Source organism: Mirounga angustirostris, unplaced genomic scaffold (genome assembly GCF_029215605.1).
Source record: "Mirounga angustirostris isolate CCGP_5_RB_7025 unplaced genomic scaffold, mMirAng1.0.hap1 SCAF_5, whole genome shotgun sequence".
In the NCBI taxonomy this organism is placed as follows: domain Eukaryota; kingdom Metazoa; phylum Chordata; class Mammalia; order Carnivora; family Phocidae; genus Mirounga; species Mirounga angustirostris.
In genome coordinates, this window is record NW_026991713.1 from 106,480,460 (window position 1) to 106,623,758 (window position 143,299).

General features: G+C 38.3%; 1 protein-coding gene and 1 pseudogene across 35 annotated transcripts; one reads left to right on the forward strand and one right to left on the reverse strand.

Annotated features, from left to right (window-relative positions):
• Positions 1-8,699: 8,699 nt before the first annotated feature.
• LOC123841737 (elongation factor 1-alpha 1-like) lies at positions 8,700-10,907 on the forward strand (annotated as a pseudogene).
• A 23,159-nt stretch (positions 10,908-34,066) lies between these two features.
• CREM (cAMP responsive element modulator) lies at positions 34,067-107,664 on the reverse strand. Of its 35 annotated transcripts, none has more exons than XM_064591832.1 (14): positions 107,360-107,648; positions 105,701-105,774; positions 103,889-103,928; positions 97,698-97,798; positions 86,829-86,952; positions 68,317-68,463; positions 65,112-65,209; positions 64,822-64,964; positions 56,580-56,768; positions 45,263-45,298; positions 41,214-41,370; positions 40,992-41,043; positions 35,464-35,595; positions 34,067-35,311 (listed from the first exon to the last, which is right to left on the reverse strand). In XM_064591832.1, exons 4-14 carry the CDS (start codon positions 97,739-97,741, stop codon positions 35,258-35,260), a joined length of 1,176 nt encoding a protein of 391 aa, XP_064447902.1. In that variant the 5' UTR covers positions 97,742-97,798; positions 103,889-103,928; positions 105,701-105,774; positions 107,360-107,648; the 3' UTR covers positions 34,067-35,257. The 35 variants fall into 35 exon arrangements, 34 of the variants coding, with proteins under 34 accessions (XP_064447902.1, XP_064447903.1, XP_064447904.1 ...); XM_064591833.1 differs by lacking the exon at positions 107,360-107,648 and adding an exon at positions 106,942-107,309; XM_064591834.1 differs by lacking the exon at positions 105,701-105,774.
• Between the last annotated feature and the right edge of the window lie 35,635 nt (positions 107,665-143,299).

A 143,299-nucleotide genomic window follows, 5' to 3' on the forward strand; every position in this document is an offset into this window, starting at 1 on the left:
AGATATTTGTACACTCACATTTATAACAGAACTATTCAGGATAGCCAAAAGGTGGAAGCAACCTAAGGGTCCATTGACAAATGAATGGATAGGACGCCTGGGTGGCTCAGTCGGTTAAACATCTGCCTTGGGCTCCGTTCATGATCCCAGGGTCCTGGGACCAAGTCTCACATCGAGCTCCTTGCTCAGCGGGGAACCTGCTTCTCCCTCTCCCTCTGCCCCTCCCCCTTGCCCATGTGCACACACTCTCTCTCAAATAAATAAATAAATAAAATCTTTAAAACAAACAAAAAACCCCACAAATGAATGGATAAACAAAATGTAGTATATCCATATGATAGAATGGCTATAAGGATTTACCCCCCGCCCCCGCCAGAGTCTTACATTGTCCTGGGCACAGTGATCATTCCCACCTAAGCCTTGACCTGTGCATTTCAAGACCCACCCCTCATGCATCTCTCTACTCTGCCCCCTAGTAAAGTCCTTTGAAATCCCACGTAGTGGCTCTTTTCTGTTCCCTCCCTCTTTTAGATCCCAGAAGGGTCAAAAAAGGAGAGAAAGGAATTGAGTAGGGGGAGATGGAGTGCGGAAAAAAACAGCTCAAGAGGAAGATCAGGGGAGAGGATTGGTAGCCCCTCACTTCCTGCTTTGCATCAAGCATGAGGGCTAGATCAGTGTGTATGTGCATGTGTATATATTATTATTCCATTTTACAGATGAGAAAAATGAGGCTTATGGTGAGGACGCCTTTCCAAATGCTGAAAATGAGTGAAGTAAGAGAAACAAGGACACTTTTATGAGTTCATTATTTTCAGATTATATCTTTCCTACTGGGAGGGTGCAGTGAGAAAGAGGTTAAAAAAAGGGAAGGAAATCCTGTCACATGCACAGCATGGATGAACCTTGAGGACACCATGCTAAGCGAAATAAGCCAGTCACAAAAGACAAACACTGTAAAGACAGGTTGGGGAGTTGGGGAGAAGGGAAAACAGGGAGTTGTTTAATGGATCAGAGTTTTAGTTTTGCTTAAAAAGAGTTCTAGAGATTGGTTGCACAGCAATGGGAACATACTCAACACTATTCAACTGTATACTAGAAAATGGTTAAAATGGTAAATTTTATGTTATGTGTATTTTACCACAATTAAAAATAAAATTTATAAAAAGAGTTAGAAACATGCATTAATTCATTCAGTAAATATTTCTTTTGTGCCTACTATGTATCAGACCCTGCTCTTTGTGCCAGGGAAAAAGTGCAGAACAAAACAAAGTTTTGTCCATCATGGAGCTTACATTCTATTGTATAGTATATAATAGTACATAATAGTATATATACCTTTGCAGTCTACCTAATAAAGTGCATAATTTTAGGACATTGGTTTCAGAACATTAATGATTTCTCTATAGGATCTGCACCTTACCTATTTGAATGAAGAATATATCTGAAGTTTAAATATCTTAATTCTAAAAGAGCATGATGATTAAAATGTTAAAATTGACCTATCACCAACACCTTTTGGGTGTGTTTGATTAGTTTTTCTTTCCGTTATAGGGATTAAAGAATGGGATATGAGAGACTGAATATACAAATGGGCAACGGCCAGACCATGTATGAAAATAAAACTTTGACCCACAACCTGCAGCAACCTGCCTAGGAAACCAACCTCTTATCCACAATAAACAACCCAGGAAGCCAGCCTGCTATAAATCAGACTTACAGGGAACAAGATTGCTATCTCCGACAATGCAGGAAGCTAAACAATAACTTCTATAACAATCAGCCTAAAATGGCCAGGACTTGATTAATGACTGACAGCTTCCCTAAGTTTTGTCCCTGTTTCCAATTTATGACCAACCAGAGAAAGCCAAATAGGCACCCCTAACCAGTCACCTAGGATGCCCTGCTTCTAGTTAGCCTTCCTACAGCCTCCCCCTGCCAACAGGCTCCAATAGGGCATTCCTGAAGCCTCCCCTTTGTGCACTTTATAAAGCTTGCCCACTCCTCTGCCTGCCTTTGAGTCCCCGCCAAATCATAAGGGACTGAGGCTGTCTCCCTTACTACAGCAAGCTCACAATAAATAGCTTTTGCTTTTCTCATTTTGTTGGTCTTTATTTCCACAAATGTTTACTATATACTTACAAATTGCTAGTCAATCTTTTAAAACAGTTAATAACTCCCAAGATATCATTTTTCCAGCTCCTGGGTTACTAGCAAGATGGCTGTCCTGCCCATCACCTGGTTCCCAGCGCGCACACGGCATTGTCCGACATTAACCAGTCATCCAGCAGATGGCATGATCACCATGCACCTGCCCCCAATCAAGAGTTCTTTCATTATTTTAGTGACATCATTTTTAACAATGAATGATCATTTGAAAAATTCTTTTAGAAAAATTATTTTTCCGGGGCGCCTGGGTGTCTCAGTCGGTTAAGCATCTGCCTTCAGCTCAGGTCATGATCCCAGGGTCCTGGGATCGAGCCCCGCATCCGGCTCCCTGCTCCACGGGGAGCCTGCTTCTCCCTCTCCCTCTGCGCCCCCCCATCCACTTATGATCTCTCTCTCTCTCTCTGTGTCAAATAAATAAATAGAATCTTAAAAAAAAAAAAGAAAAATTATTTTTCCATTTAGATTCCTAGTTAATCTTCTACTATACTTTTACTTCAGGCATGGAGAAATATTTTCCATTTGTTTGTTCCAATGTTTGTGGAGCGTTGAATGACCTCCAAATAATAGGGACATTTGTACATCTTACTTGAGATTATATGTGCGAGAACTTAAGAACTATTTGCTTGTATATGAATACCTACTGGGTAAACATCAGGTGTAAGAAATACTTGATAAAGCTGGGTTGACTTTGGTGCTGAATAATCACTGTAATGGTTTTACCTTTAAAATACATGATGTGTTTTTCTCCTTGTACCTCCAGGTATATGACCTCCCTCTCTTCTGTTGGCAGCATCCATTTGCCTCAGGTCAGATGGTCGTTCTTATAGCAGAAAGGCTAAGAGAATATATTACATATTTCTTGCAGTCTAGTCTTTGCTTTTGGGAATTTTGAAGATCATAGGCTTACAAAACAGGTTTTCAAAGAGAAAGGACTTTCTAAATTCCAAATACTCTCTATTTTCGTTTCAAGAAGCAAATGTGGCTGACTTATAGATTATTACAAGCACATAATTTTGAACTATGGATGATCATTTGAAAAATTTAAAAGTAGAACAACTTTACTTTAAACCAGAGTGTAAGGGAATCCCTTGAAAAGGAAAGGGAAAATAGAAAAATCCTTTCTCTTTCAGATCTGGGGAGCAACAGCAAGGCTAATGTGTGCTAAGATTTCCCCTTTAACGAGAGAACCACTGGGGAGGATGACATCTCCGCGGCTGAGAGGAGTGATTTGGGAGATTCCTGTGCTGTTTTAGGCTCACTAAACCATCTCTCAGATTAGATTCTTGTTTATAATGTTAGGTAAAATGCATTACGTAATCAGTCTTAGACTTTGGAATTCATGTATTTCATGTGAGTCTGTGCTCTACTCCCCGCTGCACCCCCATCTCCTCCCGGGGGGGAAATGGAAAAGGTTTCCTTTTGTTGAAACCCATTTGTTGTTTGTTACCTTTTTTAGACATCAAATGTGTTAATTATGTTAGTTCAAGAAGATAAAAAACATATACTTTTCAGAAAAGTGATTAATTCTCACATAGGGCTCCTTTTGAAATTGTGCAGGAAGACTAATCAGCCCAGGATATAGGCGTCATTTCTGTTTCTTTATCAGTTTGGCTCCCTCTAGCTGTCAGTTTGCAAATTTTAGTAGGTTCTAAAATTACACATTCTTGGCCCCCTTTTATAACACAAAGCAGGGTAATTTTTTCATAGGAAGGCTTGGGGGGAAACAATAGACTGATAGAATATATTTCTTAGTAAAGATTATATTTAGCAATTTTTAAAAAATTACTAAGGTTTGTTTATAGGGTTGACAGATTTAACAAATAAAAATACAGTGGACCCAGTAAAATTTAGATTTCTGATAAAATAAACAAATAATTTTTTAGTATAAGTATGCTCCAAATACATTACTCTGGCAATGCTATATATTTGTATAATGTTTTACATCTCATTTGACAAATGAGGATTCTGAGGATCAAAACTTCCTACTCCAAACTCTTTATTTTTCCCATTTTACCATGGCTTATTCTTGTTTTTTCATTCTTAGGCTTCCCAAGTTCCCAAAAGAAATCAGCTCAGAGGTCTGATCAGAGGACACTTGATTTTAAGCTCCAAGGATCCTGAGATATCTTTATTTTAACATGACTAGGGGAAATGATCCAATAAGGATTCATCTACGTGCAAGTCCCCAAGAGATCTTTACCTCTTATTGAATGCTCCCCACTTGGACCCTAGCGTTGACCTGCATGTTTACAGATAAAGAATTAAGGCTTAGAGGGACTTGTCCAAGGTGACATGACTACTAAGTAGGGAGCTGAGTTTTAACTCACACAGTCAGCCAGAAGCAGATAGTAGATGCTCCAGGCTCTCTGGACCATGCAGTCTCTGTCACGACTACTCAATTCTGCCATTGTCCAGCAAAAGCAGCCATGGGCAACACACAGATGAACAGGTGTGACCAAGCTCCAATAAACTTTGTTTATGGACACGGAAATTTGAATTTCATATAATTTTCACATATCCTGACTTATTATTCCTTTGACTTCTCTGAATTGTTTTAAAATTAAACCACGTTCTTAGCTCTAGGATGGGGATTGGCAAAGTGAGCCCGTAGGTCAAACCCTGCCCACTGCCTGTTTTTGTAAATCAGGTTATTCATCTCTTCTCTCCTTGGTGTTCTTCTTGAAGGGCATTCCCATTAATTCTTCATGGTAGATTAATTCATACAACAGATGTTGTGATTAATCAAGTCCAATGTTCTTTGTTCTGTGGTGCAATATAGGGCATTTACTTAAGTAGTTGGCTTATATTCTTCTGGAGCTCTTTTTAAAAACAAATTGGTAACATTACATTGTATCTATGAATTGGCATAAAACTAGTGATTATTTAAATGAAATTTTTCTTTAATCAGTCCATTAAGCATTCTCTTCTTAGTTGGGCACTAATCTAGGCACAACTATAGAAAGAAATGCACTTACCTTTTGTGACAATTCATCAGGAAAACCCTTGAATTTTTCTTTGGAATCACATCTGTGCTCATCCCTTGCAGAAGGACAAATAACTGTGATAGACATTGAAATCCTGGTGGCACCTCCCTGAGTATTCTCACCTATGCTGTGCCCAGAGGAAGGTGTGTGAAGGAAAAATGGAGACATCTGCTTGGGATTTTTGTTTTTTTTCTAATACCTATTATTCACATATTATAGCTTTTCCTTTCAAGCAGTAACATTTTTTTTTCTCCTAAAAATAAATTAAATCTTAAGCTCCCCCCAAAATTCATAGCATCTGAGACAAAGGTGAATTTGAAATTGTTAAAATTTAGATTTTAATTATTTTTATTGTGTCTTCTTATTGTTCAAAAAAATGGATGAATTGGGACGCCTGGGTGACTCAGTCAGTTAAGTGTCTGCCTTCGGCTCAGGTCATGATCCCAGGGTCCTGAGATTGAGTCCTGTATCAGGCTCCTTGCTCAGTGGGGAGCCTTCTTCTCCCTCTGCCTGCTGCCCCCCCACCTTTTGCTCTCTCTTACTCTTTCATTGACAAATAAATAAAATCTTTTTTTTTAAATGGATGAATCATACTGGATTATGGGAAATAGTTAAGGTATTAGGTATTATAGGGTGTCAGAACATGCCACCCCAAAATATGCCACTTTTGCATAATGATTATTTTGAGCTGAAGGCACCTGAGAAGAAGAAGATACAAGAAAAGCTATCTGCCCCCCGTTTGCCTAAAAGCAGGACATATATTTACAAAGGTATCCTCCTCCCCTCTCTACTAGTAAGGACCAAAATCAATCACTAAAGAACTTTAGACCTTAATCAGCCTGGAGACAGCACCAGAGAAGTCTACATAACAACCTTTACTAACAAGCTTTTATTTACTATTAGTTTTCCATAATGTGCCTTCCCACAGTTGGGATCCCCAGAGACTCAAGGTTCTTTTCCTTTGTCTTGTTGCTTCTCTAACACTTTAGTGTTCCCTTGCTGAGATGCTGCATGAGCCCAAGTTCTAACCACCCCTTTGAGTTACTCATCTCTGAGTGTTCCAGGTGTAAGGGTGGTGCACATGCTAATGAACTTCTGCTTGGTTTTCTTGTGTTGACTTGTGTTTTGTCAGCCCAGTTTATAGGGCCCCAACCAGAGAACCAAAGAGAGTATAGGAAAAAGAATTTTTGTTCCCCTACTGTATCTTGAAATTATGTTCTCTGTTTCACAAAAGGGTTGTGTTCCTGGTTCAGCATAAATCCCTCCCCAAGCACATTCCCTGAGGCCTGAGTCCCCAGTAATGGCAGGTGAGGAAGAAAAGAACCTCTACAGATGCAGTTCTCATCCCTGGCTAGGTATCAAAATTGTCTGGAGAGCTTTTAAAACCACAGTTTCCCTAGAGTTTTGGATTCAGTAGGCCTGGGCTGAGGCTCCATAGTTAAGAACAATTCCTCTTGCAGGGCTGAGTAGAAGTCTATATGAGTTCCCTATGGCCACTGGAATAAATCACCACAGACTGGGTGGCTAAAAACAACATTGAGATTTATTATCTCAATGGTGGAGGTCAGAAGTCTGAAATGAAATGGCAGGGCTGCATTCCTTCTGGAGGCTCTAGGGGAGAATGACTTTCCTCGCCATTTCCAGCCTCTGGAGGTCATTTCATTCCTTGGCTTGTGGCCCCTTCCTCCATCTTCAAAGCCAGTGTTGTAGCATCTCTCTCTCTGACTCTGACCCTCGGGCCTCCCTCTTATAAGGACCTTGCAATTACTTTGGACCCACCCAGATGATCCAGGATAAACTCCCCATCTCAAAGTCCTTAATCACAGCTGCAAAATCCCATGTAAAGTGACATACTCACAGATTCCAGGGGTTAGGGTGAACAGCTTTGGGAGCCTTTATTCTGACTACTCCAGAGCCTGATGCAAGGCAAACATACAACTCCATCCCCAGCACTCTGCCACCTGCAGACAACACTAATTGCTCCACTATTCAACTAGTGTGTCCAAGGTTTTTCCTTTGCAAGAGAGGAGGAGAGGACTAGGGTGCCAAAGAGATCTTTTTTGGCTCAATCACCTTTGCCCTCCTTGATATCTGCATGACTAAAGTAGGGACTCTACCACAAGGCAGTATCTTATAGATAGATAGATAGATAGATAGATACATAGATAAATAGATATTATATAGATAGATGAACAGATATTATATATATAGATGAACAGATATTATATATATCATGAACAGATATTATATATATAAACAGATATTATAAACAGATATTATATATATAGATAAACAGATATTATATATATATAAAATCTACAAGCCCACCCTCTTTGCAGCCAATGCAGAGATGTACATTTCATACTCAGTGAGTCCCCCAAAGCCATGAACTTGAATCTTTTCCTAACCGCTGTGACCTACCAAGGCCTGTTGGTCATCACAACCCTAACCATGACTTAAGGCCCCACACTAGAGAAAAAGTGGGGCATAGTCTTGATCATGGCCTTGGACTTGCTCTAAGGGCTCTCCTGCTCAGCAGTGAGACATGCCTATTCTCACTCTCTAGAAGTTTGTGGTCAAGAATTTAGCATCCTGGGTTATGCCTGCTTCCACTCCACTGCCTACATCTGACCACTCTACTACCAGATCTTGGTCCCAGAAGCCTCTTGATCCTGTTTCTGCCCTCTCCTCCTCTTGAATTTAGCTTCCTTGACAGAATCAGGAGGAAACAGGAGGCCTCTCTCTGTTTCCTCAGTAGTGCTCTGCTTTCCTGGTAACTTGCTCCAACAGAGCCCGATTTCACAGACTGCTTCCAGTAGCTCCCCGTCTGCCCTGTGCCTGTGGCACAAGTCCTTCTGGTTTCACACATATGCAGAGGTCTTTCCTCCTTCTGTCAGTGTGTGTTTAGAAATCTGACATATGATTCCTGACAACATTCTTTACTGCCGAGTCACCATCTGAATGTTTCCAGGCATTCTGCCACAGGAACCAGTGGGCTGACAGCTCTAAATCCACTCAATCCACCACTGAAGGTGTGACTCCATAAATTCCTTCTTAAATCTCTGTTGTTTCTCTGCCTTTGAGGCCCCCATTGCGGCCACATTTTGTGGCAAGTTCTAAAGATGGACAAAAAGGCCCCTCTCTAGTTCCTGTCCTGCATTCCCCAGTAACATACCTGGTTTCTGGTATCTTCTCACCTAGATAAGAGTTTCTGCATTTACTGATAGTCAGGCTCATAGCCAACCTGATACTACAGGCTCCAGGGGTTCCCATTTTATAGATAAAATAGAATAGGGTCTTAATCCACGGATCCTTCACCCTCCTATGAAAGTTGCCATTTCTCTTTTTAAATTATGTATCTATTCTAGACCTTGAGGGTAAAAGAGACAGAGAGTTCAGAAAGATCATCTCTCCTCAAAATTAATGACCACAAAAATGGGGGTATTAAAAGCAGCAAAAATGATGCAGTAGCAATAGAAAAGGTGTATGTGCAGGGGGCAGGGGGAGTTGTCTCACTCACATCACAATCTTTAAAAATTCACATCAACTTTTCCACAGTGGGTTTGCGACCAGAACATAGGTGTTGTGAAAACCACCACTAAACCTAAAACAAAATGCGAAAGAAAAGACTCACATCAACATTGTTGTCATTGGATGATTCAGGAAGTCTACCACTACTGGTCATCTGATCTACAAATGTGGTGGGATTGACAAAAGAACTACTGAAAAATTTGCGAAGGAGGCTGCTGGGATGGGAAAGGGCTACTTCAAGTACACCTGGGTCTTGGATAAACTGGAAGTTGAACGTGAACGTGGTAACACCATTGATATCTCCCTGCAGAAATTTGAGACCAGCAAAGTATTACGTGATGATCATTGATGCCCCAGGACACAGAGACTTTATCAAAAACGTGATTACAGGCACATCTCAGGCTTTCTGTGCTGTCCTGATTGTTGCCACTGGTGTTGGTGGATTTGAAGCAGGTATCTCCAAGAATGGGCAGACCCGTGAGCATGCCCTTCTGGCTTACACACTGGGTGTAAAACAACTAATTATTGGTGTTAACAAAACGGATTCCACTGAGCCACCCTACAGCCAGAAGAGATACGAAGAAATCATTAAGGAAGTCAGCACCTACATTAAGAAAATTGGCTACAAGCCCAACAGCAGCATCTGTGCCAATTTCTGTTTGGAATGGTGACAACATGTCTTCGTTCAAGGGATGGAAAATCACCCATAAAGATGGCAATGCCAGTGGAACCACACTGCTTGAAGTTCTGGATTGCATTCTGCCACCAGCTCGTCCAACTGACAAGCTCTTGTGTCTGCGTCTCCAGGATGTCTACAAAATTGGTGGTATTGGTGCTGTCCCTGTGGGCCGAGTCGAGACTGGTGTTCTTAAACCTGGCATGGTGGTCATCTTTGCTCTAGTCAATATTACAATTGAAGTAAATTCTGTCGAAATGCATCATGAAACTTCGAGTGAGGTTCTTCCGGGGGACAATGTGGGCTTCAATGTCAAGAACGTATCTGTCAAAGATGTTCATTGTGGCAATGTGGGTCACATCACAACAAATGTGACCCACCCATGGTAGTAGCTGGCTTCATGGCTCAGGTGGTTATCCTGAACCATCTAGGCCAAATCAGTGCTGGATATGCATCTGTGCTGGATTGTCACACGGCTCACATTACTTGCAGGTTTGCTGTGCTGAAGGAGAAGATTGGTTGTTGTTCTGGAAAAAGGTTGGAAGATGATCCCAAGTTGTTGAAATTTGATGATGCTGCCATCATTGATATGGTTCTTAGCAAGCCTATGTGTGCTGAGAACTTCTCTGACTATCCTTCTCTGGGGTGTTTTGCTGTTTGTGACATGAGACAGATGGCTGTTGTGGGTGTCATCAAAGCAGTGGACAAGAAGGCAGCTGGAGTTGGCCACACCGTCACCAAGTGTGCCCAGAAAGCTCAGAAGGCTAAGTGAATATTATACCCCAGTCTTCATCAGGGCTGGAAGAACAGTCTCAGAACTGTTTTGTCAATTGGCCATTTAAGTTTAATAGTAAAAGACTGGTTAATGATAAATGCATTGTAAAACCTTCAGAAGGAAAGAAGAATGTTTTATGGACCATTTGTTTTGTGTGTGTTTGTGTGTGGCAATTTTAAGTAATTAGTTTTTAAAATCAGTACTTTTTAATGGAAACAACTTGACCAAAAATCTGTCACAGAATTTTGAGACCCATTAAAACAAAAGTTTAATGAGGAAAAAAACAAATCCCATCAAAAAAAGAGAAAGGCAGAAGATTCCCACTATCCTCTTGACTGAGCAGGGTTCTAGATGCTTCTAATTCATCCCACTGCCCACACCCAGAAACAGTATAAGAGGAAGGAAGGTGAGTGGGGGAAAAATCCTGTAAAAATCACCTTAATACTCCCAATAGAAAAAAGGCAGGTGAAAAAAGATATACAGAAGGAGCCCAGGTGTAAGTTTTCCATGCTGCCTTCCACTCACCTTCTTGTTTGCTGAGCAATGGAAATCCCAGCAATAAACAGGGATTGAGGAAAATAGAAGACAAAGTGAAAATAATACAAGATTTTATGAGGGAAAGGGGTTAAAGGAAGAATCAGAGTGAGTACCTGGTCAGTTTCATCTGTTGTTTGTTTTCCTTTATTGATCTGTTGTCTTTAGCATCAAATATGTTGTTAACTGGTACTTTGTTTGACATACACATATTTAAAATCATATGTAAAAGAGCAAATTTTAACCCTTCTACTATAGTTTTTAAAATCATAAATGGGTACTGAAAGTAGTAAAAATTTTTGGCATCCATGGAGATAATATGATTTTTTCTTCTTTAATACATATGTGAATTATATCCATAGATTTCTTAATATTGAATCATTTTTGCTTTCCTGAGATGAACTCCACTTAGCTGATCTGTATTATTATTTAAAAGTACTGTTAAATTAGGGGCGCCTGGGTGGCTCAGTCAGTTAAGTGTCTGACTCTTGATTTCGGCTCAGATCATGATCTCAGGGTTGTGGGATGGGGTACTACATCGGCTCTGCACTTAGCAGGGAGCCTGCTTGGGATTCTCTCTCCCTTTGCCCCTCCCCCCTGCTTTCTCACTCTCTCTCTCTCAAATAAATAAATAAAACCTTTTTTTAAGTACTGTTAAATTATATTTGCAAATGGTTTTTTTTTAAGATTTTGGCTTCCATACTAAAAACCTAGATTAGTCTGTAATTCTTTCTAAGTCTCTGGCACCAAGGCAGGTTGGCTTGACAGCCACCATGATGAGGAACTTCTGACTACATTCTAGAGTAGTTGATTTCCAGCTGTACCCACTGTCAGAGGATAACAGGAAGAACCCCAAAATGTGAGCAAGACATCAGCTGCATTCCCTTGTTTCTGCAACTGTTCGTGTTGTCTCTATTTGCCTTGAATGTATACTACCATAGAGTATATATACACACACACACACAGAGGAGAGTGAGCAAATGTTTGTGAGTTAGGAAGATATGGGATCCTGGGGAGGCCTTTATCACACATGAATGCTTCCCATCCTCCAAACCCCCATGCCCTGCAAAACTGAACCCTGGACCTACAAAATTCTCCCCTCTTTAATGCACAGTAGTTTGCACCTTCTTCAAACCTGGAGCTGGCTCTAGGGAATCAGCTTCTACCCAACACACAAATGTATTTTCCCAAGAGAAATACTTTTTTCTCTCAGAAGAATTATGGTGACAGCTGTAAAGATAAGACAAATTTTCTACCTTAAAATAGAAGCTACAAAATAGATGTATGTGTTTTTAACAATCTTTTGAGTAAGAGACATTATTTGGGGATATTTTGTCTACAGAAGTTATTATATTCCATTTTCTTAAAAGATTTTATTTATTTGACAGAGAGAGAGAGAGAGCACAAGCAGGGGGAACAGCAGAGGGAGAAGGAGAAGCAGGCTCCCTACTGTGAGCAAGGAGCCCGACGAGGGGCTCGATCCTGGGACCCCAGGATCACAACCTGAGCTGAAGGCAGACACTCAACCATCTGAGCCACCCAGGAGCCCCTCCATATTTTTTTTACTTAACAATTTTTTACCTAACAATTAAAAACTATAGATAAAATATCAAATGCATGTTTTCTTATTTCATGGTGCTGATGGAGTCTGCAATCTGTAGTCTTGTGAATAAACATCATCAACTAAATTTCATATTAATGATGGAGTGCCTGGTTAGCGTAGTCAGTTGAACATGAAACTTTTGATCTTGGGGTCATGAATTCAAGCCCCACCTTGGGTGTAGACTTTACTTAAAAAATACATACATACATACATTCTTACATACATACAATTAAAATTAATGAGATCAAAGGTAAATTGAATCACTAAAATCACAGTAATGGTCTGCTTAGGCCACAGCAAAGAACATGGTGCCTCTATCAGTTAGGAATTGCATTCCCTCCCTGGGGGTAACAGAAACCTAAAGATTGTGGCCTAAGCATGAGAGCTTATTCTCTCATGTAAAAACCCAGACACAGGTAGACCCTTCAGGGCCAGTATGGTGGCTCCACATAGAAGGAGCCAGTCTCAAGTCCTTGACTATATTTCTGTTTCTCTATCTTCAGAATATGACCCATCAACAAGGTCACCTCATGGTCCAAGTCTTCTTTGGATCCCGGGGGGGTGTCTGCAAGCCAGGGAGCAGCAGGGGGCTAAAAGGAGCTTCCTCTCTATTGAATTGGCTTCTGTTAAAGAGCTTCCATGAAGTCCCACACATACTTCCACATATATTTTCTTTTTTTTTTTTTTTTAAAGATTCCACTTATTTATTTGAGAGAGAGAGAATGAGAGACAGAGAGCACGAGAGGGAAGAGGGTCAGAGGGAGAAGCAGACCCCCCCCCGCCGAGCAGGGAGTCCAACGCGGGACTCGATCCCGGGACTCCAGGACCATGACCCAAGCCGAAGGCAGTCGCCCAACCAACTGAGCCACCCAGGCGCCCCCCACATATATTTTCTTACCCGGAACTTAGTCACCCAGCCACGTCTCTGAACATATGGGAGATGAGGAAATGTGGTCTTCTTTCTAAGATGTAATACAACTAGCTAAAAAAAGGGGGGAGGCATCTATTACTAAGAATAAAGGGGGAATGGTATTTGGTAAATAGATGGCCATTTCTGCTACAATAACTCAATCATAGTTGATGTGGTATGTAAAAACAAAGTTCTAAACTATGAAATATTTCAAATAGAAAATATAATATCTGTGTACCTAATACTCAGAAAAACATTTGTTTCAAAAATGTATAAGACATAGGTCATTATAGGCATACCCTAGGCTCACCATTCCCCAGATGCAGCCACTGTGTTCATGTTCAGGTATATCCTCCCCATGCCTGTGTTGTCCTTGTCAGCTTATATATGCACTCTTAACTGTACAATGTGATTTTGTCTGTGTAAAATTTATACAAATGTCATAATGCTTAAAATCATTTCCAGTTTTCCTTTTGGGAGACATGTTGTCAGCATCGATCCTTTTGGCACCATGTAGATATAATTCATGCATAATCTAGCACCATTTACTGAAGAGTCTGTTCTTTTCCTCACTGGTTTATAATACCACCTCTAGGTGTACTAAGTACCCAAGGATGGTTTATAGCTCTTCTCTGTTTCATTGCTATACTAGTCCATCTCTGTATCAGTTCCACATGGTTTTAATCCTAATAGCTGTATATAAAGTCTTGATACCTAAAAGACAGATCTCCCTCCTTATTCTTCTTCAAAATTATTTAGACTATTTTTTACTGTATTAGTTTCCTGTTGCTCTTATAATGAATTACCACAAATTTAGTGGGCAAAAACAACCCAAATTTATTCTCTTACAGTTCTGGAAATCAGAAGTATAAAATCAACGTGTCAGCAGGCTATGTTCCTTCTGGAGTCTCTAGGGAAAAATCCATTTCCTTGACGTTTTCAGCTTCTAGAAGTCATCTGCATTCCTTGGCCCCTTCTGTATTCAGAGTCAGCACAGAAACATTTTTCCATATCTCTCTCTCTCTCACCTCTCTCTCTCTCTACTTCTGTGGTCACATGGCCTTTTTTCACTCTGACTTTCCCACTTCCTTCTTATAAGGATCCTTGTGTTTGGGCCTACCCAGATGATCCAGGATAATTTCTCCATCTCAAGATCCTTAACTTAATCATATCTGCAAAGTTTTTTTGCTGTGTAAGGTACATATTCACAGACTTCAGGCATTAAGACCTGGACATTTTGGGGAAAGTGATTATTCATCAACCACATTGAAAATTTATAACATACTCTTAGTTTTAGATCAATTTACCAGTTTCTATGAAAGAAGACACTATGTTAGGATGTTCATTGGAATAGCAATGAATTTATAAATTGATATGAGAATTGGTATTGTTTAGAATACTGAGATTTTCCATTCATAAACATGGTTTATCTCTTTATTTAGCCCTTCTTTTGTACTCTTTAGTAAAGACCTATAATTTTTTTCTGCAAAACTGTACAGCTTTTTGTTAAATTTATTTCTAGTTATTATATATACATTTTTACTAATGTAAAAAGGATTTTTTATTATCACAGTTTCTACTTGCTTTTTGTAGGTATGTAGGAATACTATTGAATTTTAATTTATTTACCTTGTACTTAGCAACCTTACTGAATTTTCTTTCATTTCTAAAATTTTATCTGAAGATTCTCTTGAATTTTGTACATAGACATTCTTCTCTGTACATAATGTTTTTTCCTATTCTTTTCTTATACAATTTTTTCTTGTCTTATTGCATTAGCTAGGTACTTCATTACAATGCTGAATAATGCTTCTTTTTACTTATATGCTGGTTGCTCTTGGTACTTTGTCAAGTTTTAGGGGTTCCTTTCTATTCCTGGTTTGCCCAGAGATTTTTTTTTTAAGCTTTTTATTTATTTATTTATTTTTAAGGCCCAAGGTGGGCCTCAAACTCAGAACTTCAAGATCAAGAGTCACATGCTCTACTGACTAAGCCAGCCAGGTGGCCCTATTTTCTTTTTAAATTAAGAAAGGGCATTGAATCTTATCTGATGATTTTCTGCATCTAGTGAAATGATGTTTTCTTTCTCGTTTAATATGTGAGTGGAATCTGTTAGTATGTAGTCCTAAAATAGGATAAACCTTAATTGGTCAAACTATCATCTTTTTAATATATAGCTGATTTAGTTTACTAATATTTTATTTAGGTCTTTTGTATAATAGTTTATCAGTTAGATTAGCCTATACATTTTCTTCACTGTACTGCTTTCCTCATTTTAATGCCAATGTTAGACTAATCTTGTAAAGTAAGTTACTTTGATATAGAGGAGTTATTTATATATTTTTGATATTACTCTTAATTACATATATTATAAAAATTAACAGCCCATTTGTGTCTTTGATTTCACTTAAAATAGAAATTCTTGGGGTGCCTGCATATCTCAGTGAGTCAAACATTTGACTCCTGATCTCAGCTCAGATCTTGATCTCAGAGTCATGAGTTCAAGCCCCACGTGGAGCCTACTTAAAAAAAAAAAAAATTCTTAATTTTAATGTCAAATGTATCAATCTTCTCTTTTCTGATTAGTCTAGTTGTGTCTTGTTTAAGGAAGCTCCAAGGTCAAGGAGCTATCCTCTTTTATATTCTTCTGATAGCTACACTGCTCACATTCAAGTCTTGGTACACCAGGAATTGACCTGCAGATATGCTGTGAGGTAGATATTGTGTTTTTCCCCATGTGAATAACCAACTACCCAGCACCATTTGTGAAGTGTGTCTCCTTTCCTTGCTGATCTAAAACCCATCCCTGCAGCCCCCAGACATGTGAATATTGCTGCTGTCCTTCCAGTGGCTTGTCTTTTCCTGTGTTTTGGTCAGCTTTGTGGGATCACTGATCCTTGAGCCCTCCAGGTCTAAATTAGGAAAACTTTCCTCTAGAGATGGTTTGCTTCCCTACTCTTGCTCTGTTTAATACCTGTCTGGCTCCAGAACTCAAGCCCATCTTCCCCACCCCACCCCAGCCAAGGGGAAATGTCCCAGTAGCAATATTGCTGTAGGCCTCCAACACCCAAGGCAAGCCGGCCCCTTCAGGTTGCCACGGGCTCCAACCCAGCTTGCCTTTTTTTCAGGGGGTGGCCCTTGGAAAGTGTGAGGGTAGATATCTCCAGGACCTAGTTGAATTGCCGTAGAGGGCTTTCAGAGCACCAGAAGAAGTGAAGTCCAGACCACTCTCTATAAATTTACATATATTGTGTGTGTGTGTAATTTTTGTAAAACTACTGGGACCATACTTTTGTATTGTGCGGTAATCTTACGTTTTTGAAGTCTTGGAAAGCATTCTTTGTTGGTATGTATCATTCTTACATATTTTTAATATTGTAATAGTGTTTAATATCCTTGATTGCACCATACATTATTTAACCATTTAGGTACTGTGTTCAAAGACCAGAGGGCCTGCAGCACTTTACAAGTCTCTAGGAGAAACAGGCAGGGTATTATTTTAAATTCAGAAACAGAAAATAAGAAAAATAATTGCCCCATGCTTTAACAATCAGATCTAAATATGCTGTCACTGGAAGTAATCTCTGTGTCATCTCAGGCATATAAGCAAATATCTAGGGGGTCTAGGGAAGGGCCACACAACTGTTTCTTTCTGCTCTTCCAGATATTTCACATCAAAGACAACTCCTCAGGCTGCATAGTCAGAGGTTGACTTACGGGGACCCTTTAAATTCAGGTAATTGTATGTGAAGTCAGGAGTGCAAACACACACACACACACACACACACACACGGTTTTTTTGGAGGATCCTTTTCCCAAATAGGGCAGAGCAACTGGAAATGGATGCCTCTCACTGCTAAGAAACCATTCTGGAAACCTAGAGGTATTTCCAGGTGCCCAAAGATCTAGGCTGCCCATTCTACACCCTTTTCAGAGGATATCAGAAGTCCATAAACAGAGTATCCACAAATAGTTAATCAGGCCACCTATAGAAATGACTTGAAGCTGTCAGTGTTGTAACTGGAATGTGGGGATTCTTCTTGTATCCACCGATAAAACACAAAGCCCAACAATGATACCTTGGTTGGTGAACACACAGTGTGTCTGTCTCAGTTACTGTCCTGCCAGGTGAATTTGAAGGTTTCTTCTTAGACTCCTACAGCTAGGTATAAGTAATGCAGGTACCTCTCTAGGCACTTGTCCTATGTCCAGAGGAGTCACTGCCAGTTCTCAGAGTCTCAAATTTACATAGTATTACTGCTATTAATGCACACATCATTTCTCGTGTAGAATGGTATGTATAGAATAGGATAAAGAGCCTGATGTGTACAATCAACAATTCCAGGCTTTATCATGAAACCCAGCACGACCATATGCTGCCTTATATTCTTTCCCATTATTCTAAGTTGTCGTCATCAAAAATACGAATTAAGCACCAGGATCAGTAATTTTTCAAACAGGGGACAAAACATCTCTATAAAAATATTTACATAATTTCAACAGTGAAGGTTTTGCCTTAAGTACCAATATCTATTCCATTTCTTCTCCTTTTTTTTAACCTTTTAAAATATTTTATTTTTTATTTAATTTTATTATGTTCAATTAGCCAGCATATAGTACATAATCAGTTTTTGATGTAGTGTTCAACAATTCATTAGCTGTGTATAACACCCAGTGCTCGTCACCACACATGCTCTCCTTAATACCCATCACCCGGTTACTCCATCCCCTATCCCCCTCCCCTCTGTAACCCTCAGTTTGGTTCCTGGCGTCCCGAGTCTCTCATGGTTTGTCTCCGTCTCTGATTTCTTCCCATTCTGTTTTCCCTCCTTTCCCTGTAGTCCTCCGCACTATTCCTTATGTTCCACATATGAGTGAAACCATATGATAATTGACTTTCTCTGCTTGACTTATTTCACTTAGCATAATCCCCTCCAGTTCCATCCATGTTGATGCGAATGGTGGGTATTCATCCTTTCTGATGTGTTAAGGTACTTCAGAGTCCATTGCGGGGTGAGGGGGTGAGGGAGCAAGGGTTGTTGATGGATTTTTAGTTTAATATTCTATTGATAGAAACCAAGCCTCTCAGGACCAGATCAATAGAAGTGACGAATAAGCGTTGCAGAAACAGGTGTGTTTACCCCTCTGATCCCCATCATCTTGTATAGGTGTAAGGTCCTTTGATTTAGATAAGCCTTCAATTATAAGCAAATCCTTGAGTGGCAACTATGATATCAGTAAAATCATAACACTTTTTAAAAATGTATGTTTAATCCCCTCATAAGCTTAACAACAATGGATCTTTTCATTTCTGAGTACAGTCTTCATTCCTAAGTACCTGATTGTGTGAAATGTACTCAACCAAAGATGTGATAAATCTTTTTTTATTATTTAAATTGAAGTTAGTTAACATATTAGTTTCAGGAGTAGACTTTAGTGATTCATCACTTACGTATAACCCCCAGTGCTCATCCCAACAAGTGTCCTCCTTAATGCCCATCACCCACCTAGCCCGTCCCCACACCCACCTCCCATCCTCCCCACCCACCTCCCCTCCTGCAACCCTGTTTGTTCTCTATAGAGTCTCTTATTGTTTGCCTCTGTTTTTATCTTTTTATTTTTCCTTCCCTTCCCCTATGTTCATCCGTTTTGTTTCTTAAATTCACATGAGTGAAATCATATGGTATTTTTCTTTCTCTGACTTATTTCACTTAGCATAATACACTCTAGTTCCATCCATGTTGTTGCAAATGGCAAGATTTCATTCTTTTTAATTGCAGAGTAATATTCCATTGTGTATATATATACCACATCTTCTTTATCCATTCATCAGTTGATGGACATTTGGGCTCTTTTCATAATTTGGCTATTGTTGATAATGCTGCTATAAACATTGGGGTGCATGTGCCCCTTCAAATCAGCATTTTTGTATCCTTTGGATAAATACCTAGTAGTGCATGGGGGAGCCTGGGTGGCTCAGTTGTTAAGCGTCTGCCTTCAGCTCAGATCATGATCCGAGGGTTCTGGGATCGAACCCCGCATCAGGCTTCCTGCTCAGCGGGAAGCCTGCTTCTCCCTCTCCCACTCCCCCTGCTTGTGTTCCCTCTTTGTGTCTCTGTCAAATAATAAATAATAAAATATTTAAAAAAATACCTAGTAGTGCAATTGCTGGGTCATAGGGTAGTTCTATTTTCAGCTTTCTGAGGAACCTCCACACTGTTCTCCAGAGTGGCTACACCAGTTTGCATTCCCACCAACAGTGCAAAAGTGTTCCCTTTTCTCCGCATCCTCGCCAACATCTCTTGTTTCTTGAGTTGTTAATTTTAGCTTTTCTGGCAGGTGTGAGGTGGTATCTCATTGTGGTTTTGATTTGTATTTCCTTGATGATGAATAATATTGAGCATTTTTTCATGTGTCTGTTAGCCATCTGGATGTCTTTTTTTTTTTTTTAAGATTTTATTTATTTATTTGAGAGAGAGAGAATGAGAGACAGAGAGCACGAGAGGGAGGAGGGTCAGAGGGAGAAGCAGACTCCCTGCCGAGCAGGGAGCCTGATGCGGGACTCGATCCTGGGACTCCAGGAGCCGAAGGCAGTCGCTTAACCAACTGAGCCACCCAGGCGCCCGCCATCTGGATGTCTTTGGAAAAGTGTCTATTCATGTTTTCTGCCCATTTCTTGATTGGATTATTTGTTCTTTGGGTGTTGAGTTTGATAAGTTCTTTTTTTTTTTTTTTTTTTTTTTTTTTTTTTTTTAAGATTTTATTTATTTATTTGAAAGAGAGAGACACAGCGAGAGAGGGAACACAAGCAGGGGGAGTGGGAGAGGGAGAAGCAGGCTTCCCGCGGAGCAGGGAGCCCGATGCAGGGCTCGATCCCAGGACCCCGGGATCATGACCCGAGCCGAAGGCAGACGCTTAACCGACTGAGCCACCCAGGCGCCCCGATAAGTTCTTTATAGATTTTGGATATTAGCCCTTTATAAGATGTCATTTGCAACTATCCTCTCCCATTCTGTCAGTTGACTTAGTTTTGTTGTTTCCTTCGCTGTGCCGAAGGTTTTTATCTTGATGAAGTCCCAATAGTTCATTTTTGCTTTTGTTTCCCTTGCCTCCAGAGACATGTCTAGTAAGAAGTGGCTGCGGCCAAGGTCAAAGAGGTTACTGACTGTGTTCTCCTCTAGGATTTTGATGGTTTCCTGTCTTACATTTAGGTCCTTCATCCATTTTGAGTTTATTTTTGTGTATGGTGTAAGAAAGTGGTCCAGTTTCATTCTGCATGTTGCTGTCTGGTTTTCCCAACACCATTTGTTAAAGAGACTGTCATTTTTCCATTGGATATTCTTTCCTGCTTTGTCAAAGATTAGTTGACCATGCAGTTGTGGGTCCATTTCTGGATTTTCTGTTCTGTTCCATTGACCTGTTTTTGTTCCAGTACCATACCATCTTGATAATTAGAGCTTTGTAATACAGCTTAAAGTCCAGAACTGTGATGCCTCCTGCTTTGCTTTCTTTTTCAAAATTACTGTGGTTATTCAGAGTCTTTTGTGGTTCCATACAAATTTTAGAATTGTTCTAGCTCTGTGAAAAATGCTGGTGTTATTTTGATAGGGATTGCATTGAATGTGTAGATTGCTTTGAGTAGTATAAAAACATTTTTATATGTTTATATATAGGTTTATATGCATGGAATGTTTTTCCATTTCTTTGCAGCTTCTTCAATTTCTTTCATAAGTGTCCTATAGTTTTCAGTGTATAGATCTTTTATCACTATGGTTAGGTTTATTCCTAGGTATCTTACAGTTTTTGGTGCTATTGTAAATGGGATCGATTCCTTGATTTCTCTTTCTGCTGCTTAATTACTGGGTATAGAAATGCAACAGAGTTTTGAACATTGATTTTATATCCTGCAACTTTGCTGAATTCATGTATCAGTTCTAGCAATTTTCTGGTGGAGTCTTTCAGGTTTTCTACATGGAGTATCATGTTGTCTGAGGATAGTGAAAGTTTGAGTTCTTCCTTGCCTATTTGGATGCATTTTATTTATTTTTGTTGTCTGATTGCTGTGGCTAGGACTTCCAATACTATGTTGAGCAAGAGTGGTGATAGTGGACATCCCTGTCGGGTTCCTGACCTTAGGTGAAAAGCTCTCAGTTTTTCCCCATTGAGGATTATATTAGCTATGGTCAAATATGTAATAGTTTTGATTTTTTTTAAGTGTGTCTCACAAAGCCTAGATGCTTTCTAAAGAAATACAAAAATTGAAAACTTCAAGAAAAGAATTCTTTTCTAGTTATTATGAAATTTCCAGGCACTTCGAGTTACAAAACATACTTAAACATTTTTGTATCACAGCAAACAAAATAAAACCAAATTAGTTGACTATAAACAGGCATAAACAATCTTAACAATCTTGAGTGTGGAAATGTTCTAAATCTGGATCATGGTGATGACTGCACAACTTGGTAAATTTGCTAAAAACCATTGAATTGTATACTTAAAACAGGTGAGTTTTATGGCATGTAAATTATACCTCAATAAAGTTACACACACAAATTAGTTGCAATGCTTCCTATGACCACAGAATGTCAGCAAAGTCAGCTATGAGGGATTTTTCTATAAACCTAATTTTCCAAGGAGAATGCCAGCAACCACTAGATGTAGCCATCTTTCACTACAGAAATGTCTTTGTTCTGGCTCTCAGGTGCCTGAATTTATCAAGCCCCAGAGTTAGGCATCAGGAATAGGGAAACATTTTCAAATATTGGTTTATGCAGATGTATAATGATCGAAGCTATCAAATCATTTTATCCATCATATATACAATAAATAAAACTAATCTTACGCTACAGCAGTTTTCAATAAGCAACTAGAAATTCATTCTTACTGTAAATATTAAAATCACTTAAAACTAGTTTTGGACTACTTATACATTCTAGTCAGCATATTATGTAAACTTTGATTTTTATGACTATTTTCTTTTACATTTTTAAAAATGTACATTTTAAAGTATGATTTTTAAAATTTTGATCTATGGGGCACCTGGGTGGCTCAGTCAGTTGAGCATCTGACTCTTGATTTCGGCTCAGGTCATGATCTCAGGGTCATGAGATGGAGCCCCGAGTTGGGCTCCACACTCATCAGAGGGTCTGCTTGAGATTCTCTCTCTCCCTCTCCCTTTGCCCCTCCCCCTGCTTGCATGAGCTCTCTCTCTCAAATAAAGAAATTTAAAAAACTTTAAAAAAAAATCTAAGTCCCCGGGCACCTGGGTGGCTCAGATGGTTAAGCGTCTGCCTTCGGCTCAGGTCATGATCCCAGGGTCCTGGGATCGAGTCCCACATCGGGCTCCCGGCTCAGCGGAGAGCCTGCTTCTCTCTCTGACCCTCTCCCCTCTCATGCTGTTTCTCTCTCGCTTGCTCTCTAAAAAATAAATAAAATCTTTAAAAAAAAAATCTAAGTCCCCTTAAGTTAGACAAATTAACCACTGAAATTTTCAAGTAACTAGGTAACATGAAAAACTATTTTAAAAAGAGGACAGTCTCTCGTTACCTCTTTAGTTCTTTTGAAAACATAAAATGCACTGGATTATAGGAAGGTAAACCTTCTAATACACATTGAAAACTACAACCATTTCTGGGCTGATGATACTTCCTCTTACCCAGTGTAGCCCTGTTATGATTAAGAAGAATGGAGGAAACTTGTGAGCTGGAAATTTTCTCTCAGTCACATTTTGAGCATATTTACAAGTAAGTGAAATAACATTTGTCCAAATAAAGTCTTCATGTGTCAAAATCTTAACCTAGGTTTCCCAAATCAAAATAGATGCCCTTTCTTCATTATGAGGTCAGTTTCAGTCTAAATGCTTTTTGCTTTTGAATTCTGGTTAATATTTAAAGCAATCTGAATGACAATTTCTTGGATTAATGATTTGAGTCCCAGGAATCCAGAAACTGCTCACAGGGATAAGAAAAAAACAGGACCTGATGAAATGTTACTCATATTAACTTTTCTCAGAAATTTGAGGGTCAATTGTGTTCTTCACAGTATCCAAATGTCAAGGTCAAAGTAGAGGAAACCGAGGTTAACTGACAGGTTAAGTGATGTGGCCAAGGTGATACAGGTAGTTAAATGGAAGAGTGAGGTCTAGAATCAGGTCTTGTGGCTCACAGCCCTAGGTCCTTGGTTAACACACACATCCATTACTCATTCTACGCTTTATATTATCTGTAACATCAGGGGTTTTCTGTTGTTTCTGTGGTTCTTTTTATCCAGGATGGATTTGAAAAAAACAGTTAACGACTGCTTGATTCAACAGCTATAAAATACGTCATGAGACAGTGATGTTTGGGAGGCTAAATTCTTTGGAAGGAATATTCAAGTAATTAGTTATGGTGAAAAGGCCTTAGAACTGAGAATGACACATGGAATCCTGCTGTGCTTTGGTGAATGAAATCTGCTCCAGCCGTGGAAGGGCTTCCCTAGGTGTTCTGCAAAGCCTCCACGGCAAGCCGGTCTTCTTTACTCTCTGCCATTCCACTGGGAGCTCCGGTTATTAAGCTCTGGTCTGCCACCTCCCCCTTCCCCCAAACTGCATGATACTATAAGTATTTCTGGAGCAAGAGCAACCAGGCATTTAATGACGTAAGTCCTGTCTCTTGACGAGAAAGATTAATGGGTCAGGCATGTTATGTACCCTTGATAAAAGAGATTTGTGTTCTATCCTTCAAGGTCTAAATTCCAACAAAATCCAGCTGGGTAGTATCAATTCAGACATCTGAATAAAAGGATAAATGAAACCATGCAAGTAATACAGATCTATACATGCCTGCAAAAACAAAATTACACTGCTTAAAAGCTGCAACCTTTGTGGCATCAAATGGATTTTCATTTTAACACTGACTGGTTAGGTGAGTTAAAAGATGGTAAGAATTCTGGCTGACCAAAGTAGCATGTATGCGTGTGTATTTTAAAAAACGTTTAGTATGTGTATTGATTTTTAAACAAATTCATATTGAAATGGATTGATGTTCTAAAATTTGGAATTTCTAACATTCTGTTATTATTCATAATTTCATGTGTCACACCAAAAGTCCCTGAGTTTAAATTGTTCAAAGGCATATCATTACTGTCACTAACCTAACCTCTAAGCAATTGCCAAATATCATCAGTGCCTTAATCTCCAATTACATTTTTTTGATCTTTCAAACTAAGATAACAAAACAAATGCTGATCTTGGCATCTACTAAGCAACAGGATATGCTATATATATTTTTTAAACTTGGAAATATCACTGCTCTCCCACAGTGAATGAAAGACGCATTTTTCTCAGTATTGTCAATAACTTCTAGTGATATGATCATGCCTCTCTGGTCCTTCTGAGCCCCACAGTCTGGTAACAGGTTAAGATAAGAATTGAAATGCTATCCATGGCCACGAATGAATGACACCCACAGGTAGTAGAGGGGGGCAAAACTCTTTGACCTTGGTCTCATTTTCCATTGTGTTCTAACCACCTAAAGTAACTGATTATAAGCAATTAAAGCAAAATCAGCAATTTTACTGCAAAGGGATTCATTTTAAAATCACTTGTTTACTAAAAATATGACCTGGAAGCAATTTATAAGATTCCTATATCCAATAGCTCATTCTTTTTGCAAGTAACTGTGTATACTCAGGGGCAAATCTACAGTCATATGGCTTCTTATCAACTTATCGCCCCTCCTCCCATAATAATTTACCCAAGACTTCCCAGAGTGCTATGAACATAATTCACTAAACTAGAGGGGAGAAAACTTTTACCCTCTGTCCTCAGGGGACTTTGACATACACTTGAAGAGTTCAGAGCAGAAAACATTGCCCATCAGTTTTGAAGTCTTCATAGGCTAAGAATGTTTAAAAGAAAAGGAGTTGGAGAAATGGCCCATACATCATGTTGGGCTGTGACTGTGACACCAAAGTGTCCTGTAGGCTCAGGAAATACCGGATGGGCGCAGCCCTCCATGACTTAGGGGAACGCTGGACAAGACCTGACCCCAGACAGCGCCCTCCAGCAGAAGTGTCCTTCAAAAACAGGAGTGGGATGGGTTACAAAGAGAAACCATCAGGCCTACTAAATCGAAATTCCATCGATACGGAATGCCAAACAGAGTCAACAGGGAGCACGGTCATGTTATCCTCTACCCAAAAAGCTCATTTTCATGAAGAGCTTCCTTATTTAGGCTACTTACTTCCTCAAAAGTGTACCAACAGTGACTGGGTTTGAAAGGTAAGAATTTAAGAATCTGAGTCAAGTCTGACACTGGTCTGCCATGAGTCAGTGCTTTCCAGAGCTCACCAAACACCAACAGCAAGGCTTGCGTATTTGTTCTGAGACTACTGCACCGCAAGCCAAACGTCCTCATGGTAGAGGGCACGACAGATCTGACAGGGTCCCTGTGTCCTCCCACAGTTTCAAGGAGACCAGCTGGAGTTCTCTACGGTGAGTGGTGGGGCTTCATCTATTCATACCACAAGGGCAAATGCTTTCTCAGAAAGCTGTGTTTTCACCAGAGCTGACTGAAAATCCAGTCTATAGGAAAACAGAGGCCTCATGGTAACATAGATTACTACCCTAGTTAGGAGGTCTGAGTTCTTTCTTTCTTTCTTTTTTTTTTTTAAGATTTTATTTATTTATTTGACAGAGAGAGACACAGTGAGAGCAGGATCACAAGCAGGGGGAGAGGGAGAGGGAGAAACAGGCTTCCCGCGGAGCAGGGAGCCCGATGCGGGGCTCGATCCCAGGACCCTGGGATCATGACCTGAGCCGAAGGCAGACGCTTAACGACTGAGCCACCCAGGCGCCCCTAGGTCTGAGTTATTTCTAATCTCTTCTTTGCCAATAACCATCAATACTTAAGTAAGTCAACCTGAAATTTAGTTTCCTTGTCTATAGAATTAAAGGATAAATTACAGTTGATCCTTGAACAACACAAGGGTTGGGGCGCCAAAAACTCCCTCCCCACAGTGAAAAATCCACATAGAATTCTTTTCACTCCCCCAAAACTTTAATAGCTATTGACCAAAAGTCTTAATGATTATAAAGTCAATTAATACATATTTTATATACTGTATACTGTATTCTTACAATAAACTAAGCTAGAGAAAAGAAAATGTTAAGAAAATCATGAGAGAATACATTTACAGTACCATACCATAAAAAATCTGTGTATAAGTGGACCCATGCAGTTCAAACTGTTCAATATGTTGTTCAAGGGTCAACTGTATACTTCCAGGACTTCTTTTCCCTTGAAGATTCTACTTCAATGTGTACAACTATAGTTTTGATATGCCAACAGCTAGTCCTTAAACCAGAGTAATTTTTTTTCTTTTTCTTTTTTTTATTTTATTATGTTATATTAATCACCATACATCATTAGTTTTTGATGTAGTGTTCCATGATTCATTGTTTGCGTATAACACCCAGTGCTCCATTCAATACATGCCCTCTTTAATACCCATTACCAGGCTAACCCATCCCCCCCACCCCCTCCCCTCTAGAACCCTCAGTTTGTTTCTCAGAGTCCATAGTCTCTCATGGTTCGTCTCCCCCTCCGATTTCCCCCCCTTCATTTTTCCCTTCCTGCTATCTTCTTCTTCTTTTTTTTTTTTTTAACATATAATGTATTATTTGTTTACAGGTCTGTGATTCATCGGTCTTACCCAATTCACAGCACTCACCATAGCACATACCCTTCCCAGTGTCTATCACCCAGCCACCCCATCCCTCACACCACCCCCACCACTCAAGCAACCCTCAGTTTGTTTCCTGAGATTAAGAATTCCTCATATCAGTGAGATCATATGACACATGTCTTTCTCTGATTGACTTATTTCACTCAGCATAATACCCTCCAGTTCCATCCACATTGTGGCAAATGGCAAGCTTTCATTCCTTTTGATGGCTTCATAATATTCCATTGTATACATATACTGCATCTTCTTTATCCATTCATCTGTCGATGGACATCTTGGCTCTTTCCATACTTTGGCTATTGTGGACATTGCTACTATAAACATCGGGGTGCACATACCCCTTCGGATCACTACATTTGTATCTTTGGGGTAAATACCCAGTAGTGCAATTGCTGGGTTGTACGGTAGCTCTATTTTGAGGAACCTCCATACTGTTTTCCAGAGTGGCTGCACCAACTTGCATTCCCACCAACAGTGTAGGAGGGTTCCCCTTTCTCCACATCCCCGCCAACATCTGTTGTTTCCTGACTTGTTAATTTTAGCCATTCTGACTGGTGTGAGGTGGTATCTCACTGAGATTTTGATTTGGACTTCCCTGATGCTGAGCGATGTTGAGCACTTTCTCATGTGTCTGTTGGCCATTTGGATGTCTTCTTTGGAAAAGTGTGTGTTCATGTCTTCTGCCCATTTCTTGATTGGATTATTTGTTCTTTGGATGTTGAGTTTGATAAGTTCTTTATAGATTTTGGATACTAGCCCTTTATCTGTCATTTGCAAATATCTTCTCCCATTCTGTCAGTTGTCTTTTGGTTTTGTTGACTGTTTCTTTTGCTGTGCAAAAGCTTTTTATCTTGATGAGGTCCCAATAGTTCATTTTTGCCCTTGCTTCCCTTGCCTTTGGCGATGTTTCTAGGAAGAAGTTGCTGCGGCTGAGGTCGAAGAGGTTGCTGCCTGTGTTCTCTTTTAGGATTTTGATGGACTCCTGTCTCACATTGAGGTCTTTCAACCATTTTGAGTCTATTTTTGTGTGTGGTGTAAGGAAATGGTCCAGTTTTACTCTTCTGCATGTGGCTGTCCAATTTTCCCAACACCATGTGTTGAAGAGACTGTCTTTGTTCCATTGGACATTCTTTCCTGCTTTGTCGAAGATTAGTTGACCATAGAGTTGAGGGTCCATTTCTGGGCTCTCTCTATTCTGTTCCATTGATCTATGTGTCTGTTTTTGTGCCAGTACCATACTGTCTTGATGATGACAGCTTTGTAGTAGAGCTTGAAGTCCAGAACTGTGATGCCACCAGCTTTGCTTTTTCAACATTCCTTTGGCTATTCGGGGTCTTTTCTGGTTCCATACAAATTTTAGGATTACTTGTTCCATTTCTTTGAAAAAAGTGGATGGTATTTTGATAGGGATTGCATTAAATGTGTAGATTGCTCTAGGTAGCTTTGACATCTTCACAATATTGGTTCTTCCGCTCCATGAGCATGGAATGTTTTTCCATTTTTTTGTGTGTCTTCCTCGATTTATTTCATGAGTATTTTATAGTTTTCTGAGTACGGATTCTTTGCCTCTTTGGTTAGATTTATTCCTAGGTATCTTATGGTTTTGGGTGCAATTGTAAATGGGATCGACTCTTTAATTGCTCTTTCTTCTGTCTTGTTGTTGGTGTATAGAAATGCAACTGATTTCTGTGCATTGATTTTATATCCTGCCACTTTACTGAATTCCTGTATGAGTTCTAGCAGTTTTGGGGTGGAGTCTTTTGGGTTTTCCACATAAAGTATCATATCATCTGCAAAGAGTGAGAGTTTGACTTCTTCTTTGCTGATTTGGATGCCTTTTATTTCTTTTTGTTGTCTGATTGCTGTGGCTAGGACCTCTAATGCTGTGTTGAATAACAGTGGTGATAGTGGACATCCTTGCCGCGTTCCTGACCTTAGGAGGAAAGCTTTCAGTTTTTCCCCATTGAGAATGATATTCACCGTGGGTTTTTCATAGATGGCTTTTATGATATTGAGGTATGTACCCTCTATCCCTATACTCTGAAGAGTTTTGATCAAGAAAGGATGCTGTACTTTGTCAAATGCTTTCTCTGCATCTATTGAGAGGATCATATGGTTCTTGTTCTTTCTTTTATTAATGTATTGTATCACATTGATTGATTTGCGGATGTTGAACCAAACTTTCAGCCCAGGGATAAATCCCACTTGGTCGTGGTGAATCATCCTTTCAATGTACTGTTGGATCCTATTGGCTAGTATTTTGTGAGAATTTTTGCATCCATGTTCATCAGGGATATTGGTCTGTAATTCTCCATTTTGATGGGGTCTTTGTCTGGTTTGGGGATCAAGGTAATGGTGGCCTCATAAAATTAGTTTGGAAGTTTTCCTTCCATTTTTATTTTTGGAACAGTTTCAGAAGAATAGGTATTAATTCTTCTTGAAATGTTTGGTAGAATTCCCCTGGGAAGCCATCTGGCCCTGGGCTTTTGTTTTTTGGAGATTTTTGATTACTCCTTCAATATGCTTAGTGGTTATAGGTCTGTTCAGGTTTTCTATTTCTTCCTGGTAGTTTATACATCTCTAGGAATGCATCCATTTCTTGCAGATTGCCTAATTTGCTGGCATATAGTTGCTCATAATATGTTCTTATAATTGTATTTCTTTGGTGTTGGTTGTGATCTTTCCTTTTTCATTCATGATTTTATTTATTTGGGTCATTTCTCTTTTCTCTTTGAAAACCAGAGTCATTTCTCCTGAACAGCATCAGGGATTTTAGAAACCAGAGAGAAACTAATACATGCTTCTGCTCATGAGAAAAGGATAGGTTTGGAAATTTCTAGATCTAACCACTTGGAGCCACAGAACTCTCTTTCAGCAGGCCACCACCTGCTCAACCAGCATGCACTTCTCTTGGTCCCTTTCTAGCCTTTGGTTGAGATTAGGTCAGAGCCCCAGGAGAGAGGCATCCTCCCCCTTGCCAGGCTCTGCTCTTTGTCCTGATCTCTACCAGCTATGTGACCTTGGGCAAGCTACTTGTCCTTGTCTCCAAGCCTGTTTCTTCATCTGCCAATGGGGATGATAATAAAAGCACCAACACTTGTTGGGTTATGAGAATTAAATGTGATAAGCCCTATATGGCACATTGTTGGGTGCTGGCCGACTAAGCACTCAGTACATGGCGGCAATGAGTCTTGATTACAGTTGCATGGTTATAGCATCCATAGAACTTAGCATGAAACTAGAGAACGTCCATGAAGTCATGATGCTGCCACAGCTGCTCGTCCTCTCTCCTTCCAGACTTATTCTTACTAATGCAACCTCACTTGTTGACTTGAAGGAATGAATGAACATGCTAACTCCCTATATCTCTTTCCAGAAAGTTCAGATCACACAGCTCTGAAGATGGGATAGTAACATAAGGAAGCAGGTGGCATGATCAATGAATTAAAGGTATCTCCTTCACACAAAAGAAACTGGTAGCCGTGGCTGCCCTCCCAGGAGGTGGCTTCGGACAGGAAACTGACTTCACAATATGCCTTTGTATCTTTTGAATTTTGAACCTCAAGTATGTGTTACCTATATTAAAAAATATTAACAGGCTAATTTTTGAAAAGTAAAAAAGACAATTTGTAACATAAAATCAAGTTTACACCTTCCCCTCATGAGAGCTGGGGAGCTGAAAGCCTAGCCTCATGTGCCCTTCAGAGCATCTGAACACCCGTGGCTGTTGTCTTGCCCATGCACACCCCCAGCTGGAAGGGTATGGGCAGAAGCCATGGGAGCTGGGAGAGAGGGAAGGTTCAGGATTATTTCAAGTTTTGACTGGTTTCTGCACAAAGGAACCAAAGGAATTCCTACTGCAGATTTAGAGGAGGGCTTTCACTGACTCTATTCTATTGCCCTGGGAAGGCAAAGACCGGAAATAAAAGAAGGAACAGAGTCAAGGAAGCGTGTGTGTGTGTGTGTGCGTGTGCGTGTGTGTAGTCCAAATAACCCATGCTGGCTCAGCTTTTCCATGGTGTTTTCCCAAATATTTTTCTAATAAAGAAAGAAATCTGAAAAAACAGCATCCCTTTGAAAATTAAGACCGGCTTGGAAATAAGAAGGGTTGCATTTTATTTGAGCAAGTACAAGTATAACAAAGGTATAGTAAGGTTAGTTTTCTCCTTTTACTCATCATTTCCCATCCCTGATGGAATTATATGTGAGTGTGTAAAGAGGATGGCCCTGAAAAGAAATACCTTTTTTTTTTTTTTTTAAAGATTTTATTTATGTACCTGAGACAGACAGAGAGCGAGCACGAGCAGAGGTGGTGGGGCGGGGGGGGGGGGGGGGGGGACAGAGGGAGAGGGAGAAGCAGACTCTCTGCTGAGCAAGGAGCCTGGCCGGGCGATCCTGGGACTCTGGGGTCATGACCTGAGCTGAAGGCAGATGTTTAACCGACTGAGCCATCCAGGCGCCCCCCCCACCCCACCCCCCGCCGGAAAGAAGTATCTTAAATCTCATTGTAAGTAAGCTATCACACAGTACAAAATGGCAAAATGGATCTTTGAAGAACAAACAATACTGCGTTAAAAATGCTTTGCACTAAAAATACATTTGGAATTCTAAAATGTATAAATATGAAGTGTAGCTATGATAAGATGGATGTATATAGAAATAAGCTATACACAAAGGAGAAATACTGAAATATACCATGCTCGAGTAGTTCAGAATCAGGCCCGTGTCTTTAGGATGACCCTAGAAAAGGTGAGCCACATTTAAGTTCCTGAAGACCTTGGCACATGCTAAAACAGAAGAAAGTCAGTGCATCATGGTTAGCCAGTTGGCAGCAGCTCGGCTTGTCCCACACAGGGCCAAATTGCTTCATTTATTTTTGGTTCTAGACTGGAAAAACAGTGTGTTGGTTTCACAAGTCCTCATTTAAAAAAAAAAAAAGTGTAGTTTAGGCACTCAGGAAACAGATTATACTGGACATTAAGAAGAATATCTGAAGAAAACTGAGAAGTGTGGTTGCTGACGCGAAATGTCCTGTTTCGGGCAACCCTAGTGCTCAAACACATTTAAAAACACGGCAGTTCATTTTCTTTATTTTCCCATTTCAAATGATTTAACATCATGAACTCCCTAGTTAAATCTGACAAGGCGGTATAATCCCATGATTCAGGGTTGGTAATTTCTACATCCATAAGCCCAGATTCTGAAGACTTTAGGAGAAAAGAAACAACGCAAATGCAGTGACAGCTCTGGATTCTGGGCAACACTGTTCTGCGAGACGGACAACGTTCGTGCGGCTTCCAGCTCACTGCTGGCTGGGCAGCGAGAGGTTGTAGGCAGAACTGCTTAAGGCTGAATGGAGAGCTAGCAAACCGTGCGGTTTTTAGTAGCAAAAGTTTTTGTTTCAGGGACAAACTGGAGGCGCAAGAATTAAAAGTTGCCATAGGCCTTGGAGAGCGTGGCTCAAGCCCCACCTCTTACAAGCTCCGCCCACTTCCGGGACAGCGGAGCCACTTCCGGGACAGCGGAGGCGCTCTCGCTTCACCCTCACAGCACGTGACGTGGGCTGCCTACACGCCGTTCTAGCAGAACCCGCTTGATCCCACATTGATGCCAAATGTTCACAGAAGCCTGAAACCCTCTGTCCCAGGGGGAGAATCTTCACTAGTATTCCAGAGCAAAATGCGTAGCAAGAATCTGGTCACGATGCCAGTGTGAAGTCACTAAATTAAGCAACCCTGGGATGTCCTACCTCTGGGCTTGTTTTGTGAGGGAACGAAATTTCCTGTTTAAACCACTGGGGAATGGGGAGACATCTGCTTTCTGCGACCCCAAGTAATCAGATGCAATCCCCTTCCTCCGAAATAACATAACCTGTTTTGTAGAGCAAAGCACACACGAACGCATGCACACTCCCTCTCTCTCTTACAGACTAAATTTCTCCTGTGAGTACTAACGTTCTCCTAAATTCATCTCCTGAAGTCAAGCTCCTTGGAGAAGAGCACATGCTCTGTATTCCCCATCCAGAATACCCTCCTCCCCACCACCATCGCTTACTTCAAGGCCCAGTTCAAAATCTGCCTCCTCCACGAACAGTTTCTTATTTAATCCCTGCCTACATCTGTCTCTAATTCTAACATATGGCATTTACTGTCTAACTTTTTTACATCTTGTCTGCTGATCCTTGTGTCTCCCTCTCAACTCTACCATGCTGAGCACACATTTGATTTACAGTGACTGAGTATAAAGCACCATTTTCCTTCACCTGAAACATGGGATTTTCCTGTCCTCTTTTCTTCCTTGTCTTCTTTCCTCATCTTCTCTGTAGAAGACAAAAATTGAGATAAAAGAAATTCCGAGCTCAGACTCTGAAGGAAGGTAAGTCTTTCTAAAGAAAGCCAAAAATGGCATGGCCTAACTTCTGGGAGTTATAAGGGAAAGAATTATGACATGGGGGGAACAGCAGTTAGACACCATAGCAATCAATGACGACCTGTTTTTGTACCTCCCTAACACACTGACCAGGTTTCACTACAGAAAGTAGGGGTTGGGGGGGCATCCTTAACAAATCAGAAGGTATAAGAGAAGATATAGCAGAGTCTAGCACATGGCAGGCATTCAACAAATGTCTCAGGAGTGAATGAGAGATGACAGAGCATCTTATGATTAGGGCTTCGGGCTTATATCTTAAAGCTTCTTATTATAAAAACAGAATGAAATGTAAATACCAGTAAGAACACTGCTGTCTCGATGTAATGGACTTCATCTGAATGTGCTGACATAAAAATCTTTGATCTGATGCAGACTTCAAGCTGTTTTGAAATGGAAAATAAAATCTTGGGTTGTTTTTGTTTTTACTTTAAAACTCCTAGGGCTGTTAACTAAAACTCAAAACAGGGGCCCATCTGCAGAAAGGCCTCGTCCATCATCACACGACCTGAATCTCTCGTAGCTGCTCTTCTGCGTAACAGCTCTGGGACCATCCTTCTGACGAGATGGAGGAAAGAGTATCTGCAGAGAGCATAACCCGGTGTAGAAATTGGCTCGCATACCCTTGAAGGTATGCAAATATAATTTTAACTTTTACTTTTAACACATTCCTGATATTAAAAATTTGTCATAACTTTCATTAGGTTCATTCATTCAAACCGACACTAAGAACTTCTGCAAGATCTTTTATATTACACAATAGAGTAAAAACTGTAGTAAATGTTCAGATAGTTAAATGAGCACCAAACACTACAAAGTGTAACCAACATGGTTCTATTAAAAACTCTCTTCAACTATGGCATTCAAGGACAACAATACAATATTTTCTTTACAAAGCAACTAAACATAAAAATCTGCAAATGCCATAAATTCATTTATAGGTTCTTATTTTCATATAGGCATGTCATTAGATTCTTTCGATTCTTTCTTTCAGTTCTTTCCTGAGGTATTTTTTTGTGGTTTGCTTTTATTGTACTGCTGGATGCATTATCTTTGATCATCCTTTCCTAAAATGATTTCTAAAGACCTGCAAAAAATTTTATTGCATAGGACACTATTCATGACACAGAGGTTGGGAACTGCAAATATGTGGCATTGGAGCAAGTCTTACAAATATTGCATTTTAAGAATTTGTTACATACATTTTTTTTCTTTTTACAGCTTGTCTCTTTTTAAAAAAATTGAAGTTACAGCCAAGAGTTAACTACGTACAGTGAAGCATTTTAGGAATGTCAGAGGTTAGAGAATACGATGAATGATACAAAGGAAAAAAGCCATAATTCTTGCTGGCTATATATTGTATTGCCTTCAAAAGCAACTGTACATGTTGTAATCAGTTCATAGTTAAATATTTCTACTAATCTGTTTTAGGAGAGCAAATGTCTTTCAAAGTTTCAAGTTCCTCTATGAGCTTCTTGTTCTGAATTTCCAGCACTGCAACTCGACTCTCCAGACATTTTACATATTCTTTCTTTCGACGTCGACATTCTTTAGCAGCTTCCCTGAAAAAAAGTAGAAGCAAAAGGGCAAACAAAACATTTTTTTTTTTTGCATGCTATTGACAAGCAGACTGAAGTAAGCTTGGTAAATGTGATCATGGCTGCATTCCAAATCTTGGAACAGCGTTCCCAATTCAATGTCAAACACTAAGCCAAACTGGATTCTTAAGGGTCACAAGTGTCCCTTCCACGAGTCCACATGGCAATTAGTAGAATTGCTGCATCTCCTGCCTTGATTAGAGTTCATAATAAACAAGGTCCAAGTCAAAGACAGTTACTCTGCTTTATGGCAATAAAGATCTTTGAGGGCCTTGAGTTCCTCAATGAGAGTCTTGTTTTGGTTTTCAAGCACAGCCACACGATTTTCAAGACATTTGACATATTCTTTCTTCTTCCTGCGACACTCCCGGGCAGCTTCCCTGGAACCAACACAAGGCAAATGACTACAGGAACAACCTCCCAGCACAATCCAGACTGCCTCAAATGAACTTCTACCCCCCAAACTCAACAGCCAATCAATCCTAGGTAAGGTTTGTACAAAGCCACGCAACAAATGCAACCAAGCACATGCCTTTTGTAAGATTACTTTCAAACAACAGGAACAACTTGAGAGCACGATCAATGTGTCCATCGTTCGTTGTAAATGCTGTTTTCTTAGGGCACACATTCCATGATAACAGTGACCAGAATGGTTTTCAGTAACCTAAAACAATAGGACCACATCCCCAAGTGGAATTTCTACAAAAATTTTTACAGATCCTTTCAATTCTCTTAATTATTTTTGTCCACCAAAAGCCACATATTCTGTCACAATGCATCAACTTTATTTGGTCAGAAATATTGGAAAAATTAATCCTCAGAAATTTGAAATGTCAATATTGGAGATTTTGTTTCTTCAAGACTGAATCTCATCAGTAAAACAAATAAGCTCGACCATGACTGCAAGAAGCAGTTTATTGGCTAGAAAACAACATGGATAAAGACAACAGTAAGCAAGTCACACACATTTTCATAAACCAAAATGAAATGGACTCTGCTTCTGAAAATTAAGGAAGGGAGGGTACAGAATCCAACACTCAATAATTCAGACAATTTAAACCCACAAAGTGAGAGCACCAATATTAACACTTTGGAAAGAAAGCTACTATATAACCCAAAAGTGTATTTCAAGACTGTTTTCCAATCACATGCAGTTACTACCCAATATACTGATCTTTAAAGCGCTGCAGGCATGCCCAAAGGACGAACAGACCAGCCAAAGCAACAAACACAAAAACACAGATGAGTTAGTCATTTTCATGCATAACTCCACCAAAAAAATAATAGAGCCAACATTTTTCTCTTTCTTTTTCAGGGTAGGAAGGGGTGTCAACTCTATCATTTAAGTCCTCTATAGAATGTACCCTCTGATAACAGTGTTCTTTTGGAGGTGTCAACTGAAAATAACTGCCTTTGGGGTACGCTTCATTATCAAAAAAGCCTACGGTGAAAGAGATAACTCATTTTTAGGATGGTTGACTCACTAACAACTGGTTATCTGTTTTTTTTCTCCGTGGGACCAAGTGTCAGCAGGAAAAAGACCTTGAAATCCCAGTGAACTGCAGGAAAAGATCAACCCCTACTTCCTAGCCAAAAACAGTGCACTCACCCTGTGAACTCACAAAGTTCTCAGACTTCTCAACTAGTTAACAAGAAAATAAAAAAATTTAAGAAGTAAACTGAATCTGATACAGATTGATTTAATCTAAATGATGCATAGGGAAAAGCTGAGAATAAATCCAAGCTCATAAAATTTGCAACTCTTCTACAAAGGAACTAAAATACACTTATGAATACCAAGGTGTTTATGACTGAATCATTATATTAAATTCTAGATCTGGAAGGAAGATAATCACTTTATAAAACAAGTTATCATTAAATGAAAATTTACATATCTAATAGCAGAGCTGTGGTTATTTATTTTTTAATTTTCTTTACCAAGGTGTACTATTTATTGTAAATATCATAATTCATATCTCATGCAGGAACAGTGCAGGTTACTGGTCAAAATGTTCCAAGCACAAAGCTTTAAATGATCGCACCAGTAGATGGTACATTCCTAAGTACTTCCCAGCTATGGAAAACACCTGTTTCTTCTATTAATAGTTAGCTCAGTTTTCAGGCCTTGCATTTGTCTGGATATATCCTCAGCATGGAGAGGAAATACACAGCAAAGAGGAAATGTTGACAAGGCTGTAAAGAAATATAAACTGTCACTGGACTGGGAGAAATATCTATCAGATCTATCATAAATGCCAGCCAAAGAATAAAAAGGGAATGTCTGAGAGGTCTTTCATGTTAATAAGTAAAACCTACATACTTTCCATGAAGTTAAATCCGAAGCTTACTCTGAGGTCTCTTTGAGGTGATTCTGGTGTAGTGCAGTGGGCGGGCTCTGGAAGAAAGACTGCCTGATTGCATATCCAGCTTCTGTCCAGTGTGGGTTGCATGATCTTAACCAACTCATTACTTAACCACTCTGAACCTCAGTCCCTCTTCTGGAAAGTAAGGATAATAACCAGACCTGATCTCACGTGCAAGTTATGTGAGAATTAAACAGTAGAAACAAAGCACTTAAAACCTGCATACAGTACTTGCTCAACTGAGCCACCTTTAGCCATTTATCATCTGCTCTTCCCTAGTCCTGCTCTGAAATTGAGATCTGGAAAGCTAACTTAGACCCTTCTCAGAATCCCTTACAGCTAGGGATTCTATTAGCTATTTCTAGCCAAGGAAATGTGGGTGAAAGATGCTGCGAGGATCTTCCAGGAGAAGTTTTTGGAAGAGTTAGACTCAGCGGCCCCAGTTTTTGGCTCTGGCCCTTCTCCCTTCTTCCTGCCTGATGCCACACCTAGGGACGTGGCAGCCATATTGTGGTCCTAAGAACAAATGTCACCTGCTAAAGCTGACAGAGCAAGGAGGAGAAGCCTGGATCCTTGATGACACTGCCGAGCCTTTGTTCTGGCTGCACGTACCTCTGGACCAGCCACATAAGATCAAAATAACACCTGTGGGGTGAAGGCTCCATTTCCCTTGGTTATTTACAGCCCAAACACAAATGCTATCCAATAGCTGTCATTAGCTAATTATTTTTTTAAAGCCTAAAATTTCATGACTGTTTTCCTCAGGGAAATTTCTTATGTACGTGGTAGGTAGTTGTGGGGCATGTTTAGAGGAAACCACTTCCTAATATTTCACTATTTCATTGATAGTTCTACTGACAACATTTTTTAATCTAAAAATAAAGGTACAGGGCGCCTGGGTGGCTCAGTCATTAAGCGTCTGCCTTCGGCTCAGGTCATGATCTCAGGGTCCTGGGATCAAGCCCCACATCGGGCTCCCTGCTCGGCGGGAAGCCTGCTTCTCCCTCTCCTGCTCTCCCTGCTTGTGTTCCCTCTCTTGCTGTGTCTCTCTCTGTCAAATAAATAAATAAAATCTTAAAAAAAAAAAAAAGAAAAAGAAACTGCCAAACTGTTTAAATAAATAAATAAATAAATAAATAAATAAAAATAAAGGTACAGAATAATGACAAAAGGGAAATAAGAACGCTACTTTCTAGGTCTTTCTTTTATTTTCCTTAGGAAAGTAAGACATCAATGAATAATTTTACAGTTTGCATCACCATACTTTATATTTCTAAACTGAACTTCACAATATAAATTCTGTGACCACAGAAGAAATCATTTTCATAGCTCCCTGAGATCTCTGAAAGGACAGTTTTAAAATATCCATATTCCGGGGCATCTGGGTGGCTCAGTCATTAAGTGTCTGCCTTCGGCTCAGGTCATGATCCCAGGGTCCTGGATTGAGCCCTGCATCGGGCTCCCTGCTCAGCGGGAAGCCTGCTTCTCCCTCTCCCACTCCCCCTGCTTATGTTCCCTCTCTTGCTGTGTCTCTCTCTGTCAAATAAATAAATAAAATCTTTTAAAAAAATAAAAAATAAAAAAATATCCATATTCCTCCACCAGATCTAAGTTAGAGATCTTTGATAGCAAGACTTCCATAAAACAACCATGAGCCCCACCCATTCAGCCCCTTCAGGATTTCTGAGCAAAGTGCTGACAACGAAATATAGGAACCCAGCATGACTTAGTTAACCTGGAACAACAACTGATAAAGACATGTATAGCTTCATGATTCTAGTTCTGGTAATCTGTTGCATTTTCCAGGGTACAAAACTCCATCTAGTGATCTGTGATACCTACAATGTTTGGGAACTAAAGCCAACTTGAGGAGTCCTATATTATATCAAATGTGACATTTATTTATTTATTTACTTATATTTTGTTTATTTGACAGAGAGCGCACAAGCAGGGGGAGCTGCAGGCAGAGGGAGAGGGAGAAGCAGGCCCCGCTGAGCAGGGAGACTGATGTGGGGCTTGATCCCAGGACCCCGGGATCAGGACCTGAGCTGAAGGCAGATGCTTAACGACTGAGTCACCCAGGTGCCCTCAAAATATGACATTTAAAAGGATGTTAGTAATGAATGGGTAAAGAAGATATGGTATATATATATACAATGGAATATTATGCAGCCATCAAAAAAAAACCCCCAAATCTTGCCATTTGCAACAACGTGGATGGAACTAGAGGGTATTATGCTAAGCGAAATAAAGAAAGACAAGTATCATATGATCTCACTGATATGAGGAATTCTTAATCTCAGGAAACAAACTGAGGGTTGCTGGAGTGGTGGGGGGTGGGAGGGATGGGGTCGCTGGGTGATAGACATTGGGGAGGGTATGTGCTATGGTGAGCGCTGTGAACTGTATAAGACTGTTGAATCACAGACCTGTACCTCTGAAACAAATAATACATTATATGTTAAAAAAAAAAAAAAAAGAAGAAGAAGAAAGCAGGAAGGGAAAAATGAAGGGGGGGAAATCAGAGGGGGAGACAAACCATGAGAGACTATGGACTCTGAGAAACAAATTGAGGGTTCTAGAGGGGAGGGGGGTGGGAGGATTGGTTAGCCTGGTGATGGGTATTAAGGAGGGCACGTACTGCATGGAGCACTGGGTGTTATATGCAAACAATGAATCATGGAACACTACATCAAAAACTAATTATGTAAGGTATGATGACTAACATAACATAATAAAATTAAATTAAAAAAAATAAAGAGATGTTAGTAAACTGAATATAGCTGCTACTGGTTCACATTCAGTTACAAAGGACTGTTAGGAAGTCAGTACTTATTTCTGAATTGTAGTGGCTCAGAAGCCACAATTTCTAGACTAACTAGGTGGTAATGTTACTAAACAAACCACCACCAGGTGGTCCTGGTCAGAGGTGAGCACATGATGTCATCTGAAATGTTCTGTTTTCTTACAATGAGGACATGATTTAATACTTAGGAATAAGGTGACCAGACGACTGGTAGAACTCTTGGACTACTCTATTCATTTTGAAAATCAGATTAACTTGCACCATTTCCATCATAAAAACTAAACCAAGAAATAATATAGAAGTCAAATTAAAGAATTTTGGAAAACAGCATTTTTATGACATACACCTGTTTAAAAAATAAAATTACAGAAACATGGTACAAGAGTGAGAAAATGAGAGTGTGAACTGGGAGTACCTATGTTATAATATTAGTTAGGTATCTCTAAGTGATGGGGCTCTAAGTAATTTTGTTTCTTTCTGGTGCTTCGTATTTGCACTTGACCAAAATTTATCAGAATTAATATGCATTTCAGTATAATAGAAAAAAACCAAAGTTACAAAGTAGATAAAAGAAAACTACATATAAAAGGCTTAGAAAATTCTATTTATTTATTTATTTGCATAAACTCTACCCCTAACACAAGGATTGAACCCACAGACCCTAAGATCAAGAGTTACATGCTCTACCAACTAAGCTAGCCAGGCACCCCTAAGAGGCTTAGAAATTCTTTACTCACACTTAAATTTATTTTGCTCATAAAGAAACAAAAAAATTACACTTATCACCTACTTCACAAAGTAAATGCCAAGTAAAAAATAAATCTTTATTTGTAATAAAGCCTTTGCATCATCATTAAGAAAATTAATGTATCTTTTAGACATTACCCTTACCACACATAGGGATGTGACTCCCGCTGATGAAATGGTTTCCCGGCTAGGCACTCTGATGACAAGAAAATCTAATTATTATCACATGCAGAGCACAAACCCCAAAATGCCACAGAACACGTAACTTGGGAAAAATGGCTTGGGAAAAGCAATTTTTTAAAAAGCCCCACAGCGATAAGTTATGCATCCGATAGGTGGCTACTGGTTTCTGGAGAAATAGCCTACCTGTTTTTCATTAGCCTCAGCTCTCGTTTGCGGGTTGCTTCTTCGGCCAGTTGCTGGGGACTGTGCAAGCTTCCTGGCGAGGCAGCCATCACTACTCCCTGAGGCAAAGCAGTAGTAGGAGCTCGGATCTGGTAAGTCGGCATGTCACCAGTGGCAGCTGCAATGAAACAAAATATGACAAGTTTATATAAACAATTTACAACTTGATCTCTTATATAAAATTGACCTGGAAATAACATACTTCTTTTTACATGTCATAAGAAGTGACTTTGCTAATATTTAAGATGATTATTTTGAGCATTAAAGTCTTAGGTATCAAAGGTCTTCAGCATTTGGAACAATAATATTCAGTATGCTCTATACAGTTAAGGTAGAAAAATGCCCCTGTGCATTTTAGAAAGGTTTTTATCAAAGGCTAAATTAGGGAGGCTTTTCAAGTGCTCTCTGGGGGAAAAAGGCCCTGATGTGTTTATCAGTTTACATGATGTAAATACTTTCACCATGGCCAATTTCAAGCTGTCAGTGTGACCTCACGGAAGGTGGAGATGAGAAGACATACACAGTAAGTAGCACAACATACAGATAAAAGAGATGGAAATAACCTCACGAGCATAGATAAAATTATGAGAAGTGATGAGTTTTGAGTATTTATTGTTTTTAACCTAACTCATTTGTTAAATATATATGTGTTTCTTTATACATATTTAATTTTTAACAATGGCTCTTTTTACAACCAGCTCACAAAAACCCTGAAAATTTAATAATCACTCTAGCATACCAGTGGGAGCTGGCTCTAGCATACCACTGCAAAAATTTTAATTAAGCAGAATATTCCAGATAAGAGATTTTCCTGTGCCCTACACCATGTCTGAGACAGTTACTGCATGTCTTTAAATACAAGTCCTACAACCAGAAGATGACTGAGGTATTAGAAGGACAAACCTGGCTCACTGTATTTTCAGTTTAAAAACCAAAACAAAATAAAGAACAAAACAGCAAAGCTCTACTTAAATGTAGTTTCTCTGGGGGATGATAATTTTTGTCTTAAGTAGGTTTCTTGAGATAATAATATATTTCTAAGTATTCATTTAAAAAACTTTTCTAACTATAGTACAATCACAAATGACAGACTTAATATTTACTTAGTATTCATATTGAATACTAAAAGTCCTCCAAGTTTCCTAATTTATACTCAACATTTGCCTTTCTACTCTAATGAACATAGCTTCCTAGAAGAGACAGATTTAAGTGATGAAATATGTTTCTACCACCACTTAGAGAATGTATGGTCCAGAGTTAATCTGACACTCTAAGAGATTACAAAATTCATGCTGTCTCAAAGTTAACTGCAAGAAAAAGGTTTTTTAAAAGTTACCAAATCCTACAAAAATTGGTCTGAACCAATGCCAATCAAAATAGAAAACACATCACTTCCATATTTCATTAAAATGCATTATAACCATTGAGTAAGAACTGAAATTTTACCCAAAAGGGACACAAAGACTTTTTTCATTTAAATAGAATATTACGAATGAAAATAGCTAAGCAGTTTAAAAGGTTAACCAAAAACTGATCAAGGTGCTCCTTTTTGGGTAAATGCCAGGGTGTTTTTTTTTCCCCCTAGAGCTTAAGAATTAGGTGAAAATATTTTTTTAAACTTTTAAAATATGGCTTTGGGGGAAGATCACTTAAAGGTCTTCATAAGATTAACAAAAATACCACTATAAGGATGCACTGCTCCTTCCTTCTATATATAATTTTAAAAACAATGGTGATAAATAATAACTGATAAATATAACTATCACTAGCAAAATCTCTATCAATAGTAAACTTGGGAAAAATCCTAAATTTGTTTTTGTGACTATTTAAAATACTGTATACACAGTTATCTCATTATATGTCATAGAATATCTTAGCCTTGAAATATTTAAGAAGGTAATTTTAAAAAGTTTTAAACTGTTAACTGACTAAAGATTTTTTATATTTTAATCATATTGTCAGAGGAGGTAGAATGGAGCACAGAATAACATAGTTCTCTCCTCTTTTCTCTTTACCCACATCCAAGGAAGAAGGTTATGGGATAATAAAGGTTGAGACAATGGAACAGCTGGAGGCTACACAGGCTTTCTAAAACTGGAACAATAGCCACTGACGAATGAGAAGTTTACATGTCATCGTGCTGACATTCGCAGGTGGCATGGATGCAGACCTTGGTCTAGGGCTGTTCTTTTGCAAACTTTGGTCACAGAGAAGGGCAATAAAATTAACAGAGGGGTTCGTTATACCCGCTCTCTCTCCCTCTCCTTTTGTATACATCTGCTATTTTCTGTCCTATAAAGTTAGAGCAGAATGCTGATATAATATGTAAGAGTTAGTTTAAGAGTATTCATTCTTTTTTAAAAAAGGAAAAAAGGGGGGGTAGGTATACTTCCTAGATGAAAAACTAAAGTTCATTCATTGGTCTTACAAGCAGAAATGGTTCTAAACTTTGGTCTGTTTCCAAAAGCTGAAACCACCCTCAAAGGACCAAATTTGGCACCATGAAGGATAAAAGCAATTCAAAAGAAGTATTCTTAAAACATTCTTGAGCAATAGCTCAGGAAAAAGATATCACTTTAAAATGATAACTTGGGGGGTGCCTGGATGGCTCAGTTGGTTAAGTGACTGCCTTCGGCTCAGGTCATGATCCTGGAGTCCCTGGATCGAGTCCCGCATGGGGCTCCCAGCTCAGCGAGGAGCCTGCTTCTCCCTCTAACCCTCCCCCTCTCATGTACTCTCTCTCATTCTTGCTCTCTAATAAATAAATAAATCTTTAAAATGATAACTTGGAAGGGGATGATATATTTGGATATATTAGTTCTGGGATGTTAGCTAATAAATTGGGTTTTATTGCAATGATTCAGATATACTATATATTTATCTCCTTCAACAAAAATCAGATTTCAGGTCATTAGTTCAAGACAGAAATATGAATTGGTATTAATTGGTAGGAGTTAATATACATTTCTGTAATATCCTAAAGAATGTATGATGGTACACTTTTAGTGGTCACAGAATAAATGTCAATGGATAAATTCCATATATTCAAATATGATCTTATTAGTAAGTACACTAAAAAGATATGGGCAAAGAGAATCTCTTGTTTTGAGAAAACCCAAATGTCAAAAAGTTTTGTTGTTGGAAGAAGTGATAAAGTTTTTATCTTGGTTAGCTTCAATTTCCAATATTATCAATTCAGTGGCAATTTAAAGCAGATTCAATTCCTAGAATCACAGTTCAAAGAACCACCTTACAGTCTTTGATGAGATATCCTTATCCCTGTACTCCTATAAAGGCTAATTCCTGTTCCATCTAACTACTAAATGTGTGTCCACACTATTTATTCTAGAATTCCACTGTATACATTATTTCTGACAATAAATGAGTCATCAGTGGGGCTATCATCTTGTGATTGAAGAAAGATAATATGATAAAGATACTTATATACTAATTTTATTCTAAGGCAACAAAAACTTTAAAGTCTTTTTTAGCTTGGTACCCCATATAACCTAGCACAGTACCTGGCATATGATGGGTGCTCGGTGGGTTTACACGTACACCACGAAGGAAATTTTGAACTTCCCAGGGTTTTGCCCAAGCCCACTGTCATTTGAATGTTTAAAATAAGCAGTATTATTATTATAAGACTATTATTAGCTATTATTATAGCTAAGTCTTTAACACTAAGACGTGGGAAGCCCTCACAAGATGCTATGTATTTACTCCAACTGGCATTACTTCCTAATCTTGCCTTACACACTAGTCATCTCACCTGGCATTTGAGAAGCAGATGAGCTCTAATTACAGTGTATTTCCCACTATCTACCTCCTGACATGAACATTTTTTTTTTTTTAGGTTTAGTATCAAATATTTAATGGAAAAAGCAAATTCCTAGAACTCTCAATTCTGGTCATTAAGCTTCATACCTCTCTTCGCAAGCTTTAAACACGGTACAGTAGAAAAAGCATGGGATCTGGAGTCTGGATTCTAGTCCAGCTCTGCCACTTACCAGCCATGTGACTTGGGGCAAGTTCAGTTTCCTCATCTGTAAAATGGGGATACATTATCTCATTTAATACTCACAATAACCCCTGTAATGTATGTCAAAGTGTCTAGCACAGTGCCTGGCACATGGTAGGCATTCAGCAAATGTTAGTTCCCTTCCTCTTCCCTTCCTTAAGTTCTGAAAGACAATGGTCCAAATTATGCTTATACTGTATATTAGTTAAAAGGCATATAACATCCATAAATATATTTTCCCCTGGAGTTTCCCCTCTAACAAACCTGGGTAATAGAATGATTGAGACGTATGGCTCTTATTCCTTATTTTGTTTAAAAATATGCCTACTAAAAACTTCTAAAATTTATACTCTATTTTATTATATTCCTTTAGAGAATAGATTATTAAAAGATAATAAAAGTCCTTTTCAATGTTTATAATCATTTAGAATAGAACCTCAAAGGTGGAGAATCACAAGTAACCCTATGAGACAGTTTCATCAGACTGGTAATAAGAAAACTCACTGAAAAGCCTAACAAGTCAAAGAGGTGCTTGTTTCTTCCTAACAAAGAAAGAAAGAAGAAACTCAGCCAAACGCCTATCTTGATAGTTTTCAAAGTGGAACAACTTATCCACATCCCAAATGTTGGTAGTTTTATCTACTGAGATATCTGTAGTACTGAGCACATTAACTCAATAAAAACATTTTTATAAATGGAGCTCCTACCTTCATTTTGCTAGGTGTCCCTTATCCCAAATCTACCTAAGTAACAAGCAATGAGCTAACTCTGAAGTTGTACTGATAAGGAGGGTACTTCTCTTCCATAGCTCCAAGAAGCTACTAACATCTTCACTTTTCTTTTTTCGCTCTCCCTCCCTTCCATCGCGCCAGGGCACACGATGCCCAAATCAGCCTTGTCCTTGCCTGGTGTCTCCCACCGTCAAAACCCTTCCCTTCTCCACTGCTCTATTTTTTCCAGGAAAATGAAACCCTACATAAACATGACTACTTAAGCAATCAACATTTTCAAATTTGTCACAATAATTATAACACTTAGACCACAAAGAATTAAGTCATTAACTATTTTTACTTTAAGTTACATATAAGGGAACTCCTCAGTTGTTTAAGTGAAAATCTTAAGAGTCAAAAAAGAGTCTATGTAAAAGATGAGAAAGTATAAATGTTGAAATGAAAAGTTCTATATATATCAAATATACACTCTCTTGCCCTGTGAGGGTAATAATAAATATTCTAGAAAAAAATCCATTTTGACTACTTAAAATGATGTTAGCTTTATTTTGTATGTTTTCTAAGTAGTGTGTATTATGCTGTGGTAATTCATCTAACCTTAGCATGAATTTACCAGGTGAATTTTGAGGAGCAATGTAATATGGTTGTGAACAGAATCAGATAAGGTCTGTTCTTGAAGTCTGAAGGTCCAAACTGGTTCACCACTTGTTAGCTTTGTGAGCTTGGAAGAGTTATTTACCACTCTGATCCATGTTGTTATATGGAAAATGAATATAATATGATCTGCTCTGAGTGCATCAGTAAAATTACATGGAAAGTGCTTCTCCTCTTGGGTATTTAAATACAGTTTCCTCAGCGAGGCCTACCCGGATCCTTTAACCTATATTACCTGCTTCCTGTAGGTCTCTCACCATCTGATCGTTTGATAGCATTGACCACATTTGTATTTGTATTTATATTGTAACACTGTAACTTTTTTAAAGCTTACATAAATGCAAAGTATCACAATTATTTTATTAAGCAATATATTCATATAGGCAAATAAAACCAGGCAGAGTGAAACAATCATCCCAAAAAATACTTCACTGAAATTCTTTCAAAATTAGTGGGAACATAGCACGATGGAAATTTCAGTAAACCTTCCATACAGATTTGGAGTTTTATTAAAACTTAAGGTAGATAAGTGACTTTTTTCACTTCCAACATGATTATAACTTGCTTTGCTGGCAAGTTTAAGAAGCTATTACACCTGATCCAAACCTTTCTTTTATGTGAAAATTCCCCAACAATAACCTTTTCAAGTACCCTCCTTTCACAAGGTGAAATGTATCCTTATTCTCATGCATCAAATATTAACTAAGACACTATTTTCCAAATTTGAATATTTATTTTTAACAATTCAGAAGTCCAGGCTGAATACAACGTATTAGAGTTTTTAAGACTCAGAGACTAAAAGATATGGAGTGAGGCTCTTAATATAATCAGCTTATGAATAAAGCCAAAAACTATTTCTAACAAAAATTTAAACTGTACCCAAAAGTCTCAATAATACACTTCTATAAACTACAGATATTCGCTTTCCACATTTTATTCCATGATTCTATAAATAAATACTCCTGAAAACTTTTCCCATACCAGTCATTGTTAGGAGCCTGATTTTGGTCTAGACAAGTTTTTCAAACTGTAAGTTTTAGACCATTAGTGGGTCATAAAATCAATTTCCAGAGCAACAGAAAAATAGAAAAGTCCATTACATCTCTACTATATGTAAAGATAAGCACTTTAAAAAAACAAACAAACAAACAAACACACCAAAAACACTGCAGGGTTTGAACTCATGACCCTGAGATCAAGACCTGAACTGAGCTCAAGAGTCAGAAGCTTAACTGACTGAGCTACCCAGGTGCCCCAAGATAAGCATTAGAGACAAACCAGAAGAGACTCTTAATCGTAGGAAACAAACTGAGGGTTGCTGGATGGGAGAGGAGTGGGGGGATGGGGTAACTGGGTGATGGACATTAAGGAGGGCATGTGATGTAATGAGCACTAGGTATTATATATAAGACTGATGAATCACTGACCCCTACCTCTGAAACCAATAATTATATGTTATTTATATATGTTAATTATATGTTAATTAATTGAATTTAAATAAAAATAAAGAAAAAAGAAAACTTGTTTTATGTACACACACACACACACACACACACAAGTATACAGCATCATGATGTAAAATGTGGGTCATGGTCAAAAAAATGTGTAAGCCAAAGATCTACATCAGTCCACTTGTTTCACCAATCCACACAGGTAGCTCCTCTACTATTACTTCAAAAAAGTCCCTTAAACACTGTGCTCTTTTGGCTCCTCAAAACAAAACAAAACAAAACAAAACAAAAAACTGTTGTTCATTTTTAAACAGCATTTCAAAATAGAATTGGTTCTGTGAAAACTGATCAGATTTCTAAAAATAATGATTTCCAAAGTACAGTGAGGTCTTGTGAAAAAAGTTTGACATTTTTTAGTTTTAGCATTTGGAAGATTTTAAATTGTTAGTAACTCATGTATAAGCATTATGGGTAAAACTGTGAAACAAAGCTCAAGGATGGTATATGTTCATTCTGTACATATAAATGTATAAAAATGTTCACTTACTTACAAGCAATGATTAAAAATATGTGCAAAGTTTTACCTTAAACTTTCATCTTTAAATATATTGTGTATTTTTAGATCTTTTATTTTTTATTATAATTTTTTCTCATGGTTAGACATGAGAACTGAAATTAAAGGCTTACTTAGTAAAGATATAAACCAACTAATGATTTTTAGCAAATACATACATGCACAAAATGCCTCTTGCTTCTAGAATCATACTGCAGTATTTGAGATTAAGTCCATCTGTATCTTACAATAAACTTGTCATTTGAGAGTTTCTTCAATCTATAGCTTTTCTAAAATTTTACCAAAACTTCTTTGAGAAAAATAATAGCGCATCAAGATAATTTTCAAAACGCTTTAATACAGGTCTTAGTTGCTCAAATCAATGGAATGTTCCCATCTAGGAAGAGGGTTTAGACCCACTGACTCTGAAAAGCTAAACTGTGGTGAAGCTGTTTACAATCATCCATTCTTCGTGAATTCAACTGCAAATTCAGAGGTTAGAAATGAGACACCACGGAAAAAACAACAATGCAACCCTAATACAGAACATCAGCAGCAAAGTCTGAATCATTACCCGTAATTAAGAAAGCCAAACAACAGAAGGATTACTGATCACAAATTGAGAGAACTGAGACTGGGAGGTGGAGGGGTGGGGGTGGGGCGACAACTTTCAGACAAGCACTCCCCGGACTGAGCGCTAGAGGGCACTCCGAGGCGCCAGTGCCCGAGAGTGAGCAACCGTGCGGAAACCCTCCAGCTCCAGCGCCCACCTCTCCCCGGGCACGTGCGGGGCGGCCGCCGCGGGAGGCAGGCTCAACCTTCCCACGTAGGCGTAGGTGGGACAGACGGCTGCCGAGTTCTGCTCACCCAAGCATTACAGGTTTCACAAAGCGTTCCCCCTCGTCAAGCAGACACTTACCTCAAGAGAAACGCTAAAGTAAGGCTTACGAGAAAAGCTATTCAGTTGTAAGAGCGATCTTGGAGATAGAGGCAGTGGCGAGCCAGTTAACAACTCTAATCTGTCAGCAGCACTTGACAAAGCCGAAAGGAACTGACTAAATCACAGCATGACTCGGAGCTGACGTCAATGTGTAGCTCGCTTGGAGTTTAACTTTTCCACTTCCCTGCCGAACACGATTCCAGGAAATGTAGTGACGTCAGCCCTTTGAACTCGATTAGCTGAGGTACAGGCCATTTTAAATACAGGAGGAAAGAAACAAGTAGGCACGCAAACACCCCTAACACGCTGGGTTTTCCTATTCTGTTTTGGAGCAACGTTTGTACACAACAATGAAATCGGAAGCTTAATTTTTTACAGGTTGAACAGTATGTATGTTTAACTTGTAGCTGCATTGGACTTGCAACAAGTTGCAGATGAAGTAACAGCTTATTTTAGTAAAGCAGAACGGAGAGAGAGACCGGATTACTGCCTTGGTCAAATAAGCAATACGCTAAGCAAAAAAGCACTTACACTAAGATGCCTTCACAGAGTGTGCTGAATACATACAGATATATATTAAAAGAAACTTCTTACTCCTCAGCCACTAGAAAATTAATACTTTTTGAAACACTCAGAGATCCCTAAATTTTTCTACCCTTCAAAATAAAATTTTCAGAATTAATTTAAATCTCTCTTTAAAATTCTTACCTGTTTCATCTCTAGTTACAGCCATGATGGGCTTCTGCATACAGAACTGTCTTGTCTCCCCTATCACAGGTTGACAGTGTTCCAAACTAGCAAGCATGTGCAGGATAAGTAGGAGTAACTGACATCACAATGACATCACCAGCCTATCACTGCCATCAATGTGCTTTGTCACAGAGGAGCTCAATGAAACCAAAGCCCTATAAAAACCCTTCCTGTAATAAACCATATTAATGTTCTTGTTTCTCATTGTACATAGAAATCTGTTGAGATGGGCTCTGGCAAAAAAATGTCTCATTAGCATTAAGTTACAAGATTGTTCCTTATGGAGCAACTAACTTCTTATTATTGTTCTGTCCAGGGTTTCTAGATAAACAAAGGGGGCATAAATTCTGTATTTTTTATAACTCGTAGGAGAAAAAAACACATGGAGATTAAAACGACAACAAAAAAACCTGACAATCAGCCCAGAAAAACATTGTGAAATACACAGAAATGTATTTCTTAAACACTTCTAAATTCATCAAGGAAGAAACACTCAGCCACCTTTGTTCACTTAACACAGTTTTATTTGCTCAACTATTTGCTACAGCACCATAAAACCCAGCTGTTCCCAAGGTGACACAGAATTTGCTAATTTCATTTGAAAGGAACAAATACTGACATTTAAAAAATTCACTGTGCCGATGGTAGCAAGAACTACATAGCATTCTTCCATAAACATTAGTTTGAACCATAGGAATTTGCTATTTGACCTTTTTGGCCCACAAAAAAAAAAAAAAAAAAAACAAAACAATTTCATGAGGCTCAATCCAATACAATATTTTACTAAATTAAAATCCCTTGAAAAGAATTTGGGGATTTTAAAAAAATTCATAAATAAATCACAATTACTACTAGTAAATTTTTTAAATGTCAAATGTTATTTGGATCACTTAATGAAGAGGGCATGAAAAGCTAGATAGATCACTATAGGAAATTTAACAATGGCAGGGTTAGATAAAAAATTAGCTCATGGTTCAACAGTATAAAAGACCTTAGTCTGGAAAAAAGAAATGATTTGTATATCTATCTAGTGCACAATAATATGTGACATGGCACTGAGACCTTTTATCTGTACCAGTGGGCTGAATAAAGCCCATTCCCTTATATGATTAGAATTCAACCTAACCTTATGTCGATGATGTTGATGTGCTTCTCCAGAGCACATGAATGGAAGACATCTGGCTAAGTAAGAAAGTCTGAAGATCAACCTAGACATCAATCCCAAACAGAGGCTCCATGACAGACTCTCCTCCATCCCAGCCACACCTAAGGGTTTGGGTCCAAGAGTACTAGTCAATTTTATTACCAATTTCAGAAAGTTCAAATTGGTTTTAATCTAATTTCTTTAAGTTGGCACTTAAGTGTTCAATAAATACTAGCATAGAAAAAGGGCAGAGGAAGGAAAGGAAAGAGGGAAGTTGGTTGTTTGGTTGACTACTGCTATTAGTAAAGTTTTAATATATTCCATGGACCAGATAAACTCTGTTAACCAGCATACAGAACTAATAACATTTTCACAGAAGAAGCATATTTCATTTTCACTTAATAAATGGTTTTATTAAACATTTATCATATGCCAGGGACTGTGCTAGATACTAAGGATCTCTATCCAAACAGAAGTTACTATCTAGGCATGTCACACACGCCCTAAAGGAGATACAGTAGGAAATGACAGGAGGTTATCTAAACCAGATCTGCAGGATCAGGGAAGGTTTCCTGGAGGAAGTGCTAAGATGAAAACTGAATAATGCAAATGACTGACATAAGTGTTCCTGTCAGGGCAAATGGCTAAGTGTGAGGCCCTAGAAAGGAAGAGAGGGTGTGGCATAGCACAGGAAATGAAGAAATCCAGCACAGAGCTGCATTACAAAAGAGGGAGAAGTTGAGAGGGAAAAGTCTAGTAAAGGTGGCAAGGCCTAGATCAAGCAAAGATTTGGGCTATGTTAAAGATTTTGGACTAAGGGGCGCCTGGGTGGCTCAGTCGGTTAAGTGTCTACTTTCAGCTCAGGTCATGATCCCAGGGTCCTGGGCTCCTTGCTCCGTGGGGAGCCTGCTTCTCCCTCTGCCTGCAGCTCCCCTGCTTGTGCTCTCTCTCACACTCTTTCTCTGACAAATAAATAAATCAAACTTAAAAAAAAAAAAAGATTTTGGATTTTGTGTTAACAAGTAACAGGAATTCACTGAAGAGGTCTGAATAGGAGGCTGACATGATTAGATTTGAATTTTAGAAATACCACCCTGAACTGCAGAATTGAGAGTATAATGGAAAAAAGAAAATGTTGGAGGCAGAGACATTTGTTTTTAAGAAATATTAGTAGTTCCCAGAATCACTAAGAGGGATGAAGAAAGGGAACCTGAACTTTCAGGAACAATTCTCAAAAAACCAGGCCCAGAAGGGATCTGCCACCTCTGGCATGATTAGGAAGATCAGAAAACTTCTCCACAACTACCAACATCAGGGCAGCGACCTGGCAGAGGGGATGACACGTCGGAGGGGATGGCAGCTGAAGTAGGATCGGACAGCAGGAGTGGAGAGGAGTGGAAGATGAGTGGTTTAGCTGGGAGGAAGAAGGGGTGACACACAGGTTTCTAGCCTGAAGCAACAGGTTGGACGGGAGTCCATTACTGAAACAGGGTAAACAAAAGGAGAACTAGGGTGGGGAAAATGGCTGTGACTTTGGACTTTGGACTTAGAGAGTCAAGAGATGTGCGTGGGACCTCTAAGTAGCTAGCTGGAGTCAGGGGCATGGTAACAGGAACGGGCACCACGGGCAGGGATGAGGTCATCCGGGGAGAGTGCTCCAGCCAGAAGGAAGAGGGCCCAGGACGCAATCTTGACAAACACCAACTAACACTGAAGAGATGAGCAGAGGAAGATTAGACCAACCAAGGAAAGAGATGTAGGAGAGAGAGAAGAAAAAACTGGTAAGAATACAGTATCATGATGGGAAGTGAAGGAAGCAGAAGTCAATTAGTGTTAAATACTGCTGAGGGATCAATCAAGATAAGGACTGAACTCACAGAGAAATCACTGTGACCTGTGAACGGGATGACAGGATGGAAGGTGATAAGAGTAAGTAACACAAGAATGCCAACTGACCGTCTTTAACATAGAAATAGAACTCCTACCCACCATTATTTTAAGGAGAAGAGAAAAGGAAAGGGAAAGAAAAGGCAAGGAAAGGGAAAGATTAAAAGAATACACAAGGAATCAAGATTGGAAGGGAAAAAACAAACACCTTACTTGTATTTGATATAAACATTCACTTACCAACCCAGATAGATTCACAAAGAATGAGCACATTATTAGAAGTAATTTCAGCTTGGCAAGATGAAAAAATAAACTCTTTAACAAGTCAGTAATATTTCTCTACAGCAGCAGAGACTAGGAAATGCAACGTTCATAACAGCAACAAAAACCTTCAAGCATTTAAGAACTAACTTAACAAAGAATGTAAAAGACTTCCACAGAGAAAACTTTAAACTGTTAAAAAGTTCAAATAAGATCTAAATAAATGAGACATCCTATGCTTTGGAACAGGTCAATCTAACATTATAAATACCTCAGTTCTTCCTCACCCTTGCACACTGTAGGAATGTAAATCAGTGCAACCACAATAGCAAACAGTATGGAGGTTCCTCAATAAATTAAAAATAGAACTACCCTATGATTCAGCAATCGCACTACTGGGTATTTATCCAAAAAAAACCAGAAACACTAATTGAAAAGATATATGCATCCCCGTGTTCCCTGCAGCATTATTTACAATAGCCAAGATATGGAAGCAACCGGAGTGTCCACTGATAGATGAATGGATAAAGAAAATGCAGTGTGTACACACGCACACACAAACACACATAATTATTACTATACCATAAAAAAGAAGGAAATCTTGCCATTTGTGACAACATGGATGGAACTTGTGGGTATTATGCTAAGTGAAATGAGTCAGAGAAAAGACAAATACCGTATGATCGTACTTACAAGTGGAATCAACAATGAAAACCCCGGGACTCAGGGGTACAGAGAACAGATGGGTGGCTGCCGGAGATGGGGAGGGGGGTGCTGGCAGGGAGGGGGTGTACAAATGGAAAATGGGTGGTGATTAAAGGTACAAACTTCCAGTTATAAAATAAGCCCTGGGGATGTGATGCACAGCATGGTGGCTGTAGTTAATAAAACTGTGCTGTTTGAAAGTTGCTGAGAGACTTAAGTCTTAAAAGTTCTCGTCACAAGAAAAAACCAATCTGTAACAAAGTGGTGGTGGATGTTTAACTAGACTTACTGATTTATTGTGGTGATCACTTATTGCGTCTCAACAAATGTCAAATCATTATGTTGTACACTTGAAATTAATTGTCATATGCCAATTATATCTCAATTTTAAAAAAGACTTCAGTTTCCCCTAAATTATTCAATACATTAAATTCAACCTCATTGGTTTTACTACTATATTTTTATTATTTAGAAACTCAAATTTATTCTAAATGCATACTGAAGAATAATGGCTCACATAAGCTATATCAGCACTAAAAGAATTTTTTTTTTTTTAAAGATAAAAAGGGAAGCTTTTCCTGTGACATAACAAACCAGTATGGTACTGGCATATAGAAAAGGAGACCAATATCGGGTGCCTAGGTGGCTCAGTTAGTTAAGTGTCCCACTCTTGGTTTCAGCTCAGATAATGATCTCAGGGTCGTGGGATCGAGCACAGCAGAGTCTACTTAAGACTCTCTCTCCCTCTGCCCCTCCCTCCTGCTCTCTAAAATAAATATGTAAATCTTTAAAAAAAAAAAAGAAAGAAAGAAAAGGAAACCAATAGTACAGAATAGAGAGTTCTGAGACAGATCCAAATGTATATGAGAACCTACTGTATAATTAAGATTGCCCCATAAATTAATGGGGAAGGACAAACCATGTGTAGGGGAAAACTGGCTTCATATATGGAAAAAAATGAAAATGAATTCCACCTAATACTATATACAGAGGTGAAACTCAGGTGGACTAAGGACAAAAATGTGAAAGGTAAAACTATAAAGCTAATATAATTATTATAGAGAAGTATCTTTGTGACTTATAGAAGAAAAAGAGTTCCTAAATAAAATCCCACAAGCACAAAACTCATTAGCCTATTATCTATGCAAAACAAAAAATTTTTAAAGCTCTTCTGGTGAAAGTATCAGGTTTTTATATGGAAAATCCATATAAAAAAGATAAACTAGAAGAAATGATGATTCTTTATGGTTATTTATTTAGACATAGAGGGTTCATGAGAATCAGGGGAAATAAAGCAGGTGGCTTTGGCTTTACAATTAAAAGAAACCAAAGTATTAGGTAAGTACCATGAATTTGTTTTACTCCATATATGGAGTGGAACCACCACCCAGTTCTTCATACACTTTTATTATAGTTCACATTAACCCCCAAAATACCTAAGAGTAAAGCTAATTATCAAGAGATAATCAGAATCTGCTTTTTTCCATACTTGCAAGACTTTCAAACCAAAAGAACAAATATTACTTCCTTTAAAATTAGTGCTACATCAAATACTAACTCCTAAGCAAATGCTAAAAGGAATAGAGTTAAATGAAAACATAGGATTTTTGCAAGCTGTATTAAACACATTATAGTTATTATAAGCAAAACTGAATGAAATGAAAATAACGTATAACTTGAATTTAATTAAAATCTTAGGTTACGCTAAAAGCTTAGGGTTACATCCCAAATGTTTTATTTTACCACTTCCATATGAAGTAGAATGGGTACCTGACATTTAAATATACTAGAACAGTCTAGAGAAAAAAATATCAGCAGTTGTTTTGGAATGAAATGTCTAGAAATTAGACTTGAGCATAACATCTGGGGAAATCCCCAATTCAGTGCACCACGCATTGAATATTTAACTCTGCGTACACTAGGTAATAAAAATTATGTATTAGGTACAACATTTATAGCCCCCAAATGAAGATTACTTAATTAAAAAATTCATTCACGTGTCCCATGTCTTTTTTCCCATCATGCTATTCAGAATGGAACCTTTCTTTAGAGCCAAAAAAACCTGCTAAAAAGTGAAAATCATATAATTTAACGTGTTGTTGAATGTACCAAAATAAGTGCCCCCCAAATCTGCCACCTGTATTATTTCAGAAAACTATAAAATCACCACTAACTGGTGTGATACAGGGACGCACAGGTATTCTAAATGTATGAGATTGATAAAATATACCTTGAACAATAACCTGGCTGCCTGGGACAAAGAACTGCTGTGCGCCATCAGCTGACTGTGCTGCGTACTGTACAATCGTAGCACCTGGCGGAGGAGCTCCTGAATTTGTCATTGTTAATGCCTGCAGTCCCTGAACACCATCAGATCCTGGGTTAGAAATCTGGATTGCTCCACCTTGGGCTATAGCAACTTAACAGAAAAAGAAAAGAAATATTAGAGAATTTCAAGATTCACTTGTAATAATCCCAGATTGGAAGAATACACTGTGGCTCTGTTAATTACCAACTGTCAGTTTACCCTTATTTCTCTAGGCTGAATTGATAAGGAGATCCTTCTTCATAGGACAACACTCTGAAAAAGCTCATAAACACTTGAAAATATCTTATATTCAGAATTATTTGAAATACATAAAACCCATGGAGTTTGCCTCCTCCCTAGTATCCATCTAGCTAAATTATTGAAGAGGAAGAGTGGAGATGAAGACAGGGAGGAAGACCAGCTTCTTGGTTTTCTCCATTCTCTCAGATGTTTTTAGTTATAGCTAAATAGCATTCTTCTAACATTTAAAAAGCAGTCAGTAAACTTCCATTGAGCACCACAATTACCATGAATTTATACCTTCATTCAGCTAACTACTCTAATTTATCATCAAAAGAAAGTAGCTCTTAATGGAATATATATTACTATACATTTTGGTTTTAAAGCCTAAGTCTACAAAACTGTAACCTTTACCATTTTGACTATGTCAGGAGAATCCTGAAATATACGTTAAGTTACAAAGGATCTTAAAATATAACTATTGAAAGAATTTGTGCTACAATATTTACCTCTACCAAGTGTCTTGAATCAGCTCATGGCAACAAATAGAAGGCGAACTTCCTCTAAACACTGAGACTTGCCAGTCATGTTTAAAAGTTAACATATTAACTAAAAGTTTCCAAAAAACAACTGATCAAATGTTTTGTTTTTAAATTTCACTCTAATAGACAAATAAGCAGTTTAAAATATCTGAGAGTTCTGTACATTTTAACATAAATATTATGACTCTATGGTTTAAGTGGAACCAAAGGCTATGCTTTCAAAAAAAAAAATCACATATAAACTAGCTCATTAGATTTACAATGAAGATAACAACACATCAGAATAACACAACACATATAAATCAACGTAAATGCCTTACAGGAGTGTTACATAGTGTGTCAAAATGTATGCTGAGTATTTCCAACATATTCCCTAACGTTTTCAACAGTATTGAAGTAAAGGTCCATTTAGGTGGAACACCTGATTGTATAAACCTGTCCGAACTACTCAGAGAGAGTAACAATAAATCTTTAGTTCCTTGACCTGAGGCCTAACACAGAAAGATGGGTTAAGCATTTTGAAAAAGATTTCTGCAAGATGCATTCTGTGTTTTTGTTCTTTGACAGGCCACCATTAGGATAGAATTGACAGAAACTTAAGAATCAGTTACAGAATATCAAGGATGCTGAGGTTGAAAAATTTATGTAATATCACTTGCTTTATCTGGCTCACGTAGAGCATCACATTCTGTACACATTTTAAAAAACAAGATTTCAAGGGTTCTCAGGATTCACCCTTTATAACAAAAGGGTTTGGGAAGAAACCTAACTATGTCTACTTTCTTAAAAGAGGAGTATGAAAGAGAAGAGATATTGCTTCCTCAGATCTTCATGACTGGACATGAATGTATTTCATATGTTATCATTTATCTGAATGTGTTTTCAGTTGATAATTAGTTTGGTGTTATAGAAATAGTGCTTTCGAAGCAGACACAGGCAGTGTAACCACAATATGGAAGAAGCACAAAGCCTAGCATGTAGTAGGCACTCAATAAATGATGAATGAATGGCTATCATTTCCTCAAGACAGACTACATCATAAACAACTTAAGCCACTTGTGAATCTAGAAGAGTTAAATAAAATACAGCTTCAAATTCTAATTAGAGAACTTAATTTTCAATGCCAATACAATTAACAAGCTTTGGGACTGGTAAAAAATCTAATGTGAGAGTAGTTGCTGCCTAGGGTAAGAACATGAAATAGGTAGATAACAAAGACCCTTACTTTTTTTTCTTTTCGTATTTCTTTTTTTCCACCCTTTATTTTTTTCAATAATGTTTCCTCATAGTTCCAACCAAACTTCTTTGCTTTCACACACACTGTGAAAAGCTGATATATAAAGAATCTGTTCCTCTCATCATTTTATTTTCTGGTCAAGTCATTATATAATTAGTGGAAAACAAAAGCTAAACACACACACACACACACACACACAAGCTAGCTCTAGGGGAAAACATTTCTACTGATAAGTCTTGTACTTTAACCTCGCTTTTATTTTTTATACCAAAGGCACTTTTGATTTTGGCATTATCAAATGACAGAGGACCTTCCCATTCAAAATATTACCTCTCATTTGACAATAAACAAGATTTCCCAATGCTTCAGGATACTAGAATTAGGTCTTGTGTGTGTTTGTGTGTGTGTGTATTCAAGATTTGAAGAGGAAACTTTTCAGGTTACAAAATATTAAAGGATAGCAAAATATGTGTTTTCAGTAAACACATATCAAGATAAATTAAATAGTGGGAAAAATTAAGATGAAATTAACTGAATGAATTTAGTCACTTAATTTTTGTTTTACTTAACTTTTGTTTACGTAACTTTTTACTTATTTTTTTAAACTTATGGAAATTTGCTAGCAAACATAAAAGTAGAAAGAATTTTGTGTCACCTTTTTCCTTGCCCACACATCCCCAGCCTTTATTTTTTTTTTTTTTGGTCTGGAGTATTTAAAAAACAAATCCCAGATATCATATCTGGCTAATCATTTTTAAATAAAATGATTGGCCCATATGAAGGCCATTAGTAGCCAATGAAGATAAAATACCTTTGTATTTCCTACCAATTTTACTTTGGGGACCTAGGCTTTATTAATGATTTCTTAGACTGACACATGCAACTGAGGCATAAAAGCTTATACCTATGGCCTCACTGCTGATCACCATGAAGAGTCCACACTGGTCTATGAAGACTGATCGGGACTCAAACACAAGTAAAAGTGTTTTTATTTTAGATTATATACATACTGATTTTCCTCTTTTAAGTAATCCTTAATAACATTAGTTTGATAAAATAATCTAAATTGAATTAAAATTGAACAGCTAGATTATATAATCAATTAAATTCTACTTCAACACCCATTATTAATAGATTCAAGCCTGCTAGTATGTTACTGCTCATAATAATGGTGGGTAGAGGTTAGGCTCTGTTGTCCTAGTTGTTCTGGGAGTTAGCTTTTTTTTTCCCCCTCAAGTCTCAGAAGCTATTCCCCATAACTAAGTAGGTCACTCTATACCCACAAGTTGAATGTTGGACATACTGACCTTACATTAAGAGTTTGTCTAGATAGAGTGTAAATCATTAATTTACTAAGTATTTTTCTACTAAGTTGGTTTCAGTGGTTACACAAATGTCTCTATATACATCCTTATATAGTCATGGTATTTACTTCCGAATCAATATTAACCCAAGTATGGTTTCTCCATCCCCAACTTACCATACACCACAGTAACTAGGATGACATATCAACTAGTGTAGGCAATAAATTCTTTAAAAATTCCTAGTTCACAAAACTGTATTTAAAAAATCTGTTACTTCTACTCATTGCCATTGAGCACTCCTCTCCCAGAGCTATTAATATCATAGAAATAAGAAAATATTATGTGTGGGATGAAAATTCGAGAATTTTGGCAAAAAAATTTGTTTTAATTAAAAAAGCAGTATTTTAAAGTTTTGTATGATCAATAAAGAAAGAAGAAGAGAAAGATAAGGGTGGAAAACTAAAAAAAAAAAAAAAAAAAAACAAAGAAAAGAGTTCATGACCAAATGGGGAAGGAGTAGAATTTATTTAAATTAAGATATCATCTGACTTTTCGTTTGATACTAACATCTTTGTAATCCTAACCCTGTATATATGAGCTAATTCAAGCACATAAACATATAAATGTTTAATTATAATTTAAAACCATCTTTATTCCAAATTACAAAAAAAATTCATAAATAAAACTTCACTGAATTAACTTTATAAAGAATAGCAGACCTTATGCCAGTGAATTCTCAAATTTAAATTTAAAAAAGTGAGCGCGGAACAGAACCTGTGAGTACCTGTGCCTTAAAAACCAAGAGGTTCATACAGCTGAAGAGAGACTAAAATAACCTCGTGCTATAACAAGAATAGCAACACCAAGATTAAAAAGCCAGATTTACATTAAGCAGATACCTTCTATGTTTGCTTTGAAAGTTACCTTGGGAGAATGTAAGCAAAGTCACTACTAAGAGTTATAAAGGCAACTGCATTTACTTTAGAATGTGTACACCTATCATGCAAATTCCTTTTATGGTGTTTATTCATAGGAGTCTCCTGAGAATTCTGAATTCTTTAAGTAGCCCACAAAGTTCACATAGATCTCTTTTTATAATGGTGGATTTTGGATTGACCCACTTACCTTTAGTGTATAAGAATTCCAATAAAGATGGGTTAACAGAGACTCATTCTAACAAGGTTCCTAGTAAAATAAAGTAGGGACAAGCAAAGAGACAAGGGACATTTAGAAAATAAATAATCTTGGGTGATAGTCCTTAATTGGGAGGGAAGAGGTCAGATATAGCAGAGTGATGGACAAAAAAAAAAAAAAAGACTTTGTCTTTAGAGAAAACTTAATGAATTAGGAAACTGCAAACATTTAAATTTCTTTAGTTACTTTTACTATGTTTATGAAATTCATCCCCATTTAATGCAGATCTTTTTTTTTTTTAAAGATTTTTTTATTTATTTGAGAGAGAGAGAATGAGAGAGAGCACATGAGAGGGGGGAGGGTCAGAGGGAGAAGCAGACTCCCTGCTCAGCAGGGAGCCCGATGTGGGACTCGATCCCGGGACTCCAGGATCATGATCTGAGCCGAAGGCAGTCACTTAACCAACTGAGCCACCCAGGCACCCCTTAATGCAGATCTTAAATGTCTTATGCAACAAGTAACATTTTTGCTAATTCTGAGATTATCTGAACTGCTATCTTTCAGAAATATTCTCTTGAGACAAAACAAATTTTCTTTGGCCAGAATGACTTAATTGGCTTACAGCAAACCTATCACTAAGATCTGTACTTCCAGTAAAGATTTTGCAAGTATAGCTGACTTTCTTGGTGTTGCAATAATGAATCCCTGTCTGTTTAGAGTTATTTTTACTACTCCCAGGGAGTAGACTATTCTAACTTTCACTTCTTAGTTTCTGTGATTAAAAAAATAAGTTGAAAAAATAAGGCCAAATTCTGTCAAATATCTAACTTTTGACTATTAAAAATATAACTGATTGTATATGAGAAAGCCTGAGTACGCTCATTTTATTTCTTCAACCTTGACACACACAGTCCTTTAGTTCTTTTGTTTTTAACTCCAACTACCTCACTATACTAAATTAAAAATAAGTAATCTAAAATAATAATCTTTGGAAAAAAAAAAAAAAGCAAAGCCTAGGGCAAAGTCACCCATAAATCAAAGTTGAAGAAAGAATTAAACCTACAAAAACACATTTTACAGTAAAAGGTTATGAGAGGGTCTCAAAAACAGATACATGCAAATAACCCAGAATAATCTCCAGAAATTCTAGTAAGATAAAAGTCTAAAAACCAAAGGACACCAGTAATTATTTCATTTTTTAGATATCCAGGAACAACATTAAAGCATTAATATCTGTTAAGATTCCTACTATGAAATCTGATTAATGAAAATGGATCTTGTGTATGTGTAAATATACATTTACCCTCCAATCAAAGCAAATGTCTTTTAAACACTTTTAATGTTAGTATTCACCTCTCAGAAGAAAGAATTATCAACATAAGCGTCACTAAACGTCTAAGAGATGCATTTTTAGCAAAGGTAGTTATCACTTTTCATGAAGCAATAAAAATGGCAATTTCTACCTGCAGAGAGCACATACAGAATAATCACAACTTTTAATACCTGCCAGGATCATATTGTATGGGTCTAAATTAAGAAACCTCAATAAGAGACAGTCCATGACCTCTAATGTGGCAAACAGATAAGCATCTAACTTCTAAACTTTCGATTTGCTGTTCTCAACCGTAACTCCTGACTCTACTCCCACCACCCTGCACCCACAGTGATGTCAGTCTCCTGCCAGGCCCCTGCTGCAAGTGCATGTACTCAGAGCACAAGAAATATAGGCTTTGCTGCTACCTGGAGGGAAAGTTCACATATGAGACACTGCCTTACATTTCTGTTTTGTGTCAAAAGTAGCATGTCTGTTTTCTACCACTTTTCCCTATTATTTCCTTTTGTCCTCACACTAACCCCAGAGTTTGGCAATTTTAGTATTATTCCCACTTCAAAGACCCTGAGATGGGAAAATAGAGCTTCTCTATCTGATCCAGTTAGTGAATGGCAGGACCCGGAGCCTTCCCCACATCACCTCTAGCTTCAACGTTCTCTCAACCCAGTGTTTTCACAATTTCAAAATTTCAACTAATAATCTAGGCAAATAACCTACAGCATCCCCTTCCATATCACTTGTACAGAGATCACCGCTTCTATAAATTCCTAAGCAGTGTTGGGATATGCCAAAGAAATGTTTAAGATGAAAGCATCTTAGGTCACCCCCCAAATTTTAACGTGTCTTAGCATTATTTCATCAGTAATTTCCAACCTCTTCCCTATTATGCCACAAATAGAAAATGATAGTATGTGTACAGCCCACTGCTTAAGACCAGACCTGAACAACCAGGAGTTTCCAGCAGCTCCAAGCCCTGCCCAGCCACTCCAGGGAGTACAAGGAGCCCAGACTCCTCTACCTCCGTGCTGCCGTGCAGAGGCCTGCCAGCTGGCAAACCCTGATTTACACCTCTAAAATTCCTACCATCTATTCCCACTGGGCCAGACAGAAAGGTATAGAAATCAGAGAAGTAAAAAAAAAAAAAAAAAAATTACAGCAAAACCTCAAGATCTAACTCTTTACAGAGACAGTGGGGAGTTTCCTTTTGCTAACATTGACTTTGGGACATGCCCACTCAGCACCCCATAGAGGCTGTGGACAAATTATACCCCAGTTCTGCTAGGTATCATGGTAGGAGCTACCTGAAGAGCCAGAATTGCCAAATGAGAATTCGTTTAATACTGCAAATCTACCACCACCAAAATAAAAAACTCTAAAAAACTAACAACTATATAAGATCTTCCCATACATTAAAGAGTATCCTTTGCTTTAACAGCCACATCTTAAAGACTTGAGAGTTTTTCTAGGTATTACTATTTTTTAAATAAGGGAAAACAGAAAACATATCTAAAATCTTACCATCATATTTAAACCAACTTAGTATCTAATACCACACATATTCCATTATCTAAGTAGTTTTTTTTTTTAATCTTTTTTGTCCTTTTTCTGGCTTTTCTTCCCCCTTTTTGCTTTTCTTCCTAGCTCTTGTTTTTTACTAAAGCATTTTTATGTATATCAAATGTACTTGATTTGAGAAAAAAAATCAGTGCTTTAATTAGAGTAAAAAGCACAGGATTAACAGCCCATTAAAATGCACAAGACTAAATGTGAACGTATCTGTTTATTTACAGCTTTTGATGTTTAAAATTTCAAATAAAATGATCTGTCCAATTGCTGTAGCTTTAAAAAATAAATCGTTTTTCAATTCTCTTCTAGAAAAAGCTGCAGCACAAATTAACAAAGAGTAGTGAAAACATAATTACATTTAAAACATAATTTAGGAAACATTATGTACCTCTTTCAGATTAGTAAGCATAATATGTAATTGTTGGTAACAAAAGCCAACAAGAATGAAATACAGACATTTATATCTTATGTTTGCATGCATCTTATAAAGACAACAAAAAACAGTAAGTTTTAAATTTTTACCAGACAGGAATATAAACATATAAATAGGCAAAGCCTCCCTTTATTTTTACCCAAAATTTTTCTTCTATGTTCAGTAAAATATTTTTACTTTTCAAAAGTATGTGACAGCCGTCAGTACAAATCTCTCACTTCTTTAACATGTACTTTTCATTCTATGATACACACAGTTTAGATATTGCGATGCATTTTAAAATGGAACAATTGAATGCCAAACCCAAGTTGCTTCAGTGTAACTAGAGAAGACTTAAAGCTAGCACTGTATCATAGCGAATTGCAGCATACATACTGTATTGCCCCGTGCTAGTCTGATATATGCTAGTCGGTACTGCCATGGTAGCGATGTTAGGTGGCGTTCCTTCCTCCTCTGGTTTTTCTTCTTCAATCTTGGGAACACCAGGCACATCAGAGGAAAGTTCATTCAGTATTTTTCTAAAACATAATTTGACAACAGAAATAATCAAGATAGATGAATGAGATTTAAGACAGAAAAGCTATAATGGAAGAACTGGTTTGATACATAATCATTCTCTCTTTTTGGAAAAGGTATCATTATAGTAGGAAACTTAAATAACTTACCTATAAGAGGGTCTTCGTGAAAGGATTTCTCTACGTTTATGAGAATCAATTACACCTTCTGATTCTGCAGACTCATCTGTCTCTGCAATTGTTGCTACCTACAATACAAGAGTTTCTGAAATGCATCATAAAATATATGATCTCCTTCATTCAAAAAACGGTGCTTAAGGGTCTAGGTGTGCAGCACGAAGCCGGGTGCTGGGAAAGTGCCCAGCAGCAGAACACACTGCACCTGCACTACTGCAGCTCACCCCTGGCTTAGCAGAGGGGGCCAAGACACCCACACTTCAGCTGCAGAGCAGGTATGTGTGGCAGGAATGGTTCGGATAATAAATACCACAGAAAGGCAAATGAAAGTGGTTGGCATGGCAGGTGAAGCTTCACAGGAAAGGACTACCCACATGTAAGATACCTAAGACTTAAGATCCCTACTCTAAACCTACTCTTAGAAATCCAGCGGGGCTTGAGTGAGCTAGTGACAGAGGCAGAAAAAAGCCTCTCAACCTCACTACCCTCTTCACAATACCTCAGCTGACTTGAGCTGGGTCTTCAAACTAGACATTAGATAGGTTCAAAGAGGCAAGCAAGTAACCAAGCCTGATTAAAGTTAGGATTTATAGGACAAGAAGTAGGGTGGGGATTGATGCTGGTTAAGTCTTGAAGGTCAAAATAAGGAATTTCTCCTTAAAAGAAAGATCAGAGTTTTAAGCATGATTTCATTTTTCGAGTCACATAATAATCACAGGATTTCAAGGAAAGTCTGAAAACTAAAATAATGAGTCTCTACATGATGGCTCTCAATATACTATGCCCTTATCATTCAGGGCTTAGGGTAGTTCCGAGTTTATAAAACTCACTTAATATTACAATTACAGGAGAATGTGATTTGGGCAAAATAAAAAGAAAAACTTGTTTGAATGTCAACAATGCAAGCAGGAATATGTACTTCCTGAAGCACACGGTGTACATAGTGTTCACTTACACACAGTTTAGATATTGCAGTGCATTTTAAAATGGAACATAAGACCATGCACTTCTGGTCATGGACACCCTACACATAAGCACAGCCACCAATGAACAGAACTTAGAAAAAACGTTGCAATCAACAATCATATATCAGCACCAAACATTTATCACTTTACACTGGGCTTTCACACACCTCTCATAAACTCATAACAAACCCCCTATGTGAGGTAGGATACTATTTTACCCACTTCAGAAAGGTGAAAGCTGAAGTTCACGCAGACAGATTAAGTGACGACCATTGTTCAACAAGCAGGAATTCTAAGACAAGATCGACTGGCACTTACGTCTACAAAGATAATTAAATCACCTACTTAACAAAATCCAAAAAAGCCTACTGAATATAAGATAATACTTTCGTCCAATAGCAGCCAGAAACATCTAGAGCAGAAATATCTGCACCCCAATAAAAGTCATAATTAAAAAGGAGAATGGAAGGATTTTCTTGTTCTATAATTAGGGTCAGAAAGAGAAACTCTTGGAATCAAGGGTCATGATGGGAAAAAGAGACAATGATAAGAATGATTCTTACTCTTTGGAAAAGATACCTGTGCAGCAAAGTTAACTAAGCTTTCAATGCATGTGGATTTATTACTTCAAATATCAAGTTGCAACCTTATTCTGCAATAAACGGTAGCCAAATATACAAGGGACAAGACTGATTACATGTGCACACCCGTGTTTTCCTCACCAATCTTTTTGTCATCAACTATGTTCAAATAATTTCAACATGTAAAGGATAATAACTGACCTAAAAAAGGAACAGAAATAAATTCAATAACCAAGAAAAGTATGCTTTGAAAAACGCATTCTTACCCCTATCAGAATGGCTAAAATCAACAACAGACAAAACAATAAATGTTTGTGAGGATGTGGAGAAAAAGGAACCCTGGTGCTCTGTTGGTGGGAATGCAAACTAGTGTGGTCACTCTGGAAAACAGTGTGGAGGCTCCTCAAAAACTGGAAAATAGAATTACCCTACAATCCAGCAATCACACTACTCGATATTTACCCAAAGAATATAAAAACACTAGTTAAAGGGATCCATGAACCCTTATGTTTATAGCAGCATTATTACAAGAGCCAAATTGTGGAAGCAGCCCAAGTGTCCATCAAGAGATGAATGGATAAAGATGTGGTCCATACAGACAATGGAATATTACTCAATCATAAAAAGAATGAAACCTTGCCATTTGCAACTACATGGATAGAGCTAGGGAGTATAATAATGGTAAGCTAAATACGCCAGTCAGAGAAAGACAAATACCACATGATTTCACTCATGTAGAATTTATGAAACAAAACAAGCAAAGGGGAAAAAAAATAGAGAGACAAACCAAGAAAGAGACTCTTAACTATGAGAACAACTGATGGTTACCAGAGGGGAGGTAGGTGGGGAGATGGGTGACATAGGTGATGGGGATGAAGGAGTGCACTTGCTGTGATGAGCACCAAGTACTGTATGGAGTGCTGAATCACTATATTGTACACCTGAAACTAATATTACACTGTGTGTTAACTGGAATTAAAATAAAAACTTTAAAAAATTCATACTTAATTTACATCTATTGATGCAAAAAAAATGTTTTAGCTTCAAGAAATGTTAAGGATTTGTGATCAACTCTGATAATAATAAATTTAAAAACATATCTCTGGATCACAACCATAATAATCATGTCTACAAAAACCAAGGTTTTATCTGCGAGAGGCTGGTGATGTAGAAGCATAATACCAAGGTAACAATAATACCCTATGTTTTCTACAAGTTACAGATATTGAATTAAAAATAAACTTCCACTACTTACTAATGTATTTATAAAAACAGTAATCTCTATATGCTGTGTTTATCAGACATCTTCAAAGAATCCTCAAAATATTTTTAAGCACCACTGGAGAGCTTAGGTAAATAAATCTGAGTCTGAGCACAGAGCAACGACTCAAAGAATTACTCATCTGGCAATTACTCATCCTGTAAATTAAGAGCTAACAACAAAACTGCAACTCTCCAGTCAAATCTATGTATCTAGCAGGGCACAATGCACTTCACATGGGAAAAGGAAATTCCTCCAAATTTCTAATAAAAAGACCTAAGCAAAGGAAAAGATGATAAATTAATATAAGGAAAAAAAAAAAACCAACCCTGAAGAAAGTCAAGAACAAATCACCCAGGAAGGCAGCTGACCTGAACAGTCTGTATCTGTGGTGACTGAATAACCGATGGCTGTGGTGTCTGAATTACTCCCTGGACATGTACAGTCTGGCCCGAAGGTAACTGTACTAGAGTTACAGTGGGGGAGCCTCTTCCGGTGCCTGATCCAGCTACAGAAACCTGCAAAAATGATCACCACTGAGGATTAAGACTGGCTCATTTTCTGTTTTGTTTTGTAAAAGAAATACCATTCACTATTACGACGGGCCATTTTTTCCTTTCTTTCTCCTGCTTCTAAGAAATGACACGCACACTGGGCTACTTACCATTAGGAGGTGGTTACTGTCCTGGAACAGTCATTCTCTGATGTGATAGATATTAAAGAACCCATGCTCCTCACTTTCGGTTCCCATGCTTCGATGGCTAAGAATGCTCCAAGCACAAAGTTCTAAAGCAGTTAAACTACCTCACTACGACCTCATGACTATTAACAGTGAATCCTTATTTAGGCCAGAGTATAAACTACCCTCTCCAACTTCCTGAGAGAAATTGGAGAGAGAACTTAAATATGGTGAATTATTTTTTAATAAATGAAACGTTCGAAACAGGATATTCTGGTATTACTCCAGATGCAAGCTAATGCCTTGTCTTTTATACTAATGAAAATCACGGTTACTTTTATGCCCCCATAATCACAAAAAAGGCACAGGCCAGAGGAATTCCAAGGACTTCTCATGCCCTTAATGTGTCTAATCCAGAGAAAATGCATGCTTTAGATCTGGGATGTCCCTCTTACAGCTTTCCTCCCCACTACCTCCAGCATCTCAAGAAAGGGCCAAAACCATCCCTTAGCTCGTACAAAGTACAACCATCTCCCAGTACCCCTGAGCGCTTTCAACAGAGATCCCTACCAGCAAAACACAGTACTTCGACCCCCTGGATTCAAAACCTGCCAAGTTTGCTAATTAGTCAACAACGCAATCCTATAGGCAGGCCAGTGTAATCTTAGAAACCTTGCTTCATTTTACTGTTTCACTCACTATTCATTATGACTTACTCAAGAGTCAAAGACTTTGGAAATGAAATAAGTGAAATAAGCTACCAGTTTCTACCATGAATGGTAGTAGAACCACAAGCTCTAAAACAAACTTTGAAGGAAGCCTCTGTATACAGCCTCACTTTAAGAAACACCAATGATTTCCAATCTACTTATACTTTAAAAAATTATTAAAAACTGGGCTTATAACAAATAATTATAAGATTTACTTATAAGATCATTTCCTTAGAAAGCAAGCTTCTTTGGTAATCCAAAAGTAAAAATCTTTCATCCATACAAGAGAACCTGTGTGATGAGCATTGTACTAGGTGCACTAGGGTAGAAAGTAAAATTGATAAAACTAACACCTAAGAAACAATAGCGCATCAAGCATTATAGAACGAATTGCTCCATTGTACAGGCCATGAAAGTCATGGGAGTACAGAACAGAAAGATCAGAATGAGTCTGAACAATAAGTGCAGGCTTTGTGTAGAAGCCACAGCTTGAGCTAGGCCTGCATAATAGACAGAAAAGGGCAGAGACACCCAACATATATAGCCCAAGGGGCAAGTTCAGCCCACCTGCCCCTGGAGTATTATTGTCTACCTTAGATTTTAGGGGAAAGAAAAAGATTACACCATGGTAAAATACATTTAACAACCAGAAGTTTAAAAAACCCCAAAAACAACAACAACAAAAAACAATGGAAAGATTTATTCTAGAAATGACAAAGCAGGGGCGCCTGGGTGGCTCAGTTGGTTAAGTGACTGCCTTTGGCTCAGGTCATGATCGTGGAGTCCCGGGATTGAGTCCCACATCGGGCTCCCTGCTCGGCAGGGAGTCTGCTTCTCCCTCTGACCCTCCTCCCTCTCATGCTCTCTGTATCTCATTCTCTCTGTCTCAAATAAATAAAATCTTCAAAAAAAAAAAAAAAAAGAAATGACAAAGCAGCACAAAAGATAAATCTGTGTGAATAATAAAAAGGCATCCACCTCTTTGTGGACCAATTACCAAAAGGTACTCCTTCTGCCACACAAATAATTCTCAAACTTTTTAGTCTCTCAGGACACCTTTACACTCTTAAAAATTACTGATGACTCAAAGAGCTCTTGTTTATGTGATTTATATCCAGTTGGATGCCGTAAAGATTTAACAATCAGTGTTGGGGAAAGGAGAATCTTGATTTGAAATGTTTGCTGATTTCTGTAATGTGACACTCTAACTATGGCAGATTTCAAGTTACCAACAGACACTGAACACAAAGTTGGAAAAAGATGCAGGCAATTGGCTCTCACAAGCCAGCTCCAGCATACCTGGTTATATGTATCAATATTTACCATATTAGAAATTAAAACTGAAAATTTTTTATACCTTAAAAATAATTCCACTACATGCTAACATAAATAGCATTTTATTAAAAATAATTACATTTTCCAGAACAAAAAAATTAGTGACCAGAGTATCAATGTTTTACTTTTTTATAAATTCTTTTAATGTCTGGTTTAATTGAAATCAGCTAAATTCTCATACCTACTTGTACACTGAATCTGTTGCAATATTTTAGTCGATAACATGAAGGAAATCTGGACCTCACACGGATACATCATTGGCAAATGAAGACTATTACAATAGCTCTTTCCAAAAAACATGGATATTATTCTTTGTTACTACACCCAAACTCAACATGTGGTTGTTTCATAAAGATCAGTTGCAATGTGGAATCTGAAACCGTATGTTATATTAAAATCCATTGACCAGTCCTGCACTTTGAATGGATCCCATGCATGATTCTGTAACATCACACAGTAGTTATTTGGAAAATATTGGTTCCCTGAATTAAAAGCAGATCTCCCAAATGCTGACATAGTTCATGATACTTTATCAGAAAACCTCATTCATTAAAATCAACATCAATCTCATCAGAATACTATAAATACTGAAAAGCTATCAAGCTCACAATGGCAGGTACAGGATTTCCAAAATTAAAAAACTCTCTAAAAGCTTCAATTTTATCATAGACAATAAACACTGTCAATTGTTTTCCTTGATGTGACAAGCTTACTTCATTTGCTTTTAAGAAAATGTTTTCCAAACACTCAAGTTTGAATAGCCATAGTTTGGCTATTGGCTATCCTTTATAGAAAACTGATGTCCTGTGGAAAAAAACCCAGCTAGTTCATTTCACCACTCAAACAATTACACAAGTGTTTTTCTTCAAGAACACTTTACTACACAGCAGAAATGCTTTCAGTAAACATACCAATTTTATAACACAGAATATGAAAACAACATGTACTCAAGGGCCAAGGTTTGATACAATTGGTAATATTCACCGCTTCATCGGGGTATTTTAAATGAAACTTTTTTTTTTTTTTAACTGCAAGTGAATGGCAGTGTAGAATACAATCATTACTAGTATAGTCTGATGCCACTGACTTGATTCATACTAAGGCACCAACAGCTTCACTCCCCCACCCTCTTCTGTTTTTAACCATCAGTGTAAAGATCATTACAATGAAAAAGGAAAATAAATCTTAGCATTATTATGAAAACAGTTAGTCCTCCCAAACCTCCTGAAAGTCTCCTCAGAGTCTCCCCTAGGGTCCTGCACACCACATTTTGAAAACTGCTGCTCTATCCGAATGTAGCCCTCAGGCCCCGGCTCACAGCGTAAAGAACGGAACATTGAAGCAGGTTGTGATTTCAACCACAGCACTGCAGCACAGCCAGAACCACCACATCCAAAACCCTGACAGAGCTCGTGAGTCAGAGACTGAGTGAAATATAATATGAATTATACCCAAGAGCACTCCCGGTATTCCAGACTGGACCTGTGGATTGGGATGGTGGATAGTGCCCACATTCATCTTCTGTGCGGAAGTACCCCAGCTTGAAAGACATTAGATATTCTGAAGAACTGAACAACTCAAGAAAGATCTGTGAGGTTTTGGGCGCCTGGGTGGCTGAGTTGGTTAAGCAACTGCCTTCAGCTTGGGTCATGATCCTGGAGTCCCAGGATTGAGTCCCACACTGGGCTCCCTGCTCAGCGGGTTCTGACCCTCCCCCCTCATGTGCTCTCTCTCTCTCTCAAATAAATAAAATCTTAAAAAAAAAAAAAAGATCTGTGAGGTTTTGATAAATACAAATCATGCTTTAAGTTGCCTTAATTACCTTTCAAGTATAATTTTCAGGATTTAAAATTATTAAATAATCACTCTATCAAAATGGCTTAGTGTCAAGAATACCTGCTGTGGAAAAGGAGCTGGAGCCACTAATACAAAACTGTACTTCCAGCACTCTGGAGATAAGTTGTAGGAATTCTATAACTACAGTGAAACTTCTCTATGTCCAAACTCTGGGCAGTGCAAAAGCTCATGAGACAACTCTTTTGTTAAACTGTGGAAAGACAGGCTGAGAACCTGCATAAATCACATACTCTAGGGGCGCTTGGGTGGCTCAGTCGTTAAGCGTCTGCCTTCAGCTCAGGTCATGATCCCAGGGTCCTGGGATCGAGCCCTGCATCGGGTTCCCTGCTCCGCGGGAAGCCTGCTTCTCCCTCTCCCACTCCCCCTGCTTGTGTTCCCTCTCTCGCTGTGTCTCTGTCAAATAAATAAAAAAAATATTTTTAAAAAAATCACATACTCTAGAGAATTCAGATGTATCCTTAAAAAACAAAACAAAAACCCTTATATAGAGAGACATCCTATATCCAGACATTCTATTCTCACTGGTTTTGCCAAAGCTGGTGACTAGTATTAAAGCCCATCACTGTATTGGTAGAGTTAACAAGATGAACTTCACTGTTACTCATTAAAAAAAAAAAAAATTCATGAGGCTCCCTACCTTTAGCATCTCAGTATTATTATATTATTATACTGAGCACATGGGCCACAACGGAATCTATGGCATCCTTGAAGGAGGGTACCGTACACACATGGCATAGAAGGAACACTGGCAATGATTCAAGAACATGCGTGGAGGCTCCAAAGTCAAAAGTGGGTAAAGAAAGAAGCATCTTTTTGTTTTGTGTAAGGTGGCAGATTCAGTTTTAGGTAGGCTAGATTGAAAGCAATGGTAGGGTAACTAGGTGGAAACGTTAATAAGCAAGGAGAATTATGTGACTGATGCTTTAGAGCTAGGAAACAAAGATCTGAGAAATACTAAGAAAGAGCAATCTATTAAGAGTATTATAATTACTTTATTCCTAATGTGGAAATAGAATTCTAAAGCAGCTCTGGAAAAAGAAGAGAATAGTTTTTCCTAAAAGACGCTAGTATAGGGACACAAACAAAAATATGCATACTGCAGGCAGAAATAAAGAAATATTTCTGGGGCTCCTGGGTAGCTCAGTTGGTTAGGCGTCTGCCTTCGACTCGGGTCGTGACCCCAGGGTCCTGGGATCGAGCCCCATGTCAGGCTCCCTGCTTAGCAGGGAGCCTGCTTCTCCCCCTCCTCCCCGCTCGTGCTCTCTCTTTCTCACTATCTGTGTTGCTATCTCAGTCTCTCTCTCAAATAAATAAATAAATAAAATCTTAAAAAAAATAAACATTTCTTATAAACATCAAATATTCATTCAAGACTTAATATGCAAAAAAATCACAAAAACTGGTCATACTTATGAATTAACTCATTCTTTCATTCTCTCAACAAATACTTATCAGGAGCCTGCTGTGTGGGCCAGTCTAGACAGTAGGGACATAGCAATGAACAAGAAAAGTTTCTGCTCTCCTCAAGGAGACAGAAAACAGATAAAGACAAATACATCATTTTTGTTGGTGTTAAATTCTCAAAAGAAAAATGAAGCAAGGTAAGGAATCAGAGTTACAAGGCAGGGGTAGTGTGGAAGGAGGCTCATCAAAATATACCTGTTGTGGAAAGCTTCTCAGAGAAGGGAACGTTTGCATAAAAAGCCTAAATGAAGAGAAGGAGAAGGCCAGAGGAAGATCTATGAGTATATTCATCACTCTCTAACAATCATGTAGGCAGCTGCTCAAAAAAATAAAGTGGGTATATTTTATATTTTTTAATTTTTATACCTCTTTTTATGAGGCTCTAAAAGGGTGTAGAATGAACTCATAGTAGACATAATTTACCTTTTCTTCCAGATCCCCTGAATAATCCTCTTCTACAGGACGCCTGAAACATAGATTATGCTGATGCCACCACATCCACCGACAAGCCCACTACAGCAGTAGTTAATCTGAAGTTAAGATGATGCAACTGACAGCCTTACTTGGCTTTGCAATTAAAAAAAAATCCTTATAATGACACTTGTAACTGGGAAAACGTCACAATGTTGTAACACAGCACTTGATGAGCACCTAGCAGACTCCCTCCAGTCTGTAGCTAGGTTCCCTTATGATGGGGTTTATGATGTCACAGTAGAGCTGCAAATGTCACAGAGCTACTGGGCCTGCATTCAAGCGGGTTAATAAAGGGTGAAAAAAAAAATGTGAATTCACAATATAGCAGATTTTGCTATCAATTCTGCTCCTGAGAAGTAAAATCTCTACCTTGCCTATTTTAATTTTAAGGACTACAATTAAAATCCACTAATGCTCTAAGCAAGAAGTTGGAAAACTACCTTGATTTCTGTGTATTAAGACAAGATTCTTAAAAGAGCCTGTTTCTGTTCTTCTGTGAGAAAAAAAGTGTGTACAGAATATTTCAAATATTTTATGGTTGAAAATAGGAAAATAATGAAAGCGAACACTTGAATAAAGATGCAAAATATTTCATTTTTTTAAAGTTGTGCTTAATTTCATTAAAGACAACACAAAATGAAAAATGTAGAAAGTGAACACTTGAATAAAGATGTAAAATATTTCATTTTATTTTTTTAAAGTTGTGCTTAATTACACTAAAGACAACACAAAATGAAAAATGTAGAGTTGGTTTCATTTTACTGTCTTTCTTTTCCATTCAGTTTTTTTTTTTTTTTTTAGGTTTGGCTAACAGATTGCAAAATTCAATGCAGTTAAATTTTACTTAATTTTATGGGCGCCTGGGTGGCTCAGTTGGCTAAGCGCCTGCCTTCCGGTCAGGTCCTGGGATCAAGTGTCATGTCAGGCACCCCACTCAGCGGGGAGTTTGCTTCTCCCTCTCTCCCTCTGCCCTCTACCTGCTCACGCTCTCTCGCTCTCTCTCTCAAATAAATTAAAAAAAATTTTTTTACTTAATTTTACATTGAGAATTTCAGTTGAAAATATTTATTGATAAGAGTTAACCACATAAGACTCATATTTTTATATCTATTAAGTTAAAATTCTAAAGAGAACTACATGGGAATGCTGTTGCCTCACGTTTTTTGTATGTGTAGAGCATAAACAAATACCGTCTGAAATCTATAAATAAAATAAGAAGGGGAAGTGGTATTGTGGTTTGTGACTGGCTTTTCTGGTATTGTAAGTGTAAATGGCTGAATATTAAGTCTTTTTAAAAAAAATTCTCCTCTTGCGGGGCACCTGAGTGGCTCAGTTGGTTAAGCATCTGCCTTCGGCTCAGGTCGTGATCCTGGGGTCCTGGGATCAAGCCCCACATTGGGCTCCCTGCTCAGCGGGGAGTCTGCTGCTCCCTCTCCCTCTGCCTCTGCCCCTCCCCTCGCTCATGCTCTCTCTCTCTCTCATTCTCTCTCCCAAATAAATAAAATCTTAAAAAAAATTCTCCAGAAAGCAAAGCAACTATCAAAATTATATCATTCTTAATTATACAGTCTATTTTCATTATATTTCCAATAAGCAGTGATAATCTTTTGAGGACAAATTAAAATTAGGGGTTCTTTATCCTTTGAAAAACAAATGCTTTAGCTGATTTGTTTTTCCTACCTAATCTGTATAGTATCTTTAGTTTCCTATTTGTAGCAGTTGGAACATCATTTTATATTCTAACCAATATGTGTTTCATTTATATTTTTAAAGTACTATGAAAATGAATATTATCTTTGTAGAAGTTAAAATTTTTTTAACTCCAGAACTTTTAAATATCAATCCTATATTTGGTTTCAGAAGACTGAAACCAAAACTGGTCATAATTACTAGACAAATGCAAGTAATAAGTACACATAATGAAATTTCAGTGAGATCCTGAGCCCAAAAGGGCATATACCCAACAGATATCTTATAAGAACAAACAGTAAATATTAAAACTACTCTTAACAATAATGTAGATAATTTCCAATAATCAATAAGAAATGTATATGCCAAAAGCCAGAAACCACAAAATGAATGCCTAAAACCACTTATTAGCCAAGCTTCATGTTAATCTTTATTTCCGAGCAAAAAACTCTATATAAGAATGTCTATGAAGCAAACTTCAATTCACTTGAATTATGTTATTTCTCCTACCAATAACTTTGTGTAAGTCCTTAAAAGTACTGAACTGGCAAAAACAAAAACACCAAAAAAACCTTAAGAATTATAATAATAGGGGCACCTGGCTGGCTCATGTGGAAGAATGTGCAATTCCTCGCCTTGGGGTCGTGGATTTGAGGCTCACACTGGGTGTAGAAAGTACTTAAAAAATAAATAAACTTCGGGTGCCTGGGTGGCTCAGTTGGTTAAGCGACTGCCTTCGGCTCAGGTCATAGTCCTGGAGTCCCTGGATCGAGTCCGGCATCGAGTCCCGCATCGGGCTTCCTGCTCGGCGGGGAGTCTGCTTCATCCTCTGACCCTATCCCCTCTCAGGTGTTCTCTCTCTCTCATTCTCTCTCTCTCAAATAAATAAAAATAAAATCTTTAAAAAAAATAAATTAAAAATAAATAAATAAATAAATAAACTTCTTAAAAAATAGTAATAATAAATAAAATGTGGTATATACATTCAAAGGAATATTATTCAGCCTTACAAAGGAAAAAAATCCTACTACGGATTATGATGTGGATAAAACCTTGAGGACAACATGCTAGGTGAAATAAGCCAGTCACAAAAAGACAAATACTGATGCATCCACTTATATGAAGTATCTAAAAGTAGTTAAGTTCACAGTAACAGAAGGCAGAATGGTAGTTACCAAGGCTGAACGCAGGGGTAGTAAGAAAGTTTTTGTTTAATGGATATAGAGCTTTAGATTTGCAAGATGAAAATGTCCTGGAGATCTGTTTCACAACAATGTATTATTAACACCACTGAACTGTACACTTAAACTTGTTAAGACTGCAGATTTTAATGTATTTTTTACCACACACACAAAATAGTATTAACTATGGCCCCATATTTGATGGATATAATAATTAACTAGCTTCTTGCCAGGAAAACACTCAATAAATTGATTTTACCAAAACAATGGGACTGATTCCTTCAACATCTTATAAAATATTATTCTCAAGCTCTGGGTGCTCCCATACTCTTGGCCCCAGAGTGATGGTTCAACACATAGAATGGTTACTGATGCTAGAATTTATATAGAAACAACTACTAATACTGCAAAATGGATAAAATTTAAATTTTCTATGCTTTTCACATACCCAGATCAGAAGCTGAGTTGAAATCTAAATATGGAACTATCTTAATCTGTCACTGAATAATGAAGGAGTAAGAGTATACAGTACATATATAATAGGTACTGCATAGTACTGTTTATGTATGTATGTATCTATATACATACATGTGTGTACACAATATATATACATATGTACATATACAATTCTCTACAGTAACAATATATAACATCTATTATTATATTCAATTATTATGGAATTTCCAAGTTAATGCCCCATATATGGTCCAGTTCAACACTGAGTACCCTATGTATTACAAGTAATAAAGAGTAGAGTGCTTAATTAAATGTAAAGCTAGACTGCCTGGGTTCTAATTTTGGCCTTGCCTCTTACTAGCTGTGTGACCTATGACAAGTTATTCATTCAGTCTCTCTATACGTTATTTTCCAGAACTGCTGAGGATAATGAAAGCAGGACCCTTCTAGAGTTGTGAGGACAGAGTCAAAGTGCCTGGCATATAATGAGTATTCAATACTCACTTTTGTTATTTTTATTATTGTCACATTTAAGTAATTTAGTCAAGAATTTGGAGTTTAAACAATTTACATGTATTAATCCTTTGATTTGGAAAGGTTAAAATACTTTTTAAAGTCTTCCTCAAAATTCAGGTGGGGAAAGAAGAATCAAGGATTTACATAAAAATAAGTCAAAATCTGAATCAGTGACAAAACATGGCTAGACTAAACTGCATCCTTAAGTTTTTTCAGTTTCAGTCCAAAGGTCAGAGTTCATACACAGGCAAGTCTAAGTAATTTAGCTCCTAAAAAAGCATTATAATGAAACTTGGTCTTATCATGAAATCTAAAATCTAGTAATAAATTGTATTTTAGATTTCCGGAGCCAAAATGGCATAAAGAAATTCTTGCAATGTTTTAAAATCCCTTTAAAAGAAATGCAGAGTACAAAAATTTAGGAGCATAAAATATACCATTTCAAATAAGTTCATGGTATCATATGAGAATATTGCTTATAAAACAACTACGAATTATTTTTTTTAAAGATTTTATTTTTTTATTTATACATGAAAGACAGAGAGAGAGGTAGGCAGAGAGAGGTAGGCAGAGGGAGAAGCAGGCTCTCCGCATAGCAGGGAGCGCGATGTGGGACTCTATCCCAGGACCCTGGGATCACGACCTGAGCCAAAGGCAGATGCTTAACCGACTGAGCCACCCAGGCGCCCATATCTTTCCTTTTCTAAACCCTCTGGCAGTCTATTTAAGCATACTAAGTAGATTTATATTACTTTCAAATGAATTCCTAATACAACATTTTTTTTATTATTTTATTTTATTATGTTATGTTAATCACCATACATTACATCATTAGTTTTTGATGTAGTGTTCCATAATTCATTGTTTGCGTATAACACCCAGTGCTCCGTGCAGTACATGCCCTCTTTAATACCCATCACCAGGCTAACCCATGCCCCCAACCACCCTCCCCTCTAGAACTCTCAGTTTCTCAGAGTCCATAGTCTCTCATGGTTCATCTCCCCCTCCGAATTCCCCCCACTTCATTTTTCCCTTCCTGCTTCTTTTTTTTTTTTTTAATATATGATGTATTATTTGTTTCAGAGGTACAGGTCTGTGATTCAACAGTCTTACACAACTCACAGCACTCACTATAGCACATACCCTCCCCAACGTCTACCATTTATTTTTAAACCAGCATAAGCCACTTCATCTTAAAGCCTGATTGCAACCACTGGCCTAACTGCTACCATTCTAACCATTTGAGGCAGGTTAGTAGAATGATAAAAGCAAACAATTATTGCACTTTGACCATGTGCCAAGCATTGTACTTGCACTTCACACATGTTATCTCCTTCATCTTACTCTATGAAAATCAAAGAATTCAGTCTATTAAGTATTAATTTAAAACTATATATAAACATTAGGAAAATAATTTTGAGGGGACCTGGATGGCTCAGTCGGTTGGGTGGCTGACTCTTGATTTTGGCTCTGGTTGTGCTCTCAGGGTTGTGGGATAGGGCCCCACATCAGGCTCCGTGCTCAGCGGGGAGTCTGCTTGGGGTTCTCTCTCTCCCTCTCCCCCCCATGCTCTCTCTCTCTAAAATAAATAAATCTTTAAAAAAAATAATTTTGTGTCTTTAGTGTTAAAATATAGTACGAAAAATATTTTGTACCACTACTTTTAAGTAAACAAACTATATTTAATTCAAACCTTGTATATGTATGTATACATTAAGACTCTTTCCTTATACCAAGTACAAAGCAGTAAATGAGCCCTTAAAAAAGGGAAAACTAGAAAGTTCTAAGGACCTAAGGAGACCGACTTACATTAGAATACCTATCATAGTATATTAACATATCTGATATCAAATATATAACCATTATTTTTTAAAAAGGTATTATCTGCCAAAATAGAAGTCTACTGCTGTATAGGACATACCTATTTAAAGGTAAATTTTCCTGAACTATTTCTGCTTGCATCATCTTTATCTGATAGTGTGTCTACTTAATACATTCACTACCATAAGCAGGCTTTTCTCTCCCATGCCTTTCTGGAGAACAACTAGAGATTTCTCTCTGTTCAGAAAACTCACATTTCTGAAGAACACTATTAAGATGTCATCATAATTAATCAATAAAGTGAAAATTTCCAAAAGCCTCTGTTTTGTAATTCCTTTAACAAATGTAATTCTTTTAAAAGCTTGGGGTTTACAAAGCTTGTAGTAACTTTAAAAATTAAAATCAGGCAAAGTAAATAACCGCTGAACATTAGTCAAAGAAGAAACTACAAAAATTAACATTCTTTTTCTTCAAATTTCAATGCCTACTCTACTCCTTTTGTTGTCCTGTTTTTTATTATTGTAGTTAATAAAATGTAGAATAAAATTTACCATCTTAACCATCTTTAAGTTTATAGTTCAGTAGTAAGTATATTCACACTGTCGTAAAAACAGATTATTCAGAACATTTTCATCTTGCAAATCTGAAACTCTATACCCCTTAAATAACAGCTCCCCTATAAATCTTTCCCTAGTCTACTCTTTTACTACAAAAAAAATCATAGAGAAAAGGGGTAAAAAGAATAACTGTTTATACTCAGTTATTTTCCCATTATTGCTAGTGACAAATCACCTCTCTGGAGAACTTGGAACATCAAACAAAGGGTATCCAAACCTCATAGAAAATCATTATAATTGACAGAAGATCTTTAACAATCTCTCCAACACTAAAACTAATTTGTAAGCATTTTTTCTGATTATAAGTATAAAAGCAAAATCTTTTTCTAAAATTTGACTGATTGCTTTATATCTGCTTAAATTATCTTTGAAATATCAAATTTTATTCAAAGTATTATCACAAAGATGAAAACAGAGTGCATTCTAAAGCCAAAAACTAACCTTTAAAGAAATGTGCTGGCTACTATAGACAAAATTACAAAATATGAGTACAGATATATAATAAATTCTTGTTCAAATTGAACAAAATGGTCCCCACTATTAGCAGTTCACAAATTACTTTTTTTTTAGATTTTATTTATTTATTTGACAGAGAGAGACACAGCGAGAGAGGAACACAAGCAGGGGGAGCGGGAGAGGGAGAAGCAGGCTTCCCACTGAGCAGGGAGCCCGATGCGGGGCTCGATCCCAGGACCCTGGGATCATGACCTGAGCTGAAGGCAGACGCTTAACGACTGAGCCACGCAGGTGCCCCACAAGTTACTTTTAATTTACCTCCCTCACACCCTGAATTACCTTCAAGAATGAGTTACATTTTATTTTATTTATTTACTTTTTTTAAAAGATTTTATTTATTTGACAGAGAGAGACACAGTGAGAGAGGGAACACAAGCAGGAGGAGTGGGAGAGGGAGAAGCATTGGCTTCCCACGGAGCAGGGAGCCTGATGCGGGGCTCGATCCCAGGACCCTGGGACCATGACCTGAGCCAAAGGCAGACGCTTAAGACTGAGCCACCCAGGCGCCCCAAGAATGAATTACATTTTAAAACAGTATATTTTCTTGAATTAGTTGACTAAAGAACATCATACAACACAGATATAGCATTTACTGAAAAAAATTCAGTTTTACTTTTTCTTCCAACTTTTGTTCATTTTTAGAGAGAATTCTAAGTGAAGTAAAACATTATATAAAAAAATTAAAGCAATGAAAAAGAGCCAGAGGAAGGAATACATAAAAATAAGGAGCAATAGAAAGTCAATACTGAAATGAAAATTTTTACCTCAAAATCTTAAGAGGTACATTCTTCTCCTTCAGTAAGAGTCATTCACGTAAGGGAATTAGTATGTTGAAGTTGAAAAACAAGATTCAATTGAACACTAAACTTAAATTAGATCTACTTAGCTGACAGTAAATATACCAAATCAACCTAACACAATGCAGACCATCTTTAATATACAAATATGTTGCTGACACATTATCAATAGCAAATGTTTCATTTGTTTTGTTTTCTGATAGCCGTCCACATCCTTCCTGGTCCTACTTAGGACCAAGAAGATGGATTTTTGGCACAGCCAGCCAAAGCAATGAGAAATGTCATTCTAATTTCCCACCATATTGAAACAGAAAACCTACATACAGCTCATATATTAAAATGTATCCTTTGTTAAATCATTCCTACTTCAATCCCTCACTGCATGCCAGGCCGGCTTTATTCTGAAGTGCTCCTTTACATATTGTTTGCATTTAGGACAGACAGGATAAGAAAGGAGATTAGCAGAGTATAATCCTTGAACAACATTCCCAAGTGGTTTTTTTCTGCTCCCTATAGTCTCTTTGTTTCCAAAAATAAACAGGTCCATGGGAAGGTTAAATTTTATATTAGAACAAATTCTCTTGAGGCAGTGCTGACCCTGATGATCTCCAGAGCTTCCTTCAAGCTCTAGGACTCCTGTGATTCTGCTCCTTTCATCTTTGCTGACACCTAGAGAACTGGTCATTTACAAAAAAGAGATATTTAACTTTTAGAGTTGAGGTGTCAAACTCAGGCCCATAGGCTTCATCAGCAGCTGCAAGGAATGAATCTCTGGGAAGCTTATTTTAAAGCACATCCTTTCCAGTGGCTCCATGTGGATTACCTCGCCTATCCAGATCTTCATGGTGACATTAACAATCCCCAAGAGACTTGTAACAAGAAAAGTTCAGCGTGTCCTCACTCTTTCTTTCAAAGTAGATTACACATTTGTGAGATAAATGGGGAAATGTGAATAAGAAGTACGTATCATTGCAAGGAATTATGCTTGATTTTATTAGGTATGACAGTGACATTTGGTTACATAAAAAAATGTCCATAATCTTTTACAAGTTGCATACCCAGAAGTAAGTAGGAGTAAAATGACATGTCTGAGATCTGCAGAGCTGCTTAAAATACTTCAACAAAAAGAAAAAAAAAGAAGATAGATGAGGCTACAAAAATCTTAGTAATTATCAAGTTTATGTATATACAAATTTATATACATAGCAGCATTATTCTACCTTGTATATGTTTAAAATCCTACATTTTAAAAGAAAGTTTAACTTCCCATTACCCATTTAAAGATATTATCTCCAGAAGATATGCGGCTATCGCTTCTTGGCCTTTTGGCTAAGTGCAGAAGATATGTGGCTATTTTAAAACTACTTGTATATACAGTAAAGTATATATAGTAATTTTGCTTTTCACCATTTTGGCTTTTGGACAGGGTTTCCTCCTGGCTTGGTTATTTAAAATAAACTCTCCAACTTATTACCAAGAGTTTTTCCAGGGCCGGAGGGAGATGGAAACTAGTCTTACATAGCAACACATACACTTAACAAACAAGAAAGCAGCTTCAATTAAAAATAAATCAACATAAAAAATATCTCAGGCAAGAAGAAAGCCAAGTCACAATTTAACCTCAATTATTTGCCATCCCCAGAATCTGTTTATGGCAACTCCTGCTTTCAGCTCTTTGACATTATCACCACTGTGACTTTATTTACTTTTGACTACAGGTAGAAGGGAAAGATTTCATTTACATCTGGGAAGTTGTAAAACAGGCAAACTAGAAACTTAAAACTCTAGCCTCCTTTGGTGCACACAGAGGCCTGAGGGACAAGAGCAGGCTCGAGTTGTCAGATCTTCCTGAATGTGATTATATTGTGGTAACCCCGATGGGCAGAAGCTTTGGAAAGGCCATGGCACTCAAAACTACTACTATCAAATGACCAGATGCAAAGGATCAAACTGACTGGATCTTTTGGTCACACCCTTTGTTCCCACACTAGTTAATGATAATTTGACCATGTAAAAAGGAAATTGTTATAAATTCCTACCTATACCAAACAGTCCTCTTTGAAAAAAATGAAACAAGCGGCAAGTATACAAGGACCTCAGGAATTATTCAGAAAAGTCAGTCACTTTTAGCATACATTATAGTTTTAATAAAGATTTCAATCTGATTTCCTAATGCTTCTATCATATAATAACACATCATAATGAATACTCACAAATGAACAGCTTCAGCATCACAAGAACCTAATTGTTTAGAATCTAATTATGTTTAGAAAATTCTGACTGCTAAGAATTTGTCCTAATTCTTCAAAAATCATGATCCATGCATGGCATAGAGGATAACTCTTAGTTAACCAAAGTAATCAATGAATCAGCACACAGAGTACTTCTTAATCTCCCAACATTCCTAATATGTGAAAGATAAAAACCATAGTTTATTCTTTGATCAGATCTTTAAGATATGTAGAAAAAAAATACCATAGCAAGTCTATGAACTTGCTATCCAGATTTAATAAATACCAACATTTGATTAGTTGAGATTTTTAAAGCAAGCATTATAAATACAAACCACAGGTTTTTTCCTACATCTGATTCAGCTTTCTCGTGTCTCTCTCTCTCCTTCCATTTTCCTCAAAACACTCCACTTTGCCACACTCCTGTCCTCACCCCTTTGTCTCACAGACTCATCTTTCTCTATTGTTTCACAGAAAAATTTCTTGAATAATCTATACTTCCATTTCTAATTCCTCTCCCTCTTATTTCTTCTCTAATCTATGAAAACCTAGTTTCTAGTCACTGGACTCCTATTCAATTCCAAACTCTCATAAATCCAAGGTTATTTTTCAGATTTCATATTACTTGAACTCTTCAGTAACTTCTGACTGATGCTCACAGAGCTGGGTGTCACCCAGGCTGAAGGTCCTCAGGACTGCAAATTATCATTTTTAGACAATGGAGATGTACTGTTTTGACTGCGCAGGCCCAGAAGAGGGAGGGAAGGCTATGTGAGGGTCAGTTAGCCAGGACCTAAAGGGAAGGGAGTCAGTTAGAAGGGACCTAAAGGGAAGGGAAGGGAAGGCAAAAGGAAGATTTGCTTTCAACTACCACTTTGGAAAAGAAGGGCTGAATTAAAGATCAGGAATCATAGTGATAAAAACTCTCGAAGATCACAAATTTATGAAAAAATGTATGTGTATTGTATTCTTTTCATAAAGACCCTAAGGTTAAAGATATACACCAAAATGTTAACAATGATTAAATCTCTGGATGTTAAGATTATGGATAGTTTTTATTTTCTTCTTTATAATAATATATATTTTGTTAATTTTCTACAATGAACATACATTTTTTTTAATAAGAAAAAGACTGCCCGCCCCCCCCCCCCCCCCTTAAATAGCAAAAGGTCTGCATGCCTATATTCCAGGGTAACAAAGAAGGGTGTTGCCAGGGAGATGCAGCTCCACAGAATACTTGTGAGAAAACCCCCAGGGAGTGAGTAGGTGTTAGGAGCTTGAAGGATGAAAGAAAAGCAGGCTGGGTGCTTGGGGCCCAATCTTGGGAAAGAAGAGACCTCACAGGAACCTGTCTGGCCTGAGACAACCCAGGAAGTACCTGGTATTCCCCCTGGACCTCCAGTCAGCCATCTTGGGTGTCCTCTCTATCCTCCCTTCAAGATACTGTGAAAATCTCACCACTGCACTGTATCCCACACTACCATGACTCCACACAAAAGGTGTCTCCCCTACTGGCTGGTTGACTTCCAATCCAACCTCCACGCAGTCCACACACATATCAGTGTTCTAAACACAGGGAACATTGTGCTTCAAGAATATTTAGAATCCAGAATACTCTACACTCTCAAATGTATACAACCTCTGCTTATGTTTACCAGCTCAACTTCCCAGCCCAGACGCTAGGCTCCAGTTAGCCCCTCTATCCATTGTTCCCCAACACTCTGGCTTTGTGCCTCTGCACACACTCTTCCCTGGCCTAGAATATGCTTCCCTATCCTTGTCCACGTGGCAAACTCCTATTCACCCTTTATATCTAGCTCAAAAGCAAAATCCTCCATAAAGTACTCCTAGTCACCTGGCTGCTCTCTCCTCCGTAAGCCTTAGTCATTTTGTACCTATTTTGGAGCTATCATTCAATTACCTGTCTTCCTACTAAACCATGAGATATTTAAGGCCCAAAACTACATTTCTCCATGTATCTAAGTAGTGCCGAGAGCCAGTAGGTACTCAAAAAATATGTGATGAGCTAAATAAACAAATGTGTTTGTTTTTTACTACATACTTTTATAGATATCTCAGAAATAAATTTTAGGAGCTAAAAATCAGGCACTAACTCATACTGGTGGTCTCTATATGAAACCAATTCAAAGACCTAACTAAAAAGACAGTAAAGATCAAACCAAGTATATACTAGGCAAATGTAAGATTTCTATAGTATTTCCAGCTAAGAATCTAAGATTATACCAACTTGGAATTACCAACCTTCTGAAACAGTAATTTGAGGATTACATATTGCAGGCAGGTTTTTGTTTTTCCTTTTGCATAGCGGTGGTGGTGGAGGGAACATTGCAAAGTGTCCCTTACAAGGCAAAGTAACTAAAATACGTATCTTCTCTTTGAAATCAAATCAGTAAGAATGGCTGATAACCAGGCAACAGGGGAAACTTAAAATCAACTTCAAGAAAACAGAATCTGCACATACTTATTTCCATATAGTTTCACTTTCATCAGTGCCTGCCTACTGCCTACATTAAATTTACCTGAGCTAAAGTAGGGACTGAATTTTGACCAGTCTGGGTCTGCATATGAGCAGATTCGCTCTTTGCCACAGAATCTGTTACACTTCCATCCTGCTGATATTCAATTGTTTCCATGGTCATTTGTCTGAAAAGACAATAAAAAGGAAGAAGTATTAAGGCCCTATCTGAAAGATTTCTCTGCTTTTACTTAGCTTTCTGATATTCACTTCTGTCATCAATTGTACTACCTTATTTTTCAAGAAATAGGTTCAGTAGCAGAGTCCTAACTCTCCGAACGAACTCTGCTCACCAGATATGAACATTACCATTGCAGGAAGCACTGCAAAATGTCTTACAGGAATTCACTTATTTAAAAAAAATGTTAATCTTGGGGTGCCGGGGTGGCTCAGTGGGTTAAGTGACTGCCTTCGGCTCGGGTCATGATCTTAGGGTCCTGCGATCGAGCCCTGCATCAGGTTCTCTGCTCAGCAGGAAGCCTGCTTCTCCCTCTCCCACTCCCCCTGCTTGTGTTCCCTCTCTCGCTGTCTCTCGCTCTGTCAAATAAATAAATAATCTTTAAAAAAATTAAAAAGTTAAAATTAAAATAAAAAAATGTTAATCTTATAATAATGTCTCCTTAATAATTATTTTAAGCCCTCCAGTATAAATGAGTGAAAAAAGTAGGCTTTCTATTTTACATGAAATATAAATATTCTATGACTGTCAAGGCCTTCGATACCTGTTTCATAATATATAGTATCAAAGAATTTCCCCATAGTCTAAATTAAATGCATTATAATATAAAGATGTGTCTAGCTTTGCCAGCACTAACCAGTTTCTGATAAACAAGCCTCTCAAATTGAATCATGCAGAGCTGACCACGTCCTACAGCTTCCCATTTCGTTAAAGAAGAGAATCTAATTTTTCTGGAAAAATTTTGACATAATTTTGTCTATGATATCAATTTAAGTTAATGATTTCTATTTCTATATATAAGATAAACCATATTACAATGAATTTTATCCTACTAGAAGAAATACAAACTACAAACAAAATAAATTAAATAAAATAAAATATTAAAAACTTATAGGAACTATTCTCCCCACTGTTATTTTCAACTCTCAATGATACAATGTGTTTTTCTCACTTTAGTAGTCTAATTATATAGCCAAAAAGTACGCAAGCCACTTAGAACTTTGAGTTAAAATATCCAAATCCTTTTTCAGATTTAGTTACCAGATCCTACAAAGCTTTCATCCATGTCTTGTACTTTACTACCTTCTTTTGCATTTCAATAGTCATTATCTGAATCCAAGCCTTCCATTCCCACACCCATTTATACTGCACTTAAGTTACTTCTATTGAAAATCATTTCAAAACTTATAACATGACAATTTAGAGCAATTATAAATGATAAAAATATAGTCTACTATGAAAAAAATGTCTTTCCCTTACTATTCCCCAGTTCCTTTATCTCTCTTATTTTTCAGAACAGCCTAGGCAAGTATAGATCACCCTGCATAAACTGCCAATTCTTCTGGCTCTACGTTTGCTTATGTGAACAGTTCCCAAACAGAATACCTCAGAACATTTAGTTCTGCAGGTTATGAAAAGGTATTATCTAAAAAAGAGGGCGGGGGAAACACTTAGTGAAAAAGTTCTAAATATCCGGGGTTAAAGGTTTTCTTTGCTGCAGAACTTCTCAGAAGCCTGAATATGCTAGTGGGCCTTCAGAAGGTGGAGGGTGCAGATCCAATAGACAGCATTTTCCCAAAGTATCTGACCACCAAAAACTCTTTTTCCACAAGGCATGTCCTAAAGTAGTGTTCTGAAAACAACTTGAGAAATGTTGTCTTATGCTATTTCTTACACTTTTTAAAGTTCTCTTAAGAGCTCTGCCAAGAACTTGAGTCTCAACTCAAAACACTATGCTAGAAGGCCTTCCCCACTAAACTATTCATTTTAGAAACATTTATTTATTTAGCACCATCTACATGACAGGCCCCCAAAATACAAAAGTGGGTAAATTGCAGCCCTTGACCTGAAGGAATTCATTCATTAATTGGTCCTTGGACAACTTCTATCAGAAGTAACTAATGTACTTGTTGGGGGAGGCGGGGAGCAGATTCCCGGCTCAACCCCAAATCTACTGAATCAAACTTTCTGGGGCATCTAATTTTTTTTTATATCCAAGAGATTCTGATGTATATTAAAATTTAGGAAAAACTTAGCTTATTGGTAAATTCTATCAGGTAGACCCATAAGGAACACGTGTAAAGTAACTTCTTAAATTGTAAAGAATGTTATGCATAAAATACTTTGGGAAACATAGGAAGTAATGATTACATCTGCCTGAGGATGGGGCCATATAAACATATACTGAACAATGAGAAGAATTTCACCAGGTAGAAGAGGAAAAGAGAACTATGAGAGCAGGGAAGTACAGAGTATGGATGGAAAACAGAATAGCAGATTGTAGTAGAGAATCTAGGTGCCAGGGGAGCCTATTTAGGTTCAGTGAGGAGGAGGCAAATCAGGACTGGTAGAAGTAGGGCTAGAAAGGTCGGATGGAATCAGAGAAAGAATAGCTTTTAAAGCTCTAGAGAGAGGTCACCTGGGTGGCTTAGTTGGTTGGGCATCGACTCTTGGTTTTAGCTCTGGTCATGATCTCAGGGTCTTGAGATAGAGCCCTGCGTGGGGCTCCCCGCTGAGAGGGAAGTCTGCTTTCCCTCTCCTTCTGTCCCTCCCCCTGCTCGTGCTCTCCCTCTCTCTTTCACTCTAAAATAAATAAATAAATAAATCTTTAAAAAATAAATAAAGCTGTAGAGAGGAAAAAAAAAAAGTCCACCTCACTCAGATGCCTCCTCTACTCTAGGTCCTTCAGTGTGTATTTTGTCAATCTATACTGTATAACATTTCAACTATTTGATATCCATGTAGAATTCAGTCAACAACTGAATAATAAGCCAAAGTTACCTGTTAGTACGCAAAACAAATGGCCTAAAGCCTATATACTAAAACTTCTAAAGCGAAGAGAACCTCTCCTAGTCCCTACTTTAAACCCATTCATTTTTATTTCAAATACAATTCTCATTTATCTGGTTTCCAAATATATTAGATATAAGAAGTCACAGCTGACAATGGCAGCGATGGAGGGAGAACAACATAGAATATAACAAGCAGATCAAGAATCCCAAGAGTGCGGTAATTTGGATCCAAACAGGGTAAAGTCGCCAAGTTCTTTACATTCAAGAAATTGAAAAATATGAGTTAAAATTCAATAGTGGTATTTATAATAACTATCCTGAATCATCAACTCAAGGTTAATTATACTCAGTATACTTTAAGAAAAGAGGGATACACATAATAGAATCCAGAAAGACTTTCATCAAAAAAAAAAGCTCTAATGCTTAAAAAGGTCACCCTAAACTAGGACTCATTTTTTGAGGTATAATAGATTATGTATATTATATATAATAAAAGATTTCATAAGTTATTAACATTTCAAAATGTTTCACACATGAAAGTGTTTTGTCAGGCATTATGTTAGGTAATCACCTTAACTGCTCCCATTTTCTCCTGGATACTTCCCACAGTCCAATCTTTTGCCCTTTCCTTTCTTCAATCTATATACTACAGCTTCTTCAATCCTATACGCAGATGACTCCCAAGACTGTATTTGTGTACACTCCCCTCCTTTGAAGCATCTCAATCTAGTTTTCAGATGCCTGCCCCTTCCCTTCTATTTCTTTTATTCAAGAGCATCACTACCCACTCAAGCACCAAAGCAACAAGCTACAAGCATGTGTCCATATACGAGTTGGTACCAGATTAGCGACAAAAACCCACAGAGCTAAGTATCAGCCAAATCAGGATGCCATGAGACCTGGAGCCTCCTAGTAAAGAAAGGCAGAAATGGAAGGTCAGCAGCCACCCCATTCATCCTTCCTGCCACATGTGGCATCTTCTACTATAACCTCCTATCCCAACACTGGACCAAGCTGCCGAGTAGCTACTCCTCATGATTGCTGCCATCCATTCTAAAGACTACACATCACACTTGGCCTCCCTATAAGTCATGACTAAACTAAACTAAGCCATGATGCCCCTTCACCCATGCCAGAATCACATCCATTAACACCTCACATTCCTACCTCCCTGGTCACTGTCAAAGATGTAAGCTCCTCCCATACTTCATTCTCCCTCTCATAACTAGTGCTTCCTTTCCCCCATAATTCAGTTGCTTACTCCTACTCCTATTCTCCTTCCAAGCCCTTGCAATGTGCTATCTGGAACTCCAGCCCCCACCCCAGCCCCTCAACAGAAAGACAAGGGACAAGAGAATTTAGAGTATTGGGAAACCATAATTAAAATGAGAAACCATGGATTCTAAGCTGAATAGGATGGGATATGAAGAAAATGGGAGGCTGATGGAAAGCAGCTTGTCTTCGCATACCTAATCAGAATCAGAATGTTGACCTGGTATCCTCTTGATTCCCACTACCATTTCTTAGCTGTTCCTCCTCTGTGCCTTTGTAGAAACCCCTGTTCTGTTAAGGCCCAAAGTTATCAGGTATACCATCCTATATTCATCCACACGATAATCATTTTCTATTCACATCCAGGATGTAAACTGAAGACTTTGACACTTGACTTAAAAGCTTTCCTCTCCGGAGTGTCTGGGGGGCTCAGTCAGTCAAGTGTCTGACTCTTGATTTAGGCTCAGGTCATGATCTCAGGGTTGTGAGATTGAGCTCTGCATTGGGCTCCACCCTCAGTGGGGAGTCTGCTTGAGATTCTCTCCCCCCCGCCCCCGCTGCTCATACACATGTGCTCTCTCTCTCAAATAAATAAATCTTAAAAAAAAAAAAAGCTTTCCTCTCCACTATTTGATTATGTTCAACATTCAAAGGAAGGACCCCTGCCTCACCCTGATGCCTCAGTCCAAGACTTTCTCTACTCCACTGCCATCTACTTAGCTGGTCATACACTGGACATAGTCCATGTCCCAAGCTGCTCCACCTCTGAAATAATTAATCCTGACATCCCACTCTGACTACAATATCCTATCCTCCCAACTTACATCCACCCCTCGATTACTCATATCACACCTGCTTTTCCACCACACTGACATCTCCAGACCACTTTCTCTTTCCATCAGCCTCCCATTTTCTTCATATCCCATCCTATTCAGCTTAGAATCCATGGTTTCTCATTTTAATTATGGTTTCCCAATACTCTAAATTCTCTTGTCCCTTGTCTTTCTGTTGTATCTGTGTAGTAAATACCAATCTCAGATAAAACCAATTCTAGCTCCTCTATGCTGTCACCAAGGCTGATGAACAATACTGAATAAAATTATAAAAGAGTATTATTAAGGCTATTGAATTCATGGCTTTTAACCTCAAATAGGCAGCAGTCTTACTGTTTCCCTAGTGAACTTACTCTTCCATTCTCTACAACTCTTTCAAGTTTTTCTCCCTTTTCTCAAATCTCCAAGCCCACCTACTACCCTACACTCAATGTAAGGACTTGCCTCCTGTTCAGATGAGAACTCCTTCAATTTCCTGCCACCAAATCAACAAACCCACTTATGTCTACACCCACCATTTTATCTTGCCTCTCTTAAATTCTTTTATCTGTGCTCTGGATCCCTCTTCAAGGGAACTATATTATCAATTACCCTCCCCCCCAATGGTCTCCTCTTATCAAGATTTAAATGGGTTCAAGTCTCTTCAATCTCACAGTCACACACACACACACAAATCCACTGAAAAGTCCTTTTCTAGCTATTGTCTTGAACCTCTCTTCTTCCTCTCACTGCTAAACTACATTAAAGAATTACCAACACTATATCCATTTCTTTATCTCCCACCTATTCCTAGACAATCCTAAAAACTGGTTTCTGCTTCACTAAATTTCTCTAGTAAAGATAACCAATCTGTCACTAAATCTAATGTTCATTTTAAGTCCTATCTGGCTTGATCCCTCAGCAGTATTCAAAACTGTTGGCATCTTCCTTCTTGACATCATCATATTGCATTTTATGCTCGCATCCCATTCTTTGACAACTCCTCCACAAGCTCCTTTGCTAATTCCTTCTGTTACTCAATGTCAACGTTCACATTGCATGTCTTCAGGGCTCTATTTAGCCTTTTCACCTCACTCTCAAATCTCCCTTTGTGTACTGTCATCCATTTCTCTAGTTTCAAATACCAGCTTCAGACTTATCACTCTCAAATCTAGATCTCCAGCCCACAGGTCTCTCTTGAATTCCAAAATCATATATTCAAATGCCTATCTAACATCTCCAAATAGGAGCCCTACAGGTACCTCAAACTCAGTGGGTCCAGACTAATCTCCTCCTTCTTTGTCCACAAATGTGTTCCTGCTCTGAGTTTCTTACCTCAGGAAACGGGGCTCCACCATCCATCAAGTGACAACCTGGGTGTCATCTCTAACACCCTCTCCCTTTCATTCCCTACAGCATCATTACCAAGTGTGATGACTCTAATTACTAAAGAACAAGTTAGTCCCTTCTTCACCACTGCTCAATCTCCCTATTCCAATCCATGCTAACAGTTCTTTCTCAAGCATACATTTTAGCTTAAAACTCTTCAGTAGCCCTCTGTTGACAGTAGGATAAAAGTCAAACTTCTTACAATAATCATAACCACAACAACCATTTGTTGGTGCTTATCATGTGGTAAACGCCTACTGGCTTTAATCCTTAACAACTTTATAAGATCAGGATATTTAGTTCTTCTTTTAGAGATTATGAGGTAACCTCCATAAGGAGGTTAAGAACTTAATCTTACCAACAATCTGATCTGATTAGAGTGGCATAGCCAGGTTCTGAACTAAGATCTTTTTCCAAAGTCCATATTCTCAATTACCAAACCAAACTGCCATTCAATCTCTTTCACAATGTGACCCTATTTTACTTTTATGGCCTCATTTCCAGTCACTCCTTTCTTCCCACATTCTGCATTCTGGCCTCCTCATAAGCCATTTCTTTCAAATACACATCCTATTCCCTCAGTTCTAATCTTTTATATCTGTTCTTCTCTCTACCTGAACTGCTCTTCACCCCTTCTTTGTCTAACAGGCAAATTCCCTACAAGTTTTTCAAGGCCTGGCTGAAGGACACCATTTTCAAAAGCCTATTCCAATAGCCTTGGACAGAATTAGTTATTCTGTTCTGAGTTCCCAAAGCATTTTATGCAATACTTCCATTATAACACTTGTCCAGCATATAATACATTTATTCACAAAATACTAACACTAGTGTAAGCAACTCAGGGACAGGGATTACATCTTATATTTCAATGTATTGCCAGTGCCTAGCACAGAACCTACCATAATTGTTAAATAAACCAACTGATCAACTATTTGGGAAGACTACACAACTGTCAGATGTCACTAAAATGATAAAAAATAAGGTTTAGAGAGATTAAGTGACTTTCTACAGGGCACATAATAGATAGCATGACAGACAGTGAACAAGAGGTCTTATGAACTCTAGGGTTCCTTCCACAGCCAGTGTCCTGAGTATTCCAGTTTAGACAGCATTTTATAATAAAGATGTGCTTTTGAGTATGCTGCAACTATTGTTACAATCTTCATCCAGATATGCTTTGTCTTTCACACTAGTATATAGGGACTCTAATTTTATACCATTTGTATTCTTCTAGAGTGCCTAGTATAGTGACCAGTACATGTCATTCAGTACAAGTTTGATACTAAAATCAATTTATTTGAAGGGTGCCTGGCTGGCTCAGTCGGTGAAGCACGTGACTCTTGATCTCAGGCTCATGAGTGCGAACCCCACATTGGATGCAGAGATTACTTTAAAAAAAAAAAAGAGTATTTTTAAAAAATAATAAGTAAAATAAAATCAATGTATTTGAAGGTAAAAATCATCTACAGAAGACTAAGCCAGTGCTATCTATTTAAAATATATACCCTATCATTTTCAAGCCTGTTTATTCTACTGATCAATACCCAACTGCTCTCTAGTACAAACCTCTTAAACCCACTAAAAACCAGCCCTAGGGCAGGACTCAGGGAAGAAGATTCAACTAAGAATTAAATGTTCAACATGGGTCAAGCACTATATTAGGCATTTTCAAACAGTATTTCAGTGGGAGATTTACGACCCAGAACTCAGTGTAAATGATATACATACCACACTAACACCTGAAAATCAGCCTCAGTTAGTCCAGACAAAATTCATTTATGAAGAATAAGAGAAAAATCCATTACAATCCTTCATTGTTCACCATGTATCTTATAGTTAAAATTGAAGAGATGTATCCAAGAATATGTTCCCCAAAATCTCACTTTTTTTTAAAGATTTTATTTATTTTTTAACAGAGAGAGAGAGACAGCGAGAGAGGGAACACAAGCAGGGAGAGTGGGAGAGGGAGAAGCAGGCTTCCCGCCGAGCATGGAGCCCGATGTGGGGCTCGATCCCAGGACCCTGGGATCATGACCTGAGCCGAAGGCAGACGCTTAACGACTGAGCCACCCAGGTGCCCCAAAATCTCACTTTCTCTATCAAATGTTAAACACAGTTGTACTAAAGTTAATAATCTATAAATTAATTGAGCAATAGTTTAATCTTAAACAATAACCCTTATTAGAAAGACCAATTAGTAATCATGTTATAAAATACTTAAAAATAGGGGTGCCTGGGTGGCTCAGATGGTTAAGCGTCTGCCTTCAGCTCAGGTCATGATCCCAGGGTCCTGGGATCAAGCCCCACATCGGGCTCCTGGCTCAGCGAGGAGCCTGCTTCTTCCTCTCCCTCTGCCTCTCTCCCTGCTCATGCTTTCTCTCTCTCTCTCTCTCTCTCTGTATCTCTGTGTCTCAAATGAATAAATAAAAAAAAAAAGATTAAAAAAAAAAATAAAATACTTAAAAATAAAGACATATAAGATGAAGCAATAAAAAAACTAAAACAAAAACAAAAAGTCCATTAAGCACTATAAACTAACAGCAAGCAAAATACTGGCAAATATTTGGTTCCACAATTCTAAAAAAACATAAAAATTGCTAAAATGGGCATATTTAAACTTATAAATTATTAATAGTCGTAGCAATTTTCTTTTCTTATGAAGGTTAAATATTTCTTCTGAAATCTTCTTTATATTATTTAGCAAACCATTTTCTTCTTTGATAGAAGAATAAATGTTATCCCAATATATTCTAAATATATTAGGATACAGTTTAATAAAATGTTAAGATAGCCATGTTTTAAAATAATAGGATCCATCCATTAGCACAATTTTCAAAGACTTCTAGGTTGAACTACTTTTAGAGGGGTAGAACTGTGTTTGCTTACTCTGTTATTTTCTAGAACTTTAATAGAACATCTATGTCATACTGCAATAACTCCTCAAAACACTGAAATACAACAGTACAGTACTGTTTGTAGAGTACAACAAAATAGGTAGACAACCCATTATATATCTTCAAGAAATAAATACAAAGGAATATATTAATAAAATTATATTTACAATTATAGAAATATTGAGGCAACTAATGACCAAAGTTATTTGGGCATCCCTATGTGTCAAGAACATGTAAGATAAATAAGTAGAAAGAAAAAATGAGAAGAAAACGGAAAAACATTTTAAAGCAATGCTATCATTGGTACCTAGGAAAGTGTTCTTAAAAGACGAGAGAAAACAAAGATAAAGGGAAATACAGGCCAAATCTATCTAAATGAAAAATAAGACAAGGGCAGTTTCCTAATTATAATTAAAGTGTTCAGTTAACTAACAAACTTCTAAAATCTTAGTTGTATCCCATTTGCAAAGACAAACCACACTGCAAAGCAACTATATTTGCCCTTGTAAAATTTTAAAAATAGAACCCAGCTGCGAAAGGAAAAATTATTAGTTGTTTCTATTCTTCATTTATAAATAGTTTTACAAAAAAAGTCAGAGAAAATTTATTTTCTTTTTATTTTTTTATTTTTTTCTTTTTTTTTTAAAGATTTTATTTGACAGAGAGAGACACAGCGAGAGAGGGAACACAAGCAGGGGGAGTGGGAGAGAGAAGCAGGCTTCCCGCTGAGCAGGGAGCCCGATGCGGGGCTCGATTCTAGGACCCCGGGACCATGACCTGAGCCGAAGACAGACGCTTAACGACTGAGCCACCCAGGCGTCCCAATTTATTTTCTTTTTAAAGCTAGATCCAACTAATAAACCAGAATGTCTCTGAAAGTAGCCAAAAGAAAACTTGAAAAATTCTATCTGGATTTTTGTAAAAAATTGATAAGGACATTGTTCTGTTTTACATTAGGAACAAGCATAACTTAAAGGCAAGGAGGGACGAAAACTAAAACTCTGTCCACATCTTTATGTATGGTCTCCTTTTTTTTTTTTTAAAGATTTTTATTTATTTAACTGACAGAGAGAGACACAGCGAGAGAGGGAACACAAACAGGGGGAGTGGGAGAGGGAGAGGCAGGCCTCCTGTCGAGAAGGGAGCCCGACGTGGGGCTTGATCCCAGGACCCTGGGATCATGACCTGAGCTGAAGGCAGACGCTTAACGACTGAGCCACCCAGGTGCCCTGTATGGTCTCCTTTCTAAATGAAAAGGCCAGCATGCAACACGAGCTGAATGTACATGTCCACTTCTCCCCTCCACTGCCTCACAGGGTACAGGGTAGAAGGTGAACACTTTAGTTGAATAGCTGACCACGCTGGGTACATTTTATCATATTTTCTTACTGCCATATATACACATACATACATACATATACATTTATGGATACATGTCTCTCTCTCTACATATGTATCATTCACTTATCCATTAGTTTAACTTTTAACTCTCTAAGCAGAACTTTCAAAAGAACAGAAAAACATATATCCACCTACCTTAGATTTGTCTTAATATATTTTTTCCTGCCACATTTGCTCATTATTAAGACATTTATAATCAATGCTTTGTTCCTTCTCCGTTTTCTTCTTTATTTATCCTGCAGGAAAAATTACAGTTGAATTGGGAGATCACAAATTTTATTAAAAAAAAAAACTCTCAAAAATAAATAAATTAATTAATTAATAAAATTTCTCCAAACTACACCAGAATACCCCCCAGAATACCCTAATTTCTATAAAACTGAGAAAACAGACTAGAAAGTTAAAACTCTGTATTTTATTTCCAATCTTACTTCTTTACAATTTTCTTATCTTTTAGGAGAAAAAATTCAAAAAACGTAAATCATGTGCTATTTATCAGGTTACTTCCTACTGAAGAGAAAGCAGTGCTGTCTGAATCATTGAATATACACTACATATAGCTAATGGTATCAGCTCTATTTTAAAATAATAATCACTTAATAAACTGAGTGAATTTATCATTTTCTTTTATCATTTCTTAAATTTCATTCCACTGCAACAAATTTGTCAACCATTTTTTATCTACCTTAAATTCAAAACTGGCTTTTGTCAAAGAATTTTAACTTCAAACAAAATATTAACAGTTCCTTTAAAATCTCCTCCAATAATCTATAGTCCACTTAAAAAGCTGTTTTTGACACTCTAGCAATTAAACCCCATTTTTTTACTAATATCTTTTTTTTTTTTTTTAAGATTTTATTTATTTACTTGACAGAGAGAGACACAGCGAGAGAGGAAACACAAGCAGGGGGAGTGGAAGAGGGAGAAGCAGGCTCCCCGCAGAGCAGGGAGCCCGATGCGGGACTCGATCCCAGGACCCCGGGATCATGACCCGAGCCGAAGGCAGTCGCTTAACCAACTGAGCCACCCAGGCGCCCCCTTACTAATATCTTTTAAAAATATATATTTGACAAGCTGAATGAAGTAAAATTGGCAAAGAAAAAAGACAAAGGAACTGGGAGCGCTTAATTCACTGTTGAGGTGGAAAGGATAAATGTGCACAGCCCTAAGGGTCTTCTAGGCATCTTTGCCAGCAATGGTGCTGCTTAGCCACAGACATCCTGCTTTCAGAGTTCCCTCCTAAGTGGACCCTCTAAAATGGTGTCATACCATCCTCGTCATTTTAAAACTGAGCCAGTAGGTGGGGCGCCTGGGTGGCTCAGTCAGTTTAGCATCTGTCTTCGGCTCAGGTCATGATCCCAGGGTCCTGGGATCCAGCCCCACGTCGGGCTCCCTGCTCCGCGGAAAGCCTGTTTCTCCCTCTCCCTCTGCCTGCCACTCTGCCTACTTGTGCTGTCAAATAAATAAAAACCTCAAAAAACAAACAAAAACAAAAAACAAAACAAAAAAAAAACTGAGCCAGTAGGCACTAGGACAATGGTTATAGCTACCGTCCCTCTGTCCCCCTTCTCCCAGCATAGGGACAACAGGAGATGGTAGGACATTTGAACCAGGCTACCTACAACACAAACAAAAAGCAAGGATGGTGCCATTCCTTTGGATTAAACCTTATTCTGTTATATTCCACTGGTGTTTTACATTGGGATATCTAATCTTCCATAAAAATTGCATAGCCTAGAGGCAGGGGCCAGCACGGAAGAGACAGATAATAAAATGTCCCCACTCTCCAGGAGATTGCAATTTAATGAGAGAGACAGACATTTAAACAAAGAACATTGATACTATTATTTGAATAGTAATGAACTTGGCACCACATAAAAAGAGAATTAACTCTATAATTTCTATATTTCTCTTGGAAATACCATTTTCTTTAATTTTTGAATGAGTAATACATTCTTATGGTCCAAAATTCATAAAGTAGCAAAAGGTATGCACTGAAGTCCAGGAACAGCTACACACTTGCTCTTCCCAGAGGCAGTCAGCATTGAAGAAAGTACCAGCTTCCAGCCACCACAGCCACAAGATGTCAAAGGGAAAATGACTAGTCTCATACCAGAATAATGACCATCAGACAAAACTGATTCTGACTCAGGCTTACCAAAGAATGATTTCATCCCAGCTACTCTCTTAAGAAGTCATCACGGATTGATTGCCTGCTTGCCAAATCTAAAAGAAAGCTTTCTAGTCCCTATCTTCCTTATATCCCTACAGCATTTCCTACTCCCCAAATTTTCTGCTGCTTAAACTCTTTGAAACACCGTGTTCATGCTTTTCTTCCAAATTATCCAGGTCCTTTGTCCTCAGTCTTCTTTGCCTACTCTTTAAAGGTATTCCCAGGTTTCCCGTCACAAAAATCTGCCCCCCCCCACACAGGCTCCCTAGGCTACTTCGTCCTTACTTGATCAGTCTCAGATCTCATCTGCAGTCTAGACTTCTCTCTCCTGAGCTCCAGCCCTATGCATCTGCCTATTAGATATCTCTTAATGGTTTGCTCACAGATCTCCAAGCCCCAAATGTTCAAATCTAACCTCAACGTCCTCACTCTGCATCTCTCCTCTTGCTGTACTCTTATCTCAGTGAGTAACATCAACACTGACTCAGCCACCCCATCTGGGAGTTTTCCTCTCCCTTCATTCCCCACTTCCCATGTCCTCAATTCCTGAGGAGGCATCGTGGTTTAGTGGTAGCAATAGTGTGTGGTATAAAAAGCACTGGCATTGGGGCGCCTGGGTGGCTCAGTCATTAAGCGTCTGCCTTCAGCTCAGGTCATGATCCCAGGGTCCTGGGATCGAGTCCCGCATTGGGCTCCCGGCTCAGCAAGAAGCCTGCTTCTCCCTCTCTCACTCCCCCTGCTTGTGTTCCCTCTCTCACTATCTCTCTCTCTGTCAAATAAATAAATAAAATCTGAAAAAAAAAAAAAAAGTAAAAAGCACTGGCATTGGAAGCTGATCTGGGTGTTTCCCTGCCCTGAGTTCTATCGTTTATTAGCTATATGATCTCAACAACAATAAAATCTTCCAAGCATTCTTCTCTGTCAAATGGAGATCTTTTTGTGAGGAGAAAATGTAATAATAAACACAAAATGTCCAACTGTGCTTGGAATATAAGCAAGGACCAACCACTGCCTAATAACTCAGTCTCAATAATTTTATCTCCTGTCTCTTGACTCTGCTCCATTCTCTCCATCATCTCTGACACTGCTTTAGTTCTGAAACTATTTGACAAGATTAAAGCAATAACTGCCTCTCTATAAAGCAATTCGTCTCTCCCTTCACTTCACTCAAACCTCTCTCTCAACTTCTCTTAATCTACTCCAGTAGACGACAACACTCTATTCAAAATGCAAAATCCAAACATGCTACTTATTTCCTTATTCAAAATCCTCCAATAGACCCCTTGCTTTAATAAATAGCCAAAGTTCTGAGCATTATAGTTTGAGGTACTTGGTAGAGGCTCAATAAAGTTTGTTGTAAAAGCATTCAAATTTTAAGGTATACCAATCCTTTCCATTACATTATTTTTCCAGGTTCAAAATTACCTTGTGTGGATTTGTAAAGCAGGAGATCCCATTTTACTAAAGTTTAAGCTGTGCATATTTTGAAAAACTCAGCTGCTTTTTATACTATTGATCTCATCCAAATCTGGTTTAAATGTCCTAGAACATGCTACTCTTTGGTAGACAGGATTGACTTAGGGTCCCCCACTCCCACATACACAAAACACCTGAATAGTTAAGAGCTCAAATGTCCTAATATGTTCTCATACTAAGCTAATTATGATATATATTCTATTTAGCCTAAAACATACCCCTTGAATTCATTATATTTCATAATACAGTCTGAGGTTATTATTTTTAAGCTGATCCCCTTATGCCTAAAATCACAAGGGATACTGATATAATGTCCTGGATACCACCAATTTTCTAAAAAATATATTTTTTTAAGGACCTATCTGCTAAGGAAACTTTCTCTTTTAGAGTGGAAAGGCATATCTTAGATTAGTTTATTATAGGCAAATAAGAGCTTATACTAAGAGAGAAAAATGAGTTCCAAATTATTTTGCCTATATGTGAATTTCTGTGCTGTATCTGGAGAAAAGCCATTTATCATACTGGTAAAAATTTTCTATCATATATTAGGTTTAATTACCAAAATTACATCTGGCATTCACCTTACTCTTCATCTGTGTGTTGCTCTATTCACCCTCTGGCATACAGATTCAATTAATTTCATTGCTATCAAGTATCCTTTAATATAGAGCTCTCTATAACAGGTATTTAAAATACACTGATTAGGGGCGGCCTGGATGGCTCAGTTGGTTAAGTGTCTGCCTTTGGCTCAGGTCATGATCCCAAGGTCCTGGGATCAAGCCCTGCATCCAGCTCCTTGCTCAGCAGGGAGCCTGTCTCTCCCTCTCCCCCTGCCTGTTCTCTCTCTGACAAATAAATAAATAAAATCTTAAAAAAAAAAAAAAAAAGAATCAAACTTCTTGGGCAACTTTACTAGAATATAAAAGCTTACCTAACCAACTTGCTCGTCCCCAACCAACTCTGTATGAACCAATGTTCTCCATTTCTTCTATAAAACCTACAGTATAGCTAATGCCCACAGTCCTTCTCTAGTGTTCCCAAGCACTTCTGTTTCTAACAGCTGTGGTGGATGCTTAGCAATAGTCGTATTTATCACCTAACTTGATTATGCCAGCTACACTTACTGTTGTAATTTTGGAATTCTGTTAAAAATAGCATGTTAAATTATTAAATAGATTTAAAGAGCAGCTTCTGTGAAAACTAAGTTGACCGCTTTGGAAAGACAATAAAGGCAGGCTGCTTTTTAAAAATCCTGCTTTGGGGCTAGATATTACAGTTGGAAAGATCTATAAAATGTTGGGGAAATATGACAAATACGTAGAGTTCTTTACAAAGACACTTGAAAAACAACCTAAGTTCTTGCTCTACTTTCAAGAACCCAAAAATGGAAATTGTAAATTATGCATTGAGATAGTTTTTGCAGGAAGGGGGGGGGGACAAAAACAAAAACAAAACTACCAAAAAAACCCCACGTTGCAATTAGAATAGTCAAAAAAAAAAAAAGGAAAGAATGTGGAATAAAAGGCAATACACCTCTCATGGAAGCAGGAAGAGAATGAGACCACAGAAAAGTATATCTATTTCTCTGGTTCTGGGATGAAGCAAGGTTTTAGTTCCTTAGGAAAGTAGATGTTCAGAGGTTAATCATGATTTAGATAACACTAGCGAGTAAGATTTGAAAGATAAGGGAAGAATATGAAGTGCATATAGAGCTGGTTCTTTTCAATCACATCAGTTAAAAACTAGGGAGAAGGCAGGCAGGGCTGGGTAGAAGAGAGAAGTAATTCCAAAGAGCCAAATACCTGAAGTTGGCAGGGATGAGCCTATGCTTACTATGCATTTAGGCGAAGGAAAGGAGTATAGGAGAAACAAAGTGGGAGAGTAGTGACAGGAAATTATACCACTTTTAGTTTTGTAATCATTGTGAAACAAAGTTAGAATAACTTTCAAATAATATTCTTTACACTGTTGTGTAAAAACAGAAGTAGCCAGGAGCAGTACTTATAAATAATTGAGACCCATGCCAATAATGTCTTTTTTTTTTTTTAAGATTTTATTTATTTTTCAACAGAGAGAGAGAGAGACAGCGAGAGAGGGAACACAAGCAGGGGGAGTGGGAGAGGGAGAAGCAGGCTTCCTGCCGAAGCAGGGAGCCCGACGTGGGACTCGATCTCAGGACCCTGGGATCATGACCCGAGCCGAAGGCAGACGCTTAACGACTGAGCCACCCAGGCGCCCGCCAATAATATCTTTAATTAAACATGAATCATATAGAAAATCAGGTGACTTTTAATAGAGTCAAGGCCACTCCAATTTAATTGCCTCAGATACCTATTATTTAAGAAATCTTAACGCTTTATAAAAATCATCAAAGGATTAACGATTTCAGCATCTCTTTCTCAATTCATTCCCCACCTGGCACCTGCTTTTGGCTATTTTACAGTCAATGAACAGCTAAATTGGCTGGTAAGGAGGAAATGAAAAATAAAATTCAAATAATCATGGCCTATCTCCACCTCTCCAAATACCACCCTCTCCACCACCACCACCACTTCATGGAAGGAAACAAAACTTAAAATCTTCTGTGGGTTATTTGCTTGACTGGAGTCATTGCTGGGTTTTCCTGTTCAATATTGTATTTCATTACTGCATTTTAAGTACATTTCAAAACACTTACCTACACAAAGTACAACTCTAGTGACTATTAACTAATAAATCTGGAAAAGAGTAGATAAGACACTTGAATTAGCTAAAGTTCAGAGAAATGAATTTCAACGTTATTATACTTACCTAGATTCGTCCTATTGTGTGTATATGAACAAAACAACTACCTAAGTCCAGAAACATGCTTAAATAGGTTAATTTTAACACTTCCATCAATTTTAAAAGGAGTGAAAGCATCCCAACTGTCCATATACAGTATCATAGGTCTTTATGCATGATTCAGTTTCTCTAATACCTGAGCTAGAAGCTTTTATAATATCAATGCTAGAATATAAATTCCACTTTAAGACATTTCAAAGCAAAAAAATAATTTCTGTGCTATCAATGAAAAAACTTGAGGTTATTTGAGATTATGAACAAAACTGTATGCCACAGGGGCGCTTGGGTGTCTCAGTCATTAGGCGTCTGCCTTCAGCTCAGGTCATGATCCCAGGGTCCTGGGATCGAGCCCCGTATCGGGCTCCCTGCTCAGCGGGAAGCCTGCTTCTCCCTCTGCCTGCCGCTTCCCCATGCTTGTGTGCCTTCTCTCACTGTGTCTGTCAAACAAATAAAATCTTAAAAAAAAAAAAAAAAACTTTTGGGAAATTCTCAAGTTATCAGAATCACACGAGCTCTGTCGTTAGGATTTCACACGACTGACATTTAATGGGTCTGGCTCTATCACTGCTCAGAAAATACACCTGAAGATGATTCCCACTTTGGGAGAACTGGGTACTTCAAAAGAGCCTCACAAAAGAGCTGCTAGTAAGGTTTTCTAAGAGGCAAGTATCCTCCCTTACCAGTCAGTTATTCCATCAGTCTTTAAGCAAAACTCCCACATAACTTCCTAGCCTATGTTTTTCTTCAAAACTGTTTTATATACCCCTTGCCAACAATTTCCTCTAACACTCCTGGGAAAGCCAATCAAAAGATGTGCAAGATTAAAAAAAAAAAAAAGATGTGCAAGATAGATACTGTAATTTTTAAACTTCGCTGTAACGGAATTATACCAGTAAGACTCAAGTTGTCTTCATGAGTAGTATCAAGATAAAATCCCACTAGTGTTATCCTTAAGTTTTCCTTTTCATTCCCTCTTATTCTCTACTGGATATCCTAACACGTTACAAAAAGAAAACCCATGAGTGAAAGGATTTACTCTTACAGTGTACTCTTTATTAAACAGTTCTCATGGTAGAAAGTATTTTAAAAATCTTAAATAGTCTTTAAAAGGAAATTAACAAAATGATTTAAAATGTTTATTTTTACCTGTGTGTAATGGATAAAAAAACATTTTCCCTGAAATTTTTACTTTTATGATCTATCTGTATTGATAATGTTAAAATTGCATTCAATATACAATAACTTCTCAAAGTTGACTTTTATATATGGAATCCATTAGTTCAATAAAATAGAAATACTTAACAGAATTCAAAGACATTTCAGGCTTACTTCCTTAATGACCAATGTTGACTGCATGTCAAAATATCAGTGGTTCAGCTGTGAAGTGTTTGCATTGCTCAGTTTTACTTTCAAAAGTCTATCTAAATGGAACAGGACATTTGAGTGCTTTCCAATGGACTGCTACATCAACAATAAACCTGGCTCAATTTTCTGGCCCAATATTAACTTGCAGAGAATATCAAGTTAGGGAAAACAGATCAGAAATATGTACGTACTCGTCAAGTTTCAGTCAGGATTCTTTATGTGTGTTTATAACCTGAAACTCTTCCCTACTTTTCATGGAATTCTAAAAAAGATTTCACATTTTAATCATGCAATAACTTGCCTCAGTAGGAAACTAAAGTGGTCTATGGAGTCTGGAGTTTCTTGAATTCATCAGTAGAAGCAAATTTCATTAACCTTCCAGGACAAAGCAAAAACAAAGACTGAAGAGCTCCTCTGTGTTTATACATCCAATAAAAATTTATTCATATACTCTTACAAGATATGTACACAAAACATAAGTGTAATTACAACTTCACACTCACCAAAATGATTCCAGGTTGACCAGCAAGTCACTGGGAAAGCATCTGCTTACACTGATCTATTTACAGATTCATACCAAAAATGTTTGTGTAATTATCAACACTTAATAAGACAATGCTTTAAGTGTTCACTCATTCAGGATCAAACCCATTTAAATATCTAAAAGTTGTATCTGGATCAGCAAACAGTTCTTTAAACATTTTTTTTAATACTTAGTTTTTATTGGCCAAAACACCCTTTGCAATTTAACTTCCTTGGGAGAAAAAAGTTCAAAGATTTAAAAACTATGAAGGGAAAGCAGCTTGTTATCCAAAAATAGGACCAAGAGTAGGAGAAAAATGTGGTACCCAAAGGAAAAAAACAGAGAACATGAATTATTAATGTAATCTAATACAATTTTCATACCGGATCTCTATCGCCGTGCATCTAGGTTTATATTTATTTAAAGGGAAGGTGGCTGCACTCTTATCAGCCCGCCGAATTAGGCTTGAAAGGAAGAATTTTAAGAAGTTACATACCTAAGAGGTACTGTTAAAAGGGGCTCTCTCAGTTTTAGTCAGATCTTCAGGCTGTTCCTGTAAGTCAAAAGTGCTGAAAATTTGATCGTCAATTGACAGCTGCTTTACTGAGCGCAGTGCCGGAAACGTCTCAGCGATTTTAAAGTTAGGGATCTGGTCTACGTGCAATAGGCAGGAGGATAAAGAACTATGCTGAATAATGTGTCTATTCCCTATTCAGCATGTTCTGGGAACCTTGCTAGGTGGGTTCTAAAAAGGCACAAACCAAAAGTAAAGAACAAGAGAGACTGCAATTTCTATCAGCTATCACGGTTTTGTTCCTTCTTCGCAGCTATTATAAAAGTCTTCGCACTATTTGGTCAGCTCTGTCGTGTTTGGGGATTAAAGTGACTCAACACCTGTGTCCCCGACTCATGTTTCGGAGAAATGGGTTAACGCTGATTTATATCTAAACGGAGTACATAAAATTGAGACAAAGGTGCTACTAATCGTCGGCTGTGGTAAATAAAACCAACGTCCTTACTTCTCGTTCCTTTTTCTTCTCAAAGAGGGAGGACCACACTCATCAAGCAGTAAGGCTTTTTCCGAAAGACTTGTCCAACTTGTACCAAGTTCAAACGGAGTCAGGGAGGGAGAGCAGAGGAGCCCGCTTCCCGCTCGGGAGAGCTCTGCCACTAGCCCGAAGGCAATCCGCGAGCGGAGCGGGAGACGGGAGCGGCCGCCGCGCCGCGGGGAAGCCTCGGGGTCGGCGCCTCCGGCCGCGCAGCTCCCGCTCTCCCCGCTCTCCCCTCGGCCCCGGAGTCCCCGCGGCCCCGCTCCGGGGCCCCGACGCCCCCGACGCCCCCGACCCTTTGACCCGGCTCCGCTCCGCCTCCTGCCTCCGCCTCCTGCGCCGCGTCGCCGGCTCCGAGGTCTGGGTCCGGGGCCGGCGCGCCACTTACCCGCCGCGATGGGATTTACGTAGCGGACCTCGTCACTGATTACGGACGGGAGGAGGTGGAGACCGCGAGCCCGACCGCCGCTCAGGAGCGGCGCCGCCGCCCAGCAACCCGGCGCCGGCGCCGGCGGCGGCACCACGTCGCCCCACGTCAGCTCTGATGCGGCAGCCGCGGCCTCCCCGCCGAGCCGGGACCAAAAGTAGCGCAGCAGCCGACCGAACCGCGTCCTCGCGCCCCGCCCTCCCCTCCTCCACTCCGCGACTGCCTCCCTGGGGACGCCCGGCGGGGGGGGGGGCGGGGGTTGGGGGGAAATCCAAGCTCGAACTCTGCCCCCTGTCGGCCGCCAGCGGGAGTGCAGCGCTGACAATCCAACAATTAAATGGAACGGGGGGAGGGGAAGAGGGGGAAATGAGGGGCCAGGGGGCGGGGCCTAAGCGGTGGGGAGGAGGGGCAAGGCGAGGCCTCAGCGTGGAGAGGAGGACTAGGGCAGGGGGCGGGGCCGGGGCCGGGAGGAGGAACTGGCCTGCGCGGGGAGGAAGACCGAGTCCAGGGCTGGGCCTGTGGGGCGGCCTGGAAGCCGGAAGCTGCTCCGCTGCGCGAGCGGCGGAAGGCTAGTTAGCTGGACGCAAACTGACGGCGGTCGCTGTTGCTTCTATCTCAAGGTAGCTTATCCTCTAGACTGCCGGCTAGGGCGGCTCCAGCCCCAACCCAAGCTGAGGTCCCGAGCTTTGTGGGTCCTTCCCGGCCAAGAGCGCATCCTGCGGATCCCTAGGGCTGCCGAGCGGACCCCTGGGGCATCCCCACCCCCGCGCTCCTGCAGTGTCTGCCATCCTGAAAAACGCTTGTAGGTCCCGGGTATCCCTCTGGACTTGAGCCTTCGGGAAGTCCAACCGGCTGTCCTTGTTGCCAGCCTGCTGCCATTTCCCCAGTGACTTTGTGCGTCAGGGTCGTGGACAAACAGCGATAGAGTCCCCACTTGGAGATGTGACAGAGGAAAGGAAGGCTTTTGGTGACAAGCAAAAATCCCTGCCCCTAAAAGAGGAAAGTTTAGTCTTCATCCAGTGGAAACCGAGGGCTTCCCAGGAAGAGGAACGTTTCTGACCCGCTGTACACTAGGAACCCATTTATGCATACTCAGAACGTACTAAATTGTAAGGCTGAGTAAGCCCTCCGAAAGGGAGGCTTTGTAGCCTAAAGATAAGCCTCTTTACGTCCAGGAAAAAGGAATTCAAACAATGATTACCACCCAACTTTATAGTACTCAGGAATGTGTCATGCGGAAACCAGCGTGAAGGACACCACTTGAAAAGTTGCTGAGAAAGAATAAAAACATATCAACGTAGTGCAGGTAGAGAAGGATTTGTGAAATATTAGGATCTCTGTAGAGTGAGAGAAAATTCTGAACTCTCTTCAGTCCCTGATTTTGGCTAACCTGAACTACTTCCAGCTGTAATGCACACTAGCAGAGATAGAATAAAAATCCGGTAAGTTTACTTCCCCTTTTCACATTAGCAGAATTCTGAAGTTCCTCCTTGCAATACAGTAGACCATGCTCATCTCTACTGCTTGTAAATATTAATTTCTTAATGAGGAACATTAGCAAGTTAACAATTAAATTTAAAAAACAGCCAAGTCCTTTTCGTGTATATGATTAAACAAGGCTGGCACAGAATATTTATATGTAAATAATACAACTCATTTTAGGTCAGGAAAAAAAGGGGTCCTTAGAAGGGAAGAGAATAAAAAACGATTATCAAACACTCAAAATCTTACCATTCACTGTGGTCAAGGTTGACCAGTGCAGGATGAATAGATTTTTAGCTCCAAGAATTGAGTGGAAATTGTGATCGTTCACCTTCCCCAAAACGTTGCTCTCCACCTACTTGTTTGTTGCTAAATTTCTTTAACAAAGTACACATTCTTTACATAGAATCTATTAGATAAAGGACTTAAGATGTAAGTGGTAAATCAACAAAACACTAAGACGTAACTGTCAAATCCTTGAGAGTAGGGGAAGAGTACCTGGGGTCTGAAGAGAAAGGGCATGACATAACAGCTGGAAAGGTACCTGCAGTTTCCTATTGCTGCTATGACAAATCACCACAAACTTAGTTACTTAAAACAACACGTATCTATTATCTGACAGTCCTATAGGCCAAAAGTCCAATACACATCTCACTGGGCTAAAATCAAGGGGTTGTCAGCTCTCGGGAAGAGTCCATTTCCTTGCATTTTTCATCTTCTAGAGACCACCCACAATTCCTTGGTTGATGGCCCTTTTCCTCCATCTTCAAAGCCAGCAACAGCTGGTTGAGTCTTTCTCAGGCTGCCATCTCTTATGATTCTGTCTCTCACTTCCCTCTTTTACTTATTAAAACCTTTTGAATACATTGGGCCCACGCTGATAATCCAGGATAATCTTCCCATATCAAAATCAGCTGATTAGCAACCTTAATTCTATCTGTAACCTTAATTTCCCTTTGCCATGTTCACATGAAGTGTTCACAGGTTACAGGGATTAGGATGTAGATATCTCTGAGGGGTGGGGGCATCAAGAAACTTGAGCTCTGAGGACAAATCACCTGCCTCTCTGGGGTATCCTTTGCAAATAATTCAAACATTTGATTAGAAATGCCAATAACTGATTTTTCACTTTCTCATTACCTATGATAAAGATAAAAAATTTTAAAATGGGATATCGGGGGTAAAGAACAGGTTAGGAAGGCATAAATTTTTGAAATGGAAAGAATAATAGTACCTACTCCTTAGCATTGTTATAAAGATTAAATAAAGTATCCACCATAAAGTATGTGCTCAATAAAAAAGCTAGCCAAAATGGATGGTGGGTATTAAGGAAGGGCACTTATGAGGAGCACTGGGTGTTATACCTAAGTGATGAATCACTAAATTCTACACCTGAAACCAATTTTACCATATATGTTAACTAACTAGAATTTAAATAAAAACTTGAAATGGGTGGGAAAGCTAGCTATTTTTATGTTGGTCAGGTGTCTAGGTCTTTGGGTTCCTCACCTAGGCAATGTTTCTCTGTTGAGGAGAGACAACTAGATCGCCTACTTTCCTGAGAAAATACAGGCTGTCAGTCACACCCATATACTCTCCCTTCACATCAAAATATCTCAAATCATCCCTCCCTTTATGGGGTCAGGAGGAACACCTTCCTCCTTTCCTTTCTAAATCCAGTTGTAAGATAGGTGTCATTTCTTTCCCATATCAGCTGTCTTGTACCTTTATTCTCTTTCTTCCTCCTGGCTCCTTCTTCTCTCCCTGAAAATGTATTCATATCTTGCCTCTACTTGAAAACTGTTGACACTACTTCTCCCACTAGGAAAGCTACAGAGTTGCCAGCTCTAGGGTGCACATTCATATTACATTTTTTGCCCATATGCCTATTGTTCCATCTCTTGCCATCTCTCACCATCAGACGTCTCAAGAAAGAAGGCACTTGCCAAACTCACTTCCTTACCACCTACTCATTTCTTATTTCCTGGCTATCTGATTTTTGCCCTCTCCACACACCCCCATCCCCCCACTGGCCCAGACCGCTTTCTGATTACAGAATCTGAAATTTTTTTTTTTATTCTTCATCCTCCTTGACCTCTTTTCCTAATTAATCCTACCTTCTTAATGTCTCCTACCTAAGTTTCCATGACATTTGACTCTCCTGGTTTCACTCATCTTTGCTTCCCTAATGTAGATAGTTCTGAATTTTCTGCTCTTAATCATCTTCCTCTATATTGTCCTCCTTAGCTATTTCATCATTTTCATTTCTTTTTTTTTTTAAGATTTTATTTATTTATTTGACAGAGAGAGACACAGCGAGAGAAGGAACACAAGCAGGGGGAGCGGGAGAGGGAGAAGCAGGCTCCCCACCGAACAGGGAGCCCAATGCGGGGCTCGATCCCAGGACCCTGGGATCATGACCAGAGCCGAAGGCAGACGCTTAACAACTGAGCCACCCAGGTGCCCCTCATCATTCTCATTTCTATTGAAAAGAAAATTCTTAAAGTTATACCCCAACTGCCCAACTTCTTTTCCTAGCACCAAATCATATTTCCAACCACCTGATAGAAGCTTCCACTTGCATGGCCTATGATCATTTTCAACTCAACAAATTCAGAACTACCTATATCATCTTCCCTCTCCATTCCTGAACCTTGGTTTTTTGTTTCAACAATGTTACCGGCACTTTTCAGTTCTCAGTCATCCTGCCTCTAAACCTTGGAGTCATTTTGGTCATTCTTTACTCATAGCACTGAGTATCCATTTAGGTTATAATTTGAAGTGTCTGCTATGTTCCAGGCCCTATGTTAACACGGAAATTTGCATCCATCCTTTCCTTCTCATTCCCACTATTACCAGTGACTGGGGTCGTGCTTGCTTCCAATATAGTTCACCTAAATATTTCTATCTGGTTCATTTTCCCAATACATAGCTCTTGTGATTTGATTTCTCTTTTTAAAAATCTTGAATGATTAGAGGGACTGGGACTTAAGGGGTCAAAGGTGGAAAGGAGATTGAATTCCCTTTGGTGGCCTCTTGAATTTTCTACTACATGTATGCACTACCTATTCTAAAAACATAAAATTTTAGTTAAAACAAAAAAAAAAACTTCAGTGAGATCTTATTGGCTAACTAAGTCCAAATATCTTAGTTTAGCATAAAGCTTTTCATGATGTTGGTCCAACTTAAGTTACAGCCCTATTCCATGTTAGTCCCTTGTGTTTTGTACCACACTGGTCCTCATACATTGTGGCACAACAGAGTCATGTGAAGAACTTGTCGAAAGATGCACCCAGGCAGTAAGCCCATTTACTGAGTCAGAATCCCCAAAGAAAGGGCCTATAAATCTACCTCTTTTAAGATCTCCAGATCAGTCTAGTGAGCTGCAAGATTATTACGAGGCAGCACTTTAGCCAAACTTTACTACTTACTGTTCCAGATAATTACCTTACATTTCCAATCTTTTTTGCTTTCAAAGATTTTTTTTTATTCATTTGTCAGAGAGAGAGAGAGAGCGCGAGCGCACAGGCAGAGGGAGAAGCAGGCTCCCCGTTGAGCAAGGAGCCCGATGCAGAACTCGATCCCAGAACCCCAGGATCATGACCTGAGCCCAAGGCAGACACTCAACCAACTAAGCCACCCAGGCGTCCCTTTTTTGCTTTTATTCACTCCATTTTCTCACCAATTCTCTATATCTTCCTGTTAAAAATAAATCCTATAAGATACAGCCTACATACTATCTCCTTTACTCATCCTCTTTAGAAATTATCTTCACTTTGCTTGCAATTAATGATTGTTGTTGGGGATCTAGAGTCAGAATTCGGAGTTAAAATTCCAATTTTGATACTTTACTAGCTGTGCAAATGTTAGGCAAGTTCCTAAAAAAGAACACAAAAAAACCTCTCTGTACCTCAGTTTCCTCACCTATGAAATGGGGATGAAATTAGTACCTGCCTCATAGGTTGTTATGAAAATTAATTCATGTGTATAAGTATGTAGAATTTTGTGCTTGGCCCTAAGTAAGCACTGAATAAATGTTAGCTATAATTAATACTTTATGACTTGTGCGAATTCCTTCATTGACTTGTGTGGGATCTAAGCTCTAGAAAGAGTCTTAAAAATCTAATTTGACCCCTTTGTTTTATAAATTAGAAAGTGGAGGGGCGCCTGGGTGGCCCAGTTGGTTAAGCATCTGACTCTTTCGATTTCGGCTCAGGTCATGATCTCAGGGTCATAGGATCAAGCCCCACGTTGGGCTCTGTGCTCAGCAGGGAATCTGCTTAAGGATTCTCTCTCTCTCTCTGCCCCTCCCTCCCCTGCACAGGCTCTCTCTCAAAAAGATAAATAAAATTAAAAAAAGAAAAGAAAGTGGAGGCTGAGTAGTTACAATACTTGCTTTGGCTAATAAGTAGTAATATCAGGACTAGGATCCAGGCTTTGTGACTTTTAATCCTGTACTACTTCTTCTACACCACAAGTTCTCAGGATTTTGCGTTGTTTAAATGATTACCCATCTACTTTATTTTACCAATTTACCACAGGTAAAAGTTAGAAAATGGATTCATTTGAAAGTAGTTTACACAGGCCATTTCTATTAAAGCTTTAGAATTTGAGACTCTAATGAATATATTATGCCCAGTTTAAATATTTGAGAAAAATAAAACAAGTCAATGTAACATATCCTTGATTTATGATGTCTCTGATTTGCTGTTTGGGAAGAAATGTTTCATTCTACTAGAAAGTTAACAGTCCTAGGTTCCAACATGGGAAATATCCTTTCGTATGTGGGTGTATGTTCTTTGTTTTTTGAGTTTTGTAAACTTGAACATTCAAATCTAATGGCTCAGAACTCAGCAGAATATCTAGAATATTTATTTATACAACCTCAGGCCACTGAATTCTCTAAAACTAGGAGATTGTTTGCAGTCTTTAAACTATTGTGTGTAATTTTTTAAATCATAAAAATATAATGAAAACCTACTTTCAAGTGTTTCCTACATGTTTTTATTGACAACAAATTCAGTTGCCTGCCAAGATTTACTTTCTTCACATAGAATCATACTGTTGCTATCGTCAGAGAGAACCATAAGGCCTGGAACACTAAGAAGCTTGGCTAAAATTGACCACTGTTCAGCCTTGGAAATTGCAGGATTTTATAGAATTAATGTAGCAACTTGGTTCTGTTCTCCAAATATTTTTTGATATAATAATGATAGTATTAGTTTCCTTTATTTTTATATTTTTAACTATCTAAATGAGATGCCAGAAGAACACCAGCATGGCAAAGACATGAATGATGATTCACAGAGCATATGAACTGCTTTCTAAGTACTTTATTATTTTAATTATTAGAAAGAAATTTGAAACTAGTCCCAGAATTAAATCCAATGACTATTATATAAGACCTTTTAAAAGAATTGAGCCCCATGTTAAGCGAGGATTAGAAAGTTACTGGATTGAAATATGACAGCGTCTCCCAGGACCAAGAGGGCTCATTTCAACAACTGTTTGGTCAGGACAAGATTCTGAAGACCAATTTCCATTACACTGAGATGGCAGCTCTCAAGACTCAGGGGTGTACATGGTTGTCAGAAAGAGGAGAAATCAAGGCAAGCCAAACTAAAAATAGGTATCAAGAGCTAGAGACAGCTGGATAAAAAACATCAGGTTGGGTTGATTCAGATGGTGAAATTGGCAACTGATCAGACGAAAAAGAAGGAAAAAAAGACCAGGCCACACAGGGGAGGAGTTGTCAGTGCTATAACTTAGGGTCGGTGTTCTGGAATTCTAAATCAGATTATCAGCAAAAAGGTTTAGGGGGGAGAGAAGGAGAGAATAAGAGAGGAAAAGTAAAAGGGTAGAAGGCTATTTATATGTAAGAACTAGAGCAAGGGAGAGGCCAGGCATTAAGAAAAGAGAGATTATCATTACCAACACATTGGAAAAGGGCTCTGTGTCACAATTGTTGCTCTGTGTCCTTAACCCTTCTCTCAGCCTCCTTTGCTTTATGGCTCCATAAGGTATTTGTGAAGAATTAATAAATAATCTAAGGCTTTAGTATAGTACAATGCTCAAAACTATTAGCTATCATTATTTATATAGTCAGTTTATATCATATTTACAATGTGGTAGAAGTGGTAGAAACATTTAGAAATCATCTAGTGAAGTGTTTTTTTTTTTTTTAAGATTTATTTATTCACTTTTAGAGAGAGAGAACATGTGCAAGCAGGGGGAGGGACAGAGGAAGAGGGAGAGAATCTCCAGCAAACTCCCTGCTGAGCACGGAGCCTGTCGTGGGGCTCGATCTCACAACCCCAAGATTACAACCCGAGCTGAAACCAAGAGTCAGACACTCATGGACTGAGCCACCCTGAAACCCAGGTGCCCCTCATCTAGTGAAGATTAACCCCTCACATGTGTACTTACATTTTGAACTTACAACATGTGAAAATCATGTCTGGAAGAATAGTCGTTGTATATTGCCCTTTAGCCTGACAAATACTTTTTCCATAACCAAACTGCAGACTGCTCTGAGCCCTTTTCTCAACTAGGCCTCAACCTTGACTTACAAAGACTTGAACAAAACACAAGCAAACATAATTTCTAACAGCTCAAGGTGGCATCCCTAGAATGACTCTAGCCTCCTTTGAAGTGCTTGCCCAAGAAAACTCAAAGCTGGGGCACCTGGGTGGCTCAGGCATTGAGTGTCTGCCTTCGGCTCAGGTCATGATCCCAGGGTCCCGGGATGAAGCCCCGCATCTGGCTCCCTGCTCAGCGGGCAGCCTGCTTCTCCCTCTCCCACTCTCCCTGCTTGTGTTCCCTCTCTCGCTGTGTCTCTCTGTGTCAAATAAATAAAATCTTTAAAAAAAAAAAAAGAAAGAAAGAAAGAAAGAAAACTCAAAGCTGTCAGAAGAATTTACAGCTAGTTCTAGCCAACACCTAAACATGGGGCCCCTGTCTCCCAGTCTCTGTGGGAGGGCACCAGTTAACAAATCCAAATGACCCAACCTGCCTTGTCACATTTTGTAACTGATCACTTCCCTGACTCTTCGGAGCTCCATTCATGCCCCTCCTTATTCCCCCATTCTCCCTTTAAAGCACCTCCAATCACGATCACTTCTCTACAAATCCAAGTTGAGTCAAGTCACAGGATGCTATTAAATATCCCTGACTGATCTCATCATCTATAACTAGGGGAGAGGGGTTCTGATCTACTTTCCTTTTCTTTTATTACTTTCTTCACTGGAGAGATTTTTTAAATACCTGCGACGCTCCCTTTCTTGTGCCTTTGAGTGCTCACGTTACTCTCAGGTCCACTATGGGCTGCAGTGCTCTCTTTCTGTCATTGGGATACTGTGCCTTCTTCTTACACACCCACGCCTGTGCCACACCCCCGTGCTCACACACTACCCTTAGTTTCTCCTTTCCTCTTTTGAAGTCCTGCTTAGTTGCTAAAGGAGGAAAAAAAAAACTTTCTTCTTACTTTCTCAGATTCTAATTAATTCAGGAAGCCACAACACGTGTCTAATCATGCTCCTTGGGCAAAAGAGTAGAGTAAGTAATACAACTATACCAAGGAAAAAGAAAGTTTCAACTTTTAAAGTTAGGCTAAAAAAGAGTCAATGCCCTCAATCTCTAAAGAACTCTTTAATATGCATAGTTCTATTTAGAATTTCCACAAAAGTCTCCATTTGATCACCTGAAGGTTTTTTAAATTTGCAGCATACAAAATAGATTTTAAATTACTTCTTTTTAATTAACTTTTAAATTACTACTCTATCTTTCTTCTATTTGTTAATTATTTATAATATAAAAATATTATTTCAGGCATTGAGAAGTATTCATAGAGGACATGCTTCATTCAAGGAGAACTGTCCATTGTAATTACATTATGGCTTATATAGGCTTCATGGTACTATTGTTTATACTGTTTTTGCCATGGAAAATATTTTTCCTTCTAAACAGTTGATTTTTTTAAAGATTTTATTTATTTATTTGAGAGAGAATGAGAGAGAGAGAGAGCATGAGAGGGGGGAGGGTCAGAGGGAGAAGCAGACTCCCTGCCGAGCAGGGAGTCCGATGCGGGACTCAATCCCGGGACTCCAGGATCATGACCTGAGCCGAAGGCAGTCGCTTAACCAACTGAGCCACCCAGGCGCCCCTAAACAGTTGATTTTTTATCAAACTTAAAATATAGTTCATCTATAAATTGGATACAATGTTCAAATTGAGAGATTAATGAATTGATAACAAAACATTCTGAACTAAATCTTGACTTGTGTAGATCAGTCAAGATGGGATAGATTTTTTTATGTTCTCAATTACTGAACTATGTATGCTACTACCTCAGGCCTTTTGCACATGCTGTTCCCTGTGATTATAATGCTTTTCCCCTTCTTTTGCCTATTTAATTTCAATTCATCCTTCAGAGCTTGGCTCATTCATTCTCTCTTCTTCAATGAAGCTTCCTTTTATTTGGCAGACTGGATTAAGACCCTTTAACCATTTATGTTTTCATTTTATTTAGGCATCTCTTTTGTAGTATTTACCATAATTGTAATTAAGTAATAATGTCAACATGTATTTAAACCCTATCTCCCCTGCCAGCATATAACTTTGTGATGGCACTGTTTCCCTCTCCTCAATTATCCCTTAAAGTAACCTTTAAGAAGACATGTATTAACGAGAATGTATTAAATAGCTTCCAAAACAGTTGAATGCTCACACCAGGCTTCTAAATACCTGTTTGTTTGCTTTTGTTTGACTTATCTAGTTCAGTGCCATGTGCTAGAAATGTTTAATAACTGTTTTCTAGTAAGATGAGAACTAACATGCTGTTATTAAATGAGTCATGTGACAAATGCACTTGAAATGAAGGATTAGCCAGTATGTCTCTGTAAAACATGAGGGGAAATGATATCCATATTATCTGTGTATAAAATGCCTTATTTGTAAGCATGCTTCATTAATAACAAGTACTCTAACTAGAATTTACCAAGTTCTTAGTCTTCATAAATTGACAGCCTCTTATTTTGTAGGTTATAGTGCCATCATGTGGATGTCATTTTCCTAAAATGAAATGTAACATTTTGGTAATAGAGACTATTTTTTATGATTGGGAAACCCAGTCACCCACACACAGGCATGACAACTTATAATTTAATATTGATTTCTAAGACTGGCTGCGTATAGATTCACTTGAAATTTACGAATCTGAGTTGTTAGCATGCAGAATTTAGAAACATTTATTTAGATGATAAGAGACTTTCTGAATATAATAGTTTGAGGATTCATGCAGTCTCTATGGATGGTCAGGGTGTTTTGTTTTTTTTTTCCAAAAAATCTCCAGCCCCCAGAGGATCAGGAGTTGGTCTAATAGTTCCAAGCTTCTTTTTTTTAAAATTTTTTTATTTTTTAAATGTATTTTTTTAAAAGATTTTATTTATTTGTTTGAGAAAGAGAGAGAGAGCATAAGTGGGGGGAGGAGGGCAGAGGGAGAGGAAGAAGCAGACTCTCAACTGAGCAGGGAACCCTATGCGGGGCTTGATCCCAGGACCCTGAGATCATGACCTGAGCCAAAGGCATACACTTAACCAACTAAGCCACCCAGGTGCCCCTAATTTTTTAAATGTATTTATTTGAGAGAGAGAGAGCATACAAGTGGGGGGGGGCAGACTCCCCACTGAGCAAGGACTGTGATACTGAGTTCGATCCCAGGACTCTGGGATCATGACCTGAGCTGAAGGCAGACACCCAACCAACTGAGCCACCCAGGTGCCCTTAAAAGTTTCAAGCTTCTAATCATGGCCTGGTCTTTCTGATGACCAACCCCCATCCTGAAGCTATCCAGGAGGCCACCAAGAGGTGCCATATTAAAACAAAAGATGTTCCTATCACTCAGGAAATTCCAAGGAAGGTAGGAGCCCTATGTGAGGAACCAAGACCAAAGACCAAATATTAGAGCAAACGATGTTCTTAGCATCCTTATCACTCAGCAAAAAGAGGAGCTTTGTGTCAGGAACCAGGGGCAAAGACTAAATATATATTTCTAATTATGCTACAATTAGCCATTCTATAGGTGTGCAGAGGTATCTCAGTGTTATTTTTATTTGCATTTCCCAAATGTCTAAGGATGTTGTGTTGAGCATCTTTCTATGTGCTTATTTTCCCTCTTTATGTCTTCTTTGGTGAAGTATCTTTGCCCATTAAAAAATTTTTTTTTAATTTTCTTATTATTGACTTTTGAGAATTACTTACACATTCTGATAAAAGTCCTTATTATATATGTGTCTGTAAGTATTTTCTCCCTTCTCAGTTTCTTTTTTTAAATTTTATTAATTAACATATAATGTATTATTTGTTTCAGGGGTACAGGTCTGTGATTCATCAGTCTTACCCGACACCCAGAGCTACCACAATACATACCCTCCCCAATGTCCATCACCCAGCCACCCCATACCCCCACCTTCCAGCAACCCTCAGTTTGTTTCCTAAGATTAAGAGTTTGTTTCTTTATTACCCTACTAATGCCTTTTGAAGAGAAGTTTTTAACTCTGATAAAATCCAATCTATCACTTTGTTATCTGTGGATCAAGCTTTTGGTATCATACATAAGAAATCTTTGTCTGAAGAGCAAAGATTTTTTTTCATATGTTTTTTCAAGAAGGATAATAATTTCAGATTTTACTGGTCAACCTTCTTTATTTATTTTCTTTATTTCTGGTTAACTAGGCTCTTAATAAGAAATCAGAAGCCAGAGTCTTTTTTTGCCATGTTCTGAAAAGTTAATAGTAAAAAATAGATGTTAATATAAGGAATCAACAGAATCACTTCAGAATGGCTCAGGAGAGCAGTATAGTCTAAGGAAAAGAGTTCCAAAACAAAACTGTTCCCTGAAAAGTCTAGTAAATCTAGATGCAAATAACAAAAATATTTGTATAGAAGGCTAGCTGCAGTGACTTTCACAGAGAACTAAAAATGAGCAGTGAATCCCCTCAATGTTAAACTGACATCCACCAGAGACTAAACATGATAAAAGTTCAAGCAACTCTACAGTGCAAATATGGATTCACAGAGATGTAGAGTTGGAAGGAACTTTAGAATTCTTCTGCACTTGTTTTATTTAGCATTTTAACTCCTTTTTAAGATAAATAACTGATAAAAACAAGTACTCTGTTTGAAGCTGAGACTGAACCCTTAAGTCCTCCAAGGAGGATGTGGTTGGAAATGTCCTTTGGATTTCTCAATTAGAATACTGTTTAACAAACATTGAATGTTACTTTGTGCAGACACTGTATATAAGCAATAAAAATGTGAGGGAGATTCTGTCCAGGGTTAGGGAAAACAGGAATGTGCAGGAGCTTTAGAAAATAGCAACTTTTAAGAGGTGGGCAGAAAAACTAAGAACCAGCAAAGACGTTTGGAAGTGCAGCCTGTGAGACAGGAGCAGAACACAGTGAGTATGGGTTGGCTCGCCTGCACCTGAGCTCCTTTTCCCCTCTATTCTCCCACCAGTAGCAGTGATTGGAGGAGAAGGATTTTCAAATACCCTGGAGGTAGATGATGCCTGAAGTGGAGAAAACTGAATGGCTGAGGCTTGAGCCAGATCACTACCCTAGAAGCACCATTTCCCTAATCCCAACCTCTTCTGGAGGAGCACAAACTATTATCTAGGCTTTTCTTCCTTTATCTTGGGTAGACATTACTAGCCAAGGCAGCTGATGATCCCAAGGAATAAGTATGAGCACAGGGGGAAAACTTCTGAAACATCTGAAGAACAATATAGCTTCTAAAGAAAAACAATCATAGAAAATACTTGTACCAGAGAAAGTCAAACTAATGGATCAAAGAGGAAAAGATTTTAAAATAAGCTTCATAAAAAGCTTCAGAGAAAAAAGGAAGAATTTTGGAAGCACAATGCAAGGATAAGCATTTATGAGTTGTATTGAGTTGAAGAACAGAACAGTATGGCTGGAGAGTTAGTCATGAACTGGAAGACCAGATCAAGGAAGGGATTATGAAATGGAAAACATGAGAGGAAACTTAAGATATATGGAAGGTAGAAATACAAATATTTTTCTAGTGGAACTCTCACCATAATAATTTTAAAAAGGACTAATGAAAAATGGAGGAATTATTGTAGAATTTTCCAGAAATCCCAGAATGAATAAAATACATAAAATGAAATGTAAATGTGGAATTCAAGGTCACATATTTCTGTAAAATTTTTCTTCCATGCCTACTTGTTTCATGGAATGGTCTACACAGAATTAATATAATCCTCTAATAATATACCACCTCACATATAGTATAAGATTCTTGCAACAGGATATTCCCAATTCTTCCCTTCCATTCATTGTGCTAATGTTGTCATACATTTTACTTTTACATATGCTATAAACATACAAGACTTTGCACTGTTTTTGCTTTAACAGTTATCTTTTAGAGCAATTAAAATAAAATAAATTTTATCTGCATTTATCCATATCCATCATTCTTCATTTCTTTGTGTAAATCCAAGTTTCAATCCAATATTGTAATTTATCCTTTTGAAGAATTCCCTTTAACATTTCTTGTGGAATAGATCTGATGGCAATGAATTATCTTTTTTTGTTTGTCTAAAGAAGTCTTTATTTCTCCTTCACTTTTGAGGATTTTATTTATTTATTTGATAGAGAGAGACATAGCAAGAGAGGGAACACAAGCAGGGGGAGTGGGAGAGGGAGAAGCAGGCTTCCCGCGGAGCAGGGAGCCCAATGTGGGGCCTGATCCCAGGACCCTGGGATCATGACCTGAGCCGAAGGCAGATGCTTAACGACTGAGCCACCTAGGCGCCCCTCTCCTTCATTTCTGAAAGATATTGTTGCTGGGTATAGGTTTCTAGGTTGACAGTTTTCTTTTCCCCCAGCACTTAAAAGATATTAGTCCATTGTCTTCTGGCTTGCCTGGTTTTTAATAAAAGGTTTGCTGTAATTCGTATCTTTTTTCTCCATGTCATTCCCTCCTCTTCCCTGTGGTTGCCTTCAAGATGTTATCTTTGTCTTTTGTTTTTATCAATTTGAATAGGATATGTCAGTGCATGTCTGATGGTGGTGATGGTGGTGTGTATATGTGTTTAATTTATCTTGATTAGTGTTCTCTCGGTTTCATGGATTTTCAGTTTGTTGTCTACCATTGATTTTGGAAAATTCTTAATTATCCTTTGCTCAAATATTTCTTCTGCTGCCATACTCTCTTCTCTTTCTGGGGTTCCAATTATGCAGATGTTAGACTGTTTGATATCCCACAGCCCTTGTATTTTCTGTCCTGTTATATTTCACTTTTATTTCTCTTTGTGTTTCAGTTTGGGTAATTTTTATTGATTATCTTCAGGGTCACTAATTCCTTAGCTGTGTCCAGTCTACTTATGAGCATATTGAAACATTCTTCATGTCTGTTACTGTGGTTTTTGTCTACCATTTTCCATTTGATTCTTTATTGCTAAAATTGTCCATCTGGTATTGCATGTTTTCCACCTTTTCCATCGAAACTTTATTTTCTATTTTTTTTTAAGTAAGCTTCACACCCAGCATGGAGCCCAATGCAGGGCTTGAACTCATGACCCCAAGATCAAGACTTGAGCTGAGATCAAGCATCAGAGGCTCAACCAACTGAGCCACCCAGACATTCCCTCCATCAGAAACTTTAAATATTAATCACAGTTACTTAAATTCACTATCAGGTAGCTCCAACATCTGTGTCATACCTAAATCTAGTTCTGATGATTTCCTTGTCTCTTGGGAATGTGTTTTCTATTGCCTTTTTGTATGACATAGTATTTGGCTGAAAGCCACATTTTTTTTCTTTTTTTTTTAGGATTTTATCTTTAAGTAATCTCTACACCCAATGTGGGACTCAAATTTACAACCCCAAGATCAAAAGTCCTATGCTCTACTGACTGAGCCAGTCAGGCGTCCTCTAAAAGTTAAACTTCTTGTGTAGGACAGTAGAATATTTTCTATGCTTGGAAACAGGTATCTCTCCTCCTGTTAAGTCTTTAGTTAGAAGAGAGGTGGGGGATTAATCAGACAGGAGTTGGGCTGAGTTTAATTTTCAAATTCCTGTAGCTATATTTTGTGTTTAGGGTAGGATTGGGTTGCCAGAGTAATGTTTGTTCCACCGTGAACTTTAGGTCTTCCCTTTGTTATATATCTCAGAGATCTCTCTGCATACTATTATACATCTCCAGTCACTCACCCAGCAGTATTCTGCTGTTACTTTTTAATCCAAGTTTGTTAACTTGGAGGGGAACAGTGCTGGAAGGGGCAGAAAGAAGTCAGTTAATCATACTCTCGCTCTTTTTTCTGATTAAGCCTTAGTTTTTAAGCAAGACCCATGGATCCCTCAACCTCTGGATATGTTCTCCTCAGTTCTCCTGTCTCTTTACCAAGACTAGGGTTCTTTTCCCCTGTTCTTTCTTGCTGCAATGACTTTCATCAGCACCTTAAATACAATAGTATTTGTTGACCTTCTTTGTAATGAAAGATTAAGACATTCATTCCATAGTGGAGAATCTCAGAGTGAGATGTCCTCTTCTAGACTGCAAACCAATGGACACTTTATGAGGGCTCTTTCCAATCTTTTTTGTAAGTGCTGGTAAGGTTTGTGGAGAAAGAGCCCATAGGAAGGTATAGACACTGTCCATTTCTGCAGCCCCTATGATTTTCATATTGTGTTGAAGCCCCCATTCAGCCTTCATGAATTCCTCAATTATTTTAGCTGAATTTATCTTACCAGTGACGGGTTGTGCTTGTTCCAAGTAAGTTAGTGCTTATATCTCTTCTCTTCCTGCAGACATTTGTCTTTCCTTAGAATTTGGGTCAGTTGGTTGCTCTGTGACCTCAGCGGTCTGACAGCTCCAAAAAACTGAGGTTAGTTTGCCTCTTTTCTATTGTAACAATGAGAGAAATGCTCCTTCCAGCTCTCTGTAACCCCAAACAAGCTGAAAGTCAACCCCAGGTAACTTTTAAATATACAGATGCCTGGTCTTGCCCGAAACTAACTGGGGTACAACATTTGTGTGTGAGTACCAGGAACTAGTATTTTTTAACTCCTCAGATGATTCTTCTTATGTTCACTCAAGTTTGAGAACCACTGTGCTGTGTGTGAGAATGAATTGGAGGGGACATATTGGAGGTGGGAAACATTTAGAACTCTAGTAGATTTGGGATCAGATCATGATGACTTATCTTTGAATGGTGTCATTGGAAATGCAGATAAGTGGATTGACCAAAATCAAGTTTATGATTGATAGATTGGAGAAAAAGCTAGATGGAAATCTGAGGACAATTTATAGGTTTTTGATGGGTTTGAGGTCGCATCAAGTAGGGGAAATTTAGAGGAGTATTGTGTATGGGAGTAAATATAGTTCATTTTTGGACATGTTGATTTGAAATACCTAGGAATAGACAAATGTTAATGTAGATAATTTGATTGATATATCAGTAGAGAGGTAAAAAAAAGAGAGAGAGAGAGAGATTGGTTTAAGATACATATTTGAGAGTTGTTCACATAAAGATGGCAATAGAATACACACAGTGTATATGTTTGCCAGCCTTTGAGAATGTGGGGAGAAGAAGCTTAACACTGAATCCTAGTGAATTCAACTTCTAATGGTGAGGTAGAAAATTCCAATGAAAATTATTTAGAAAATTATTTAGAAGTTATTCAATATTCAATATTATAAATAATAAAATCTACTCTGTAATATATTTGTATATGTAGTTGTCATCTTCAATTAAACAAAACTTAGAAATTACTTGATATACATAATAAAATCTAATACGTATATAATCATCTGTAATCTATCTGAATCTATATGTACACAGTCTTTTTATTTTTCTCCATATATTAATTCACTAATTCTTTTATCCATATATTCACCCAAGAAGTATATATTGAATAACTGTTATGCACTGATATTCTCCTAGGAACTAGGCACACAGTAGTAAAGAAGAGAGTGCCATTACTCTACTGGAGCTAGCAATATTGAAAGAAATAACAAATACTCATTTAGCCAGTCATGTCACTTAGACAAATAATAGCATTTAACATTTACTGAGTACTACACATACTAAACACTTGATATATTGTTTTTAAAATTCTCACAAGTCATATTCCCATATTATAAAAAAGAATAGGTTTCAAATTGATTGAAAGGTTTCAAAGAGTACTAAACAAGAGATAAGGAAAAAAGCCACACCCAGACACATTACTGTGAAATTAAAGATCATCAGAATAGAAACAGAGAGTGGATTGGTGGTTGCCAGAGGCTGGGGGGATAAGGTAAATGGGTGGTGTGATGGTCAAAGGGTACAAACTTCCAGGTATAAGATGAATACGTTCTGGGGATTTAATGTACAGCATGATGACTATAGTTAATAATGCCTATTCCATACTTGAACATTTCTAAAAGAGTAGATCTTAAATATTCTTATCACACACACACAAAGGTAACTATGTGAAGTGATAGATGTGTTAAATAACCTTATCATTGTATACCATTTTGCAATACATACATATATCAAGTCATCACATTGTACACCTTAAATATATACACTGTTATATATCAATTATATCTCAATAAACCTGGAATAAAGACTGTAAGAGAAAAAAGTAGGTATAGATCTTTCCAGGTTACCTGTTTCTTCTTAAGTTTTGGTGGTTTGTACCTTATAAAGAATTTCTCTATTTCGTCTAATTTGTCAAATTTATTAGCATAAAATTGCTCACAATATTCCCATATTATCCTTTAATGTCTGTAAGATCTGTAGTGATGTCCTCTCTTCCAAGCCTAATCTTGGTAATTTTTTTTTTTTAAAGATTTTATTTATTTATTTGTGAGAGAGAGAATGAGAGACAGAGAGCACGAGAGGGAGGAGGGTCAGAGGGAGAAGTAGACTCCCCGCTGAGCAGGGAGCCCGATGTGGGACTCGATCCCGGGACTCCAGGATCATGACCTGAGCTGAAGGCAGTCGCTTAACCAACTGAGCCACCCAGGCGCCCCTAATCTTGGTAATTTTTTATTTTCTTTTTCTCTCCTTTTCTCTTTATCAATTTTTTTGCTCTTTACAAAGAAATGGCATTTAGAGTAATTGATTTCTATTTCTTTATGTTTTCTATTTCATTAATTTTTGCTCTCATTTTTATTATTTTTTCTTCTGCTTACTTTGGGTGTGAATTGCCCTCTTTCTATTGCTTAAAGTAGAAGAATAAATCATTAATCTGAGATTTTAATTGTTTTGTAATTAAAGCATTAATGTCACAAATTTTCCTCTAACTACTGGTCCAACAGTATTGTTTAAGTTTTACATGTTACATTTTCATTTAAAAATTTTTTTTATTTAAATACAATTTAGTTAACAAATAGTGTGTTATTAGTTTCAGGGATAGAATTTAGTGATTCATCAGTTGCATATAACACCCAGTGCTTATTATATCAAGTGACCTTCTTTATGCCCATCACCGAAATACCCCATCCCCCCACCCACCTCACCTCCAGCAACACTTAATTTGTTTCCTTTAGTTAAGAGTCTCTTATGGTTGCCTCCCTCTGTGTTTTTATCTTATTTTATTTTTCCTTCCCTTCCCCTATGTTCATCTCTTTTGTTTCTTAAATTCCACATTCGAGTGAAATCATATGATATTTGTCTTTCTCTAACTGACTTATTTTGGTTAGCATAATACCCCCTAGTTCCATCCACGTCATTGCACACATTTTCATTTTCATTCAGTTCAGGATATTTTCTAATTTCCCTTTTGTTTTCTCCTTTGCCTCGTGGGTTATATAAAAAATGTCCTGTTTGTGTTGGTGACAAATTCTCTTAGCTTTTGTTTTTCTGAAAAAGTCTTACTTTTTACTTCAGTTTTTAAAGATGTTTTTGCTGGCTAAGGAATTCTGGATTGACAATTTTTTTCCAATGCTTTAAAGAAACCCCTTCACATTTTTCTCACTTTCATAGTTTCTGATGAGAAATATGTTTTAATTCTTTCTTTCTATATAATGTGTCCTTTTTCTCTGGCTGCTTTTTTTTTTTTTTTTTAAGATTTATTTATTTTTTATTTTAGAAAGAGAGGCAGGGGAGGGGCAGAGAGAGAGAGAAACTTAAGCAGACTCCATGCTGAGCACAGAGCCTGATGCAGGGCTCAATCCCACGACCCCAAGATCATGACCTGAGCTGAAACCAAGAGTCCAGCGCTTAACCGACTGCGCTACTGAGGTACCCTTTCTGGCTGCTTTTAAGATGTTCTATCATTGGTGTTCAGCAATTTGATTATGACGTGCCTTGTAATGTTTTTCTTTATACATATTCTGCTTGTGGTTCTTTGAGCTTCTTGGATCTGTTTGGTTTTCATCAAATTTGAAAAATATTTTGGCTATTACTTCCTTAAAACTTCTTTGCTGCCTGTTTCTAGATTCCATCTATACATATGTAGACCATTTCATATTATCCCACAAGTAACTGACACTGTTCATTTTGTTTTCTCTTTGTGCTTCTATTATAGTTTCTATTGCTGTTTCTTCAAATTCACTGATGTTTTCTTCTGCAGTGTCTGGTCTGCTTTTTATCATATACAGTGTATTTTTAAATTTCAGGTGTATTCTCATTTTAAGAAGTTCTGTTTGGGCCTTTTATATATTTTTTCCTTTCTCTTTTCATCATGTCCATGTTTTCCTTTACCTTTGTGAATATATATTGTGTGTCAATAAAGTCTGTTTTAAATACTTTGTCTACTAGAATCATTGTATTTATTATTTCTAGATTTATTTCTATTGATTGATTTCTCTATTTTTCTCCTGATTATGGATCATATTTTCTTGTGTTTTTTTTTTTGCATACTTCATAATTTTTAATCGCATGACAGACATTGTGAATTTTACATTGTTGGTTACTGGATTTTGTTGAGTTTTCTTAAATAGTGTACAGGTAAGTACTTGAAATTAGATCCTTTTGAGATTTTAAGATTACTAGGGTAGATGAACAGCCTTTGAGTTTAATCCCGTAATTAAGGCAATACTTTTCTGAAAATGTTATCTGATTCCCTTGTATAATACAAGATCTTTCCACTGTGGTTTATGGGATCATAAACAATTTATTTCCAGTCCTGTGTAAGGTCTAGGAATTACTTTGTCTATTACACTCCATAGGTCATTTCCTTGGACCCAGTTATATTCTCTTAGTGCATTCACAGCCCAAAACTCAGCCAAAGACTCTTCCAGGTCTCAGCCTGTCTCTACAGAGCTCTGTCTTCTGTACTACTCTGTCCTGCAAATTCTAGGGATTTTGGCCTCCCTGAACTCTTGTATCTATCTCTTCAACTCAACCAAAGACCCAGACTCTGTCTAGGTTCCCCTTACCTGTGCTGCAGTCTGGAAAGTGGTGAACTGGTGAACTGGCTTAATTGTAGGGTTCACCTTGTGTTTTCCCTTCCCTCAGAGATCACAGTCCTGCACTGCCTGTTACCTATCGTCTGAAAACTGTTGTTTTATGTATTTTGTCTGGTTTTCTTGTTTTAGACAGGAGGATAAATACAACTCTAGCCTCTCCATCTTGGCTAAAAGCAGAGATTGAGCAGATAAGATTTCTGCACATTTTTGTAATATTGAAAATATGGGTTGGAGTTAAGATGATGGAGTAGTAGGAGGACCCTATGCTTGCCTCATCACTCAAACACAGCTAGATCAATATCAAATTATTCTGAACACTCAGGAAAATCAATCTGAGAACTGAGAGTACAAACTACACAACTAGAGGGAGAAAAGAGGCCACATCATGGAAGGTAGAAGATGCAGAGATGTGATTTAGGGGAGAAAAGAATCACCAGTGCTATGGAGGGAAGGGAGCTCTGATGAGGGAGAGAGGAGAGAAAGAGAGAGAGAAAAAAAACAGAGTGCAAGACATTGCACAAGAAAAACGCTTCCCCAAAACCACTGATGGGGATAATGAGAGGGGCTGGTTATTGCATGTTTACAAGCAGCAGAGCTCAAGGACTGCACTATTACCGGGTGTAGTCTGGCAGATGTAGGTGTGCTCCTGTGGAGAAAGAGGGCAGAGACCTGGGAGCAAACAGCGTGGTCTGAGGATCCCCTGGGTCACACTGGAAGAGACAGTTTCTCTTCTTGGAGTGCATTTGGGAGAGGCAGCACTGCCCTTCTGGGGACAAAAGAGACAGCGGCTGTCATTCATCAGCATATGAGCAGAACTGCCTCCTGAAGGCAGCTCACCTGGAAGCCGGCTTTTTGGTGTGCTTTACCATAAACTCCCAAGACCCTGCATGTTTGTGTGATTGCCCTTCTGGAACAAACCAGCACCAGTGCCAGCACGGCAAGACCCTCCTCCAGAGGAGCAGCATGGGTCTGTGCCATGACAGGTCACTAAAACTTGGAGTTTTGAAACCCAGCAATTGTGCCTGAGATAAAACACAGTAGTGCTGCGCTGCCAGGTGGGCAGACGGCTGGGATACAGACAGGGTGAAGGTAGGAATCTGAGGGACACCTGGGACAAATGAAGGGACTTGTTTGCTCTTCTGTGAGTGAACTCCCCTCTCCAGGGACAAGATAGCTGGCTGACACATTTCCAGCCACCCTCCCAAGCTCATCAGTACAGATGGACTTCAGTGAGCAGCACAGTGCCCCACAGTGGAGGCTTGAGAAGTATACACCAGGCCCCACCCTCCTGCACTTTGCAGATGCTTCTGAACTGGATGCCTGAAGAGTCAGAACAGCAGTGCGTTCCTCTCCTAGAAGAGCTGCACAATCCCCCCTCCCCGCCCACACACCAAGCCTACTGACCATTGGTGCTCCAAAGCTTAAGCTCTAGGGGAAATAGGATCTAGCTGCTTTTAACAAGCTGACCAAAACACACCTAGTTAAAACTCACCACACAGGAGGTGCCTGGGTGGCTCAGTCAGTTAATTATCTGACTTCAGCTTGGGTCATGATCTCAGTGTCCTGGGATTGAGACCCTTGTGGGGCACCCTGTTCAGCAGGAGTCAGCTTGTCCCTCTGCCCCTCCCCCTGCTCATGGGTGCTCTCTCTCTTTCTCTGTCTCTAATAAATAAATAAAATCTTAGAAAAACAACAACAACCAAAAAAAACCCTCACCACACACTGGGCAAGTTCCAAACACTCACTACTTCACCACCGCAGGCAAGGAGAAATTGCAAAGGACTGACCTGAGGGAAAGAGTAGCCAAAACACAACAGCAGAGTACACACAGCATACACCAGAAACACTTCCTGAAGTGCCAGGCCCTGGACAGTATATGACCTCTTCTTTTTTATTTTTTTTTATTTTTTTATTTTTTAAAGATTTTTTATTTATTTATTTGACAGAGAGAGACACAACGAGAGAGGGAACACAAGCAGGGGGAGTGGGAGAGGGAGAAGCAGGCTTCCCGAGGAGCAGGGAGCCCGATGCGGGGCTTGATCCCAGGACCCTGGGATCATGACCTGAGCTGAAGGCAGTCGCTTAACCAACTGAGCCACCCAGGCGCCCCGACCTCTTCTTAATATAGCCATTATTCTCAGGATCTGGAAACATAACAGGCTTCCCTAACACACAGAAGACAGAGACCTAGACAAAATGCCAAGCTGGAGGAATTCACCCCAAAAGAAGAAACAAGAAGAGGTCACAGCCAGGGATCTAATCAAAACAGATATAAGTAATATGCCTGAACCAGAATTTAAAACAACAATCATAAGGATACTAGCTGGGCTTGAGAAAAATCATAGAAGACACCAGGGAGTCCCTTACCACAGAGATGAAAGACCTAAAAATTAGGCAAAAAAAAAAAAAAAATGCTGTAATAGAGATGCAGAACTGACTGAATGTAATGACCACAAGGATGGAAGAATTAGAGGAACGAATAAGTGATATAAAAGATAAAATTATAAGAATGCCTGGGTGGTTTAGTTGGTTAAGCGTCTGCCTTTGGCTCAGGTCATGATCCAGGAGGCCCGGGATTGAGTTCCACATCAGGCCCCCTGCTCTGTAGGGAGTCCGCTTCTCCCTCTCTCCCTTCATGCTCTCTCTTTGTCTCTCTCAAATAAATAAATAAAATCTTTTAAAGAAAGAAAAATGCCCCCTTCTCAGGCCAGCATCTGTGGACTGGCCATAGTAGTCGTGACTCTGAGCCTCGTCATTGCATGCACCAAATTCCCTCCTAAACTGTTGGAGAATAAGCATCTCTCAGCCAACACTTGCCTACTGAATTCCACTTTCTCTCCAACTTCTTCTCTGTGGTTGAAGAGAACACATTCTACAATCACTTCCACATAGGGGATTTACCACTTGCTAAAATGTTAGTTTAAAAAGAAAGGAACTCCCTAATTTCTCTGCTTGCCTAGTTCCTTACAGTATTAGCATTCTGCTTAATATAGTCTCTTTATCTATAGCAAGAATTCTAAACTGAAAACCTGTCACCACTTTTGAACTCTGGGAAAATAATAATAATAATAATAATTTTGTGATCAGTTTTCAGCCACCTCACATGCTGATCCCACTATCAGCATTAACAGTTATTTTCAAATAAAAAAAAACAGTAAGAAACATGTATTCTAGATAAATCTCAGTGGAATAAAAAAAGTGAAATGAAGGCCAAAACATCATATACCAAACATCTTACAATAATACCTGAAAATTCGATGAATTATTTACACAGTCAGAAACAAACTTAGATCTCAGGGATCACTCCCATCACAGGCTGGCTAAACTGAGCCACCAAGTTGTTCAATGAGAAATGGCTCCATAGACTGTTAGGCTAAAGACACTCAAGAGTAGCATTGGTCTTTATTAAGAGACTATGATTTCCATTCACCATAAATACCCCTTTGTATAAAATACCCTAATAATGAGCGGTTACCTGTTCACCAAAAGAGGTCCTGTAAGGGCACCTAATAGAAGCACTTTTGTTCATCTTGTTCCAATGCTTTTGTATGCTTAAAAAGAAAATATCTTAAATATTCTATAATCATAATTTTCTATTTCAGAATTATGTCCCTGGTCCCCACAAACTGCTAAGAACCCTTATGTAAGTAGTACAAAATATGTTTTGTCATATTTTCATTTTGTTCAAACAGGCTTTGTGTATCATTTGCATTTGAAAACCAACTCAAAGAACTCAATACATTTAACTTGGGTAAGACTAGACCTTCTCTGGGCGCCTGGGTGGCTCAGTTGGTTAAGCGACTGCCTTCAGCTCGGGTCATGATCCCAGGGTCCTGGGATCGAGTCCCGCATCGGGCTCCCTGCTCTGCGGGGAGCCTGCTTCTCCCTCTCCCACTCCCCCTGCTTGTGTTTCCTCTCTCGCTGTGTCTCTCTCTGTCAAATAAATAAATAAAATCTTTAAAAAAAAAAAAAAGACTAGACCTTCTCTGAGAGACCTTATTTCAAAGAAATAGGCACATACTTGGGTTGGTTAAACTTTAGATTCACCCTTAAAACAATACTTAATGGGGGTGCCTGGGTGGTTCAGTTGGTTAAGCGTCTGCCTTTAGCTCAAGTCATGATCTCAGAGTCCTGGGATAGAGCCCCATATCAGGCTCTCTGCTCAGCGGGGAGACTGCTTCTCCCTCTCACTCTCCCTCTGTGTTCACTCTCTCTTTTTCTCAAATAAATGAAGTCTTTAAAAAACAAACAAACAAAACAATACTTAATGTCACTTTGGAGAATACAAAAAGAAGAGGGAGGAAATAACCAAGGTCTAGCTGTTTCTTCAGGACTTGACTTGATCTGATGAGTTTATCTTCCATGTCCCTTCCAGATGAGCCACATGAACAAAGAGTGGCTCCTTCTATGACTCCAAATAATGCTATTAAATGATTGTGCAGACACTGACAGCCCCAGAACTAGTCACAGCACTGATGAATTGGTCTTCCATTTTCTACCAGGAGCCTTTTCAGTCTCCGAGTAATGGCTCCAGCAACCCAGTTTTCCTCTGTGTTCTGTAACAAGGGAGCTGAAAACCACCTCTCTAATGAATAGCTGTGCTTTTATAATGATAACATTTCCTAACAAATAATATGTGCTACAGGGGCATAGAAGGGGTTGACTATACATTTTCAAACCTCAGGCTTTTGGAAAATACCTCAATTTCAAGAATCACTTCCAGGGGTGCCTGGGTGGCTCCATTGGTTAAGTGTCTGCCTTCAGCTCAGGTCATGATGGATGGAGCCCCATGTCAGGCTCCCTGCTCAACAGGGAGTCTGCTTGCCCCCTCCACCCAAGCTTCTGCACTCTCTCTCTCTCTCAAATGAATAAATAAAATCTTTAAAAAAAAAGAATCACTTCGACTTGTATCTTTACACTAAGGGACTGACATTTTTCATTCAAATATTTTTAGAGGAAATATTTGTCAGGAATACAACGTCACCACATTTTTTGGAGCATTCTTCACCTAGACAAGCTACAAATCAAGAGTTGAATTTTTAACCTTATTTCAAGAAACCAACACCACCATTTCCTTATTCCAGCAGAATTGTCCTCAGGTAAAGAAACTGACTCTTGAAATCAAATAATTTAAATAGGTACTTCCCTAAATATTTTTTCCTTAAGAGTGTAACAGTGCAACACAGATGCAACCAAGGGTTTTTTTTCCCCAAAGGTTTCTACTAAGATGTTCTTGAATATCAAATATCCATTCTATTCACTGCCTGCCTCAGGAGGCCAGGTCATCAAGCTGTGGTTGATGAGATTTCAAAAGGTGGTCCACAAAAATACTAAATTGCACTGAACAGTTGTCAAACCAAGCCAAAGCTCCTGCAAAAAGCACAGATCAGCGAATTACAGATTCTAACAGGCATTTCATTTTTATATTCCTCATCAAAACAGACTCTCAAAAGGAGAGTCCACTGTCAGTACTATAAAATATGAAAAACCCACACACAGAACTAGTTGATATTTAAAATTGAGTAAAAAATAAAATTAAAACTGTTGGCTAAAAAAAGAAAACCACACCTTTCATTATATTACACCAAAAAGGAAAGAGAGAAAAAGAAAAGGAAAAAGAAAGAGACAAAGAAAACAAAAAAGGAGAAGCTATAAGGGAAGAAAATTAAGTGATTTTTGAATTTAAGTAAAGATTACACACCTTCCTGGTACACACAGAAAGCTATCCTACCACCCATTGTCAGAATTGCAAGCAATATCTTTTCTGTCAATAATACCACTAGGAGCACCATCTTAGAACATGATGCTAGTTCTAATGAGGGATATTGGCTTATACTTCTCCTTTTTAGTGGGATCTTTGTCTGGTTTTGGAATCAAGGTAATGCTGGCCTCATAAAATGAGTTTGGAAGTTTTCCTTCCATTTCTATTTTTTGGAATAGTTTGAGAACAACAGGTATTAACTCTTCTTTAAATGTCTGGTAGAATTCCTCTGGGAATCCCAGAGACCTGGAACAAGATCCAGTAAACCACCCCCAGAGGTGAAACAATGGTCATAAAATGGTTTCTCGATCCATGAGTTTTGCTGAGCTGTCTCTTTGCAACATTTAGTACCTACTTAAAAACACCAACAGTTCTTTCAGTGAAATTGCTAACATTTAGGGAGCAAGGTTATGTAAAACAAAATTGAATTATGAAAACTATTTTCCAGTTAGCAAATGGTTTGCAAAGCAAGAATATGTTCCCTACGTCTTAAATTTATCCCTGAGTGGTTAATACTTAAAGTCACACTTTTGAATACCAGCTTTGGTAGGCTTCCTCCGCACTTCCTACAAAATATAAGAAATGGAAAAATCAGACATTAGATTTATTTTAAAGAAAAGATGTGCTAAAGTTAAAGTGAATAAACAATTTCTATCTCTTCAGTAACATCCCCAAGTGAGGGGCACCTGGGTGGCTCAGACAGTTAAGTGTCCAACTCTTGATTTCGGCTCAGGTCATGATCCCAGAGTCTTAGGATCAAGCCCCACATCTGGCTCCCTGCTCAGTGGAGAACCTGCTTCTCCCTCTCCCTCTGACACTTCCCCCCACTCGTGCTTTCTTGCTCTCTCTTGCTCTTTCTATCTTAAATAAATAAATGAAATCTTTAAAAAAAAAAAAAGAAAGAAAGGATATAGAAACAACAATAACAAAAAACCAGTAGGACAGATCAATGAAACTAGGAGCTGGTTCTTTGAAAGAATTAATAAAATTGATAAACCCCTAGCCAGACTTATCAAAAAGAAAAGGATGCAAATAAATAAAATCATGAATGAAAGAAAGGAGATCACAATCAACACTACAGATATACAAACAATTATAAGAGAATATTATAAAAAACTGTATGTCGACAAATTGGGAAATCTGGAAGAAATGGATAAATTCCTAGAAACAGTATAGGCTAATATCCCTGATTAACATGGATGCAAAAGATCCTCAACAAGATACTAGCAAATTGAATCCAACAGTACATTGAAAGAATTATTCACCATGATCAAGTGGGATTTATTCCTGGGCTGCAGGAGTGGTTCAATATTCACAGTCAGTGTGATACACCCCATTTATAAAAGAAAGGATAAGAACCATATGATCCTCTCAATAGATGCAGAAAAAGCATTTGACAAAGTACAATAACCATCCTTGATAAAAACACTCAACAAATTAAGGATAGAGGGAACATACCTCAACATCATAAAGGCCATATATGAAAAACCCACGGCTAATATCCTCAGTGGGGAAAAATTCAGAGTTGTCTCTAAGGTCAGAAACAAGACAGAGATATCCACTCTCATCGTTGTTATTTAACATAGTACTGGAAGTCCTAGACACAGCAATCAGACAACAAAAACAAGTAAAAAGCATCCAAATTGGCAAGGAAGAAATCAAATTTTCACTATTTGCAGATGACATGATACCCTATGTAGAAAACCCAAAAGACTCCACCAAAAAATTGCTGGAACTAATACATGAATTCAGCAAAGTAGCAGGATAAAAATCAATGTACAGAAACCTGTTGCATTTCTATACATCAATAATGAAGTAGGAGAAAGAGAAATCAAAGAATCGATCCCATTTATGATGGCACCAAAAACCATAAGATACTTAGGAATAAACCTAACCAAAGTGGTAAAAGATTTGTACTTTGAGAACTATAGAACAATTATGAAAGAAATTGAAGAGGACATAAAGAAATGGAAAAACGTTCCCTGTTCATGGATTGGAAAATCAATTATTGTTAAAATGTCTGTCTATACTACCCAAAACAATCTACACATATAATGCAGTCCCTATCAAAATTTCAGCAGCATTTTTCACAGAGCTAGAACAACAATTCTAAAATTTGTATAGAACCATAAGACCCTGAATAGCCAACGTAACACTGAAAAAGAAAAGCAAAGCTGGAGGCATCACAATTCCAGACTTCAAGCTATATGACAAAACCTTAGTCGTTAAGACAGTATGGTATTGGCACAAAAACAGACACATAGATCAATGGAACAGAATAGAGAACCCAGAAATGGACCCGTAACTCTTTTGTTAACTAATCTTCAACAAAGCTATCCAATGGAAAATATCCTTTGGAGAGAATATCAATGGAAAATAGTCTCTTCAACAAATGGTGTTGGGAAAACTGGACAGCAACATGCAGAAGAATGAAACTGGACCACTTTCTTACACCATACCCCAAAATAATTTCAAAATGGATAAAAGACCCAAATGTGAGACAGGAATCCATCAAAATCCTAGAGGAGAACCCAGGCAGCAACCTTTTTGACTTTGGCCACAGCCACGTCTTACTAGATACGTCTCTGGAAGCAAGGGAAACAAAAGCAGAAATGAAATATTGGGACCTCATCAAGATAAAAACTCCTACATAAGACATGAACAGATACTTCTGCAAAGCAGACATCCAAATGGCCAACAGACACATGAAAAAGTGCTCAACATCACTCAGCATTGGGGAAATAGAAATCAAAACCTCAATGAGATACCACTTCACACCAGTCAGAATGGCTAAAATTAAAAAAAATAATAATAATAAAAAAATAATAATAAAAAAAAGAATGGCTAAAATTAACGTCAGGAAATGACAGATGTTGGTGAGGATGCAGAGAAAGGGGGACCCTCCTACACTGTTGGTGGGAATGCAAGCTGTTGCAGCCACTCTGGAAAACAGTATGGAGGTTCCTCAAAAAGTTGAAAATAGAGCTACCCTATGACCCAGCGATTGCACTACTGGGTATTTACCCCAAAAATACAAATGTAGTGATCCAAAGGGGCACATGCACCCCAATGTTAATAGCAGCAATGTTCACAATAGCCAAACTATGGGAAGAGCCTAGATGTCCATCAACAGATGAATGGATAAAGAAGATGTGGTACATATATACAATGGAATATTATGCAGCCATCAAAAAAAAAAAAGAAATCTTGCCAATTGCAACAACGTGGATGGAACTAGAGGGTATTATGCTAAGCGAAATAAGTCAATCAGAGAAAGACAAGTATAATATTGATCTCACTGATATGAAGAATTTGAGAAACAAGACAGAGGATCATAGGGGAAGGGAGGGAAAAATGAAACAAGACCAGAGAGGGAGATAAGCCATAAGAAACTCTTAATCTTGGGAAACAAACTGAGGGTTGCTGGAGTGGAGGGGGGTGGGAGGGATGGGGTGGCTGGGTGATAGACATTGGGGAGGGTATGTACTACGGTGAGCGCTGTGAATTGTTTAAGACTGATGAATCACAGACTGTACCCCTGAAACAAATAATACATTATATGTTAATTTAAAAAAGCTTCTGCATAACAAAGGAAACATCAACAAAACTAAAAGGCAACCTACGGGGGATGGGAGAAGATATTTGCAGATGACATATCTGATAAAGCGTTAGTATCCAAAATCTATAAAGAACTTATTTTGATAAATTCTCAACACCCAAAAAGCAAATAATCCAGTTAAGAAATGGACGGAAGAGATCAAGACATTTTTCTAAAGAAGACATCCAAATGGCTAACAGGTACATGAAAAGATCCTCAACATCACTCATCATCAGGGAAATACAAATCAAAACCACGATGAGATACTACCTCACACCTGTCAGAATGGCTAAAATTAACAACACAGGAAGCAACAGATGTTGGTGATAATGAGGAGAAAAGGGAATCCTCTTACACTGTTGGTGAAATGCAAACTGGTATAGCCACTCTGGAAAATAGTATGGAGGTTCCTGAAAAAGTTAAAAATAGAATTACCCTAGGACCCAGCAATTGCACTACTAGGTATTTACCAAAGGAAACAAAAATACAGATTCGAAGGGATACATGCACCCCAATGTTTATAGCAGCATTATCAACAATGGCCAAACTATGGAAGGAGCCCAAATGTCCATTGACTGATGAATGGATAAAGAAGATGTGGGATAGGACCGCCTGGGTGGCTCCGTCAGTTAAGTGTCTGACTCTTGATTTCAGCTCAGGTCATGATCTCAGGGTCGTGAGATAGAGCACCATGTTGGGCTGTGTGCTGGGCGTGGAGTCTGTTTAAGATTTTCTCACTCCCTCCGCTGCCCCTCCCCACAACTCATGCTTTCTCTCTCTCTCTCTCAAAGGGAAAAAAAAAGAAGACATGATATATATCTACAATGGAATATTACTCAGCCATCAAAAAGAATGAAACCTTGCTATTTGCAACAATGTGGATGGAGCTAGAATGTATTATGCTAAGTGAAATAAATCAGTCAGAGAAAGACAAATACCATATGATTTTACTCATATGTGGAATTTAAGAAACAAAACAGATGAACATAGGGGAAGCAAAAAAAAAGAGAGGAGGCAAACCATAAGAGACTCTTAACCATAGAGAACAAACGGAGGGTTGACAGAAAGAGGTGGGTAGGGGATGGGCTAGATAGGTGATATGTGTTATGGAGAGCACTTGTGATGAGCACTGGGTGTTATATGTAAGTGATGAATTACTAAATTCTACTCCTGAAACCAATACTATATTATATGTTAACTAACTTCAATTTAAATAAAAACTTAGAAAGTATGGAAGAACAATAGCTAAAAGTAGCTATAGGCTGCAGAGGGGAATACTAATGAGAAGCAATTTGATTCACTGTGAGGAACTTCAAAGAGTCTCAGGACAAGTAGGTACCAGTTACTTCATAAAGTGGGGGCTGAAAGTAGGATTCAATTGAGAATTTGTAGAAGGATCAGATACACCTTTGGATTCCTCTTCACAGAGAGATCCTTGTGCATTTGAGTGAATGGATCCTCTCCTACTGTACTCTCAACTTCTAGACAGGAGACCAAATTTGTACTCTGCTGAAAGTGAATCAGAAAATTTTAAAAAGTTTTGAGGAACAGTATGGTATCTGAAACACTGATGATTCCCAAATGACTCAATATATACCTTTAGTCCCTGGGCTTCGGACACACGTGTATAGCTTTGTATTTAACATCTCTATTCAAATGCCTAATAGATATTTCAGATGTAATATGTTCAAAATAGAATTCTTGATTCTTGTTTTCCCTGCAGACTTGTTTCTTCCCCAGTCTTCTTTATCTCAGCAAATGGCAACCTGGTTGCTCAGGCCAAAAACCTGGTAATAATTCCTGAGTCATTTCTTTCTCTCACTTAGAGGTAGCAAACTCATTTATGCTACTTCTAAAATAATTCCCTAATCCAACCACTCCTCACTATTTCCTATGCTAAAAACCCTAATCCAAGCCACTAGCATCTTTAGCTAAAATATTGCAATAGTATCCCAACCAGTCTCTTTGTTTCCATTCTTGCTCCCTATTATTTTCTAAATTGTGTCCCCCTCAAATTCATATGTTGAAGTCCCAACCCCCAAATATGTAATCATATTTGGAGATAAGGTCTTTAAGTTAAAATGAGGCTATTAAGGTGAGACCCTAATCCAATACAACTGGTGTTCTTTTTTTTTTTTTTTAAAGATTTTATTTATTTATTTGACAGAGAGAGACACAGCGAGAGAGGAAACACAAGCAGGGGGAGTGGGAGAGGGAGAAGCAGGCTCCCCGCAGAGCAGGGAGCCCAATGCGGGACTCGATCCCAAGACCCTGGGATCATGACCCGAGCTGAAGGCAGTCGCTTAACCAACTGAGCCACCCAGGCGCCCACAACTGGTGTTCTTATAAGAAAAGGGAGAGATACCATGTGCGTGTGCACAGAGGAATGATCCATTTGAAGAGACAGCAAGCTATCTGCAAGCCAAGGAGAGAAGCCTGGAACAGATTCTTCTCTTATGGTCCTCAGAGGAAACCAACCCTGTTGGCACATTGATCTTGAATTCCAGTCTCCAGAACTGGGGGGAAATAAATTTCTGTTGTTTAAGCCAACTCAACCTGTTGCATTTTTGTTGTGGCAGCCCTAGAAAACACCCCCCGCCCCTTAACCCCAGGGAATTTTAAAAATATGGTAAACCAGATCACCAGATTAGATTGCCCATGCTTAAAAACTTCCAATGACTTTCCAAGTGGTTAAAATGAAATTTAACTTTTTACTATGGTTTATAAGTTCCTGGAAGATTGGTATTTGTCTTACTTTTCAATTTCATGCTGTAATACTCTCCTCTTTGCTCACTATGTTCTGGTCATACTGGCCATCTTTCTGTTCCACAAACATATCAACTCATCCATTCTTCAGGCTTTTTTCATTTGCTGCTCCCTCTTCCTGGAAACCATGTTCTGCACATCATTGTGTGACTGGCCACTTCTTGACATTTAAGCTCAAATGTCACCATCTCAAAGAGGCCTTTACTAATTGCCTTAGCTAAGCTATCACCTCTTTCTCACCATTTTCTATGACTATGTTTAATTTTCTTTAGAGTATTAATTACTAGATTGAATTATCGTTTTCATTTGTTTACCTAGTTTTTATGTCTCTTCTCATTAGAATGTAAGGTAATTGAGGCCAGGACCCTGTGAATGTTGTGCCCACCACCTAGAACATTGCATGGCACATAATAGGCATGCTATAATGATACAACGAATCAAGAAATGAAAGAATGGGTACATAAATTTATAATTCTACCTGGTTGAAATGTTTGGTTATTTTTTAACATTAGTTTAGTAAACACTGAATACCTATGTGACAGCTGACATGTTATGAGGAGACTCAGGCAGTCCTTTGGAGAGGCCCACATGGACCACATGGAACTGAGGCCTCCTCCCAACAGTCACTGAGAAACTGCTGCCTTCCACCAGCACCAGTGCAACTCAGCTTGGAAGCAGATCCTTCAACTACAGTCTTTCAGATGACTGCAGCCCAGGCCAACATCTTAACTGAAACCTCGTCTTAGCTAAGCCATTCTGAAATTCCTGACCCACAGACCCTGTGGAAAATAAATATTTATTCTTTTAAGCCACTGGATTTGGGGATAATTTGTTGCCCAGCAATAGATAACTAATATGTTCACAGATCTGGAAACTAGGATTCATCCTTGAGAGCTTTCTTCTCCCTCAATTCTAATATCGAAGCCATCTAAATATCTCCCAAAACTTCCATTTCTCCCTGTCTTTCCCACCACTATCCCGTTCCAAACTACTGTCAGTTCTCAGTTAGGCAAATGCAATAATCTCTTACCTGGTCAGCCTGCATCCATTTTGTCCTCCCTTTAATCTGCTCTCCACTCTGAGGCTAACATGTTCTTTTCCAAACATATAGATCTCATGAATTCCTCACTTCCCCTAAATAAATTACAATGGACTATGACAAATTCTAAAGTAGAGGTAATCTCAGAGACTGTAAGTTAACAGAAAAGGAGCAACAAACTTAGAGTAGGTACAAATTCTTCTACCCGTTTTATTAAAAATTTTTAGTAGATAACACATAATCTTGGGACAAAATTCAGATCACACTAAAGGGTAGGCAGTGAAGGTACAACTCTCTCCTATTTCTGTGTCTCTAGGTCTCTCCAGAAGCAGCCCTTATGCAGCTTTTAAATGTATCTTTCTAGATAGACTTTATGCATATCGGTTTATTGGCAATTATGGGAAGTGCTTGAAGTAACCTACCGTTGTCTCTAAAATCTTGGCCTCCACCCTGCTTTCAAACAGATAGCCTATAATCCCTTTTTAGATTAAAACCACTCTGCTTTCAAAACCAGATAAGGGCAATGCAGACATAATTTATCTTTTTTTTATTGCCAAAAGGAGTTTAATTGATAATTGTAGCAGATCTACACATTTTGATTTAGCCTCCAACTCCCTAACCCATTAATCCTTTGTTTCAATAAGTGTCATCTTTCATAGATATCTACATATACCATATATTGTCCTGTGCCAACATCTCATTTTTTGTGGGTGAAGTTTTTTTCTTAACGATGTTTGTTGACCTTTTCACAGATTTTTTTTTTAAAAGAGACTGCCTCTTTTAGGAGCCAGGTGTGTGGCTTTTTTTTTTTTTTAAGATTTTATTTATTTATTTGAGAGAGAGAGAGAGCATGAGAGGGGGGAGGGTCAGAGGGAGAAGCAGACTCCCTGCTGAGCAAGGAGCCAGATGTGGGACTCGATCCCGGGACTCCAGGATCATGACCTGAGCCAAAGGCAGTCGCTTAACCAACTGAGCCACCCAGGCGCCCAGGTGTGTGGCTTTTATCAAAGCTTGTGACTAGCATTAATTGTACTCCCTTTATTGTGTGCAATTATTTAATCTTTTTGAACTTAAATTCAGGGCATCACTTAATCTTTCCTAAATGTCATGCTGTTTGCTTCAACTCATTTCTGGAGTCTGAGTATATCTTTAAGAATCTTGATTCTGCATTGACCTATACATTGAATTAATTTGACATTGATTTATTGAGTGCCTAGTGTTTGCACACTACTATGCTTTCCTAAAATTTCACCTATCTTTAACAAAAGAACCAGAAAAGAGGGCCCATAATCTCCTCTCTCCCACCACATCAAGGTCCTAGGCAAGCACAATAAAGAGAAGAAAAGCCTGAGCTGGTGAAGAGGGAGGAGAGAAAAGGGAAGGAGACCAGAAAATCAAGAGGTGAAACTCGATGGGAAAAGTAAAGAAACCGGGGCGGGGGGGGGGGGGCCTGCGGGCAGGGCTGCCTGGCTCATTCCATAGAGTATGTGACTCTTGATCTTGGGATTGTGAGTTTGTGCCCTACATTGTGTGTAGAGTTTACTTTTAAAAAAGGGGGGGGCACCTGGGTGGCTCAGATGGTTAAGCATCTGCCTTCGGCTCAGGTCATGATCCCAGGGTCCTGGGATCGAGCCCCACATTGGGCTCTGTGCTCAGCAGGGAGCCTGCTTCTCCCTCTCCCTCTGCCTGACTGTCTGCCTACCTGTGATCTCTCTCTCTCTCTCTGTCAAATAAATAAATAAATAAATCTTTTTTTTTTAAAGATTTATTTATTTATTTGAGAGAGTGAGAATGAGAGAGAGTACGTGAGAGGGGGGAGGGTCAGAGGG

What these genes read in the sequence shown, in the direction of transcription:
- CREM (XM_064591831.1), bottom strand. Translation starts at nt 97,741, where the DNA reads ATGAGCAAATGTGGCAGGAAAAAATATATTAAGACAAATCTAAG. An exon ending in CACAGATACAGACTGTTCAG is followed by an intron (nt 65,210 to 68,316) that starts GTCAGCTGCCTT and finishes CTTGTATTGTAG; the next exon opens with GTAGCAACAATTGCAGAGAC. An exon ending in CTGAGGCTAATGAAAAACAG is followed by an intron (nt 41,044 to 41,213) that starts GTAGGCTATTTC and finishes TCTTGTCATCAG; the next exon opens with AGTGCCTAGCCGGGAAACCA.